Source organism: Hibiscus syriacus, unplaced genomic scaffold (genome assembly GCF_006381635.1).
Source record: "Hibiscus syriacus cultivar Baekdansim isolate YM2019G1 unplaced genomic scaffold, ASM638163v2 tig00109972_pilon, whole genome shotgun sequence".
NCBI lineage: Eukaryota > Viridiplantae > Streptophyta > Magnoliopsida > Malvales > Malvaceae > Hibiscus > Hibiscus syriacus.
In genome coordinates this window covers 1,470,706-1,614,884 of record NW_024062543.1, presented here as the reverse complement: position 1 = coordinate 1,614,884, position 144,179 = coordinate 1,470,706, and the positions used below count along the sequence as shown (strand labels likewise).

Sequence of the window (144,179 nt, the reverse complement as noted above, 5' to 3'; positions counted from 1 at the left end):
ACCTCACCGTTAAAAATTATTAGTTTATTAATGCTCAACATATGTTCTTGTATGATATTTTTAGATGTGCTTAATATAATGACATATCTCATGCCACATCATCACAATATTAAATGATGTGACATGTACACATCATCACTTTTAATGACATGATACATACCATATCATTATATTGAGTGACATGTCATGTGACACACAGTAATTTATCATATGTAAAATTATCATGTCAAGAACATCTAATAGAGATTATTTCAACTAAAAATTAAAATATTGAAGGTTAAAGTGTTAAGAAATATATTATGAAATAGAATGACTATTCCAACAAATGTTACAGATTAATTTTAACATTATATTTTATTTAAATTTATCATTATTTTAATGATTGAACTTAATTCAATTGATACTATTATCGACATAACATATAGAAAAAATCAGTCAAACATGTTTAAGCATTTAATACCAAGAATACATTGAGTTGCTTCAACGTTAAAAAAATATATTGTTATTCCTTAAAAAAATTATTAATTTGAGCAGTTATATCTTTAAAATATATAATGATTAAAAATAATTTTAAATAGATATTATTATATGATATTTTAACCAACAATCAATCAATTTAGTAGTACGAGACATTAGATCTCTTAATTAATATTAGGAGTTTAAATTCTGATAATTTCGAATAAAATAAATTAGAGAGAGTCACTTTTAACTCTGCATTAATCGAACTAAATTAATTAATTAATAAATTGGATATGTTATATACAAAAAAAAAAATTATATGATCGATCCCCACGTATTATTAAAAAAAAACGTTTAACACCGATCGTCGACTTCCATAATCCATGCTCCACCTTTGTCAAATCAATGAAACCTCAAGGATTCCATCCATTCCCTTGGATTTCAAAAGTGTTTGAAATTACGGTACCCGTCTAAGAAGGTAAAGCCGTATACGCATCTTTATGCGTACCCAATGCTTTTTTATCTGCAATTACTATAACGTTTTGTCCCTAATCTTCCCTGATATTTTTTTTTTGAGGATTTTGAATCTCTTAGATCTCTTGACTGGTTCTCGTTGCGAAAACAATCATGGGATCTGTCGATGAAGAGAGATCGCTTTTGGAAGCTGGACATGTTGATCAGGTTTTTCTTATTTAATCTTATCCGAAATTTCTTTGCCTCCCCCATTTGATTTTGCTCCAGACACCTTTGACAATGGTTAAAATTATGGGTTTGTTGTTTATTGTTGTTGCAATTCTTTATCCTGGGATTTGTGTTTCGATTTCTTGCGTTTCCAGGCTGAAAGCAGTGCGCTTTACACCGGGGATGGCTCCGTTGACTTCAATGGGAATCCTGTTCTGAAGCAGAATACTGGAAATTGGAAAGCATGCCCTTTCATTTTGGGTGAATATTTTATCTTGTTTTTGTCTCTTTCTTTGTATGGATTTTGTTTGAGGAAGCTGATCTTATGTCAAATTTTCATGTAAATGTAGGTAATGAATGCTGTGAGAGGTTGGCTTATTATGGGATAGCGACTAATCTTGTGAGCTATTTGACCAAGAAACTGCATGAAGGAAATGTATCGGCTGCGAGAAATGTGACCACTTGGCAAGGAACCTGCTACCTTACACCTCTCATTGGAGCTGTATTAGCAGATGCATATTGGGGAAGATATTGGACAATAGCTGCCTTCTCCACCATCTACTTCATTGTAATATAATTTACATTAATTATCTCCTTTTATTCTATTTATATGCTTGTTGGTTTTATGCTCTAATTAGTTATATATGAGGTATGTTGTGTAATTATTGCTTCATTATGTTGAAGTACCTGTCATGAAGTTGAGCTAGCACCTAGGTGCATAGTCTTTGGTTGCTGTTCTTTTTTTACATTGCGTTTTCTTCAATTTTCATCATGCCGTATTGCCATTAACTCTGATTTTCTTTACATGATCCTTCACATGCTATTTAAATTAATGCATGAATCTCCGTTTTCATAGCCAGTTGTTTTGGTGTTAGGTCGTAGAAGAAACTTTTCCCTTTTGACATTGTGTTTTCTGCAATTTTCATCATGTCATTAACCCTGATTTTGTTTACATGGCCCTTCACATGCTAATTAAATTAATGCATAGTTCTCCATTTTCATAGCTAGTCGTTTTGGTGTGTATATTCTGTGTTTAAGTCGTATACGGAAACATTTTGACCCCTTTTCGAATATTTAATTACCATTTTTTACAGAAAGTTTCAATGAATGATAACATATTTGAGGGAATTTATCTCTCTTTCCTTATAATATCTTCCAACACTTTATGTGGCAAAGAATTTGACTTTTGGCTATGTGAGGACATCAATTTGACATCATTTCATGTTATTGACTAATGGATTCTGGCACTTATATTTAATTAAAATGGGTGCGTTATTTATATGTTTTGTTTTCGCTTTCTGATGCATTCGATAACACATTTACTATTCGATTCAGGGAATGTGTACATTGACTCTCTCAGCATCAATTCCTGCACTGAAGCCTGCTGAATGCATGGGATCTATTTGTCCCTCGGCTACCCCAGCTCAGTATGCTGTATTTTTCTTTGGGCTCTATCTGATTGCATTAGGGACGGGTGGAATCAAACCCTGTGTCTCATCCTTTGGGGCTGATCAGTTTGATGATACTGATCCCAAAGAAAGGGTGAAGAAGGGGTCCTTCTTCAACTGGTTCTATTTTTCGGTCAACATCGGCTCTCTGATATCAAGCAGTTTTCTGGTGTGGATTCAGGACAATGTTGGATGGGGTCTTGGATTTGGCATTCCAGCATTGTTTATGGGCCTTGCTATTGGAAGTTTCTTTTCAGGCACATCTCTCTATAGATTTCAGAGACCTGGAGGAAGCCCTATTACAAGAATGTGTCAGGTCGTGGTTGCTGCATTTCATAAATGGCATCTTGAGGTACCTGAAGATAGTACTCTCCTGTATGAAGCCAGTGATAAGCACTCTGCCATTGAAGGAAGTCGGAAACTGGAGCACAGTGATGATTTGAAGTAAAGTTCCTTAATTTATTTTCCGAGTTTTGAATGATTGATCTCAACCTTTGTTAGTTTTGGTAATCCCATCTTGTTACAGGTGCCTAGATAAAGCTGCCATAGTCAGTGATGTTGAAACCAAAAGTGGGGACTTTTCAAACTCCTGGAGGCTTTGCACTGTAACACAAGTAGAGGAATTGAAAATTTTGATCCGCATGTTTCCTGTCTGGGCTACTATAATTGTGTTCTCTGCTGTTTATGCCCAAATGTCGACTATGTTTGTGGAACAAGGGATGATGATGGATACAAAGATTGGTTCTTTCTCTATTCCTCCTGCTTCCCTCTCAACTTTTGATATTTTCAGTGTCATTTTTTGGGTTCCCGTCTATGATACGATAATTGTCCCGATAGCGAGAAAGTTCACAGGCAAGGAACGGGGCTTCTCAGAGTTGCAGCGTATGGGAATCGGTCTCTTTATTTCATTCCTATGCATGTCAGCCGCTGCTGTGGTGGAGATCAGGAGGTTGCAGCTCGCAGAAGAGCTAGATTTGGTTGATAAACAGGTAGCAGTACCCCTCAGTATTCTTTGGCAAATACCTCAATATTTCTTGTTGGGTGCGGCAGAGGTCTGCACATTTATCGGACAGATCGAGTTCTTCTATGATCAGTCCCCTGATGCCATGCGTAGTTTATGCAGTGCGCTTGCACTCCTAACTACAGCTTTGGGCAATTACCTGAGTTCTTTCATTCTGACTGTTGTAACCTACTTCACAACAAAAGGCGGCCAAGTTGGTTGGATACCGGACAACCTTAACGAGGGTCATCTCGACTATTTCTTCTGGCTCTTGGCTGCCCTCAGCTTACTGAACTTGTCGGTGTACACCTTCTGCGCTTCCAGGTACAAGCAGAAGAAGGCTTCTTAAAGTTCCTTCTGATATGGAGAGAATTTCAGCTGTAATGTTATTTTGAGATAAAAACTTCATGCATCTCAATCTAGGGACATCCTTCCACTTGGAAAAGTGACTGTCTTGTAACTTATTGTATTGATTTTAGTTTCTGTTCCCAGCTGGTTGTACATAAAATACTGCATGTTTTTCAATTATATGACATCCTCCGTATTTGGACTAAACTATTCTGGTTTGATTGAAGGTGTTGGCATTCATTCTTGTTTACATAGGTATGATAAAAGTTGCAGGCTGTGACCATTCGACTGTGTTTTCGGTTGGTAAAAAGGAAATTTGTTTTTCCTAGAGGTTTTGGCTTGAGCATCTATGTATACATCCTTTCAGGGTGTATGTTCATTGTCAATAAGTGATTAAAAAATATTTTAAACATATACTATCTTATAATCACTCAAATTATTTAAAAGGAATATCAACTAAGTTTAACCGTCTTTTTTTAAGACTCAACAATTTGATAATGAACATTCATAATCTTGTGTACGTGGTATTTGAACTTGGAATCTCAAGAGATGATAATAATTTCTTAACTAATGAGTTGTTTTGTTAAATATACAATTAAAGATTTCTTAACAGCATGTGTAAGATCTATTAATAAAATAATCTGGATCGAGTACTGCAAAGGCGATGGTGATTCTCCCAATCTAATTTGTTTAATTCGTAAACACTAAGATTCGAACCACTAATCTTATTGAAGAAATCTAATGTCTTAACAAGGAAACTGAAGTTCAACTGGTGATTGGTGAACACCGAGGGTTTAGATGCACATGTAGAAAAGTGGAATTTCCCGGTTAACTACTTGAGACGAGTTCGATTAATTATTTAGTTTGATTGTTCTCGGTTGTTCCCCTCAGTGGGACCAATGTAATATTTTAAGTGAGATATCTGAGGATGCCTGAGTTAGTGAATCTAAATGACATTGTTTTAAGTCCCATTTCCAGATTACATTGCCGCTTTCTGTTATGAGTTTGAAAAGAAACACGGTAAAGAGCTCAGAGATAGTTATCATTTTGTGGTGCATTGTGTGGAATTGAATCTCACAACAATTTCTTAGATTAGAATCTCAATTACTAGGGATTAGTGAAGATCATAAATGCCAGAATGTTCATGCTAATATTAAGTGAAAATATACGAGGCCTTGTGGCTTCGTGATATATTCACTGTTATCAGAATAACTCGGTGCTATGTCAGTCGTTCATATGAACAATTCCCATTGGTTATACCTTAGTATGCTTACTATAGTAATATCTTTAGAATAAGGGCTTCGCTTTTTAGGACATAAGCCGGCTCTAGCATGCAATGTTTATACATTGGCGACGTGAGGGACAAAGGTTGAATTGCAGTTGTATTACACATGTCCCTCCTGATGAAATATATTGCTTCATTGGTCTGGCAATTTTAGTTGCTAAACTGCATTCAACTAGTATTGTTTTTTCATTGCTAGTTTACTTTCATTGTTTTTATCCCATTCTCTACTACTTATGCTTATGTTACCTGATTTAAATGCGGCAGGGTTTAACGGCTTCGCAGGATGTTTGATTTTTGTCGTCGTCATCCGTTAAAAAGTGGAAACTGTTCGTCCTGGACTCATGCAAAGGATACCATTTTTCTTTCTTGTGATCTTTAATCAGCTGCTCGTCAACTTTGTTTATGGAATAAGGTTAAATGATCAAACACATGATTTTAGACATATGTTCTTACAGTGGTTTCAACAATATGGCCTCAGATTATTCATTCTCTTCTCAATGCACATGCATAGTTGAAGAAGAAACCAAATGAACAGATACCTACAAGTTAGACCATTGTCCAATTATTAATTAAATTAGTCGTCTTCCATTATTACATGTGAATGATACATCAGTGTCTACAAACCAACAGTTGAATCAAATGGCTATTAAACTGTATTTTATGTTTTTAGGGCTACATATGTCTGGTTTTGATTTTTCTTGAATGTTCAAACTGATTAATTTTTTCCTTATTGTTTATTAGGAAATTAATATATTAGTAAATTTGTAGTAATTAATAATTAATAATTTAAATATATTTTTATTATCTATTAGTAAAATAAGTAATCATTATTTAGATTTTCTTTTTTGTGAATGAAATATTTTTTTAAGGTAATTACTAAAAATTTACAAAAAGAAAAATTAACAAAATGCTCACGAACTTATCGAGTTGAGTTGAATAATGTCCGACTCAACTTGTTAAGATCTCATGTCGAGTTCAAATTTAAATTGAATCAATCCGGGTCAAATTTAAACCGCTCGCAAGATGTTCAACTCGTTAAGCCGCCCTTAAAAGTTTTAGGTTTGATAGAATGGTGTGGAAGCTTCAAAAGGAAGAAAGAAAAACTAATACTTTGATTTTAGTGGATTATCTATAAACCTAACTTACAACAAAGTTAATCACCCTTGACTCTTTCTTTTTACGTGCATGAATAGTGGCTAACCAAACCTTTCCTTTTTGTTAATTATTAGTATTAGATTTCTAATTAAATCAATTCCAATCTTTATAGATGGAAAGTCAAAAGATATGGGCCCTATATATTTTCTTCAATCATCGTATGTGTAAGTGGTTGATCTAAAAATTCAGAGATATATCTAAAAATTTTAATATTTTTTTAATATAATAGATATATAAATTTCTTTTGTCTTCTTTTAATATATTGAATTATATTTAATATTTGATCTAAAATAATATGTATGAGGCCACACCTGAATATTATTTTTTATAAAAATAATAATAAATTAATATCGTAAATTTTAAATTTTAGTACAATGATTCCCATGCATCGTCTTTTCACCATCAACCAGATACGATACCTGATTACCACGTAAAAGAATGCCCATTTTGCTCGATAACATTGCACCAGCGAAGAAGTCAAAGCGAAAGCAAAGCTTACTCGACTGAGCCAAATAATCATGGCAAAGAACCGGTCCTCGGACGTCGGAAAAAAAGGAAAGCTACGGCAAAGCAAGTTTACTAATTCCTATAAGCAAAGAGAAAATGGGAACTCTTTGTATTTATTGGCAGCGGCCCAACGGGAAGCAAGAATGAATGCAGGTAAATATCCCGAGGAGATTGAAAGAAAACATTAAGACGGAGGCGTTTTTACTCAAAAATTATTTTAACAGTAAATAATTATTTGTCAGATATTATTTCTTTAAATATTATCGATTTAATACTCTTTCTGATAGGTGGACAGAAAACACGGATCGGCAAGCGCATCTTTTTGAAATTACGTCCGAGCTGACGTCACTGTGGAAAGATGCGACTCACGAAACATGTCTTCGTGGAGAAATTTGATACGTGGGGGAAGGCGTGATTTATGAGGTGTGCCTTCCTTCAATACCCCTTTGATATCGTCCAACCGTCCGTCCTCCTCTCCTTAATTTTCACCTACCCTTTAATACCGTTCGTCTCCTCTTTTATAAATACCCTCTTATACAACCCTCAAAACACACAAAAAAAATTCTCATTCTTCTTTTTATCAATCCTTCTATCAAACTTTAAGTAAGTTTTATTATTGTTTTTTGAAGGTAATATTTTTACTATATTATAATCATTTAATAGTTTATTATTTTATTATATTTTATTGTACTATTTTTTTTAACTTTTTACAGTTATAAAATGGAAGGCGGGTTGTTGCGTTTAGATGAAAATCATATTTCGAGTCATTTTATCGATACAATAACAATTTTAAATTGTATTATTATAATTATTGTGAATGTTTTATTTTTTTTTATTATTAATTTATATTTTAATTTGTATATTATTTATTTAATTAGGGGAATGATAATATATTAGATCCATTTATTCGTAACGTTAAGTTAGAGATACCGAGTTGTGTCTGGTTGTATTTAGCAGAGGCTGGATTCAGTTACAAAGAAAAATATGAAGGGAACTGTAACCTTGAACCCAACCTTATTTATGCTCTGATTGAAAGGTGGAGACCAGAGACACACACATTCTATCTTTCGTGGGGGAGTGCACTATTACGTTGGAGGATGTTTCAATACATTTGTAGCTTTTGATATATGGGGATGTTATTTCTAGTGTGGTGCATGGTGATTGACATTCCTTATGCGATGAGTATTTTGGAGGTATCCTACCTAATTTCAACGGTGTTCGAATATCATTATCATAGTAGACTACAAATTTCAACATTAGAGTGAAGATTGTTCTAAGGAACATGCTAAAATATTTGATTTGGCTCGCATATTACAAATCATAGGAGGAATCTTGATGTCTGACAAATCTCGTAACCAAATTCATTGTATGTTGTTGCGTCACCTCGAAGATTTTCATATTGTCGGCTCACTCATTTGGGGCTTCGTTGTTTTGGCATCTCTGTATAAAGAAATGTGTCGGGAAATTGATTATCGAAAAAAAGCTATTGACAGATGTCTAATTCTTCTTCAGTCATGGGCGTGATATCATATGCCCTTTTTATGTTCGGTCGTGAATATCTCATTGGTCTTCCAGTTATTGTTGAGGTAATTTCAATATTGAGTTCGTATATAAATAATTTTCTTTTGAGTATATAATGAAATATTTTTTTACATTGAATATATGGTCATGTACAAGGAAAATCAACGTGATATACCAGACGAATTGAAAAAAAATCGGCTACTCACTGATCAGAAGGCTGGTATATAGATATGTATTTACATTTTATTATTTACCTTTAATTGTCATTATATAATTAGAATATTATTTTTATAAGAATTATATATATATTTGTTTTAGTTTCAATGTGCTCCTTATTTTACTAAAGAAATAAGGCTTTGCATCCCACCTTACTTGAGTGGCTCATTAGATGTATGAATGGCAGTGGTCCCTCTGATATGTTATGCTATTGTCGAGTGGCATCCTGCTGATCGAGTAATCCACCAATTTGGCTTCGTACAATATATTCATGAAGAACCTAGAAATCTCGACAATATGCATAACATCGATAGATGGGGTAAACAGGATGCCATAATCAAGCACATCGAGTGGATAATGATCTGGAAGGATCAACGTCGACATATTCCCTATACAGATCCGATTTATGTGGATCATTATTCAGTTATGGCTGACTATTATCAGTGGTTCAATATATACGAGAAGTCATTCATACTTTCCGAGAAAGCACGAGGCAGGAACATTCATCGATGTCGAGAAAAGCATCCATCGTCACAGTATCACGTCTCCCGACTCGCTGACGGAGAGCATGTGCTTTTGGCTCGTCCTCAACTGAAGCACCAAAACCATCATAACATCCACTGCTTACAGCTGTTTACATTCTCAGCCCGCCACTATACATTGGTCCACCGTCGGTTTATATGGCATTGCAGCTGTTTCAGATAACACCGTAACCGTTTCAAACACTACCGCAATCGATTCAGATGCCAAAAACACAGGGTTTTATGACATCTCCTGGTGGATATTATACTGGCATGCTTATGGATCCAGCATGGGCTTCATATGTTGCTTATTTCACTGGTGATATTTTACCACAGACATAGACACTTCTGGCTCAGTATGGATCGTAGTCACTAATGTCGATGTTTTCGTATTTTTCACAATTCTCTATGAGCGGTGGGATAGTTAGTCGTACACCTCTAGGGTACTTATTCTATGGAGGTGTTACATCGTCATTTGTCCTTCATCAATAAAATGTAGGTACTACTGCTGTTGTGGATGATGATGAGAGTGAGGAAGAATAACAAGTTATACGAAGAAACCCTTATCAAAATAGACAGTCACTGCCATGTGGAACACATTCATCGATAGATTTTTTTATCAAAACACATACATCGATAGACTTTTTATTTATTTTGTTTGTTTATCAGCAAATGTAATGAATTATTAACTTTTTATTTATTAGTTAATTATGGACTTTTGTTTGCTTATTTTAGTTTGTAATGTTTTTATTTAATTTTCTTAATATATTTATTGTTTCTATTTATTTAGTGATGCTCAAATGACATTAATTGAAAGTAAACGAAAATGAAATAACACAAGCTGATATTTCAGAAACCACAATTACATGGTGATGCTCAACGGTTACGTGATGATAAAAGATATGGACATTTTTTCCTATTGTGACCTAGGTTTCTACAATGCCCACATTTTTTGTTTTCTTTGGACGTCTCTTGAATATCCATATCACAATGAATTTGAGTGGATTTTGGAAGGTATGCCTCCCTTACTAAGGATAGATCTGGTACAATCGTAAATGAAACTACATCGTTTTAACCAAAGTTGTTAATGGTAAATGACACACCCTTTTAAGGTCAAATTGATAGCCTCACTATATTAGTTGTCATATGTTCATATTGATATCAGTCATCGTATGCCTTTATCTACATTGCTTTGTTGATGAGGCTGATATAATTGTATCATTGCTCGTTTTTTCGTCGCAAATTTTAAAACATGAACTCAAACGTTTGAGGTAATAGTTCGTAACCTATGTGTCAACTCTTTAGTGAACAAAATTATAAATGTTGTAATTATTAATTGCAATCATTGCTTATTCTTTAGATGGAAACTCACTATCATTTACTAATGAGTTAATTCCGTAGTCACCAACATTAGGCATATTCATAAATTCTAGCCCGTACAATGCATCATAGTCAGCTTCATACATATTTGTTGGGGGTTCAATGTGTACCGTATTTGTGGGAACTTCATTTACATCATCATCATCGGAATCCATGTTGAACTGTGATGATTATGACTCAACGATTAATCCAATCTCAGCACCATCCACACTTGGCTCACGAAGAGGTTCGTTCTTCTGGTGGAGATGAGGGTTCCTCCGTGATGCTAATATTTAGGTCCAAATTGGTAGTTGAATGACTTTCGTTTGAACTTGAAGGCATCGTGTCATACTATTTTTGAATTGAGTGTTGTGTCTTATACATCTCCACATTGAGGTAGAAGAAGTTCGTAGTTGAATGCCTCCCCCTAGAACTTGAGGGCATCATGTCAAATGGGTATTGAATAGATTGTTAGGTCGAGGGCATCTCCATATTCAGGTCAAAGAAATTGGTAGATGAATGTCTTCCCCTTGAACTGGAAGTGATGTTGTCATACGAATTATTCGTGGAGCCATCTTAGTACAGATCGTAACAAGTTGTTGATGAATGTTTCCCCATTGAACTTGATGGAATGGTACCAAGATGTGGCTTTTTCATTAACGAGGAAAAAATCATTATACATTACTTAAGTTGGGTTGCCAACTTGATCAGCTTGTTGAGCCAGCTCATAGTGAGAGCATAATGATATACCAGAAACCGCATACACTTCAATAAATGTGGCATACATTTGTGTAATAGTGTATGAGTTTTGATTATGAGCATCAACCATCATAGCAACATCGTAATCGTTGGAGAGTACAAATGTTGTATAAGTTACCAGAAATAGTATAATAAAAAATCTGTACGAAAGTGAGGACAATCTTCTAGTACTAAAGTGAGGACAATTTTCTAGTACTAAAGTGAGGACAATCTTCTACTACTCCCAACATGAATATTCTTTGAAATTTTAGTGATCGGATCCTCAAGAATGATGATTCTCTTTAAGGATAAGGTGACATAATGATTTGATGCGAAGACAACGTTGGTTTAATCATCTCGAATTTCTATCATAATAAACAATAACAAAAATACACCTCATTTTAAGAGTTTGAAAGATTGTGAGTCTTATATCTACAAAAATAAATAATTATTTCTAATGTATGATCATTCTCTTAATTAAATAAATAATATACAAATTAAAATATAAACTAATACTAAAAAAATTAAAAAGTACTTAGAATAATTTAAATTATATAATTTAATATTATTATCGCATCGATAAAATATCTCGAGATATGATCCCGCCTTCCGTTTTACAATCACAAAAAATAATAATAAAATAATTAGTACAATAAAATTTAATTAAATAATTAAATATAAAATAAATATAATATAATAAAAATAATTTTACCTCTTAAAAATTATAACAAAATCTAATTAGTTTAATAGAAGAAATTGATAAAAGGAAGAATGTGAAAATAATTTTGATGTGGTTTAAGATTTGGATTTGAGGAAGTATTTATAAAAGAGGGGATGAATAATTGGCCGAGAGAGTTGAATGGTAAAGACAATAATTCAAGGAGAATAATAGAATACGCATTTCATGATATTTGCTTTTTTTTTCGTGTGAGAAAATCATGGGAAGGCTCGTTTCATGAGCCGCACCTTTCTACTTTGATTCCAGCTCATACATAACCTAATAAAAAGTGCGCTTTCTATTTCACATCTTTTGTCCACTTATCAGAAAATATATCCGATCAATAATATTTGAAGAAATTATATCTAATAAATAATTATTTACTATTACAGTAATTTTTAGGTAAAAAGGCCAAAAATAGCACTGTGTGCGTGTACGATCCATTTTTATATGGGCAATAGGTGCAGTTCTTAGCCCTGCTCGTTTTAGTAAATGCGTTTTGTCCTGCCATGAACCACACTGTCCCCTCATGATTAGACACATTTATTTATGTGTGATAAATTGTTAAATGGGAAAATGTATCTAATTTAATTGATAATTAAAGTATTTAATTTTTCTTCAATTACGATTTTTTAAAAGATATATTTTCTCTCACAGTCAAATAGATAAGTGTAATATGAACTAAAAAATAATATTATATTATAAAAGTTATATTCTCTAATTTTTTTTATATATTTCGTGAATCGATAAAACACTAAATAAAAGGTTTTATTATCGTGTCTTATTTTTTAAAATAATAGGTGATTGATTTGCCTAAATCAAATTAATTCAATAATTAAAGAAATGTTATTATTTTTAAAAGTTAAAGATTTAAATATCTACAACTTTAATATAATAATTGAGTATTTATTATCAAAATAATAATAATATTTAAAATATATATCATTTTATAATTAATTTAATTTAATAAAAAATAGGTGATTGATTGGATGAATGAGGGGATGACGTTTTGTGTCCAAAATTGAATTGAATTGACAATGTAAATTCCTTATTCCCCATTTTCTGTATATGGAACACTGCATCACCGTTGATTCTTTTTCCGTTGATGGACGGCGTTGGTCGTCCTACACTTGTCTTCCTTTGAGCTTTCATCTCATATTTATTTATTAATTAATTACCTTCACATCATCACGTCGACGTTGGCAGTATTATAGATATTATGTATATATATAATTATTTTGTTCTGCATGAAAAAAAAATAATTGATAGCCTCTGTATTTACGTACAGGGGAAAAAAAGGGAGGAGAAGCAAAAGGTCAATGGGAAGCAGTTGGGTGAGGGGGTAATAATTTCAGGGAAGACAGATCAGAGAAACTGGTGATAGGGAGTTGTTGATCTAAAATCTGGGGTTTAAAACGTTTTTAATATATAATTTCAGTTTTTTTTTGGATTTTATTTTATCTGAGGAAAGTGTATTATCAGTATTTTTTGCAGGCATGATCAGTGCTTCTTAAGGAATTTTACAGTGCTTCGCCTCGTGATCTTTTCTTGTTCCTTTTTCCTCTCTTGCTGCTTTTATTGCAAAGTGATCGTGTTTAAGAGTGTTATTAGCTGAGAATCTTGGTGAAAGCTTCGAAAGGATATATCTCCGGGAATAAAGGAGTGAACTTTTGCACGCCCATTTTGAGGATTTTTTTCTTCTGAAAAAACAAAGGGAAATGGGTAGTTTTGGGAGGAGTGGTGCAGTGAGGCAGTACATAAGATCGAAGGTTCCTCGTTTGAGATGGACGCCCCAGCTCCACCAATGTTTCGTTCAGGCCATCGAGAGGCTGGGTGGACATGGCAGTAAGTTTCAGTACTGCCTTTTTTCTTCTTCTTCTTCTACATCTTCATCTTCTTCTTCTTCTACAGCTTGTTTCGTGTGTTTGAGTGTTGAAATAATGAGTTTTTCTCTCTCTTTTTTTGGCAGAAGCTACACCGAAACTCGTTCTTCAACTCATGGATGTGAAGGGACTCACCATTTCTCATGTGAAAAGCCATCTTCAGGTGTTCCATGCTGTTTTCACTTTTGTTTATTCTCTTCCCTTTGATCATTTTGTTCATTCACATGGGTTTTTTGTTTTCCTTTTTTCGTTTTCTAAGCAGATGTATAGGAGCATGAGAAGTGATGTTAGCAGACAAGGTAGTACCTTCTTGAGTTTCTTCTAATGGCTTGTTTTCTGGTGTTAGAAATCAAAGATCATAAACTCCATTTCTACACAATTTTTGATAAAAGAAGAAGAAGAACGAGCTAGATTCCTTTATTATCTCCTTTTTTCTCTTTCATTGATGCCAAAATTGACATGAACAGCCCGGTAACTTGGTTCACTTCCCAAATCATCCACTCTTGGCATGTCTGATGAAACCCCATTACTTGACCATGAAACATCATAACTCAAAACAAATTTGTTGTTGGTTTTTTGGGGTTCACTTAAAATGAAACAGATAGGAGTTCACCCCATCAAAGAACACAATCTCCTGAGAAACATGCTGGATATGTGGATGCTTCAAAGCGGATTGAAGAATCAGATTCTCAACCGATATACAGTCCTGATCTTCCTTCAAAAAGGTCAGCTTAGCTTTATTCCCTTTCATGTATTTATACATAAAGTTAATAATGTATTATTGCACCATCTTTTTCTCTTGAAATTCTCTTTGATTTCTTTTCTTTTCCCTTTATTTTTTCTCATCAGGGCTAGAATCGAGACGAAGAGTTCAATCCGTGATCAGAATCTGAAATGCAGACGGAATCCGTACTATGTTGATGATTATGTGCAGCAGACAATGGCTGTTGATAAAGGAATAAAGCATGGTGATGGTGCTTTCGTATGGGAGCACGCTGAAGGTCAATCCATTGCCACAACCTTGTCTCTGACGCATAATCTTTACAATATCATTCATTGGAAGAATCTCATTTCCTCAAGGTACACCAAACTATACATATACGTATACATATACGTATATATTGACAGCTGTTGTTTATGGGCTTGAGTGTAATGTTGGGCTAAGTTCCAATACGTATCTTACGACCAGTGGTGGTGACAGGGAATATCCATGTCTTGCAACCCTACTTGCCTAGTTTCTTCGTAGTGTTTTGTTTTCATTCCAAACACCAGTTCATTAGGATGAAGAACATAAATGATTCAAGTCTTGTCTGTTAATGGTGTGCTTTCTTTTCCAAGGTTGATGTAGATGATAACAAGTACATAGACGGCAAACATGTCGATGATGACCGGAATGTTAGGAGAGATGTGGGGAAAGACTACGGCGAAGGCGATGGCTGTGAATTATCGTTGTCACTCTCGTTGCTCCATCCTTCTTCTCAGAGTGAGATCAGCGGTGGCAGCGAGGCGTTATCGTTGGTCTCCGGCTCCGGCCCATCTTCATGCAACCTTAGTAGTAAGCTTAGATCTATCTATTGCTTCTTGTGGCACCTAATAAATATAATTTTTCTTTTTCTCCCCTCTGCTTAATCAAGTTGTTAATTAGAATATAAGCAGGATTCAATCATGGTATATGAATTTATGAACTGCCAATTATTAATCAAATATAATATGAGTAGACTTATCACTAATCCAAGGCTCAATTTGAGTTATAATTTAATTATATGTACGATCTATTTTTAACCAATGAATATATATACATATTATTTTAGCATACATCCTTAGCAATAGTCAACGTTGGGGTGCTCAAGTAACATCTAATATATTTGTTCAAATACAACGAACATATAATATTGTTATATATATTTCTTTACGACTGTTTTGTCCAAACAAATGATTAGGACTTTATTGTAACAAAATTATATCAATCTGTACTAAAATTATGAAATTATGTCAACTAATGTCGGATAAATTGTTCGATGTTGAATGTGTAATTCAGACTTATGTGGGTTAGTGGATGATTAGTCGAGGAAGATCTAGATGGAAGCTAAGAAAACGGGAAGAGGGTTTGCTAAGAGATGGCGGCATCGTCCTCCTCAGAGCCTTCCAATGGAATCACAGAAGAAGACCAAAACCACGGTTCTACAGCACCGCCGCTAGCTCCGCCGTCGCTTCGGAAAGAAAAGAAGAGAGAGCAACCAGGAACACCAAGTAAGTATCGAATTCTTAAGGTTTAATACAATTTTTAGTATCTAAATTATACCTTAAATTATATTTTGATGCCTAAAGAATTTTTCTCTAAAAATGAGCATGTAACATTTCGAAAGTTAATGACCTTCACTGCACTTTTAGAAATTTTCACTAAAAATAGGTGTCTAACATTTTTTTCATTACACTTTTAGAAGCATACTGTTATATTTATATATATTTTCAATTTTTTTCACAATAAAAAAATTATTTAAAAGAAAATAAAAGTGAAACCACTGCATCATCCCTCACCCTTCCATACCCCTACCTCCGACGACAAAAGGTAACCACCGGTCAAATTTATTTTAGAGCAGGATGAAGAACTTAACAGTGGTGACCATTTAACGTGCGGACAGTTGTAGCCTTCAAAATCGCTGGAAAACATTAACGATAAACCTAGAAATCCAACGACCTTTCGTAGCGTTTTTCACGATACTAGGTGTAGTTTCACGGTATGTGGGGGACTGAGTTTTGGTCGCGGCAGCGAATTAATTTTGATGGTGTCAATAATGATGCCCATGGGCTGACGGTGGTCAATCGACAACGAAAGATATAAAATTAGAGTTTTTTGTGAGTTTTGTTTAATTGTAATATTAAGGTTGTTTAAATAAAATATTTTTTAAAATTTTTTATACGTGATACGTGTCAGATAGGTCAAATTAAACGATCATTATGATCAAAGTACCTAAAAGTGTAACTTTCGAAATGTTTTTTTTGGATAATTTAGTTTTTATTACCCAAAGAGCAATGAACTGCTTCAAAAGAACAATGAGTGTTCGGAGTACAAGGATTGCCCCCAAATCAAAAATGGCAAACAAGTAAAATCAAATTATACCCCATTGGTTACAAAGATTAATATTTACAACATCTAATCTATTGATAGGCCTTCCCCTTAGATGAAATCCAACCGTTTCCTTGATAGCTTTGAACATAACATCAACAGTGGAAGCTTGACCTTAGAAGATTCTCGTGTTCCTTTCTTTCCAGATTGTGTAAATTAGAGCATTGGAAGAGATTTTCATTAAAGAAGTGAGAAGGGATTTGCCCTTCCAAGTAGCAATAGCCTAATCATAGAGAGTTTCCCAAGAAGTGTGTCTAAATCGAATACCATTGATTTCAAAGATAACAGTCCATAAAGCAGTATCAATCAGACATTCAAAAAATAAATGGTTTCTAGTTTCAAATCCTACTCCGCAAAGCGTGCAGTGAAGGTCATTAACTAGCCCCATTCGATTGAGCCTTTCTTTAGTGGAAAGCGATCAAGGAAAGCCATCCATGCAATTAGACTATGTTTGGGGATGAGGAGCGAAAACCACAACAGAGAGTGTCAATACACCTTAGTGTTCTTTACCCTAATCTCATTTCATAAATCATTAGCTTTGAGGTATAATTTAGACATATGGCAATGATGACAGATCCAGACGTGAAAGTGGTAGCACTATCTCCCAAGAGCATAGTGGAAACAAACATGTTCTTCTGTGAGGTATGCAACAAAGGGTTCCAGAGGGAGCAAACTTAGACCTTCATACAGGAATGACATAATCTGCCCCCGAAGCTCGGGAAGAAGACCAAGGAGAAAGCGAAAACTAAGGTTTACATTTACCCTGATCCCATATGCGCCCACATGAGGAGGTTAGGGGTAAATGTAAACCTTAAGCAAGGTTAGGGGATTGAATCCTGGTGTTTGTGAATGGAGCAAACTGGGTTTGGAGGGTCATCATTGCCTCTACAGTATCCGATCTGGATTAGTCGATCAAAAAATCGGATACCAATTAATTTTAAAAAAGGAATTAAAAAATATATCAAAACTTTTACTAATTACAACTCTTCAATTCATAATTACGATCAATTCCCAGATGTGTGGAATAGGATTTGGGCGATATCATATTATCTTATGAGGAGAATTTTAGCGGTTTTTAATGTTGAAATACAAATTTGGAAAGTCCAAATTAGCTGCTGCCACCAAACTTTCAGTGAAAAGTTTGAAAAAAACAAACAAAATAATTTCACCTAAATTTGGTTGGAAAATTGGAGCAATTAGCAGCATGATTTTGATGACTTTTGAAATGGTAAAATCTCAATTTTAGTTATTGTAATTTAGGGTATTTATAAACTAGTCCTTAAGCTTCAACTATAAATACCCTAGCTCATTTATCTTCAAAATCATCCCAAAGCATTCTAGCTTTCTTCCAATACTAGAGAGAATTTAGAGAGTTTCTTAAGAGTTGTTTTCTCCTTTTTATAAAGAGAGAATTATCATTGTTTTCTCCTTGGTAGATCGAGAGAAGTTGTAATTCCTATTTTCTCATAGTGAAATTCTTCTACCATTATCCGTGGTTTTTACCCTATATTATTTAGGGGTTTTCCATGTAAATTTTGTGTCTCTTTTATCTTCATTTTTATTTTCTCAAATTATCAGTTGCGATTTTGCTCTATCCGATAGCCGTCTTCCGCAACAATTGGTATCCGAGCTAGATTAGAGTGTGTAATATCTGCTTATTGTCTTTGTGGTTGCCACCAAAAGGTGGATCCTCCAACATAAGAAAGTAAGAAGGTATTACCCATTCTTTGAAGGTTCCAGAGAACTATTCACGATAGTGAAATAGTTGGAGCTATCCGTAATAGAAGCTATGGCAACGACATTTGATATTGAAAAATTCAATGGGAGAAATTTCTCATTGTGGAAATTTGATATTGTGCAACAAATGGAACGAGATGGACGAGAATGCTATGGCAAACTTTCATCTAGCATTAGCAGATGAAGTATTGTCAAGCATCGAGAAGAAAAAGACAACTAAGGAGATATGAGATCATCTCACCAAATTGTACGAGGCCACATCGTTGCACAATAAAATTTTTCTTAAGAGGAAATTGTATACTATCCGGATGTCAGAATCTAATTCAGTGATGGAGCACTTAAACACACTGAACATGTTATTTTCTCAGCTTACATCCTTAAGATGTACAATAGGAGAACATGAACGTGCTGAACTTCTACTTCAAAGTCTACCGGATTCGTACGATCAACTCATCATCAACTTGACAAACAATAATGTCACCAGTCTAGTCTTTGATGACGTTGCAGCTGCTGTTCTACAAGAAGAAAATCGGCACAAGAACAAGGAAGATAGACAAGTAAATCTGCAATAAGTAGAAGCGTTAACAACGATGAGAGGAAGATCAACAGAACTTGGCCAAAGCAGCAGTCACAAACATAGTAGATCAAAGTCGAGAGGCAAGAAGAATTTAAAGTGCTACAACTGTGGAAAGAATGGTCACTTGAAAAAGGATTGTTGGAGTCTAAATAAAAACTCCAATCCACAAGGCAATACCGCAAACACTTCAGATGATGGAGATGCTCTATGCTGTGAAGCGTCAACCACCGTGGAAGGCAGAAAAAGATTTGCAGATATATGGCTCATTGATTCAGGAGCAACATATCACATGACCTCAAGAAGAGAATGGTTCCATCAGTATGAACCTGTCTTATGAGGATCTGTGTATAGTTGCAATGATCATGCCTTAGAGATCATTGGTGTGGGAACCATCAAATTGAAGATGTATGATGGAACAATTAAATTTGTTCGAGATGTGCGGCACATGAAAGGCCTGAAGAAAAATTTATTATCCTACGGATTGTTGGATAATAATGCAAGCAAGATTGAAACACGAAAAAGAATCATGAAGTTGTTCCGTGGAGCGCTTGTGGTACTGAAAGGTGAAAAGATAGTTGCAAACTTGTACATGCTGAAGGGAGAGACTTTGCTAGAAGCAGAAGCCTCTGTTGCCTTATGTAGTTCAAATTCTGCAATGCTATGGCATCAGAAACTTGGACACATGTCAGAACAAGGAATGAAAGTCCTTATGGAGCAAAACCTACTTCCAGGCTTAACAAATGTATCACTTACCTTGTGTGAGCATTGCATAACAAGTAAGCAGCACCGGTTGAAATTCAACACGTCAAATTTTAGAGGCAAAAGTGTTCTAGAATTGGTTCACTCTGACGTATGACAAGCACCGGTTACATCCCTAGGCGGAGAAAAATACTTTGTCTCATTTATTGATGACTACTCTAAGAGATGCTGGGTGTACCATATTAAGAAGAAGTCAGATGTGTTTTCAACTTTCAAAAACTTCAAAGCTCGGGTGGAACTTGATTCTGGAAATAAGATCAAGTGTTTCAGAATAGATAATGGAGGAGAATACACAAGCGAAGAATTTGATGACTTTTGCAGGAAATAAGGCATCAAAAGACAGTTCATAGTGGCGAACACTCCTCAACAAAATGGAGTGGCAGAGCGGAAGAACAAAACCCTTTTAGAAAGAACAAGAGCAATGTTGAGGGATGCAGGCCTAGAAAAATCATTCTAGGCAGAAGCAGTCAATACCGCTTGTTATTTGGTGAATCGAGCTCCATCAATTGCAATAGAGCTGAAGACACCAATGGAGACGTGGACTGGTAAACCAACTGATTATTCAAACCTCCATGTATTTGGAAGTATTATGTACGTGATGTACAACTCCCAATAAATTTCAAAGCTAGATCCAAAATCCAGGAAATGCAAATTCTTAGGGTATGCTGATGGTATAAAGGGGTATCGCTTGTGGGATCTCACTGTCCGTAAAGTGATCACCAGCAGGGATTTTATCTTTGTAGAAGATAAACTACAAAGAAAAGAAGATGGTGATAGCGCTGAAAAGTCAGAGACTATACAGATACATGTGGAAAAGGAGGTTGAACAAGGAGATTATTATGAAGCAGAACCAGCACATGATGAACAAGAACCAGAGAGTTCTGAAGCTCCAACAACTCGTCAATCAGATCGTGTGAGAAGATGTCCTAATTGGCACTCAGATTATGTTATAGAAGGTAATATTGCATACTACCTTTTAATAGAGGATGGTAAGCCATCAACATACCAGAAGGCAATAAACAGCTCAGATGCTTCACTGTGGATGATGGTGATGCAAGAAGAAATCGAAGCCCTTCATAAAAATAATACATGGGACCTTGTGCCACTACCACAAGGAAGGAAGCCAATTGGTAACAAATGGGTCTTCAAAATCAAGCGAAATGGTGACGATCAAGTTGAGAAGTATCGTGCAATACTGGTGGTCAAAGGATATGCTCAAAAAGAAGGTATTGATTTTAATCAAATTTTTTCTCCTGTGGTTCGACTAACAACAGTTCGAGTAGTCTTGGCAATGTGTGTTATATTGAATTTACATCTAGAGCAGCTAGATGTTAAAACAACTTTTCTTTATGGAAATCTTGAAGAAGAGATTTATATGCTTCAGCCTGAAGGTTTTGAAGAAGAAGAAAAGAAGAACTTGGTTTGCAGGTTGAACAAATCTCTGTACGGTCTAAAGAAGGCGCCGAGGTGTTGGTATAAGAGATTTGATTCCTTCATTATGTGCCTTGGATACAACAGACTTAATGTAGACCCTTGTGCTTATTTCAAGAGGTCTGGTGATAACGATTTTGTTATATTGCTGTTGTATGTGGATGATATGTTGGTTGCAAGACCCAACAAAGATCATATTGAAAAATTGAAGGCACAACTGGCTAGGGAATTTGAAATGAAGGACTTGGGATCAGCAAACAAGATTCTAGGGATGCAAATTCACAGAGACAGAAGTAATAGGAAGATTTGGCTTTCACAAAAGAATTACTAAAAGAAGATCTTGTCACGATTCAACATGCAAGATTGTAAGCCAATTTATACCTCTCTTCCTATTAACTTCAAATTATCTTCCAGTATGAGTCCTAGCAGTGAAGAAGAGAGGATGGAGATGTATCGAGTACCGTATGCATCAGCAGTGGGAAGTTTAATGTTCGCTATGATATGCACAAGACCAGACATTGCACAAGTAATGGGAGTGGTTAGTCGGTACATGGCAGATCCAGTCAAAGAGCATTGGAATACAGTAAAGAGGGTTTTGAGATACATCAAAGGGACCTCAAATGTTGTATTATGTTACGGAGGATCAAATTTACTTATCAATGGGTATGTTGATTCTGACTATGCAGGGGATTTGGATAAAAGCAAATCTATTACAAGATATGTGTTTAAAGTTGCTGGTGGAGCTGTAAGCTGGGTTTCAAAATTGTAGTCAGTTGTGGCTACATCCACAATAGAGGCAAAATATGTAGCAGCTATACAAGCCAGTAAAGAAGCAATTTGGTTGAAGATGTTATTGGAGGAGCTTGAGCACAATCAAGAGTATGCCTCTCTGTTTTGTGACAGTCAAAGTGCCTTGCATTTAGCAAGGAATCCAACATTTCATTCAAGGACAAAGCACATACGAGTTCAGTACCATTTCATTCGTGAAAAGGTAGAAGAAGGGACGGTAGGTATGCAGAAGATCTATACCAAAGACAACATAGCAAATTTCATGACGAAGGCAATCAATGCTGATAAATTTACCTGGTGTCGATCCTCTTGTGGCTTGTCAGAAACGTAAGCAACATGATGGTACAAGGTAGAAAGAATGGTATGAAGATATGATTGTTCCAATCAAATCTTCAAGTGGGAGATTGTTGAAATACAAATTTGGAAAGTCTAAATTAGCTGCTGCCACTAAACTTTCGGTGGAAAGTTTGAAAAAAAACAAACAAAATAATTCCACCTAAATTTGGTTGGAAAATTGGAGCAATTGGCAGCATGATTTTGATGACTTTTGAAATGGTAAAATCTCAATTTTAGTCATTGTAATTTAGGGTATTTACAAACTAGTCCTTAAGCTTCAACTATAAATACCCTAGCTCATTTAGCTTCAAAATCATCCCAAAGCATTCTAGCTTTCTTCCAATACTAGAGAGAATTTAGAGAGTTTCTTAAGAGTTGTTTTCTCATTTTTATCAAGAGAGAATTATCATTGTTTTCTCCTTGGTAGATCGAGAGAAGTTGTAATTCCTATATTAGAGGTTTTTACCCTATATTATTTAGGGGTTTTCCACGTAAATTTTGTCTCTTTTATCTTCATTTTTATTTTCTAAAATTATCAGTTGCGATTTTGCTCTATCTGATGGAGCAAACTGGGTTTGAAGGGTCACCCTTGCCTCTGCAGTGTCCGATCTGGATTAGTCGGTCAATAAATCAGATACCAATTAATTTAAAAAAGAAATTAAAAAAATATATCAAACTTTTACTAATTACAACTCTTCAATTCATAATTACGATCAATTCCCAGATGTGTGGAATAGGATTTGGGCGATATCATATTATCTTATGAGAATTTTAGCGGTTTGTAAGGGTTCCCAATATCCCACGGTGAATTGACAAAGGGGAGTGAGCCCCCCAAGAAATGACACTTTTCTAATACTACGAGTATACGACTAGGAAGGATCCTATACAAGGACACTATAGTTCTTGAAATGACGACCTTCAATACCCCCCTTCCGATTGTCCCTTCTCACCCATATTCCTTTTCCTATGCTATGCATTTTCTTTATGTATATTTGCCTGTAAACTAAAAGAGTTACTCTCCATCCCATAATTTATGTTTTATATTGATTATACACATAATTAATGAGTTGAAAGTAAAGCACCAGCTTGACCCACAGACCGTCCGATGTTTTATATGAAATTAAAGTTCGAAATATACATACATGCTAAGTATGATACGTTTGATGTTTTGGCACTCCTTGTATCAATTAATGAACTAGTATTGTCGAAGCAAAACAATCCTTACCGACACATGAACCATCATATTACTTGAAACAAAAATGAGGGTTGATCAATATCGATTCTTTATCGGTCCAATCACCACTAACTATCATTTGTCACACGTGATGTTATTCGCCCACCAAAACAGCTGTAAGCTAAACATATTAAATTTTGCTCTAAAAAGGATGAAACATAAAAGACGTAAGATCTATTACTACCAACCCCTCAACTAACAAATCTCCCCTACCCCCTTAAATTGTAAATAAACTCGATATCTTTTAGGGTTTTACTCTCTTGCCTCCACACCGTTTGGACACGACACAAGCCGATTGGGTAGCATTTGTCGGGACGGAATACTGTCCTGTGGGGGCGGTAGTTTATGGGATTTAGGGATGGGATGTCTATAAAAGACGGCTTTATGGGCCTACTGCCTTTGGGACCACTTTTTTCTAACCTTCTCTTGTGCGATGCAGCCGAGAAGAACGTGGCCTACTTGTGCCCTTCATTTAATACTGTGCTCATCACCTCCACACCCTCTTTGCCTCTATGGTCCAACACCAACTCACCTCTCCAACCTTTCTTCATTCAATGTTGTTTGATGTACACCATGAATTTGGTGGTTTATGGTCGTCCTATAACGGAGAATGGAAGAGATCAATCGATGTTTTGATGGTTCATCTTTTCTAATTTGAAAAACAAAATTATTCGATTTACGTTTTTTGAAAAGTTTCCTTTAATCAATTCCTCTACACTTCAACTCCCTTCTTTCGAGAATGAGGTTGACATTATCTTGATTTATGTAGGTATGTTTTATTAATTTAATAATTATTTAATGAAAATTTTTAATTCCATTAAGTTATTTAAGCACATTAGTTGTAACGTAGACAAATCAATGTGATAATATAATTGACTTTAGTAATACAACATTCTAAAATAGCACCTTAAGGGCTAAGAATATGAATAATAATGGATTAGTTCGAGTCGAGTTTTCGACCAATCTGATTAGAAAAACATACATTCACCATTCGAATCAAACCCAAGTTTTGAAATATTTTATTTGACTTAAAACTCGATATGAATTTTGAGGTAAAAATTTGTATTCGACCTAAGCATTTGAGAGGTTTTATTTTTAGCCGAATATAATTAAAAAAAAATTGAATATTAGATCGGAACAAGTATAAAAGAGAAAAGCATTTGACAACGTGAGTGAGAGTGGCATCCACCATTAGCTTCACCGACGGGGATGGCTGAATTGGCAACGACCCTTTGGTTGCTCCAAGAGACCTTTCCGATTTACAACATTTTATTTTTAAAATAATTACCAAATATAATAATAACAATAATAATAAATTATATATCAAGAGAGACGCACGTGTTACGTCCGTGACTGCCATGCTGGCTAAATGTGTAACTCTGCTCAGCGTTCTGACTTATGTCACGTGCACCATTGCTGTTCCCGGAGAACTGAAAACCATGCCCAAAAATGTAGTAAAAAAGTTATTATAAGTACGAAATATCATCTGATATATATTTTAGTTTTATCAGGTAAAATTTAAATTTAATTGAAAAATATTGATATACCAGAATAATTATCCTTTAATTATAAAATCAATTATATTATTACGTCTTAGTCTTGTGATTAATTGTCGTCCATCCTGAAAATTTTAAATTAATATATATTTTAAATATTTTCTTTATAATTTTAATTAATGATTTGTTTTCGTTCTCATCAAATTTTATAAGATCGTCAATCTTAAAATTTTAAAAGTTCTTCCCATATCCTAAAATTATGTCTTCGTCTCTGTCTAGATCGAGTAATGTATTTTTACCCTAAACATGTATCTAATATTTTCTTTAAAAAATTTATCGATCCAGTTCATAGTTGATTTTTTTTAAAAAAAAACTCAACTCTATAAAACTATATTAAATCAAAACTCATCGAATTCTGATCAAATCTTCATTCTATATAGAGAATGAATGAGACAAATTATGCTACAATAGTTGTTATTTTTAGAGATCTAAGATTCAAGTATATCAAATAACATGGTATTTAAGCGTTCACTATCAAATGAGTTGAGAATCTTTCGAAGAGATGCTACCTTGTAATAACTTTTATATTAATAAAAAATAATGTACTAACATTTAACTAAATTCATATTAGACAAGTAATAGTTTTATCTTCCACGATTATTTATGTTCGTTTTCCCGTACATATAATGATTTTTCTTTACTTATTTGAATATATAAAAAAAAACCAAAATGCACTCTGTGTTATATTATAAGGACCTATACAGTATTTTTTCCAAGCCCACCTTAGCACTGACCCCCAACCTTCCATCTTTAAAGTACGCCGCGGTGGCTCTTGGCTAGAGTACGCCCTTTTTATCAAGGAATGAGCTTTCTCTTTTCTTCCTCCTTATTTAAGTAGAAAAATTAAGAGAGAGAAACAGAGGGTGAACGGGAACCTTTTAGTTTTATAAGTTGCAGGCTTTTGGAGCATCGTGTCGGGGTGTGTTTGATTCTGATTCGGGAATTAATAATATTTATTATATATTCGCCAAAATTTTAGATATATTTTTTTCGGGATATTGGGGTAATATTTTATTACCTTAAAGATTCATTTTTTTCTTTTTAAGTATATAAATAGAATTCTGCATCTGGGGTTCTCTCTATCATCATTGTTCGTTCCTCGCAAAAGGGAAGCTTCGTTTTGTTGAAGCGAGAATCAGAGAAAGAGAGGAACTTTAGTAAATCCCAGATCACAAATTTCTCAGAGAACAAAAGAGCTGTAATAATGGGTAAGCCCTTTTGCTTCAATATTCTGGAGACTCTGGTTTGTCTTTGTTTTGTTTGCTCTTTTGACACACTGAAAATTTTTTGCTTGATTTTCTCACCGGGTTTTCGTTTTGTTATCAGGGTATCTGATATGGATTGCTCCTTATAGTGTCTCTCATTGGCTGATTATGGTTTTTTTTCTCTTTTTGTAGAGATGAACATGAGCTTTTCACATGATATTGATGATGAATATGAGAAATTCATCAGAAGAATGAATCCACCCAGGTAAGCATCAGAAGACCATCTTCTTCATTCTACTTTCCATTAGAATTATTCGAAACCTGATGGAAATTTTTCACAATTTGCATACCGTTCTTTTCAGGGTGGTGATTGATAATGAAACCTGCAAGAATGCAACTGAGATACGAGTATGTCTATAACTCTTTGGATTTTCCATTTTTCTTTTTTTTGCCTTCTTTGACCATTTCGGCACTTATTTCATTTTTGTAATTACAGGTTGATAGTGCAAACGAACATGGAATCCTTCTTGAAGTTGTGCAGATCCTTACTGATCTTAACCTTATCATTACTAAAGCTTACATATCCTCTGATGGAAATTGGTTCATGGATGGTAGGATATCCCAGTTCTTTTTAACTATCAAGTTGTCTGCTATGTATTCAATTTGATTCTGAAATTATTTTTTCTTTCTTGGGACCAGTTTTTAATGTTACTGATCAAGATGGAAATAAAATCTTAGATGAAGGGATTCTAGATTATATCAAGAAGGTATGCAGTAAAAAAACCCTTTGTTTTTGTCTTGTTTTCATGCCCGTCTGATTTTTTTTGTCTTGTGTACAGTCTATGGGGCCTGAATCTTGTATCCCATCATCAATGAGATCTGTTGGGGTGAAGCAATCGATGGACCACACTGCAATCGAGTTAACTGGGAGTGACAGACCCGGATTGTTATCTGAAGTGAGTGCTGTCCTTAGGCATCTTAAATGCAATGTAGTGAGCGGTGAAGTGTGGACGCACAACACTCGTGTTGCAGCTGTGATGCAAGTGACTGACGAAGAAACGGGAACTGCAATCACCGATCCTGAAAGGCTCTCTGGGATAAAGTCGCTTCTTTGCAATTTACTCAAGGGAAGCAACAAATCCAGCTTGGCCAACACTGCGGTCTCTAACTCGGTCACACATACCGAGAGAAGGCTTCACCAGATGATGTTTTCTGATAGGGATTATGAACGAATGAGCAATGATGTCTTGGATGATAGGCAAGGGCCTAATGTGGATGTTGTTAATTGGTATGATAAGGACTATTCAGTGGTTACCATTAGGTGTAAAGATAGACCAAAACTCCTCTTTGATACGGTTTGCACCTTGACAGATATGGACTATGTAGTGTTTCATGCAAATATTGGTACTGAGGGTCCAAATTCTTATCAGGTAACGACTGGCTACTTCTCATGACTTCGGGTTGAAGGTTGGTTATGCACGCATTGTGTTCTAATTAATTTGCTTACTACGTCTCGTGTTCTTTTAGGAATATTACATTCGGCATGTAGACGGATATCCTGTGAAATCAGAAGCAGAGAGACAGAGAGTAACTCAGTGTCTCGAAGCAGCAATCGAGAGAAGGGTATCTGAGGTGAGTCCACTGTTCTATATATCAGAATTTGTGAGTATGCAAACTTAAATAGATTAGTGATGACAAGACACGAAGTTCACAATGAACATGATTACATGAAACCATTAACATAATGATACGAAACTGTTTCAGGGTTTGAAGCTTGAGCTTTGCACGACAGACAGAGTTGGATTACTGTCGGACGTTACACGCATCTTCAGGGAGAATAGCCTCACAGTCACCCGAGCCGAAGTGACAACGAAAGAAGGCAAAGCTGTGAATACATTCTACGTCCGTGATGCTTCAGGGTACCCGGTTGACACTAAAACAATTGACTCGATCCGCGAAGTGATAGGCCGGACTATACTAAAAGTTAAAGGCTCCCCTGAAGACCTAAAATCAGCTCTTCAGGAATCTCCAACCAGGTCCCTTTTCGGTGGTCTCTTCAAGTCAAAATCTTTTGTCAATTTCAGCTTGGTTAGGTCCTATTCTTAAGGAATAGTACATTCAAACCCCTCCACCTGTAAATATTAAAACAGCATCCCATTTAGGAATCATTTATCTCTTCTGGTAAACGAAGACCGTCGATCGAACGATCTGTAAATTTCGTACTCACATCGTGTTCAATTGAAAGTTGGATACAAAAATCTTATCTGTTCGACGATATCTAGCTAAGTTGCGTTTTGACTACAAGTTTGGACTGATGTTCACAGATTAGATAGGTTGCTTCATTGCTATGAACACACTAATCAAACCATTAATAAATTAGTACTATTTTGAAGAAAAATGAGGCCACTAAACTTTTTTGATTGGTGGGTGACTACCTACTTTGAATGCTGATCAATTCATCCCACCAAATCAGGCATTATACACGCAAAAGACAGCATGGCGGCTATGGTTTTTATGTTCTGTAATGATCATTTCTTGAATTTTCCAGGTCCTACAAAGATTAGGATGCGAATCTTTAGCATCAGTTTTCATGTGAATCCGAAAGTGTTTTTGGATACGGGTTTCGCTTATTGTAACCCCACCTTATCTGTTTTTTTTTTTTGTTTCATTTTGCTAAGCTTTGGTCCACTGATGACTCGACTAATTAGCAGCCAGCCATTTTTGGAAGTAAACCAATCTTAATTTGTGGGTTCATAGCGCCATTGAAAGAAGTGGAGGTCAGTGTGGATATCTATTTTCATGCATTAGTGCCTGTGAGTGATGTCTTTTAAATGTCATATAAATAAAACCAAGTTACTTGTCTCGGTCACAATAATAACATTCTTGAGGTATAAACCAAATTTGCGTTATGATAAATGAAGATGCAGACGAACCTAGAGCAAATGGACTCAAATGATACCTTGATAAGGTTAAATAAGATGCCTTCAATATTGACGTGTGAAGAAAAACAAATCAAAGATAAAAAGACTCGATCCCTTTAGATATCAAGGACAAAATCATAATGTTATGCTATCCCTTTTGGAGATCAGCAGCCGATAGTTTCATGCATCAGTGTATCACCGTGTATGAAACTACAACTGGAGTCCGTATTCTGGCTTGTTTAAAACACGCGACACCAGTGAGTGAACATAGGCAGAGAGTGAGTTTTGTTTCGGTTATTGCGAAGCTCATTTCAAAGCAAGATCGAGGTCGAAGCTCATTTCAAAGCAAGATCGAGGTCCAAACCCGAAGGGAAGATAAGCTGCCGCATTGTAGTTGGTAGCTTTGGCAACCCCTTGGGAGAATCTCTCCGGTTTGAAAAGATGAACATTGGCTCCCCATAAGTCAGGGTCATGGTGAAGTGCTATGATACGGATGATGATCTCTAATGGAGTAGGCAGGGCAAGTTTTCCCAATCGGACTTCTTGTCCGACTTTTCTTATAATGCCGTTTACAGGAGGAATCCAAGGCATAATCACGCTATAATTCATAGTGTAGTTCAATGATAAACATGAAATGCTTACAATTTTTAGTTTGGAAATACCTTCCGAATCCGGGTTTCGATTGCCGAACACCTCTAACACCTCCGACCGTGCTTTGTCTTGCCAATCTGTGTGGGTTGCTAGGAGGAGGAATGTCCATGCAAGCAAGGAATTAGTTGTTTCATGGCCGGCAAATAGAAAGTTTTACATTCATCTACCAAATCTTGTTCCGAAAGCCTGCTTTTCTTGTCCGATTCATGATAAGCATTTACAAGTAATCCAAGAAAGTGGTGACCGAAGTTTTCCGCTTCTCCGGTCACGACTTTCTCTTCCCTTTTTCTAACGATCCTCATCACAGTATCACGTATTGTTTTCGCAAGTTTCTCTGGTTCAATTTCATCAGCCGATTTCCAAATCTCACTGCAAATGCAGACCAAACACCAATGAAATATTTCGTCAATGAACTTGCCTGATGAACAATGTAAGGCTTAAGATGAACTTGCCTGATGATAGGAATCCTTGTATAAACATTTCAGGTGTCAACCCCATGGGTTTGGTTAATGCTTCCCTTTGCATCTGGACAGCTTGTTTGTTGTTTCCAATGGATGAATTCATAAGGAGGTCTATAGATTCCCTGGGAATTCATCATCACCCGTGTACGATGAGGGATCCACCAGTACTTGTAGACGACATACAGGAGAGCAATGAGGAGGTAAAGGCACAAAGAAGCTGTGAAGAGTAGTAGAAGCTTTCCCATGGTGCCCATTCTTTTCTTCCTATATCTTAACAGATGATGAATCCATCATGTTTTGCAGTGTTTGTATTTGATGTGTTTTTTTATGTACACCCAATAATTTAAAATAGGTACAGTACAAAAATATCCTCATACTATAAGTACTATTTTATTAAGTCCATCTATTATTAAAAATTAATATAGTCCTCTGATTATAGATTGTTGCTTTGTTGAGTTCATCGACTATTAAAAGTTATAGAATGGTCACCCAACTATTTATTATGTTACAACTTCATCTTTTTTCCGTTAAAAAATTGACCGTATTCTGAGCTAAACGTTAACCTACTGACTATGTTATGATAAAATTTGATCTCATAATCTAAAACGACTTTCATATTTCGGTCATCATGTTAATGTCCAACTTAGACAACCGCCATTTTTTTAACGAAAAATGATGAGTTTGAAACATAATGAAGAGTCGGGTGACTATTTTGCAACTTTTAATAGTCGATGGACTTAATAAATCAACATTCTATAGTTGGGGAACTATTTTATAACTTTTAATAATTGAGCGACTTAATAAAATAATATCCTATAATTAGGGACCATTTGTGTACTTTACCCTTTAAAATATAATTTCAAAACTAAAGGACAATAATGCCTATCCCACTTAGAATAAGAAACTTATCTTGAGCCCCTTCTAGATTTTCATGTTTAATTAATAATTATCTAAAACTAACTTTGATTAATTATCGGTTAATTTAATGAAATAAAATATAATATTTTTTCAAATAAGGTTAAAGATTTAAAATTCAATATTGTAAATGAAAAAAATAAATGTAGACAATCATACTATAATAAATTTATGTAATATTATATCTAAATATTAAGTATGCCTTTAAAAAAATAAAAAATTTACATATTAAAACGGACCGAAACAGAGAGCTAAGTACTAAATGCGTAGTTTACTCTTTATCAAAGTAATTATACAAGGGACATGATATAGAGAATCATAATTATTCTCCACATCGTTGAATTAATTCACAAGCCCATTACTAGGAACGGTTCCTACAACATTTTTATTTATTGATAATTATACTATCAGCAGCCGATAGTTTCACGCATCAGCATGTAGTGAACGAAACAACAACTGAAGCCCATGTTCCGGCTTGAGCACAAGTCGCGTCACCGGCGAGTGAACATAGGCAGGGGACAGCGTGAAGCTGTAGCGTTGCAGAATCATGGAGAGAGCCATTTTTGTTTCGGTGATTGCGAAGCTCATTCCGACGCAAGATCGAGGTCCCAACCCGAAGGGAAGATAAGCTGCCGCATTATAGTTGGTAGCTTTGGCAACCCCCTCGGCGAATCTCTCCGGTTTGAAAAGATGAACATCGGGTCCCCATAAGTCAGGGTCATGGTGGAGTGCAATGATACGGATGTCGAGCTCTAATGGAGTAGGCAGGGCGAGTTTTCCCAATCGAACTTCTCGTCCGACTTTACGTATGGTTCCGTTTGCAGGAGGGTACAGTCTTAGTGTTTCATTGATGATCATGTTAATCTGTTGCAGGAAAAGGCATCATCATGCTATAATTCATGGTGTAGTTCATTGATGAACATGAAATGCTTACAATTTTTAGCTTGGCGATCGCTTCCAAATCCGGGTTTTGGTTACCGAGTACTTGGAACACCTCTGTTCGTGCTTTGTCTTGCCAATCTGTGTGGGTTGCTAGGAGGAGGAATGTCCATGCAAGCAAGGAATTAGTTGTTTCATGGCCGGCAAAATAGAAAGTTTTACATTCATCTACCAAATCTTGTTCCGAAAGCCTTATTTTCTCGTCCGATTCATGATAGGCATTTACGAGTAATCCCAGAAAGTCGTGACCGAAGCTTTCTGTCTCTCCGGTCACGACTTTCTCTTCCCTTTTCCTAACGATTTTCATCACAGTATCATGTATTGTTTTCGCGAGTTTCTCTGTTTCGATTTCTTCAGCCGATTTCCAAATCCCACTGCAATAGCAAACCAAAATTCGATTTTCAATTCGATGTTATTATAATACAATTACTAAACTTTTAATTCGATTAACTTGCCTGATGATAGGAATCCTTGTTTTATAAATATTTCTGCCTGCAATTGCTGATAGCTTCATCAGTATGTCAAAAATCTTCTCCCCTTCCGAGTAGCTGCTACCAAAAGCTGTTCTGGATATTACTTCCGAAGCAAATACTCTAAACTCCTGGTACACATCGATCTCTTCTACTTCTTTACCTTTCCATTTCTCTAGCATCGTTTCGACACTAGCAATGATCGCCGGAGTCATGTTCTGCAACATTCGACATAATTATATATACATGGTCAATGAATCAGATCATGATCGGGAGTTTTTACCTTTAAGCTCTCCCCATGAAAGGCGTGATTAGCCAGCTTCCTTTGCCTCGACCACTTCTCCCTCTCGGTGAAAGAAAGCCCTTCCCCCAACATCTTCTCCAAGAAATACGTGGGCTGTGTCTTTGGGAAAGCTTTTCACTGTTTCTCAGAACCTCTTTCACCAGTTCTGGTTCAGCGATTACGAGCTGAGCTCGAACTCCATTCCAACTAAGATGGATCTTCCCGTATTTGTTGATCCAGTGATGAAAATGAGGCCTCACTCTGGGGAATATATCGTGTGACAGACCCAGAGGCCTGCTCGACGCTTCCCTTTGCAGCTGGAAGACTTGTTTGTTGTTCCCATGGATGAATTCATAAGGCGGACCTCTGATTCCCTGTGAATTCAGTATCAATTGTGTACGGCGAGGGATACACCAGTACTTGTGGAAGATGTAGACGAAAGCGACGAGGAGGTAGAGGCAGAGAGAAGCCGTGAAAAAGAGTAGAAGCTTTCCCATGGTGTCCATTTCCTTTCTTTCTAGATCTTAACAGGCAGATGATGAATCCATCATGTTTTGCAGTGTTTATATAGGATTTCTGGGTTTCTACAGATTGCCATTTTGTCCACTTTGGCTGTTCAGTTCATTTTTTTATCATTTTCCCTAGAAAATTACACCCAAAAATCAGGGAAATTACACCCAATGGCATGGGATTCAATGGCTACTTTACACGACATTGTGAAAACGACAATTTTAAGTTATTTTATAATTATATATTTTCAAATTTAAATTTAAATAAAATATATTTAATTCAATTCAAATAAAAAATATAATTAATTATATTAAAATTTAAGTAAATACATTAATTCAATTTAAATTTAGGTAAATTACACTATTCCTCGCTGAATTATATTTTCTCTCTTATTTTACTCATTTTACTTTTAATTTTTTTAATTTACTCATTGAACTTTTGAATTATTACTGTTTTGGTCATTCCGAATTATTTCATTATTATTTTCGTATGATGTGGTATTTTTAATTATTATTTAAAATTAAATAATTTAAAATATAAAATAAAAATAGAATGTGGTCGGACAACATCGTTGGTCGTCATCGATCGTCATAGATGATTGTCGTTCCAGGGATGGATTCACTAAGCCCCTAAAGTGCATCCCATTATTTAGGGAAAAAATAAGAAATTTAGTTTAATATGTTAAAAAATGAAAAATAATTTTTTTTTGCATACCCATTATTTTTAAGAAAATAATATTAAAATTTGAACCTCCATTTTTAAATTTCTAGATCCACCACTGGGTCGATCGATCCCAAATTCCATGGGTCACTTCACCTCGACACCGTGAGGCAGAATTCGACCTCCATTTTGTCGAAATTTGTTATAAAGTTCACGAATTAGAGATTGAAAGTGAGAAAGCCGAAACATTTTAATCGATATTCACAAGTTTTAGGATATTTATTTGGTGAAACGACCACCAGATTCAAACTTAGGGGGTCGAGATCGAATCGACCCATGAAATTTGGGACCAAATGATCACCATTTATGATATTCGAGGTAACGTCCAACCTCATTCTTTTTTTTATTTTGTATTTTTAATTAGTTTATATTAAATAACAATAAAAAATGTATTGTCATTCTGAAATAATAAAAAATAATTCATAATGATAAAAAAAAAATCAATTCAAAAGTTCAGTGAGTAAATTAAAAAATTAAAATTATGATTAATAAAATATGAGATAAAATATAATTAAGTAGAAGATGGTGTAATCCTTTAAATTTTAAAAGTGAAAATCTAAATCAAATAATCAAATTTTAATATTCAATTTCAGTGACATTGTCAATGACGTGATGAAGAAAAAGATTTGCCAAAATGAGGCTATTTTACCGAAATATCATCATAATATGTAATAATTACCGATCAAACATTTTTTATCATAATTTTACGAATCTAACACATTTTTCACAAGACGCAGATGGCGGGATTTCTGACACGCGTAAGTAAGGCACGGATAGTACCACCCGAGCAGCTCGGCCTTTAAACCTTCCCTTCCCTTATAAATAACACCCCTTCTATGCAAACATCACTATATCAATTCCTTCTATTTTTAATTCATCAATTTCTTTTATTTTTGTTGTAATGTAAAATTATTTTTTATTATATTATATTTATTTTATATATGATTATTTGAAAAAAATTATTGTACTAATTATTTTGTATATTTTTTGTGGTTGTAAAATTGGAAAGTGACATCATACCTCGAGATATTTTTGTCGATATGGTAACACTATAAAATTATATTATTTAAATTATTGTGAAAAATTTAATTTTTTTATTAGTTTATATTTTAATTCATATATTATTTATTTAATTAGACGTATTTCAACCATTATTTTTGCAGATATAAGAGTCTCAATCTTTCAATCTTTCAAAATAACGCATATTTCAGCTATTGTTTACTATAATGGAGAAATTCGGGAAGATGAAACCGGCGTCGTCTTTGCATCAAATCATTCTGTCAGAATATCCTTCAAGAGAAACATAACTCTTGAGGAGTTTATAACGAAAATTTCAAGGAAGGTTCATGTTGGAAGTACTAGAAGATTGTCCTCACTTCATTACAAATTTTCACTCCGTTAACTTATACAACATTCGAAATATAACTCGTTTAGAGTTAATCTACGAGACAGATGGTGCGACTGTGGGTTTTTTCAAGTTTTGAAATCCATGCTCTCATGTCATAGCAGCTTGATTGCATACTCGCAATACTATAACCGTTTTGTAGATCTCGTATACCGACTTTCAGAAGTGTTTAAGGTATATGAATTTGAGTTCCCCCATAGGTAATGAGAAATACCCTGATGAGGTTCAAAATTGACTTTCGATTGTACTAGATCCATCCTTATTGAGGGAGTCCGGTCGATCCAAAATCCACGCCTCGAGATATGATGTCCGTCTAAACGTAGCAAACCAACTTCTATTTTATAATTGCAAAAATTAATATGATAAAATTTAATAAAATAATAAAGTATCGACCCATGAAATTTGGGACCGAACGACACTATCTACGAAAGTTGACGGTAAAATCCAGTCACCATCTGTTTTTATTTTTTATTTTTAATTATTTTATATTGAATAACAATAAAAAAATGTACTGTCATATCGAAATAATAAAAAATAATAATTCACAATGATCAAATTAAAAACAATTCGGAAGTTCAGTGAATAAATTAAAAAATTAAAAGTATGATGAATAAAATAGGAGATAGAATATAATTTAGTGGAAAATGGTGTAATTTATCCTTTAAATTTTAAAAAGTGAAAAGGAGCAGAAGCATTCCCATGTTGTCCTTTTTTCTGTTTCGTAATGGAAGAATTTATCAGATTTTGGTGTGTTTTAAATATGATTTCTAGCTATGATGATATTGGGTTTTTCTGAATGTTGAAGGCCCTACATTGATTTTGAGTTTATATTTAAGTTGAGGGCAGATTTTATTGGTTTTTTGGTAATTGTAAAACAAGACACAGATATTTTTATTTTAAGATCTACAACATTTTCAAGTTATAAGTTTTAATAAAAAAATATTTTTATATAAACTTTTTACTTCGATGTGATAAATTTTAATAAAAAAATTTATATTTTATTAGAACTCGTCACCTTAAAGTGACGAATTTGAATAAAAAAATATTTTTTATTAGAACTCATCCTATCGAGGTGATGAGTTCCATGAATACTGTAGAAAATAAATACTGTAGAAAATGTCGTATATCACAAAATAAATTCTCACTTGTCGTATTTTCTCAAATAATTTATCTGTTTGTCCTATTGGGCCAAAAAAAACCGGCTTTATTAGTACTACATAATCAAGTCCAGTTTAAGAGGTTGAAAACCTTTATTATTGTTGTGGGACCCGAATTCGATGGATTTCGACCCTATCCGATCGGGTTAAATTTTTTAAAAAAAGAAATTGGTTTGAGTCAGGTCGAGCCAGATTTATTTAGAGTTTATGTTTGGGTCGGATCGAATTTTATCTAAAAAAGACAGGTCTAGTTTGGGTGGAAAGTGTATATTTTTTGGTCGATTCGAGTGAGACAGAAAATGTATAATTTTCAGATCGTGTTGGGTGGATCGAAAACCTGACCCGACCTAACCCATGCCCATCTCTAGTGGTTGCTATCTTAACTGTTAATAAGCTCGAATTGATAATACTATTAGTTTTCGTGGAGTAACATATAAATTTACCATTAATTGAATATGATTATTTGCATTTTGATAAAAGGATAAAAACCCCTTATTATAAGTTAAAAAAGCAATTAATGTTATTATCAAGTCTAATAACTACTAAAAAAAATACAATTTTCCCTTTAAAGTGATTTTTAATTTTTTTTTTAAAAAAAGTATTTTATTTCAAAGTGTTATATTAGATGACGGTTGAAGTATCGTTATCTCTTTTATTTTCTTTCCTTTTTAACTTTTTTTTATCTAAATAATTATCTTCTTGTTTTGATTTCTTTATTTTTCTCATATTCTTGGAGCGTAATTTTTGTCTATATTTATGATAGTTGACATTTCGTATTGTATCTATCACAATATATTTACTAATCATGATAGATCGATGATCTCTTATAATTAGATTTTTTTATGATAGTTTGTCGATGCATTCAAAATCGTTCACAGAACAATATCATATTGGTTCTATCAATATCCACACCTACATCAATATTCAATTTAACTTCAGAATCAAACTAATGTCAAAAAGGCCATATTGTCATCTTAGATGGCAGTCTAAGTGTCGTTGTTTATCTTGCTTTTATTTTTCCTACTTATCTTAATTTTGATCTAAATAAAAATTCTTATGTTTTGATTTTTTTTTTTGCGTATTCTTAAAGTGTTGATTTTTGTATCGTTATGATAATTTGATATTTTGTGTTGCATCCGTTATGACATATCTCCTGATCATGAAAGATCTACAGTCTTATATAATTATGTCCTCTTTTACGGTAACTTATCGATGCATTCATAACCGTTCACAGAGCAATCTATTATATTGGTTCCCTCAATCTTCACATCAACAACAATAATACGTCTAATTTTAATTAAAGACAAACATGTATTCAACCGATGATTTTAATCTTATTTTTATTTACGTTTTTTTTTGGTTTTCTGTATTAGAGTTGTGTTGTTTTTATTTTACCTTATCTTTTTTTAATGAGAATTTAATTTTATTTAAAAAAAATAAGTTAAAAACAAAGAATTAGTCATGATGTCACAGAGTACTCTCTCCCCTTCTAGATTTCTAGGAATAAAGCAATGTTACATATGGTCCACTGCATCTTTAAAAGATAACATCATGAATTAAAAGTATAAAAATTCATATAAATTGTGTATTTAATATACTTTAGTTTTTATGTGAATATATATATAATTTTTAAATTATATATTTTTAAAAATCAAAATTGTTAGCACGAACCAACTTACCTCAGTTGTTAAAGGAATTGTTGTTATTCCTAGAGGTTATGGGTTCGAGCATCAGCGGTTGTAGTAGTGTGATTGAACGGTCATTATCAGATGGTTGAGAATATTTATTTAGAACATATACAACTTTGTTAATCACCTTAGCTTAATAAAAAAATTCAAATTTTTATCATGATTAGTTTAAATATTTAAAAAAAATCAATTTTATTAAACATATATTTTAAAATTACTTGATTAATTTTTTTTAAAATATTTTTTTTATATTTTTATGAATAATAAATTTCAAATAATAATGAGTTAAAAGTTAAAAAAAATCAATAAGAGATATTTTTTTATTAATATGAGGTAATTATAATATAGTATCTGTTTAAATATAACTCTTAACATTTTGACATTGAACACTTACACTACTGATATCTTTGGTACTTAAATCCGAATCCTCATAAAATAACAACAATTCTTTTATCAATGAGATTATTTAGTTCGTACCAATAAAATACAACTTAAATGTGACATATAAAGCACAAACAACAAAATAATTTTTAACTTTATTAATGATGGGAAGATATAGCATGACATAATCTACTTTAAGTTACTCAAACATTATCATCATTCTTTATGACAACGAAGATAATTGATTTTTTTTTCCAAAGATTGAAATATGAATAGATATAGCTTAGACGGTAATAATTAAATATTTTTAAAATGTTGAATAATTAGAATTTCGGGCCCCACTGAAATTAATACTAAACTCTAATAATTGTAGGATGCATGGTAGACTTCATTACTACCTTTTTCTTTGACGGCTTTCATGATTGGAGTGTATAAAATAATCTAGTGGATAAAAGTAAGGGTAAACTACTAAGTTGATCACGTAATTATTTAGCCTTTTTATTTTTTTCATCGATCTTTCAAATTTTGTCAACCACACCATATAACTATTTAATTATTTCAATTAAGTCACTAGCCGTTAACGTTGACGAAAATGATGACATGGCAGTTAAAAGCCACTACTCAATTGACTATTTAATTATTTAATTGTTTCAATCAAGCCACATAATTATAATTATGTCAATTCCTTTTAACTTTCACATCATCATTTCTAGCAACTGTTAACGACTAGTGGCTTGATTGAAAAAATTAAATAATTATTTGGTGTGATTGAAAAAATTAAAAGATCGATGGAAAAAATAAAAAGACTAAATAGTTAAGTGGTCAACTGAATAGTTTACCCTAAAAATAATTTGTCGGATGGTTAAACAAAATTAATGGTTAATTAAATAGTTAATCTTAAAAAATATTATTTTTGGATGTCAAGCCCCCCTTCTAAGTTTTAACCTCACAAGTCCACCAAAAGTATGGACCACAAAGACTGCATTTATAATCGTATTTATTTTAGGACACAAATGTAATATTTTATATTAGAGATTAATTTATAAAATTTTAAGAGTTAAAAATATATTATTAATGAAAATAATATATATGTATATATTAAGTTGATAGGAGATGGTAGCGAAGTGATGAACGTTACTCGTAGTTGAAGAATCAAGCTTAGGGGTCTAAACTCAATCAAAGAACGAGATGAAAGATGTATTATATTGTTGTCGCAATCAAAGAACGGGATGAAAGATAATTGTCATACAAACCCTTGTAGTCGCAATTGACTTGACAAACCCAATAATCGACTTTAACCAATCCTTCTAATCGTATTGAGAAGGCAAACCAGAATGTGGAGATCTCCCTCACGAAGAACTTGAAAAACTTTGTAATAAAGAATGCTTTCGAATCCTTTATATAGGAGATGAGTTCCAATCTTAAGTAACTAATGAATAAAACAATAATAACTAGAGATGATGTTTGATTCTAATTCCTAATAAAATAATAAATCTAGTCTTAAACTATAATGCAACTTCATATATCAAATTATATTACAAATAATTAATAAAAATATTGAAAATTTGTAATATTTACAAAATAGCGTATTAATCTCGTATAAGAATTTTTGCATGTGTTGCATTCGCTAAAATGAACGTATCTTGAGTTTCTGACATCAGATTGACGAGTCTCAAATACTGTTCGAAAGCTAAGAGATATTCGATCATATCTCTGAAAGACATGTCGACCAAATAACATCTGGATCATATTCAAAAAGTTGTCGCAAGTATGCAGCTATTATGGTCTTCTTTTCCAAGGTTTGGACGTGTGGATCAATTGGAAGAGTTAGTTCATCTTCATTTGATGTGAGACTTTTGGTGCATTTATCATCATCATTCTCTTCAAAAAGATCCGACCTCGAATCTGAAACATCAAAGGGAGAAACATAAGAATCCTTTAAGAATTCACTCACATTATACTTACAGAATATATATGTTTTGAATTTTTGAGACTTTATTCTTCTAATAGGTTCGAGTAGGAACGTTAGTCCAAAGAAGTAAGTATTATCATTGTGGACTCCGATGCATGTATCATAAGCTTTGGACCGAATTGATATCAGCCGTCAACCATATGCTAATTATATATATCGTCTACAACAGTAATTAACTGACCACATTCCCATATGTAATGGAGTGAGGGGAGGTAGGGTAGTAGGTTGCCCCCAACGCCAGGTTGAGAGCAGCTTCCGTAGAAGACCTCCGGCAGCAGTCAGAATAACCCTTATTTTATATCAACATTTTGGATTGTTAGGATTTTGTAATTGGCTTGCAGTTTTTAGTTTGACGATCCCTTCAGAATCTGGGTTTCGATCACCAAATACCTCCATCACCTCTGTTCTTGCTTTGTGTTGCCAATCTGTGTGGATTGCTAAAAGAAGCATCGTCCAAGCAAGCCCGGAATTAGTTGTTTCTTGCCCAGCAAAGTAAAAAGTTCTACACTCATCAACCAAATCTTTAATCGAAAGCCTGTTTTTCTTATCCGAATCATGATAAGCGTTCATAAGTAATCCCAGATAATCACTGCCGAAGTTTTCTGCCTCCCCGGTCACTACTTTCTCTTCCCTTTTTCTAACAATCTTCTTCACAGTATCATGTATCGTTATCTCGAGTACTTCCATCTCTTCCCCATTTAGACCTTTCCATTTCTGAAGCATCGATTCAACGCTAGCAACTACAGATGGAATCAGGTTCTGTAACAAGAACAAATAATGTAATTATATATGGTCGATGAATCAGATGATTAAACGCGATCAAAATGAATTAAGATTTACTTTTACGCTCACCCCGTTGAAGGCATGATTAGCCAACTTCCTTTGTCTCGTCCATTTATCACTTTCTGTTGTAGCAAGCCCGTCGGCAAACATCTTCCCAAAGAAATACGTACGCGTCACCTTTGGAAAAGCTTTTCCACTGTTTCTCAGCACCTCTTTCACCATTTCTGGTTATGTGAGCTCTATTCCAACTAAGATAATTCTTCCCTACAAGAACAAAAATATAGATTGTCTGTATCAAACTATTTTGATGGTTAAAGGGATGAGAATATTTTGAACAAATACTATAACTTGTAATCAACATAAATTAATAAAAATATATTTTTTCTATAAAATGATTCTTTATTTTTTCTTTCATAGTATCAGCTTAGATGACAATCTAAGTGTCGTTGTCTCTCTTGCTTTTATTTTTACTTATATTTTTTAATTTTGACCTAAATAAACATCCTCATGTTTTTATTATTATTATTTTTTTTTGCATATTCTTGAAGTGTTGATTTTTGTCTATCGTTATGATAGTTTGATACTATGTTGCATCTATTACAGTACAACATCTCATGATTAGGAAAGATCAATAATCTTATATAATTAGATCCTCTCTTACAGTATCCCGAATTGTTCATAGAACAATCTATCACATATGTCTAGTTTTGAATAGAGACAAACATGTATTCAAGTTGAGGATTTTGATCTTATTTTTATTTATGTGTTTTGGTTTTCTATATTAAAGTTGTATTTTTATTTTACTTTATTTTTTTAGTGAGAATTTAATTTTATTTAAAAATAAAGTTTAAAAGTAAATCAATACTACTTTTATTATAAATATAAGAAGTTAGCTTTTATTATAAATTAAACTATAAATGTTAAACCGAAAATCTCTCAACTTCAGAATATTTTATTTTCCACCAAATCCTATCATTAAATTCAATCTTTCTTTGTTTCTCCTTTTTATTTGAACGAACGAACTAAATTCCTGGGTTCTTATTTTACTTTCAAAACATCCGTAATTCCATCGCCGTCTTCATCAAGGTAATAAAATCCCTTCATCTTTCTCTTTTCACAGTCAAGTTCCCTTTGATTGTCGTCGATGAAGATGATTCTATCTAAATTGTTTCAGGTTGAGAAGTATACTAAAGCTTAAACCATGGGAGCTTGTTGTTCTTGTTTCCGATTCCGGGAACCCGAAGTTGTTTCCCCTCGTCGGACTCCGACCAGCATCGATGCCTTGTGGGACAAGGTATAATTTCAAATTATATTGTCTCTTGCTTCATCCGGTCTTATTAATTATTTGTATTCTTCCGCAGTTTACCGGAGTAAAGGGAAACGAGCAATCGGAAGGAAGATCGACAACACACTGTTATGAGTCGGGATCGGAGTTCTCATACAAGAAACTTGAAGCCGAAGTTAATTTCGCCAATCCATCATCAGAAGATGAGGATGTTTGTCCCACATGTCTTGAAGGTATGCATATAGATAAATAAATTGATAGATCAAGTAAATTGATGGGGCTTTAATGTACGTCGGCTAATCGACTGACTTCGCCGATCGGTTCTCGGTCGCAGAGTACGATCCCGAAAATCCGCAGATAGTTCTTCGATGTTCCCACGGTTACCACCTCGGTTGCATATACGAGTGGATGGAGAGATCAGCAAACTGTCCAATCTGTGACAAGGTAATCTGTTTCCTACAAGCTTCTGCAGTTGTTCCATTTGCACAACATTCATTTAACATTGATATTCTTCGGATTTTGCAGATGATCTTATTTGATGAAGTTTGATCGTATCACAGGAGACACAACACATAAGATAATTCCTGGAGACTCAATGAGTCCAAAGTGATGAAAATTTAGCTTTTAAACTATGTTGCTCCGATTTTTTTTTATGCTATATTCGTATTTGACACGTATTCAGGTATAAATATTAGTTTCAATAACATTAGTATCTGATATATATATATATATAGTATCTGTGATTTATCTGCAAGAGCTCAACCTTAGCTTTAAGCCTATTATAATCCATAGACCAATGCCTTCTCACAAACAAGTTTCAAATTCCAATACAAATTTTCAGGCCAAATTTAAGAAAACTGAGCAAAATTAACGGCGTGAAAGAAATATTCAGAGTTTAAGGATGACAAACAGACGGGATGAGTGTTAATATTTTTGTATCTGTTATCTACTCACAACCCCACTATGTTTAAATTTTTTAAATCTACACTCTCTCACTTAGGTATATTATCAAATTCAGCTTCACACCCGCTTGTACTCGTTTGTACCAGCTCATACCTGCTTGGCAGCAATCTCACATATTACATAAACAACAAAATATAAAACAAACACATCCATTAAGAAATATAATAAATAAATTGAGGATTAATTGAGTTTATACCCTAACATTTGGTTAAATTACATGTCTTATAGAATCTTAAGATTTATAGAATAGTCTTTGAAATTATACCTAAATTCATAACAGTCTAAATTTTATATGGTGAGTAATTAGTAGGCAGGTAGATATGAGACAAGTGGATGAGGGACAAGCGGATGCAGAGTAGGTAAAGTTTTAAAACCATCACTTACCCATTATCCACGACGGGTATGACTTTTTACATTCACACCCATGCACTACTCATTAAACATATATCAATTCCCGCCCCAATTAAAATGGGTGCAGTGGAAAATCCACGAAATTATACATATTGTCATACCTAGATTGGACTCGGTATCAAGAAGTTGTAAGTCAACATTTGAATACCTTTCTTTACGATCTTTTAGGTGTGATGTGTTAGGCTTGGTTGTTTTCTGATGTCCATAACGGCTGTTAAGCTCTGTTTATTTGTTGTTGGTGCGGCAGTTTTATTGTCTTCCTTCCAGTTTGGTTGTTGGAACCTTGGGGAATTGGTGGTTAGCTGAATTGATTACAATTGACTGTAAGCTAAGGTGATTGGAGTCTTGTGTCTTGCGAGGACTTGTTGGTCAAAGAGGTGTCCCCCCGAAGAGTATATCCAATGTTTCATCCTGTAATTTGATAGGCTGTTTTGATGATCTTAGTAGTGTTTGTTGTTACGTGCCTTGTGATCGTAATGGAATGGCTTTGCTTTGCGTTTAATGGGGTGCGTACAATCGATTTCTTTCGAGTTTTTTCTGATGGAAGTGGGTTAATGTCGTACATGCTTACAGTGCTGGTTTTTTCATGTCTTTAGGGAGAAGTTTTGTAATGTTGCTAGTCGGACTGTTCAACCTCTACAGTGCTGGATTTTTCGTTTGCTGCTCTGATTATTATATTAGCTTTGTTTTGTTCTGCTCAGTTTGTTTGTGTTGGTTCTAGAGATGTTGTTTGTGTTAAGTCTTTAAAGTGTTAGTTGAAGGTACTGCTATTGCAAAAAGGTTGTTGGTTGTTGTAACGTTGATATGTTCCTAGCCTTGTCTTTGGTAAAGGGGTTTCAAAATTTGTAGGGGCAGAGTTGTGTGTTTTGTTTCATTGGTTTCGTTTGGAGTTGTATTTTGCTCCTAGTCAAGAGTACTCTTTTCCTCCGCTTAAGTTTAGAGAGGTTTTTAACGAGACTCTTGACTCAGGATTTATTTAATAAAAAATCTCTTTTGCTTCCCGCCCCAATTAAAATGGGTGCAGTGCAAAATCCACGAAATTATACATATTGTCATACTAGATTGGACTCAGTATCAAGAAGTTGTAAGTCAACATTCGGATACCTTTCTTTACGATCTTTTAGGTGTGGTGTCAGGTGTGTTAGGCTTGGTTGTTTTCTGATGTCCATAACGGCTGTTAAGCTCTGTTTATTTGTTGTTGGTGCTACAGTTTTACTGTCTTCCTTCCAATTTGGTTGTTGGAACCTTGGGGAATTGGTGGTTAGCTGAATTGATTATAATTAACTGTGAGCTAAGGTGATTGGAGTCTTGTGTCTTGCGAGGACTTGTTGGTTAAAGAGGTGTCCCCCGAAGAGTATATCCAATGTTTCATCTTGTAAGGATGACAAACAGACGGGATGAGTGTGAATATCCATTCCACTAACCTTAAACTCATTTAATATTTTTGTATCTGTTATCTACTCAAAACACCACTATGTTTAAATTTTTTAAATCTACACTCTCTCACTTAGGTATATTATCAAATTCAGCTCCACACCCACTACCCAATTTGATATCCACCACCCATTTTGTACTCGTTTGTATCAGCTCATACCTGCTTGGCATCAATCTCACATATTACATAAGCAACAAAATATAAAACAAAGTCATCCATTAAGAAACATAATAAATAAATTGAGTATTAATTGAGTTTATACCCTAACATTTGATTAAATTACAAGTCATGTCCTATAGAATCTTAAGATTTATAGAATAGTCTTTGAAATTATACCTAAATTCACAATGGTCTAAATTTTATATGGTGAGTAATTAGTAGGCAGACAAACATAGGGCAGGTGGATGAGGGACGGGCGGATACAGAGTAGGTAAGGTTTTAAAACCATCACTTACCCACTATCCACGACGAATATGACTTTTTATATCCATACCCATGCACTACTCATTTAACTTGTATCAATTCCCGCCCCAATTATAACGGGTGCAGTGCGAAATCCACGAAATTATACCCATCTGTCTTCCCTAGATTAGACTCAGTATCAAGAAGCTGTAAGTCAGCATTCGAATACCTTTCTTAGCGTTCTACGATCTTTTCCATGCTGTTTGCAGACGGTGATAAAAATATATCAGTCTCAAAGGACAATATTTTCTTTCCAAGTAAAACTAATTGTATATATACATACGTATATATACAAACATAAATGCACACGGGCAAATTGAATCATTTAAACTTTGCCAACACGTAGCTCCATCACTGAAGTCAACTAACTGAACTAGTCTTAAAACCTAAAACTTAACCCAAACTTATCGATTTAAACTTTGATTTTAAGTTTAAGATTTAAAGCTCACATGATTTAGGGCTACATGAAGCAACACTTGTCCATGGAGGAATCTTGGAATTTCAAGTGTAACAGATACCTCTCTTTGTGCCCTAACCCTACTTCCCTCCTAAAAGAATTGCAAATATCCTTAATTTTCTAACTGCAAAAAATTACAAAGTTTCATTATTTTCATTTTTTCCTAATAATTTAGTACATACAACACACGCTTATATATATATATATATATATATAGTGGTCAATACCCTTGTTTTAGCAAGATGTGACACAGCACACCACCCAAAGGCTTCCATTCTTTTGCTACTTCAACATCCTTGAAAACACTTCTAAATTCTAGTACTATAAGGTTATTGTCAGATGTTCAAGGTCTCCTTTTTAGTCTGAAACTATTAGTATTCCCTTAATTTCACCTGCTAAAACTTCTGCATGAAATCCAGCTGAAACCAATACATTCAAATGACTGGGAAACCCTGAACGGGAACATGGATCTTTCAACAGGTTATAGAGAAGAAAAAAGGTTAGATTTTTGCATAAAAAAAGCACCTGGAATCACCGGCGTATTCAAAGACCTTCCCTTTTGGGAGAAGACGATCAGAGCGACCTCAGCATCGCACAAAATGGAGATCTCGTGAGCTTTCTTCGACAACCCAGTTCTCCTCTTGGAGAAAGTAACTTGCCTGTTGATTTTAATCTCGATCCTCTTCAACTGAACCCTACCGCTCCCCATGAGCTTGCTTCTTCTTGTTGTTTGCTGAACGTGAAGCTTTGCATCTGAGAAAGCATGCACAGATATAAAGAATTGTAATCTGAAGATAAAAAGAGAGAAAAATACCCAAAGTAAAAGTGGTTTAAGGGGAAGTTGGAGTTAAAAAACAAAGTGGTTTTTCAAGGATGTCCTGTCGACTTCTCATTGGCTGGAATACACCTATTAAGTTGTTTTTGAACCATAATATTTTGTTTATTTGTTTACATGTTTTCTTCTTATAGATATAAATATCGTCAGAACCCTAAACGGTGACTCTCGTTATTTTCACCTACTTTTCTATTAAGTTAATTATAAATTAGTACGTATTCTAAATATTTTTAATTATTTAACAATCAACGTTCAATTACTTTACTGCAGTCGTTAGTGTTCGAACATATGATTTCTAAAAACATTGATTTATTTAACCACTTAGATAAATTGATTCATACCCTTTGTCAAACACTTCTCAACAGACGGCATGGATTTTTCTCTCTTAAATCCAAGATGTTTTCTTTATAAATAATGTGTTGGTGTACTTTTATTGATTTATTAATTCGGTTCGAACATTTACAAATAATTTAAGAATTATTTGAAATTCCTCCATATGAACTTATTCATGTTCCAAATGGACGACAAGGAAAGTGACATTTCTCGTTGAAGAAATAAAAACAAAATCAAAAACAAAAAACACTGTTTGAAAACAGATTCTCCATGTAGACATAAATCTAGTGAAAATATGGCAGCCCAGCTATAAAGATGTCAAATCTTATCAGGATGTTCATGGTGGCATGCATTTTTCTTTCGCTGTGAGCAGATTTCATATTAGTGGCAATATAATAACATATAAAGCGAAACCAAGAGAATCTCACCCTCGTGGGTTCAAATTCAAAGCTATGTATGTATGTATATAACAACCCATTATAGGAGTAAACACTTGGTATTCTTAGTTACTGTCCTACAATGTTTTCACAGTATTGGAGCTTCGCCCCACGCTTGAAACTGTGCATGCAGGCATCCTCAATAAGAGATACAACGAAATAAAAGTTGGGATCTGCTTAATTATTATTGTCTGTTCTTAATTTCCAATCACTTTATATGAGAAAATATGGAGTTCTTTTAATTAAAGCTCAAACATTAATCAAAGCATCCATCCAGGGATAAATCCACCTGGTGCAACTGCAGAGCATGTAGCAGTATCCTCATCTGTAATATTACTGGGATTGTACCTGCAATGTAAAGGCTCGAAAAATCCATCCGACTGAGGCGGCGGATGGTTGTATGGATTGCTTGGTTCCCCGGTTTCCCATGACGATTGTACTGTCGAACTATTTTCCTCCAACTGGAAAAGTATTGCAAACGTAACGAATGCTATTAAGATAAATTACGGTAAAATATTAATTTTTTTGAATGTATTTTTTACCTTCTTTCTCAGGTTTATATTGGTTTCGAGTAGGGCTTCTTCCTGTAGAAAGAATACAGCATAAGTAAAACGATATCTAACACTAGTGGTTACTGATTGAAATATATTAATACCTTAGTTTGCAGTTCAGAAAGTTGGTCGATCATCATCTGCATCTGCATCCATGAAAGAGCAAAATAAGATACTACTTCTAATTGAAAGAACAAAGAAGCATCAAAAGTATGGGCAAAAAACAAGAGAAGAAGTATAATTTTTATTACCTTTCTGGATCTGATTTTCTTCAATGAGAAATCCAACTGGAGCTCAACCTGCTCCAGTTCCTTGATGCCCAAGTCACCTAAATTTTCCCCAAGAAAATGTCTACAAAATCCCAAGTGCAAATTTAACATGAATCAAGCAGCTCTTATTTTATGAAGAGATATGACTAAGAGAAACAGTCTCGTTTTACCTCTGTGAATGCTGAAGGACCTCAACTTTTGCTTTGAGCTTCAAATATTCCTGGTACTTGCTCTGCTTGACATAAAATGAGCTATGAATCCCATGAACCTGAGGCTGAAATGGAAGAGATTAAGAGATTGATGTACCTGTGTGTCAACTTCTGATTCACCAGATTCCAACGCTCCATAGGTGCAACTGTTGTACTTCTCAAGTATCTTATATATGCTGCTTGCATAAAACGCCCCAATAACGGAGGTTAGTATATGAAAATCGAGCCGAATTGGAATAAATCGGAATCGAACACACATGAACATCCGGGAGCTCGACATTCTCAGAACCTCGACTGCATAGTGTAGGTATATTCTTGACTAATTACTGGGACAAAGAGCACAAAGTATAGGTATATTCTTTTGTCATGTGAGAAATTACCTTTTGTTTTGTGTCTGTTATCTTTTACTTTTATGATACCTTTTATTGGGACAATCTTTTGCTACTTTATCCTTGATAAAATGCTTCTTTTACCCTTTCTTTCTTTTTTTTAATTTAAGGTAGGGTTTGTTTGATAGTGAAGAGTGATGAAACTCACCTAACAAAAATTTATGAGAAAAGGGTAGAAAAACTACACCACCGTATCTTCTAGTCTTCGTAGAAAAATCTATTGTCAAGTCAGATGACAAAGACAAAATTTTATGTTAAAAAACACGAATCTTTAAGAATTTATATTAAAGATTTAGAGATATGAGATTATAAAATTCCATAAGAAGGAAAAATATATTATTAATATAAAATAAAAAGTAAAGAAATTAAATTATATGAGAAATTATAATTTTGAGTAGGTACAACTATTCCAACACCCCATCAATTCATCCCTATTGGACCTTTAAATAGAGGACAAAGCTCTTCTACTATTGTTTATTCTATCATAATACCCTAGTTGAGGGACATCAAGGTTCTTATCATAATACCCAAGCTTGGTTTCTTCTAGAAAATGACATGGATTATGGTTAAAGCAATTTTTTTTAATGAAACATAAGGGATGTCATGGGAAAAAACAGTTATCTTATATAATCTTTGTCATCAAGGATGAATTAAGGGGAATGACAGAGACGAGTTTTAATTTCTCATATAATTAATTATTAGTAAAATATATATTACAAATAAGAGACGGACACCTGATTTTATGTTAGGGAGTTGAACTTTTAAAATTTTAGGAGATGATGAACTTATAAAATTCTTAGAGGTGATAAAAATAAATAATTAATAAAAAAATATTTAAAATATATGATAATTTTAAAAATTTTAGGAGGAACGATGGTGTCTGTTTCGATCAGTCCCGTTACAAATGGTTTAAAAATATTGAACTAAGAGTTGGACAATTGGGAATTTTGAAATAAAATTAGTGGAAGATATTGACAAAGAGAGAGAGCATAAAAAAACTAAAATTGACTTTAATTACAAATTTTTAATGAAATATTTAAGTCATATTATGACTTCCAAGTCCAAATATATATTCATTTCCCTCTCGAAAGGAATAAAAGTAAAGAACTTCCTCTACTAAATTCAAACTCAAAGCATCAAAGTCCTTGTTGATGAATAATTGGATTAACCATTGGATCTGAAAACAACTTCAAATAAGAGGAATTAACCTAATCCATGCCTTTGATTTTATCAATTTAACAGTATAATCATGATTTCTGGCTCTTTACAGTTTAAGATAACTCATGCGATGAACTAGTTAACTGATCAAAACATGGCAGCAGCAGCAAAGTTTTTCATTTCCCAAGACCCATAATTATCCCCTTCCAAACCATCATTGAACTGTGTTCGAATAAGGGAAAACTTTTTCCTATATGTGTGTTTGTTTACGGGAACATCAGATTATCAGACAAGAACAGCTAGAAACCCAACATATCCAAGAAGAAGAACATGAAACTGAATCAAACCCATCCCTTGAAATCATCAAAGGTAATGAAAACGAAGACAAAAAGCAAAGAAAAGTAGCTATAAAGAGTAATATGTATGTATGTATGTATGTATACCTAGAAGTGCTGCAAAACTCATAGAGCTTGCCACGACTAGAGAAGATGATGAGAGCAACCTCAGCATCACAGAGAACCGAAAGCTCGTAAGCCTTCTTCAGCAGCCCGTTCCTCCTCTTTGCAAACGTCACTTGTCGGTTTATCTTGTTCTCGATCCTCTTCAACACCACTTTCCCTCTTCCCATTGTACTATAATAATGTTACTATTCAACTAAATAACAGCCCAATTCCCTCTCTTTCTTCTTTAGGGCAAAGGAGCTGTCCCTCTGTTTGGTTCTTTATGATACGGTAATTATACGAGGGAACTCTAAGACGCCATAGCCATTAGGTTTTCACTATTTCGTACCTCGGAAGAACAAAGGAAAAAAGATAAGAAAACAAAACAAAGTGGGGGCACTAGCGCTTTCCATGTATTTATCTTCGTCCTGGGGCTTTAACTTTTTGCTGGCTTGTGCTCAGCTAAAATAATACAAACTCCATCCCTACCATCGCCAGCTACGTATCTGTACCTAGTACTAACAAAATTTAATTATATTGAGTCGAACAAAGTCGAGTTAAATTACTAATTGAAATCAAATCTCTTTTTATATATTTTTTTTCATCCACAAAAATCGAATATAAAGCATCCAGCCTCTTGTACTGTTAGTTGGTCAAGCTTTGCTTTTTTTTTTTATCTTCTTCTTTAATCTTTTTTTTTTCATTGGTTAATTTAGTTTGAGTTGACAACACGACATAAACATCAACCTTAGACATTCCAAATTACCTTTTTAAGTGTTGCTCAACGTGTCGAAACAAAGACATGGGAGAATTATAACTCCATTTCGTTTGAATTTTTGTTTTTTTCTCATAAAATGATTATATGTATAATAATATTTTATATTCAATATTGAGCGTTGGAAATGAGGAGAGGATAAGCCGACCATGTCAAAATGACAAAAACAAAAGCAAGATAATCAAAGGATGCTTTGTATTATAGTATCTGATCCATATTTTAATTTCGATATCATGTTTGCCATAAAAAATGAAATATATATTTTTAATTTATTTTCTTCAAAGATTCCAACCTGCAGTCAAAAATAAGATATTTTGTATAGTATCCGAGGAATAAAAGACCAAAATGATTTTACCTTTAAAGAATCTTGTTCTACAAAGCGTTTTACCAATAATTTTGGGTTTTGTAATTAATTTTATTTACATAAAGTGTTGAGTAATTGACAAAAAAAAAACTTAAAGGACAAGAATAATTATGATAATATTGTACGAGAAAATACATATAATATTGTGTCACTTATACCAATAATATTACGATAGACTTCTCTATAAACAAAGTTGTGTAGAGGTAATTATATCTTTGATTATCTTTTTATTTACGTTTTTTTTTTCAAAAGATGAGATTAATTTTTTATTTTTTATAATAAATATTTTTTTATTTTCTATTATTAATCTTAGCCTTTATTTTCTTTCATCTAACGGTCCTAAAAATGTATAAAACTAAAATAATTTTACACTAATAAGGGCAGAATCCGCTTTTACTATGTAAAACCAATAAGTTTTATACTAATTTATAGTCATTAGATTTAAATAAATAAATGACTTAGATTTAATTGAAATTTATAACTCATAAATAAATATTTTTTAACTCCGGTAAAATAATATCTCTTTTACCCCCAATCTCAAATCATAAACTCTAATCTCAAAATCTTAAACCCTAAAGCTTACATCTTAAACCCTAACCTTAAAGAGAAAAAATATTATTTTATTGTGAGTTAAAAAATATTTATTTATGGGCTATAAATTTTAATTAAATCTTAGTCATTCATTTATTTAAATCTAATGGTTATAAATTGGTAGAAAATTTATTAGTTTTACATGGTATAAGTAAATCTTAACCCATATATATATATATGATCATTAGATTGTTGATAGTAAAAATGTGAAAATGAGAAGATATTTTATGATAAAAAAGAATAGATATAAATGTTTAAAAATTTTAATCTTAATTGTTTACCCAGTGATTATCTTAATCTTAATCATTCAATGTAAGTAGATCATATCTATGTATATGGTTATGGCATACATATTTATGGATAGAAGCATGATATATATATATATATATATATAGACAGGGGTCGAAATATTAAACTTTTAAAGAAAATACAATGATTTATAAGTATTTAAACTTATTATTAAAAAATAATGTCTAATTTGTCTAATAATTAAATTTATAATGACCTAAATTGTTATTAGATCAAAAAATTTAGAACATTGAATTATCATTCCTTTTTTTTTGTATAACCACCGGTTTCCATTCTATTAGTCGACTAATTCGAATCAGATACTATAGAGGGATGCCGACCTACTAAATCAATTTGCTCCATTCAATTGTCAATATTCGAACCTAATCTTGCGTCAGAATCTATGCCTCATCCTACTACACCAACCGATTGTTGGTATTGAATTATCATTCTTTAGTTCGTCTTCTACTTGATTAATTGTCTAATAAATTCTTATATTTCTTAATTTAAATATTTAATTTTACATTAACTAAAATTTTATTAGATCAAAATTTATTGAATATAAACTAAATTTTCAGGGTCGAGACTCCTTGGGTACTATGAGAGCTCCGCCCCTATATTATATATATATAATGTTGGTCTCATGTCTTTAGTCAATACCGCATTGATGGAAAAAGTGTATTTAAAAAAAAATCCTCATCATAAAAAAATAATAATAAAAAAGCCATTGATTCCATAATATGTGAATCATGCTATATAAATATATTATCGGGCATTTGGAGTTTTTTTAATTTCACAAATAAAAATATTACATGAATTTGATAAAAATAAAATATTTTAAGTACTAAAGTGGGACGAAAAATTTTAAGTATCAAAATGAAAAAATTAATATAGTTCGAGACTAAAATAAATATTAAAAGGGTAAATTACTTAGAAAGTTTCCTTTATTTTTCTTTCTCTAAAAAAAACGCTTGCAAATTCAATCACAGTCAAAGAGACAGTGACATGGGATTAGGAAGCGTGCCGGTCTCTCATTGGTTTGTGTCCTAAACAGTTCTGTCTGAGTAAACTAGATTCTTGTGGGTACATTATACACGTGTCGACTTCACAACTATGAACCTATGAACTTTAAATTACCAATTACCATAGAGTAAAACTAGTGTTCATACTTCATATGCCAATGACAGCCTTTTTCTTTTTTCGATGAATATTATATACTTGAATAACATTAAACCTCGCAACCTGCAGGCCCATGCAAGCTCCCAATCCCAGCTCATAACATTCCTATTTAAATAAAAATTAACTAACCCTTGTTCTCATATGTAATGGGTAAGGGAGATACGATAATAGGCTGCTCCTAATGTCAGGTTGAGAACAACTTCCGTAGAAACTCCAAATTATGAAATATCTTCCATAAAACTCGATCTCATGACCCCAAAATTATAAAATTCCTATTCAAATAACACAAATGCAAAACCTCCTCACAGACCTGCTTAGAGAAATCACATTGAAAAAATAAGTGATCACGAGATTCCAAAGAACACATACAAAGGACACAAAAACCATCAACCTGCAGTCCAAACGCAATAAGCCTATCCTTGTCGATCCAGAACCGCCATCCAAGCTATGGTTGAATGCTTAGGGCTGTGAGCAGAATGCCACACAAAACACTCCAAACGGGCCTTCTCCCCCTTGGACTGAGTCTCACCCTAAATACAGCTGATCGATGAAAACAAAGGCCCAAGGAACCCATGGATGCCAGCTGCTTTACTCCGAAGGTGCAACAAACACTGCCATATCCAACTGTAACCTTGGGGACCCTCAATCTGCTAAAAGAAGCCCCTGTTAAGGACATAAGAATGGATCAACGCGATCCAAATTGAGCCCTCCTTCAGAAGGATCTTCCGAATCAAAAGGAAGAAACAAGCTTCTTAGCTCCAACACAAAAGGTCCTTGAGCCCAAGACCCTTCCTCCAACTTCAGGCGACAATTGTTAGATTAGCTAATCCGAGCACCATTAGCAAGCTTGTCCTCACCTTTTCAAAAGAACTAAGTGCACATTTGATTTGTCCTCTTAATGACAGCCCCCGACAAACAAAGCTGCCTCTTCCAGAAATTATGAAGACTATATAGAATAGCTTGAATTAACTGCAATCTCCTCGCATAAGAAAGCTTCCTTGATTTCCAGCTTTGAAGCTTAGCAGAAATCTTCTCAAGAAGAGGAGAACAATCACGGACGGACAACCTCTTAGAAATAAAAGGAATCCCAAGGTATCTAACAGGGAAACATCCAACCCAATACCCGTCGAGTCCAACACTGCCTGCAACGTGGAATTGTCAACCTCAAACGAAAAAATCTCCGACTTTGCTAGATTTATATGCAAGCAAAAAAAAAACCCATAAAAAACCTTCATAAACTTCTACACACCAATAATAGCCTCATAGGTACCCTTAGTAAAGGTTAAACAGATCATCCGCAAAGCATAAGTTAGTTAGGCGAACTCTGCAACACTTAGGATAATAGCTAAACATCCCAAAGTCAGCAACCCTATCTAAAAGCCTGGGCAACACATTCATGGAGAGAACAAAGATATAGGGGGATTGGGGATCCTCTGCATCACCCCCTTAGCTCCCTCAAAGAAACCAACCAAACCACCATTCAAAGAGATAGAATATCGGGGGTGGTCAAGCATTCCCGAATAAAGCCAATAAGCAAAGGAGGAACCCCCAAAGCAGTCAAGACCGCAAGAACAAAGTCCTAATCAACTGAGCCAAAAGCCTTCTGAAGATCGATCTACATTGATAATTAGGGAGAAAGGGGGACTCTACCATACCCCTGCTGTCAAGCTCTTAAGCCATAATGGTGTTATCAAGAATGGACTTCCCAGGAACAAACGCACTCTTGGTAGCAAAAATAGTCCTCGGCAGCAAGGACTTGAGCCTTCGAACAATAATCCTAGTGATACACCTGTAAACCACAGAGTAACAAGAAATCGGTCGGAAATCCTTCATATGCATCGAATTGACCACCTTAAGAACCAACACCAAAGTCATCGCATTAAAGCCCGAAAGTATCTTTGAGGGGGGGGGGGAACAATGAACAACGTTAACAAGATCAACACCCAATCCCTCAAGCAACCTTGAAAAATGAGAGGTGTAACCTTCAGACCCGGGGCCCTATCCGACCCTGAGCATTATTGTTATTTATTTCTTTAATTTATCATATTGTTAAAAATCAGTAAATTTGTACTATATACATGATTCTTTGTTGAAACTTCTCGCTATTGGATTAAATAATTTGTGATTTAATGACACAGCATATTGTACTTTAACATTGATTATTAATATTAACTTTCAGATTTAATCTTAAACAATCATTTTTTTTCATTGTCAATCATGATTTATTGATTATCTAGACTATTAGTTCTAGAAATACATTTATCATTGTCAAAGCGAGAAGTTATTAAATAGTTCTATATAATATACAAATAATCAATAGATAATATTAAAATAACCTTTTCAGTCATTAAAATTTTGATGTTAAAAATAATTATTAGACATTTTGAATTGTTTCGAATGGTCATTACACGATATAAAATACTGATAAGTTTAATGATCCTTTTATAATAATTTGATAAGTTTAATGATCATTTTATAATAGTAACTTGTTTTAAATTATGAAAATTATGACCAATATGATAAAATGTATAAATTTTAAGGACTAAAACCATTATTATACCAGGTCACATCCCCATTTTGTCTAATATTTAATGACAAAGTGATTTTTTTGTAATAATATTTTAATTGAGTTACATGTTTGTTATTAGGCACATGGGTCATCTACGATCGGACACAAAAAATGCATGTGATACCATGCCCACGATTGGAAGCATGAGACATCCACCATAGCAGTCTTACTATATTTTGTAGACCGACACATTTCTCTAAATAAAATGCCAACACCGCAGACCCCTAGCTTAATATGTCGGCTTCTTCAAAATCAATCAAATGACGCAACCATATATGATCACCTGATTCCGAGATTTTTCAATCATCAATATCACTCCAATGAGTTGTAGAATATATGCCGACAAAATGCTTTTGCGTCATCCTCTGAATAATTTTTGGGCAACTCTTTAAATTCACTTTTCAGCACGGTAATCTTATTCGACCACTGTTGAAACTGGGCGGTTTTTCCAAGATACTCCATGCATAGACCCCCTAATCATCATCTGCCACACAACATATGGCAGTTCTATCTACAGTAGCCCGAGTTGCATTGCGACATCCTCCAGTGTAATCGTGCACTCTCCATATGTAGATGAAACGTGTGTCTCTAGTCTCCATCTCTCAATGAATGCAGAAATCAGGACGGGTTCAAGTTTACAACTTCCTTTAACTTTTGCTAAGTAACTGAATTCAACCATAAACAAATATGGTCAGCTACACCTCGATGTTGTCATCTTCTGATTGCAAATAAAAATTTCTAAAATACGTTTATTTTCCTAACAAATAAATTATGATCATTAAAATTTAATTTATTTATGTTTATTTAAATAAATTCTAACAATTTAAATCATATAATTGATTCCATAATAGAATGGCGGAAGGCGCGCCCTAGGGGTAGCGTATGTCAGAAAATCAAGGGGGAATGATTGGGATGCGCATTCCAAGAGATAACCAATCCAAGTGGTTTTGCAGGTAAGGCTCGTTTCACTGGGTGTGCCTTACTATTTTCCCCAGTAATGCACGTTCCCTTAAACGCGTCTCCTTCTCTCAGGTGTTAGATCGGAAAATTTCGGACTCGATGACTGATCGGTAATATTTTATTTTAAAGGTGATTTTTTTGTCAAAAAGCATGATAATTCAATGTTATCAATTTTTTGATCTAATAACAATTTAAGTCATTATAAATTTAATTATTAGACATTATTTTTTAAATTACAAGTTTAAATACTTAATAAACCATTGTATTTTCTTAAAAAATTTAATATTTCAGCCTTTATCTATATTATTATCTGTGCGACTCATGGAAGTCGCGTTGCACTCCCTGCAACTCGTGGAAGTTTCGCCGACGCATTGCAAATTATCAAATTGGAACTTAAATTATTGAATTATCATGAATGGGTTGTACATATTATTTGTAAATTATGAAGTTTGAATTATCAAATTATTCGACAAGTTTGGATCAATGCAAAACTCTTATTGTAAATCAGCATACATTGTCATATTGGATTGCGTCTCCCTGCATTGACCCAATCTTTTATAGGCAAAAATTTTATATGAATTCGGGGAGTCCTATTAAGTTTAAAAGTCGCATTTTTTTATTCACATTATTAAAAAAATTCCCATCAAAAATGAAAAAGAAATGATATGTTTATGAAAAAATGATATAAATTTTAATGAAAGAAACACGTATCATACATTAATATAACACAGATCAGGTTGGGCAATGACAAAAACTTTGCTTCTAATCTTTAACAAGTATGATTCAAATCATCAATTGAAAATTATACATAGATGATTATAAAGGATAATCTTGACAACAACAGAACTGATTGTTATTCTTTCTCTGTAAGTTGATTTGTTTGTTTCAATGGAGAAAATACAGAAGGGGTCAAGAACGGAATTCCGAACATGGAAAGAACATCCCTGGAAAACATACAAAAGAGTGAAGACTGGGCATTGCTTTTGAGACGGAATATTACAAACAGTAGGAGAGGGAATCATGTGACTCACACTGTATCTTCACCAACCTCACCACATACCTTCTTCGTTTAAAAAAACCAAAACTTACTAATAATTGTACACCTTCACTTTCTCACTGTCTTTCTTCTTCTGCTGCTGCTTATCGTTTGCTTTCCCCGTGGTGGTAAGGAGAGAAAGGAAAATCTCGATGATCCTTCTTTAATTTTGGGTTTTGTTTGTTTTTCTCGAGGGGTTTTTTGTTGTTTGATGGGTTTTATTTTGTTTGGTTTCCTAGAAACCGTAGGAAAAGGAAAGAAAGTTGGGAATCTTGCGACATCCTTCATGTTCTACTAGTTTTCTTTAACGGGGACTTAACGTTCATGTTAATTCCTTTGTCTGCTAATCTCTGTTAATGGGTTGTTTCATACTTTATTTTGGTTGATTAAGCTTTTTTAGCAACTCTGTTTTCTTGGGATTTGTAATGTGAAAGAATTTGGAGCTTTGGTTATCTTAATCTCTTCTGCTTCAGCTAAAATATTATGCTTTCTCAGTAGTTTCAGTCCCTACGGAATTTGGATATCAAAGAATCTGTTTTTTTTTTTTGGGGAAATTAAACCATCAGCTTGTTTCTTTCATTTTTTAAAACATTTCTCCTTCACTTTCTCTGCACCAAACATATCTTGATTCCTTCTCTTCTTTGTGAACCCTCCTTTAGTGTAACTTTTTTTTATTAAATGCTCATGAGAATATCTCTAAACTTTCCTTTTTGTAACATAATGTTAAAATTTTAACTAACACACCACGGAAATCAATGGTCTGTGTGTCTTCATCACTTTCTTTTGTTTTTCCTTAGCATCGATTAGCAGTATTGTGTAATGATTCCCTTTTTAACTTTTTTTTTACAAATTATGTATAGGCATTTCCATTGTCCATACTGATGAAGTCTTGGAGCTATGGTCTGAAGGAAAAAGCCTTCTTTTTACTGATGAAATAGATTTGGATGCTTTTGCCAGAAGCAGAAAAGCAATGCTGAGTTGGGACTCAAGCCTTCTTCTTCTGATATTGAAGTTGTTGAGAGCATGGATTTCATGGATTTTGGTATTACCGCATGAACAAGAAGCCCTTTTATGGTAACACCAGTATGGGGATTTTGGAGCTGAGTTTGGTAATGATTCCTCTGCTAAGAGTCTAGTTTCCCCTTCTTGTATGGTTTCCACCAGTTCATATTTTGGTGAAGAGGAATCTGGTTCCAAGCATTGTAGTTCTTTGATGACTCCAACAGTCAAGACTCTTCACTCATGATTTGAAGCTAGGTAGATTGGCTGATTACAATGATGAACATGCTGGAAATTCTCCAAGGAAACCTCTGTCGTTTCTCCGGCTTTTGTGCCAAAGAAAGCGCGGTCGACGAGCTCGATTTCCCATACTCCTTGTTGTCAAGTTCATGGTTGTAACAAGGATCTTAGCTCTTCAAAAGATTACCAAAAGAGGCATAAAGTTTGTGAGGCTCACTCCAAGACAGCCGAAGTTATTGTTAATGGAATTGACAGAGGTTTTGCAGCAGTGTAGAGGTTGCTTGCTCTCTTTACTATCTTTGCCCGTCAATTTTTGATATGTCTCTTTGTGAAATTGAATGTTTATCTTAGCCTGTTTGTAGTTCAAGATCATATTGTTTACGATTTTTCATATTGTTTAATTGTTGTTGCTACATCAGGTTTCATTTACTGGCTGAATTTGATGATGATAAGCGCAGTTGTCGTAAACGCCTAGCAGGGCATAATGAGCGGAGAAGGAAGCTTCATTTCAATACCTTTTCTGAAAATCACATAAGTTGATGCATTCGCATCAAGGTATGAACCATCTCTTACCTTTTACATCTCCTGAAGCTCATACATTTGAAGTTGAAGATATAAACTCAAACTTGTTCCGAGGCAGAACCAGTCAATGTAATTTAAGCCCTTCACTCTTGATTTCATTGGAATAGATAATAACTTTTTCTGCCAGGCTAGGTCTATGGAAACATTTTGTGCAAGCCTAGAAAACTAGTATGCGCTAACGTGGCTAGGTCTAAATTGGCTTACAAGATCATCTTGAGAATGTCAGAATATGAAAAACCACAAGAGAAATCTACAACTGAAACATTTTATCTTATCCAAAGTCTAACGTGTTCATATGCTTTTCAGTACAGGTTTAGTTTGATTTGCAGGCTAAAAATAGAAATACGAGTTATAGCAACCGGATTGTCCTAGCTTGGTTTGCTTCATTAGATTGCTATAGATTTAATTTTGCAAAATTTTAACATATGGTAACCTATGTGGACTCTCAGATCCAAGTTTTTGGGGACGTCTATATCGAAAGGAACACTTTCTTTATCCCAACGTATTTCAAGTTGACTTTCTTCATCCCGAAAGACACTCGTACACTAATCAATGCGAGAAGGTTAAATTTGAAGAGAAACCAATGTTTAATTCCCGGTCGGCAATACCGATTGCAAATGGGCAGTTGCAACCATCATCTTTCTTTCATGTGCATGACAGTGGAGACAACATGTTCCTGGAACATTTTCATTGGCAACCGAAGATTTCGATGCTCCTAGTGTAGCATCAACAGTTGAAGAGTTCTCTGGGGTTTCACGCTCAGACTGTGCTCTCTCTCTTCTGTCAGCTCAATCCCAGGATTTGTCAAGCCATGCGACAGGGATTCAAATGACAAGGCCCTTGATTGATCAAGCCAGCAATGCCCTCGGAGCTCCGAGAAATCTGCTGCGAATACCTTTTATTCATGTGGAATGAACCCCATGGGAGTAAGCCATTCAAGCTCCGTGCGGTCTGATGCTGGTCATACCGCTAATTTCGACCGTCAAGTTCAAAACTCGAATCTTTTGAGCACCAGCTATTGCCTTTCTCCTGAAAACGAAACCACTGTCGATTTGATTCAACTTTCAACACATCTCAAAGAGTGGAGCAGCAACGGAACTCCTTGCAAATAAAGCAGGAAAACGAGGACCCTGTTTATTCCTCACCACAAATTAGTACGAGAGGGAGGAAGGTATATGCGCAAACACCCCTGCTTTCAATGTTCTCCACAAATCTAACAATGCTCTATTCTTCTTTCTGGTTTACAGGAGAGTTGCAAAAGGTACATTTCACTATAGGCTGTTAGACACTCCAAAACCATTTTAGCACATCCCATTTCCAGTCGGTATAGAACAACGCAAATCTGGCGTTGTAACTGTAAATTGGTGCAGTTCAGTAGTATTTGTTCTTCCTATAGTTTCTCTGCAGATTCTATGTAGTTAAAGATGGGTTAATGTTCATATATGATACTATTCGAGACATTGTTAATCATCCCATCACTTGGTTGCACTGAAGTGACAATGTTCAAAGGGACAACCTAAGGGTCAAGTTGGAATAAAGATTCCCCCACAAAAAAAAGCTTAGAATTTGAATCATTTCTGCACTAATATATATATATATATATATATATATATATATAGATATATATATATATTATATATATAAGTGCTGACGTTGAGTGGAAGATGATATGCTTGTTACCGTACTGCATGCATATCTCTGTTAAAATATTTCGTTTGCTGCTTTATTGCAGGTTGATATTAATTTAGTCATGGAGTTTTGACTAAAGGTTATACTTTAGAACAAAAAAGATCAAGCCTTTTTAAAAATTATTCAAATATGATATGCCACTTATTAAAGATATGATAGTTTTTAACACGATACGAATGCTTAATAAAGATTATTTGTGTGCCAAGTCTTTGAGCATTGTCAATGGAGAATTCAACTATCCCACTTATTAGAAAACATTTATTTCAAGATGATTATACGAACTAACTGAATTAAACTGTGTATAATATTTCATCCTCGTTTTTGGGTAAAAGCAACACTTATTAGAGGAAGCTTGGGTTTGATTCATTCATGGTAGTTTGAAATCTTAAGTGCAATCCCTTGGGTGCTAAAACTCTTGGGAATTGAAGGATTTCAGTTTACCAACCTCCTCCCACCTGCATTTTTCAAACAAAGATAAAATCCCATTAAAAATATAATTTGACCTATGATCAATATGAAAATCCAGCTGTGGACTAACCTGTAAGTGGTGGCAAATAGTGGAGGAATATGCAAATCTGTAGTATCCCCAAATCCTTTCCGGACACAGCCTGTTGCCTGCTCCAATATGAAGCAGTAATTGTGAGACTCATAGTCCTTATCCTGCAAATTCAGTTCATATGCTCATAAGCTCTGCAATAAGGTGCTCCATGAAATGCTAAATGTTCATCAAGCTTATGTTCAACTCACTAGCCATCTCCACGGGTTGAAGGTGAAAGGCTCTGGATAAAGGAATGGATCATAGTTTATTTCCCTTACATACATATATTCTCCATCCTTTTGGAATGGTAAACCCTGTCAAGCAACAACACATGAAAAAAAAACGTTACGGTGTCGAACACTTATTTTTCTGTAAGTATTTGTGTTCGACACTAGTGTCTGTCGACGTACCGTTCAAGACCATCATCTGTCGTCCTCTCATTAGTCCATTAACAACTGTAGCTAACCTTGAGGTTTCATATATCACCTGTGCATAGGCAACATGATTTGATTAGTTTATATAATGCCAATGGAAGCTGGTTTTGCTAGGAGTCATGAATTTGCTTACAGAACGGGTGAAGTTATGGACTTGTAATCCTTCCAATCGATCGCTTCTCCGGTTTTCTTCTTTTCTCTGATTGCGAAATGTCATCCTAGGCAAGTAATAGACCGGAATCATTAAGAAGAACCATATGATTAAGAAATTCGGTCGAGTAATCAAAGAAATTGTCGCCTCACTCGTAGTTCTCGAAGAGCTTTAGGATGATCATGGAGGTACTTGATGGCCATCATCAAAGTAACTGAGACGGTTTCGTAACCTGAGAACAATACGATTATTATCGAATCAATTATCTCCTCATCAGTGAGACTGTACTTTGAATCTTTGCTATGGAGAAGAAGGCGGTAAAGAATATCATCATAGGCCTTTGAAGAGGATCTTCTTTCCTCCATTAAACTGTTTCAACATCTCCACAACTCTTTTTCTTCCCTGCATAGAATCATACTGAAAAACATTAGGCAAATTTCTCAAGAAAAATAATATCGAAAATGTTCGAAAAAGTCTTTCGAGATTATACCTGCAAACCATGATAGTAAGTTGTCCCCGGAATGTTTATCGGCAGCGAAAGCGCTCCAACGACTAACTTATCCAACGCTGGCTTGAACATCTCGTAGAGTGAAGCCGGCTCCCTGTCTACCATTTGCCTGAATGCTATCGACAATGCCATCTGATAACCGATCAAGATGCATAAACAAAAGTTGCTTGCATGACAAGTAATATAAACAAATTCAGCATGTTAATCTGCAAACCTCCTTGGTTGTTTCTTGAATGTCTACGGTTTTTCCATTCCAGTTGTTAAGGAAAGATCTCATGAAGGTATCGATCTTCGGCAGCAGATCCTCTTTCATCGCGAGAGGACCAATGAGGGACACCATTGAACCTCTGATACGCTTGTGAGAAACGCCATCCACGGCTGCGATGTTGCGTCTCCCAAGTATTTCGAGCATGGATTCAGGGTAACCAGGGATCAAACCTTTGCCTTCGTTGAAAAGGATGTATCTGTTGAGCTCGGTATCCATGCAAACAACAGTCGGACAACCCAATATGTGTGTCTTGAACAAATTCCCATACCTGTTTCAAAAACAAAAATGTAATAATGTCTGCAATGCAACAACATGGAAAAGATATATTAACCATGCATGTTATCTTACTCGAACTCGGATGTTTAACACTTTATCGAAGTCCGAGTAACATAACATGAATGCTATATAAGAGGAGAGAGTGCAAACGAGTTGAAAAGACATACTTAGCTCGCTGCTTTCTCATGAAACTCGGTCCAGATTTGATGAACTCAGTGGTCTCCCCCAAAACTGGCCAACCCATGGTCCCAGGAGGCAAACCCTTTTTCCTACTGTACCTTATCTCATTCCATTTCAACAGGGCAAAGCTAATGGTGAGCACCAAAGGAAGCAGGCTAGCAACTACTACTAACACAAAGATCGCCATTGATGCTTCCAAGAAAGAACCCTCAAGAGGAGTGGTGCAAATGGGAAGGCTGCTTTCAGGCTTTTAATAATGTGCAGAAGGAGTTCTACAAATGGCAATGCCACCATTAGGAACAATGCACATACCTAATATGGAAATTATATATCTGTACTACCCAAATTTTGGTTGCCTTTGGATTCAATACCAAATAGGGCTCCTTCATGGTGTTTAATACTTATATTTTATTTTGGTATAACTTGATCCTAATATCATTATTTTGGTAAAATATTTGTTTGTATCATCATGTTAATATGAGATTTTTTTGTATCGGAAGATGTGTTTTTAAGAAAAATTCACAAGAACATTTTATCGAAATAGTTGGATTAATTAATTACCTATTGAAGTAGAGGATCAAATTATGTCGAATTAAAATATAATATGACTACATATCAAATTTGAGCTATTAGAGGGATCTAAGCTATAACTCATCAAAGTGAACCATTGGAAGCTTCTAAGTTTATAATAGATGTATTTAATTAGTTTCTTTTCAATCATCATCCATGCAATTATTAGTTGATTTCTTGAAGCTAGCCAGCTGATGTCTGGTAATTTTTTAGGGTAAATTATGTGTTTAGTACCTAAACTATCAATTTTGATCTGTTTTAGTACCTAAACTTTCGATTTTTTCAAAAACATACTAATTTTTGTTTCATTTTAATATCCATGTACAAATTTAATGTTAAGTTTTGAAAGAAAAAAATGATAGTTTAAGTGTTAAATGCATAGTTTACCCTTTTTTATCTTATCTTGGAGCAATCATGGAGCTTTCAAAACTCTACTTTCAATCATTGATCTTTAAAGAAATGTTTACTTTGATTATTGGTCTAACTATGCCCCCGGTCCCTGTACTCTTCGAACTTCTAAAATTTAATTCCTATAAATAAAAGGATTCAACTTTTATTTCCCCTTCCTTACAAAAAAAAGATTCAACTTTGCCATCATAAAATGAAAAGAGAGGAAGAAAAAACCCAAAATGGTGAACATGTAACAGAACAAAAGGGGAAAATGAAGTAAGAACTAATCGAGGTTTGAAAAGCCTCAACCACAAACAAGCATACGCTTTGGCACGGAACAAACTTGACCCTACTCGGAAAATTGGAGACCGTCCAGTTTAGATGCAGCCGGTTTGTCCAAAAACCATACCAACTTCCCTTTCGTCAGTTGGACCAACCCTGCAGGCAGCGACGGGCTGTCATGTCCAATGTTATCGATTGCCAAGTGCACAGCCTCTGCTTTTCTCTCACCCTTCACGACGATTGCAACGTTGGATGCTGAATTGATGACAGGCAAAGTGAACGTTATCCTCTCGAGTGGTGGTTCGGGGGAATCGGTGATGAAAGTCACCCATTCGTCCTTCTCGTCGAGCACTGCATGATTAGGAAATAGTGAGGCAACGTGACCATCGTGGCCCATGCCAAGAAGGATAAGGTCAAACTTGGGGCAGTCACTAATGTCGGAAACACTGACCGTCCTCGTTTTAACTAGCTGCCGGATAGCGAATGTGTATTTGTCGGCAGCCTCCTCTGCTGTGACCGAATCATTGATAGAATGAACATGGCTGGGAACAATCGGCACCTGCAGCACATACAAGGCATAAGTCGAACCAACATATAGTAATATGGCTTGAACTTTACCAAAGCATAATTTTTCAGTGAACCTATCCATTGATGAAAGCAATGCTAAATCACAATCGACTTTATTGTGAAGCTAACAGAGAGTAAGTCCTAAGATTCTCAAACTTGTCCGATAAAAAAATACGAAAAATTCCGTATCGGTTCCGACGACATATACACTCTTCATCTTTTTATAGATGAGTCTACAAAAACTGCAACAGGTGAACGAGAGTTTCACAGCAAGGCCTTTAGCTTTTCAGAACCATCAATCATCTCGGTTATTTCGATCATATCAGATGTGAAGATACTAATTTTTTATCCATATTATTATTATTAATATTATTATTATTATTATTATTATTATTATTACTATTATCATTATTATTATTATTATTATTATTATTATTATTATTATTATTACTATTATTATTAAATATATTAAATACATATAAATATTATTAAAAACAAACAAATAATAAAAAATATAATTACAGGCCCAATTACAATTGAATCGGCCCAGTTACAAACCAACCAGAGCCGGTCCAAATCCAACCAGAAACCCTAAATATTTGGGTTTCCAGTTAGGGTTTCCTGACCCTAATCTAGCCAGCCGCCATCTTCAATCTCAACCGTTGGATTGTTTGATCCAACGGTCCACCATTTGCCAGAGAAAACCCTAGGGTATCTATACCCTAGGGACACGTCCCAGCGCCGCCGCTGCTGCTTCCAGAAGCCCTCACCGCCTCCGCCGCTGCCACGTCCCGAATGATGCTTCCAGAGAATCAACCAGCCGTCCATGCAAGGCTACGGGTGAGTCACCACTGGTAGTCCGGTGACTCACCGAGGCCCCCTCTTCGGACCGGTCTGAGACGAACACCGGTGGTGGCTATAAAAGCCACCACCCATCTGCAAGCAAAAAACCAGGGAGAGAGACAGAAACCAGGGACAGAGACAGAACAAAAAAAAAAAGGAAAAGAAGGAAAATAGAGAGAGATATAAAACTACCAACGATCTCAGCAGCAAGAACCAGAAGAAAAAAGAGAGAAAAAGGAAGAAGAGACTTACCGAGGAAGCGTCGACCACCGGATCTCGTCAGAACCTTCGAAACATCGAAGGTATTATTATAAGATTTGCTCCGATTAGGAGCCTTTTAAAGGAAGAACACCGGGACCGTCCTTAGGACGGTCCGATCTACCTATTCGTATAAAAATATTTTTTCCGGCCACCGGATGCGGTGGCCGGCGGTGATATTCACGGCGGCCACTGGCCGATCAGTAACGGTTCCCTCTGATGAGGGAAGCTAGAGAGAAGGCAGAGAGTTTAAAACTCTCTCAGTGAAAGAGAGAGAAGAAAATGGAAAATGAAGGTTGGCCCTTCGGGCCAGCCGGTTTTGGACTCTTATAGTCCTTCCCGAACGACGTCGTTTCGGGAAGGACTATGCGCGTAATTACAAAATAGTTAAATCCGTCCGTAGTCCTCCCAACTTGTAAATTTTATATTTTGTCACTAAACTGAATTTATAATAATTTTAGTTCAGTCTTTGAATTTAATTTTGTTCATTTTAGTCTTTTTATTAAAAATATATTTAGGATAAATGACAAATTTAATCCCTTAATTTTAATAAATAATTTTTTAATCCCTAGTTCATATTTTAATTTAATTTATAAAATTCGAATTTTAGATAATTTTATTTGGTCATTAAATTATTAAATAGAAGATAAAATATTTCCCTATAATTTCAATTAATTAGGAATCAGATTTAGTTTATTTTAATTATAATTTAGTTATTTTTATATGTCTTCATTTATTTTATTGTTTTTAATATATTGTTTTAGTAGTATTTGTATTTTTATTATTAAATATTTTATTAAATATTTTTATAAATATATAATAAATTGTATTTTTTTAAAATATTTATTTTTAATATCGAAGAAAAGGACAGTCTTAATACAACTGGATGTCCTATTCTGATATTTTAAAATTAAAAAGTAAACAATATTATTTAAATTAATATTTATCAATATCAAAGAAAAGCTGTCTTAAGGCACCTAGAAGTTCTTTTCGGATATTTTTAAATAATAAATATTTTATATAATTTTGAAATATAGGATTATAAATTAATATATTTTTGAATTTTTAAATTTTAATAATAGAGACAATTTATAATTAAAAAGTACCAATTTTGGGCGTTGTAGGGGTGCTAATCCTTCCCTAAACGTAACCGACCACGAATCCTTTTTATTATTAAAAAGAACGAATTTTTGGTTATAAACGCAGATCAGTTCATTTTAATTGATTTTTCTTAAAACTCTTTTAAAAATAATTTTTAGGTATTCGACCTACCTGACCCTAAAGGCCGATGGCGACTCTCAAATTATTTTCAAAACCATTTAATCACATCAATTTCCCGCCAAAAAAATTAATATTTCGTGCCCGGACGAAAACCGGTTACGACAGCTTGGCGACTCTGCTGGGGAACGTTGGTCAAACTTTTAAAAAATTATAAATTGTCTCTATTAGTCAAAAATTAAAAATTTATATATTTAATTTTAATTCTTTTTCAAATTTTTTATTTTTATTTATTTATTATTTTTATAATATTTATATGTTTATTTACAAGTATTTTATTTCAGTATTTTTTTTATGTCAAAGGTTTGAACATTTCTCCTCACACACAACACTTGCATTGCATAACATAAAGCTCTATAATTGAGTTGTCCCTTTTAAGTGGGAGTGAAAGCGACGTCTTCGTGAGAATTTATTCTCCGTGTCAGACCTAGCAAGTAACTTTCGGGGTTCATACTCTATGTTTCGTGAGAATTTATTCTCCGTGTCCGGCATAGAGAAATGTATCCCCTCGAATTGAACTCGATCCACTTTAGTCTGTAATGGACTAGGATTGAGGGTTAGCAGCCTAAGGAGGTACTACATGGACAATTCGGGTACCTTTCTTATCTGAAACCTTGCATATAAAAAACCTTAGAAACTCTTCCGATCCGAAGTCATGCCAAATTTTGTCCAAAATAGGTGTACACAGGAGAAATGAATTCTGTCTTTTCTGTTAATTTATTTATTGTTTAAATTACATGTTTATTTAAATTATTTAAATTCAGAAAAGCATGTTTAAATAAAGAATATTTATGTAAATGTTATTATTAAATTTCTTTATTATGTAAACTAATTTATTTCTTTTTGTGTTCTTTATTTTTCTGTTTGCATTGCATCATACAGGATAAAAGACATTGATCCTTGTGTTAATTATCTCATTGGAAAGCCTTCATCTATGGATAAAAGTGTTCAAGTCAAATAATTCTAAACTCAGAAGTAAGACAGTGGGCTGAGGATTTACAAAGACAAGAAGGAGACAGTCTGCAGGATGATTATGTATCTGACTTGGCTAGTTATGCTTCAGTTTCACTAAAAGAAATGATATGCAAGATTTGCGAAGCATTTGGGAAAGTTGGGATTCAAACAAAAAATTGCAGTTTTATCAGACTTACGGAGACATCCCATATTTGCTCTATGTTGAAGTTGATGATGAATTACTCAGAGCCCTAGTTCAATTCTGGAATCCAGGGTACAATTGCTTCACTTTCATAAGGAGGACTTGGTCCCTACTATTGAAGAATATACAACTTTGTTACATCTTGAAGGGCTTGGTGAATCGAATATATTCAAAGTCAATTAAAACTCAACCCTTTCGAGTTAAATTAGCAAAGATTGCCGGAGTACGAGAAGAATGGGGTAGCATCCCGTACAAAACAAAAAGGCGAAAGCGAAGGCATAGCTTGGACCAACATCAGAGAACTTATTCAAAGCCATCCAGATATTAAAGTACGATTCGATCTATTTGCTCTGGGTATATGGTATGGTCATCTTCCCAAAAGTATTGGGATATATTGAAGCTGCAGTGGTAGACTTGTTTGAACAGCTACCGAAGAAGATTAATCCGTTTCTGCAATCCTAGCAGACCTTCAGATCGTTAAATGCTTGCAGAAGGTTAGGAGGTGGACGATTCTCAGGGTGTACCCAGTTGTTATATGTTTGGATCCGTAGTCATTTCTGGAGGACGGAAAAGGTTTCATACCGACGCTTCAATACGGATTATTCACCATTAAGGAATTTCTGGAGCAGGAATGGCCGAAAGAAATTAAGAAAGATATGTGGATTAATGCCTTTCGAAATCTGCAAAGCAATGACGTTGTTTGGCGTGCCCCGTGGCAAATCCAAAGGGAATTCTTTTACAGGTGTGGTGATTACAACTGGATAATGCTGCTCGGATTATGGGGAGGAATTGGATATGCACCACTGCTGGTTATAAGACAGTATGAAGGTCGTCAATTTGTACCTGTCACTGCTGGACTACAGTCATGGTAATTCCACAGCAAAAATTATAAAAGAATATCATGGAAGCCGTTACAGCTTGGAAAACAACTTTTTGTATTCGAGCTAAAGCAGCAAAAGAAATGCTAACCTGATTATGAAGATTGGAGATCTGTCAGAAAAACGAAAATATTCCTCTACCAGATCAAATGAGGATATTTCTATGGAAGATCGCATTAAGGTGGTTCCATCAGAGATTGAAATCTTGAGAGCTGAGTTTGAAACAGAAAGAGATAGCTGGTCGAAAGAGTTAGAGCAAATGAGACAAGATAAAGTTATGTTGGGGGTTGACATTGACTTTCATTCATCACAATGTGCAATGTGAGAAAAGATAAAGAAAAAGGTGAGGATGAGTACAGAGCCTTACAGAAAAATTACCAGGAGTTATAAATCCCGAAATCATCAGGACCCAGCCAATCGACGGTACAGATGACCAGAATTGAACATTGAGAAAAGACTAGTTGAAGATCTGAAAGGAAGAATAGTCGTCTACTCAAAAGCTGGAAAAGGAAAGCAAAAATGGAAGATTTCGAGGTTGACAGAAGAGAGCGAATTATAAAACACAAGGCTGAACACCGCGAGATCATGAATGAAATGCAAGAGAAAAGGATCGAGCCAAAGATTTAGAAGAGATGAAGAATGACATTTGATAAATTTGAAGGCGAGAAAAAATCATGTTCAAGGGATTTGAATCTGAAATGAACCATTTGATTGCTGAACTTGAAGTCAGAGGCCAAAAGATGGAAGAATCCAATGTTGAAAAGAAAAATGGGAGCTAGAAAGAAAATTTCAACACCAGACTTGAGGTAGAGCAGGAGGGTGGCTAGCAATTGGATGCAAAGATGCAGAAACAAAGATGTTCAAATCCAGAAACTTAATCAAAGAACGCAAGAAGCACGAACAAAACTTGAAGAGATTTGGATCAGTCTAGAAACAAAAACTCAGAGTTTATGCTTACATTTTGCAACTTGAGGAATCATTGTTTCAAGAAAAGGTTCGTCTAGGACCTAATGATCTCAAAGAAAGTAATGAGGAAAATGCTTCACTGCGAAGACGCATTAGAGATCTTGAAAAAATTTGCACAATTGTCAAGTCAGAATCACTGAGTTAGAGCAAACTCTTGAAGGAACAACTGAACAATGGCAAAAGTCAACTGAGTTCTATGTCGAAAGAAGTGAAGAAAGAAGCAATATGGTGTTCGAGGCCATGGTACAAATGAGCGAGGTTGCCAGATATGTTGGGGAACTAGTGTTGAAGCCGAAATAATTGAGCATCAAGTTGATCCAGTTTCTAAGTGCGGAAAGAAGGTGTCATGGTTAATGAAAATTATAGAGCTTAATAGGAAGCTACGCCTTATCTGTAGTATGAAAATTATAAAGAAACTTTTGTATGCCGATGGAAGTTGTTCTATGACAGTTAACTTTTTGGGATCAATGTTTTTACATACATGCATTTTGCATACATTCATCATTCATTTCATAATTTTCACTATGATTATTTTATTTATTAAGTTAAAATTCATCAATTAAATTTGAAATAATATTAAAAGATTTTTCAATCGCAGTTACTCTGGCCAAAAGAGAAAACTACATCACTACAGTACTACAAGCTACTAAGAGAATGGAGGATAAAATACAGCGTATTGAGGAACAGCATCATAAAGAACAAGAAGAAATGAGAATGAAGTTGGAAAAATTGAAGCCAGCATTGCAAATTCACAAGACAGTATGATGAAGAAGAAGAGGACATGTTTAAAAGGCAGGCTATCAGTGGAAAATGCATGAAAATCCTGTATCTTTCGACCAAGAACCCATATATCCTCTAGGTTTTCACCAGAACCAATTTATACTCTGGTACTACCCCTATACAAATCAATGCTCGTACATCTGCATTACAAGAAGCTAACCACATGAGGATCAAACAAGTAGATCCTGCATCTTCAAGCAAAATCCGCTTATATCCGATGTGAAAATAGGGGATCTAATACTGAGCATTTGATCCCAGATTTGAATGAGCTGAATGAGAAACAAAAAGTAAATGAAGAAACTGACCAGACAGATCAAGAACTTAGAAGAACGAATGAAATCAGTAGAAATAACTGAATCATTCTATGGGTTTGATGCTAGTGAGTTAAGTTTGGTTCCAGACCTAATCCTCCCATCAAGTTCAAAGCTCCCGAATTTGATAAATAAACGGTACTACGTGCCCTTCATCCCACATCACTATGTTTTGTCGAAAATGGCAGGGGTATGTGAAAGACGAGAAATTGTTAATTCACTGCTTCAGGATAGTTGACAGGACCGGCTTTAAAAATGGTATACTCAATTGACCAAAGCCAACATTAGATCTTGGAAAGATTTGGCTAAAGCATTTTTAGAGCAGTACCGCCATGTGACAGACATGGTCCCTGATAGATGGACTCTCCAAAAATTGGAGAAAAAGAATAATGAAACATTCAGACAGTATGCCCAGAGATGGCGTGACACTGCGGCCCAAGTTAACCACCTTTGTCAGAAAAAGAGGCCACAGTGATGTTTGTCCATACATTGAAGGCTCCTTATTTAAACCATCTAATGGGGAATGCAACCAGAAATTTTGCAGATTTGGTCATTTCTGGAGAATTAATTGAAAATGTCTTGAAAAGTGGCAAGATGAATCAAATGATGGGTCTAGTTCCAAAAGACCTGCATACCGAAAAAAGGAGAATGAGTCAACAATGCCAATTCTTAGCAAAGATTCATCGAAAAGTGTTACATAAACCCAGCCAATGGTTAAAAAAGAGGAAAAAACACTAATCGAGCAGAATCCAGAGGATCTCGAAAAGAAAATGAAAGGTTGTCTGTTTACACCTTTACCGTACCGTATGCAGAGATCTATGATTCGCTGTTAAAAGCAGATGTTATACGGCCTTATCCCTTGGTTCCCTGCAACCACCATTCCCTCCTTGGTATGATACAAAGGCACACTGTGTTTACCATGAAGGAATTACAGGACATTCTATTGAAAACTGTCTAGCATTCAAAGGGTGGTTCAAAATTTGATCAACACTGGGAAGTTGGAATTCAATACACCATCTGTATCAAATCATCCATTGCCAAATCATGGAGATAAAAACGTAAATGCAATTCAGGAAGAGAACAGAAAGAAAGCAAAGACTGACATTTCTGAAATTAAATCTCCATTTGTTTGGATATTCCAACAACTTTCTTTAGCCGGTATAATTCCACAACAATTCAGGCCAAAGCAGAATGAAGGCAAGAATTATTGTGAATATCATCAGGAGAAAGGGCATAAAATTCAACTATGTCCTGAGTTTCGAAATTTGGTGCAAAATTTGATGAACAACAGAGAAATAGAATTCTTTGAAGAAGAACCCGGGAAAAAAGAAGATGATGTTTGCTCATCAGAGGATTCTAAACCAAATCAAAGAATAAATGATCCTGTGATCATTAATGTGAAATCATCCACGGTGATTCCTGCACTAATAAGGCCAAAAGTTGTTATTACCACTCCTCTACCATTTCCATATAAAGATACCCGTAGGGTACCTTGGAATTATACTACCAATGTTTCAATGGTAGGAGGATCTGTTTCTCTAGATAAAACAGAAGAGAAAATGCAAAGTCTGAGTACAACATCAACGTCCGAAGTAGTGAGCGAAGTCGGTTTCTTTACGAGAAGTGGGAGATGTTACTCTCCCGAAACATCCAATGCTTCAGAACAAGTGAAAGCAAAAGGAAAAGCCATGGCAATACCTCAGAAGGTATTTGAGGATGAATCCCTTCTAGCATTCAATGAACCTGTGACAGAAAAACAAGCTCAAGAATTTTTGAAATTCTTGAAACATAGTGAGTATAGTGTGGTTGAACAACTACACAAACAACAGGCGAGAATTTCTATTCTTGATCTTTTGATGAATTCAGAAGCGCATAGGAATGCTTTGATGAAAATCCTCAATCAAACATTTATCCCCGAAGATATATCCCTCAATAAACTTGACAGAATTGTGGGACATATAGCCGCTGACAATTACATAACATTCACAGACGATGAAACCCGAAGGCGGAATGGGGTCAGTAAAAGCTTTGAACACGACACATTGTCATGGTCATGTGTTACCAGGAGTATTGATTGACAATGGGTCTGCTCTCAATTTGATGCCTCTAGTACACTTCAAAGAATGCCTCTGGATCAATCACACATGAAGAGTTATCAGAATGTGGTACGAGCATTTGATGGTACTCAAAAGAAGTGCTTGGGAAATGGAAATACCGTTGTTAATTGGCCCAGTCGTGTACAATATTGACTTTGTGGTTATGGACATCCACCCCATATAATTGTCTATTAGGGGGCCATGGATTCATTCAGCAGGAGCCGTTCCTTCTTCATTACATCAGAAATTGAAATTTTTGTTGATGGACAACTATATGCGTCAGTGCTGAAGAAGAAATCATTGCGTCTGTAACAAGCGATGTTCCATATATCGACACCAATGATGAGGCTCTTGAATGCTCTTTTCGAGCTCTTGAATTTGTAAATGCAACCTATATTGCGGAAGGAAGCAAAATTCCATATCCAAATTGTCTGATTGCACCAAGATGACGGTACAACTTTAGGCATCGGAGCTAAAGCTGGGAAAGGTCTAGGAAAGAATCTTCAAGGGATTTCAGTTCCTATCAGTATAAAGATGAAAAAAGACAGTTTGGGCTGGGATTTAAGCCTAATCCTCAGCAAAAACAAAGAGATGAAAGAAGATGTGAAGACAGAAAGGCAAAATTGAAAGGGAAATCCTTTGGAAACACATGTCTTTCCCACAGTTGAATACCATATTCAGATCAGGGGAACAATTAATGTGGAACAGCAGCTTGTTGAAGCCTTTAAAGAAGAAAAAGTTGACGAAAGATCAAGACATAGTTGAAGAAGCTATGAATGGATTTATCAACATGATCATGAATGACAACAAAACTGGCAAATACTTGGATAGGATTCGTCCATGTCTTCCTGGAGAAACACTCACCAATGGACCACTGAAGATCTTCCTATAGTTTTTAATATTAATGCAGAGTAATATTCAGAACTAATCTTTATGTTTAGCTCAAAAATATGAAAACTTTTTGTTATCTTGTAAAGGAAATTATGTTAAATATAAGGAATTTTCTTTAAAATTTTCATATGGCAATCATTCTTTACATTTTCTTACATTTTTACATTTATTTACTATATTCTTTCGGAAATGTTCCGACTTAAATTTGCAGGTGTCACCGTGTTAATAGCATGTTTATTCCTAGATTTAATCCAGTGATAAATTTAGAGCAGCCTATATGTCTGGAAGAATCAATGGTTGTGAAGATGAATGGAATATTCCTACTGAACTATTAAGATTGGTAGAAAAAGAAGACAAACAAATTCTACCCCACAAGAAAAGGTTGAGACTGTAAATTTGGGAACAGATGAAGAAAGAAAGAGGTGAAAATTGGTACTACTCTGACAATCCAGATAAAGCAAGAATTGATAAATCTCCTTCAAGTTCAAAGATATATTTGCCTGGTCCTATCAAGATATGCCTGGTTTGAGCACGATATAGTGATAAGCTTCCAATCAATCCAGAATATAAACCAGTCCAACAAGCTCAGAAGAATGAGGCCAGAATGTTGTTGCAAATCAAAGAAGAAGTGATGAAGCAAATCAATGCAGGTTTCCTACAGGCATCTAATACCCAGAATGGGTAGCCAACATTGTTCCCGTACCTAAGAAAAATGGAAAAGTTCGAATGTGCGTGGATTACAGAGATCTCAACAAAGCTAGTCCGAAAGATAGCTTTCCATTACCCCACATAGACACATTGGTGGACAATACTGCAGGGCACGCATGGTTTTCATTTATGGATGGCTTTTCAGGATATAATCAGATAAAAATGAATCCTGAATACATGGAAAAGACGACATTTATAACCATGTGGGGCACATTCTGTTATAAAGTGATGCCATTTGGATTGAAAAATGCAGGGGCAACATATCAAAGAGCCATGGTAACTTTGTTTCATGACATGATGCACAAAGAGATTGAAGTATATGTAGATGACATGATTGCCAAATCCAGAACGGAAGAAGAACATATTCAAAATGAGAAAGCTTTTCCAGAGATTGAGGAAGTATCAATTAAAGCTTAACCCTGCTAAATGCACTTTTGGGGTAACTTCTGGGAAACTTTTGGGATTTGTAGTCAGCAAAAAAGGAATTGAGATTGATCCAGATAAAGTAAAGCAATTCAAGATCTTCCACCACCCAACACAAAAAAAAAGAAGTTCGAGGCTTTTTGGGGAGATTAAATTATATATCTCGGTTCTTTCTCAATTGACTGACAAATGTGATCCAGTGTTCAAATTACTTCGAAAGAACAATCCTGAAGTCTGGAATAAAGAATGTCAAGAAACTTTGGATATATTAAGAGATATTTATCCAATGCCCCCATTAGTATCACCAATGCCTGATAGACCATTAATTCTCTACTTGACGGTTTTCGAAAATTCGATGGGATGTGTACTAGGACAGCATGATGAATCAGGAAGGAAAGAAAAAGCTATTTATTATCTGAGCAAGAAATTTACTGATTGTGAAGTTCGATATCCACCAATACAAAAATTATGTTGTGCTTTGGTGTGGGACTACTCGAAGACTCAGACAATATATGTTATACCATACTACTTGGTTGATATCCAAACTTGATCCTTTAAAGTTCCTAATGGAATCACCAGCTTTGACAGGCAGAATGGCTAGATGGCAGATGTTTATTATCTGAGTTTGATATTATATGTCAACCAAAAAGCAATAAAAGGAAGTGTAATAGCTGATTTTCTGGCCAGTCGTGTATCAAATGATTATCAGCCTTTGAACTTCAATTTTCCTGATGAAGATTTGTTATGCATATCCATGAATGAAGAAGTCAGAACAAATGATGAATTTGCAACTTGGAAGCTTTACTTTGACGGAGCATCTAATGCTTTGGGACGGGAATCGGGCAGTGTTAATTTCTCCTGAAAATGTTATTATCCCTTTACAAGCAGACTGGAGTTCTTTTGTACCAATAATATGGCGGAATATGAAGCTTGTGTCATGGGGTTAAAAGCAGCTATAGAAAGAAAAATCAAATTTCTCAAGATATATGGAGATTCATCGTTAGTGGTGTATCAATTGCGAGGAGAATGGGAAACAAAAGATCCCAAATTATTGGAATACCGAAATTTTACACTCGAATTAGTGAAAGAATTTGAGAGAGAGTTACCTTCAATTATCTCCCTCGAGAAGAAAATCAAATGGCAGATGCTTTGGCTACATTAGCTGCTATGTTTCAGGCAAATAAGAAAGTTGATATGATGCCAATCAAAATGCAAGTATATGAATTCCTGCACATTGTTATAGTGTGGAAGAAGAGGTAGATGGTAAACCATGGTATCATGATATCCTGCAATATCAAAAATCAAAGTTATCCACCAATGCATCGGAAATTGATAAAAGAACCTTGAGAAGATGGCTGCTGGATATTTTTCTTGATGGAGAGATATGTATAGAAGAGCAATGATCAAATGATTGAGATGCTTAAATACCAGCGAAGCTCGAAACGTCATTGAAGAAGTACACAGTGGAATATGTGGAACACATGCAAATGGTCTTTCCATGGCTAGAAAAATAATGAGATATGGATATTATTGGGCTACCATGTACACAGATTGCATTGATTACGCAAGGAAATGTCATAAATGCCAGATATATGCAGACAAGATTCATGTACCCCCATCTCCTTTACATGTACAGCACCCTGGCCATTTTCTATGTGGGGAATAGATGTCATTGGGGCAATCACACCAAGCATCGAATGGACATTGCTTCATCCTTGTGGCAATTGATATTTTACCAAATGGGTTGAAGCTGCTTCATACACTAATATTAAGAGGTCCACAGTCTGCAAATTCATAAAAAAGAGATAATTTGCCGATATGGCCTACCAGAGAGGATCATTACAGATAATGCTCTGAACCTGAACAACAAAATGATGACCGAACTTTGTGCACAGTTCAAGATCAAACATGCAAACTCAGTGGCATATCGTCCAAAGATGAATGGGGCAGTTGAAGCAGCAAATAAGAACATCAAGAAAATTATTACAAAGACTACTGAAACTTACAAAGATTGGCACGAGAAATTACCTTTTGCTCTATATGCATACCGAACTACTGTTCGAACATCTACTGGGCAACGCCTTTTTCTTTAGTCTACGGGATGGAAGCAGTCTTACCAATTGAAGTTGAGATTCCATCGCTCCGAATATTGAGAGAAACAAAATTGGGAATCTGAATGGATCCAAGCTAGAGTTGATCAATTGAACCTTATTGAGGAGAAAAGATTGAAAGCTATTTGCCATGGACAGATGTATCAGAAACGGATGTGAAGTCTCATGAAAAAAATACATCCAAGAGAATTCCAAGAGGGTGATCTAGTATTAAAAAAGATCTTGCCTATACATAAAGATTTCCGTGGAATGGATGCCTAATTGGGAAGGACCATACGTTGTGAAAAAGGCCTTTTCCGGAGGAGCGTTGATCTTGGCAGAAATGGATGGAAAATTCTGAGATCCAATAAACTCGGATTCTGTCAAGAAATATTATGCTTGAAGAGAAAAAAAAGAAAAGAAAGAAAAGAAAAAAGAAAAGAAAAAATAGAAATGAAAAAAAAGAGAAGAAAAAGAAAGGGGGTCAAGGTGAAACCCGCAAAGGGCATCTTGTAACCAATGAAGGATTTGAGTTGAAAACCTGAAAAGGCGGCTCAAATGCAGGTTGATATTAGGCATCTGGCAATTGAACCCTCTTAAGATTTTGACAGTTTGGGAGAAACTTCACATCTACAAGCATTTCAACAACGTTTGAGATCTTCCAGACAAAAGCTTACATCATCTCTAAATTGTGTCACTTGATTAATTTAGAAATACTTATGCTTAATTTTTGAGACATTTGAATTTTATTCTTATGCTTGTCATAACTTTGAATACAATTATCTATTTCAAGTTCAATTTATTTGAGATTCAATTTATTTTTGGAAATTCAATTTATCTTTTCTATTGAATTAACATAATTTTGAAATAATTTAAAGATTTCTGAATATCACTTTATTTAATACTTTTAAATACATGGAATACAAAGTAGGCAAATCATCACTAGCTTAAAGCCCATGAACATCAAGATTGTTACAAGTGGTGCTACCGACAACAAGGTCGAATCCGCCAAATCTACTCATCAATTGCTCCAACCGATCACCATTCAGTTCTTGCACATCTGTTTTCAAAGATATACTAAAACAGTAGAAGATGATCTTTGCAGTACTGATTCCAGCAAAAAGAAACAAGACATTGATATCTAGGAAACATGTTTCTATACAGATCCTTGTATATGGTTTTTAAGGAAACCTAGAAGCATTTCCACCTCATCAGGTTCAAGTGGAGCAACTTTATTCCTTCCAACCCACTAGATTCCATTTTCAGCACTCATCAAGAACATACTTCTGAACGCTCGAAGTTGGCTCATTGTCATAAGCTTCAAAAGCCTTACAGATCCTTTCTGTCAATTTGGCACTTCCTGTACATGTTTAAACAATTCGACTTTGTTCTTGGATCCCACGAAAGCCATCATTTCTTTGTCAATGGAAAAGCATCAGCACATGGAGGAAGCAGAATAAGAGAACTCTGTTCTTAATTGATAAAATTATGAATATAGCCCTTTTCAGTATAGTAGCATGGAAATGCTTCGAATCTACAAATTTTGGCTCTACATCAAATAAGCACTGTGATATCTTAGTCCAAACATTAATTGAAAGAGACTCATAGCATCTTTTGGAAGTTCTTAGAGTTATCTGATCTGGTTTAGACAGAAAAGCATCTTGGAAATGTTCTTTGAGTTATCTGATCTGGTTAGACAGAATAGCATCTTCTGGAAGTGTTCTTTGAATTATCTGATCTGGTTAGACAGAATAGCATCTTCTGGAAGTGTTCTTTGAGTTATCTGATCTGGTTAGACAGAATAGCATCTTCTGGAAGTGTTCTTTGAGTTATCTGATCTGGTTAGACAGAATAGCATCTTCTGGAAGTGTTCTTTGAGTTATCTGATCTGGTTTGGCAGAACCAATCATTGAATTTGGAAGAATTTGCTAATAGCATCTTCTGGAAGTGTTCTTTGAGTTATCTGATCTGGTTAGAGAAAGCATCTTCTGGAAGTGTTCTTTGAGTTATCTGATCTGGTTTGGCAGAACCAATCATGAATTTGGAAGATGAATTTGCTAATAGCATCTTCTGGAAGTGTTCTTTGAGTTATCTGATCTGGTTAGACAGAATAACATCTTCTGGAAGTGTTCTTTGAGTTATCTGATCTGTTTTGGTAAGAACTACGAACCAATCATTAGAATTAAAAGATGAACTGCATGATCTCTTCATTAAGAAGTTTCTTTTCAAGCTTCTTTTGTTTATTCCTTTCCCAAAAATCATAGCACAAGTTTCGCCTTTGCTTGTAACTGGGATCATCACATAATGGCTTCCCATCTTTTACCGGAAGAAAGCTATTTGAAGTTTCAGCTTCTGAGAATCATTTTTGTCAAGTAACAGTTTATCTCTTCATCAGAATCAGAAGTCAAGATTTCTCGGTATTAGAAGAACTATCAATATCGGTGAAATCATCTTGAAAGGTCACTTCATAATCAGATGAATTGTTATCAGAATCAACATGTTGCCTGAATGCGAGCTTTTCAAGAGCCTATTACTATTGAGTTTTATTCTCAAGAGATTTGTGACATTATATCATCTACATACATTTTTCAAAGATGAGATTCTTGTTTTGAAGAAGAAGATCTATTGGGTTTTTCAATTGAAAAAATACTCAATTCACCAATCTGAATCAAATAACTTAACATTCATGCATCATATTTTAGGTTTTAAAAAATAGGTGCATTTTCATTCATTTTTTCTTGTTGAAAATTTTAACAGGAATTCAAAGATTTTAGCAAAGATTCAAATCTATCATTTGAAAGATTAACATTGCCAGGGAAAGTTCATAATGAGAAGAACTCATCTGAAGAAGGAAGAAGTTCATAATGAGAAGAATTGTTCAACCTTTTACCTGAATTCATCACTTGATGGATCATCTTTCCAGAGAAAGTTCATAATGAGAAGAACTCTGAAGGAAAAGAAGACATAATGAGAAGAATTTGTTCAACCTTTTACCTGAATTCATCACTTGATGGATTATCTTTTCCAGAGAAAGTTCATAATGAAAGAACTCATCTGAAGAAGGAAGAAGAAGTTCATAATGAGAAGAATTTGTTCAACCTTTTACCTGAATCATCACTTGATGGATTATCTTTTCCAGAGAAAGTTCATAATGAGAAGAACTCATCTGAAGGAAGAAGAAGTTCATAATGAGAAGAATTTATTCAACCTTTTACCTGAATTCATCACTTGATGGATTATTTTTTCCAGAGAAAGTTCATAATGAGTTGTTTAGTTAAGGCATTCCCGAAGGATGATCCTACTAAGCCATGCAGATTAACTGCATTCTTGGATATAAAGCTGGGATGACCCCATATGAGGGACGTTGAAAAGCCTGGATCGAGTAATTCTGCTTTCTATTGCTCATGATTATTAAATTGTGGGATTCAAGATTGTCTTTTCAAGATTTACCGCTTTAAGAAATATTAGTGTTCTATTTATGTTCTCTCTTGCATGGTTCATTCTCCTCATGTTTAGCTGGTTAGTTTAATGTATTTATGTTTTTTTCCAGAACTTCACAAGAAGGAGACTTGTGAAGCGTTACTATCATTGAGACGCCACCTATGGTTGTGTTGGAGTTATTGGGTATGTCAAAACTCCTCGAGGTCTCCGTACTCTTGGCACTGTGTGGGCTCAGCATCTGAGTGAAGAGGTGAAACGAAGTTTTACAAGCATGGTGCAGGTCAAGAAGAAAGCTTTCACCAAGTACTCAAAGAAGTTTGAAACTGAGGATGGTAAAAAAGACATTCAATTGCAGCTGGAAAATTGAAAAAAATGCACTGCAATTCGTGTTTTGGCCCACACTCAGGTATATCCTCTCAAGCAGTTCTAGAATGTGTAATTATGTTTTAGTCCTTCCAATTATTGATGATTGTTTTCTGATTTCTTTGATGTCATCCATTTCATGTCTATAGATTAGAAAAATGAAGGGGTTGCAGAAGGCCATTTAATGGAAATCAAGTCAATGTGGAACTGTTGCCCAGAAAGTTGACTTTGCTTACAGTTTCTTAGAGAAACCTATTCCAGTTGATGCTTCAGAAGATGAGATGATAGATATCATTGGGGTGACAAGGGTAAAGGCTATGAGGGTGTGGTGACCAGATGGGGTGTCACCCGTCTCCCACGTAAGACCCATCGTGGTCTTCGCAAGGTTGCTTGTATTGGCATGGCATCCGGCTAGGGTTTTTTACTGTTGCTAGGGCTGGGCAAAATGGCTACCATCACCGCACTGAGATGAATAAGAAAGTGTATAAGCTTGGAAAGGCTGGACACGAGTCACATGCTGCCATGACAGAATGATGGGTTAGCCGCACCTATTTTCCAGCATGCCATATATCCTAACCGAGTCATTTTTAATTCTCTTCATTTTCTCCAAATTTCAGGACTGAAAGGATATTACCCCAATGGGTGGATTCCCCCATTATGGTGTGGTGAAAGAGGATTATTTGATGATCAAAGGCGGCTGTGTAGGGCCAAAGAAAGTGTCGTGACTCTGAGGCAATCCCTCTTGCATCAAACTTCTAGGGTTGCTCTGGAGGAGATCAAGCTCAAGTTCATTGACACATCATCGAAATTTGGTCATGGTCGCTTCCAGACAACACAGGAGAAGGCCAAGTTCTATGGAAGCTCAAGGCTTGACTGGCATATTATTAGTTAACTACAAGTTCATTTACTATCAGTTCTTTGTTTCTCTGTTTTGTACGATATTGTATTTATATTAGGTTGCCAGCAACTTAAATTTTGCTTATGATGGATCGTTTAGTAACTTAACATTCTAGTTTCGTACCATGCCATGGGTTACCATTGTTTTGCTAATATCCTTACAGATTTTTCTTCTCATGACTAATTGAAACTTCCTATTCATTGTTTGTTGGAAACTTGAAAATCACGACTCAAAACTCTGGAAAAAGGTTTATGAGATTGCGACTCGATTTCATTCTTTAAAAATTTGGGTTTAGACCTGGTTGAGTTTTTAGAAGATATAATGGATCCCACTCAACTCGATCTATTCATTCCTTTATGTGCCTCGCCAGTCGCCTTTGGTTGTTTTCGAAGTCCTGCTTTAGTGTGCTTTCCTTATTAAAGGTGACCCCTCCTCTTTTAGAAATATGTCTTATATGGGAATGGGAGACAACATCTTTCAGAATTTGTCTATGGGTTGTTATGAGTTGATATTTATATATTTAATACGAGTATATTTTATAATTTATATATTTTTTTGAGTAAACTGAACCAAACATTTGAGTTGGTCTTCAAACTTGTAAACTTTCCAATAATCTCTCTTAAAGTTTGAGGATGAAATTGAAACATTCAAGAGTTTGGGGACAATATTAAATGAGGATCATAAATTGGAAATGCATTTGTCATGTTAAAAATTCAAGGACTAATTCATAACGAAGTTAAAAATTTAAAAGACAATTTAAGATAGTCATAATTTGGGAATGTATAGTGCAACTATCTATTTTTTGTGATTTTATGCTTATACACACTAATAAAGTGTTCACTACAAATTGTTGGTGCTTATTTCTAAGAAGAAAATGGGATAAAGCTCTTTTCTTTGTAGTGATTTGGAATGAATATTTGGTCCAATAGTTGAAGGATGAAAACTCTGTAAAAATAGACATTGTTTCTGTTAAGCTTTTGTTTTCGGTTGGGGATATCATTGTCTATGGAAATATTAATACTACAAGATCATAACTTGGCTTATTAAATTCAAAAACTTTATGGATTTGATAATATTATTGATTAAGGTCTTAGATAGGCTTTCACATCAGTCTCGGACATTTTGATTATCTTGTTGACAAGAGCTCTCACTCAATGCATCTTTTGGTAGAAGAGCCTCTTTCTTTTTCGAGGGTCCTCACCTCTCATTATTGCTTCTATATTGTTTTTTTCCCACTCTTCTTTTTCTGCAACATGGTTACATGAATTCTTGGCTTTATGGAAGATAAAGAAAGCAAGTAATCTCAGCATGTTCACCCTTAACCATGTGACAATAAATATTTATATAATTATACGATGTTTCAACTCAAAATCTCAAGAGATAATAATAATTTTCTTAATACGCGAGAAATAACTATTTAGCACTGCATAAGCACAATTATTCGATTAGAAAGATAACAAGTGATTTATTCAAAGTTATAAAATCTGACATAAAATATACGCACCCTTTTTCTCTCGAGCTCTTTGCTTTAAGCCACGGTCCATATTTTATCGTTCTTCTCTTGAATCATTACATTTATAGCACTGCATATGCATAGCTGTAAGGTTTCTTCTCTCTCTTAGTCAATCACCCCTTTTTCTTCCTAAACTTTCAAGTCAATTCTTATTCTGTTCTTTTGCATGTGCTTCCTATCCTGCTGTTGATGTTGTGTTTACTTTGAATCAAATACCCAAGTTTATATATATATATATATATATATATATATATATATTATAATTGTGTATAGTTCTTTTTAATTTTCTATTTGTTTTGGTTGGAGATTATGTTAATGATACATGGAAGGTTTTGCCATAAGTAAATTTCGCTAACTTTAATGATGGTTATAATCATCTTTTCATGTGGAAATTTTTAATCTTTGGGGTTTTACTTTAGAAAAATGCAGTTATAATCATGTTTAATTTATATAATTTTTGTTTCTGGTCTGCGGACAGCAAGGCCCATGCTTTTGATTCCTTTAGGGTTGCTTCTTGAGACAAGGGTATGGTATTTAATCAAGCCATCAGCATTATGTAAACATCATTCTCATTCAACAAAATCAAAAGCAAAGTGCACACTGCTGGGAATTATCATATAACTTTGTCTCTACTTTTTTAATTTGGGGTATATAAAAGCTAGCTGCTCTCAGCCCTTAAGAAATGGTGTGTTTTTTTCAGGACGGAGTTAGAGCCATAGGATCAAAGGATTAAGTTCATTTTTTGATGTTCATAAGTCATAATTCACAGGACCACGGTCCCCCAAGGTCGAAATCTTGTGATTTTCCTCTCTTGGTAAGCACTGATCCTGGTTTATTTTCATTTGTAATGATGCCATGAAGCATTTACATTAGGTGATATGGTGCTTTGCTGCTTCGGGTCAGTGTTATTTTTTCTGTTTTTGGTCATTCATCTATGATTCAGTGATTCGGTATGCAGTACCGACCTCAACGGTACTTAGGATAGTCTGAAAGAGCCACTTTCATATCTTTTTGTTCGAACAGAATGACTGAAATCGCCCGAAAGTGATGGTGCTATCGATATTCATATTTGAAAACGTGAAGGGTCTACAATGTCTGAAAATGATTCATTGTTGAGCTGATCATGTGGTGTAGCTACTGCTGATGTTTTATATCATTAACACTGTCATTGACAACATCCTTTCTTGTTAATTTTACTTGCGAATTTCGACTTTCTCATGTAATAATCGCTATGTCGACAATTTCGAGACATGTTACCCTTGAAATGTGGATGAATGTTCCTGGATTTTGATGATTACCTTTGTTGATCATTTTCAGAAAAAAAAGGCAACTCATGAATGAGGAAGTTCATGTTATTAGAGGAATAAACTGCAACTATGAATGGGTTTGGAACTGGAAGATCAATGCCATGGAACATGTACCCAAGTTCCGATCCGAGTCTGTCTCAACCTGTATTCGATAAGGAACCGCTGTTGAAAAACTTGGGGACATCTATGAATGCCATTTCTTTCGGCTTTGTTGCTACAGCCATCTTGATATCCATCATGGCCATCTTCGAACACCTTTTTCAGCCAAATCCTGCTTTTTCTTCAACCGTTCAAGACGGTGCTGTATGATCCGGAGCGGTCAAAAAACTCGGGAATCCGCAAAGAGTGAGCTTCTATCTCATCAGGATGCTGAGACAATGCACCCTGCATATTCTGCTGTTCTTTCTCTTTTGACAACATTTCTTTAAGAACAAAGAAACTTCAACCAGATGATCAATCACGAATTTCGACTCTTCAACCACTAAGCTAAAAACCCTTTGTCCCTTGGCAATGATTTACCAATTTCTCTTACTGTTCTTCAAGTAGAATTAAGTAAATTCCGATCATATATATACAAGTAAAACATGTAGTTTATTTCTGAAGTATGCTTTATTTTGATCGGATCTTGAAACTGATGCTTGATGAATCCGTCGCGATGGCAGGTATCGACACCGTATGCGACTGATTTGACGGTGGTGATGCCGGGAGAACAATATCCTACCCATATAGCTCAGCTAGCTCCTCTCCCTTGTCCAAGGGAAGGCATCTATTGGCCTCCCCATGAACATAGTTTAGTATATCCTTAAGCATGCTTCATTATCCATGATGTTTTTGAATACATTTATCTTCTTGTCTTCTAATACTATTTTCCGATGAAATATTATAATTTGACAGATTAAAAAGAAAAGAAAAAGAAAACCAGAAAATTGTTACTCTCTTGGGTATGTGTGATGTAAAAGGATTAAGCTTAAACTATGTATTTAATCACTTATTTATTCTCATAATTCTATTTTGATAATCATCTGTTTTTAAAATCATATCTAACTTTACCTTTTGATCACTTGTCGATAATGACACGTCATCATTAGAAGAAAAAATTTACCATTACATTAAACCAAAACGAAACGTTAGTGACGAGAATAGTTTACCTAAAGACTAAATACAACACTCACACAGAAAACAATCACTTGAGAATCAAAACCACCATTGTGCATAGAAACTTGAAGAATTTATATTAGAAACAAACAAAAAAATTTACATTACAAGATAAAATTTGCAAGCAATTGAATACCCAACACTCCTAATCATATCTCCCTCAGCTCTTTTTCCTCTCTTTCATTCACCCATCCCCATGAAGTTTATCTCTGTAAATCTGACTATTCTTGAGTTTCCATTCATCTCTGCATATTTTTGGATTCTCTGATCTTCGGTAACTTTGTCCTGTTAGTATTTAGTTCCATGGTGGATAAAGAATACACGGTGACAAGTGGAAGGGAAAATCGTCTAGTTCTCATCGATGCTATCTTCATCGGGTAATATTGCAGTCAATAAAGAATACTTTACCAGGAGAGAGATCTTTCCCTTCTTGACGACTAATCTTGCCCCCGAAACGACCCAATATCCAGGACTTTCCTGTGGCCCTCGTGTAATTTCGGTTGTATCAACGAATTTCAAAAGCTTGGGAGCTGAACAGGCATGGGAGGGCCTCCGGGGTAAACAGCGGAGTTGATGTTCACATCAGCTGGCCTTGGAGGCGGCTTCTGAACTTGTGTGAAGTGATGACTGATTAGTGTGGATATGAGTCCAGACTTGGCGACCGACCCGGGTGATCCTTCCCATTCTGGCTGCTTAACGGAAATAGCTCCCAAAACAGTCGAGAAGCGTAGTCGTAAAAAGAGAATATTTTTAAAACCATGATTCTCAACCTGCAATTGGGCTCCAGTTACAATAGAAAGATCCTCATCGGACTCTATGGGAGCGGTGCATACATGAGAGTAGTTCTTCCAATAAACTTTCTCGTAGTAATTACGATCATGAGACTCTTGGCGGAAGTTCCCTTTTGGATCATCTACAAGCTGGAAGATTTTTGGAAGGGAAGAAAGGTGCTGCAAGTGGATGGCCAAATGGTTGCTCCTTTTACCTTCTAGATATAGTCGGAGGCCAGTCACAGGCCTCCTACCCACATCAACCTGTAACGGAATTATGTAGTGAAAAATCAGATATATTTTCTTTTGATATGAACAAAGACTTCCCAGGAAAAGCGGTAGCTCAATGACCCAAGCGCTAGTGGTCATCTATAAATCCAACACCAGCATTGAACATGGTCCAAATTTTTATCGAGCTGATGGGCTAATAAAAACTACTCAAACCCAGACATGGATGAAACCTACATGGAAACACTTAATGCACAAAGCCAGAAAGTTACAAATTTAAAAATTTCATTACCGGAGTAGTGTTCACGAAAAGCTTGGGCCCCATGAAGCTGAATTGCAAAGATGAAGTGCTTTGTTGCTTTCGTCGCGGACCAAGAGGAAGTTCACTGAAAACCGGTGCCCACTGTCTTGGAAGCTGAAATTCCAAAAACTGGTGGAGCTCTTCAATTGGTGGTTTATCTGTAACAAACGTGGTCAAGGATCAACTACTATTGACGTAGTTTGGTACTTACTAACAACTTACAATCATTTAAGAAAGGTTTAACCAAAATAAGCTCATAACTCATGTTTGATTGCCTTCGAATTACATAATAATAAGACGGTTAGTGAACTTACGATATATTTACCGAATTATAAAAAGGCAAAAATGTGAGGCATACTTCTTCCAGAGAATAATAAAGGCATTCCATGTTTAGGAAGAGGAAAAAAAGAGAGAATAATTTGAAGCAGGCAGTGGAAGAAAAAATAAAAATGCATCAGGTAGACAGACAGAAACCATAGGTCTTGCTTACATCGCAAATATAAATTTATGGCATGGCTCAGAAATCCACATCCCGGAACTCCATTCAGCAGAGAAGTAATAGGAATAAAGGACATTGAGATTACGTCAGGCTTTAACTGAACCGTTTGTAGCCAGTCAATATGAGAAAGGTTTCTATTATCATCACTTCCACCTCTCCTTTTGTAAATGGTTACAATATCCTGCAATTTTTAGGTAATTATTAACATCGATATCGCGAAAGAAGCTTTAACCTTTACCAAGGAGCTTTAACTATTAAGCAAACAACCCATATGGAGGAAAACCAACCTCTTTATGTGCATACGAACTTGATGGACTGTTACTAGCAAACCTTAGCCGCTGCTCCCTGATTTCAAACTGAAACAGAGATAATTATATTAGATACCCAGGAAAAAGGGGAAACACACATTATGCCAATGTTTCACTCGTAAGGATGATTGACAGACAAGTTAAAACAAATGAAGTTTTACCACCAAAAGTGACGGCAAATCAGATATATGTAGACAAATACCCATAATTTATTTATTCTATAGAGATTAATTAAACTAATATTGGAAGGCTAGCAGTCAAAGTAATAAGGCTAAAAACAAAACCGCCAACCAAGTTGAAAGACCTATAAAATAACAGTATCCTCATAAAACAAGCAGCACAGCAAAAACAATGACAGATCCAGATCTCAGAGTAAAAACCTAAACATTTAAAACAGTAGCAGACATGGAGTATTCTCTGGCAACTATTTAACTGGTATATCGTTAGAAATCATACAATATTTAGTGTGAAACTGGGTTGTGGTGTTACTATGTGAGAAAACTCTCAAAACAAATTTTGGCGTCAATACGCAACATCCTGCAACACTTCCACAATAACACCCTGCTTGACAGTTTAAATCAGGGATATTGTATCCCTGTTGTAAAAAATATTGAACTGGGAATATTGATTTCATTCCATCCAAACAAGAAGCATGATTTATGTATATATACAGCTATAGATTAGAAGATGTATCATCACAGTTCTATACCAAACCTTGTCACTTGGGTAGACTTGCTCAGGCACCATGCTGTATTGTTCACTGGCATCCAAAAACCTCTTATCAGCAATATCCTTCAGTCTTTTCTGAATATCAGCAGGTTGAAGAGTAGAGGAATGCTGCTGCTTTATGTAAATAACATCTTTCCCACCCATCTTCACGCCAACAATAATGTGGGTGCCATAAGTTTCAATAAATCTGAGATGTCAAAATTATATCAACCTCAAATACTATATAGCAGAGAGTAAATAACACTAAACGAAGCAGGCAGAAGGCAGCAGAAAATTCATAGTCACCAACACAACAGCATTCTTTATATGTTCATTTAGAACATGCATGCTGAACCAGTAAAAGAGAAACAAAAAAGTTAATCATTGAATTGTTCACCACATGACAATTGAACTCAAAAAGAGAGGGAGCCAGAAACAAACATTGGCCGAAGCCCAAGTCACTGAATAAGGGAAAAAAGGCGAATACATGGCAAGGTCTTATTTAAGAACTCATCAACAGCATTCATGATTAAATTTGCATCAAAATTCACCTCGCCAAAGCTGCAGGTTCCCATGTAGACGGGACTGCTTTCCTGACATGATCTCGTAGCACCATTTGGGATTTCTCCAGTGCGACTGAGTATAGTGTGATGAACACCCCATCAAAAGCAAGGGTCTTGGTATTAGCAGCATCTTTTTGCCAACAACCAGAGAATTCAAACATGGAATTGTAGTGGCCTGAAGGTATTTTCCAGTCAAAGATATATCTTGGTTGAATTGCTCTGACATCTGGAGAAAATAAAAGAAAAGAAATGAGAAAAAGCATACTCTCGTATATCTCTCACAGGATTCAACTCATGTCACAACAATTTAACTACTAATAGCATTGAACAAACGATGAACCATTACCTGTTGGAAGGAGAGAACATCGGACCTGAACCGTGTGCGCTCTCCTTTATCACATTTTATTGATTCGGGCACCGCGGGTATCGAAATTCCACCAGGTAAAACAATCTCATGGCCTCCATCTTCATCAATCTCGATAAGACATGGATCTTTTGAATTACTCCCTTTGCAGTACTTCAGTCGAAGATCCATTCCAATATCATATCCACATCCAATGGACCTCATGGCAATCTCAGCCGCCTCCGGAGCTGGCATCTTAAGCGCCATTGCTTAACGCATCACTCTTTTTCACCAAAACTGGAACCAAGTTCACACGTGATTCAATTATTCAAACCAAACATAGTATACTCCAAGTAAAGCAAAAGCAACACTGTTTCAATCATTTACATAAATAAAGCTAATCCAAATCATACACATAGCTCAACGTGTAAAAACAGAACAAAAGCCATCATACAAAATTTTCCTTTTAAGCATTTATTACTAAAACAGAACAGATCAGAAGTTCATATATAGCTCAAATATTCAAATTCATATCGAACAAAATCACCTTTCATACTCTTTTCCAGTAACAATCACAAGTAAAACCAAAATACCTCAATTTAAGAAGAAAATTAGCCGATTTTCACAAATTAACAACACCCCAAATCCAAATATAGTTCCGATTGAACAAACATCCCTAAAACACTAGATCCCGAAAATAAAAATAGACCCAAAATAATTTTTCTAAAGAAGGTTAGCTCATATTAGGCCAAAAAAAAAAGAAGTTCATACATTTTACGCTGCTCAAGAAATAAAGTGGGGAATCTTAGATGGGGTTTTTAGAGCATATTTTGAAGCTCGAAAAAAATCCCAATCCAAGTAAAGCTCACGCAAATTGTAGCCGAAACCCCAATCCGTTCGATTTGGAAGTGTTTTGAAACTGCAAGGTTTCCAGGTTGGGAAATTCCAAGAACAAAACTTGAATGGAAAGAAAGATAAAGAAAAAAGTGACTGAGTTGAGAGATGTAAGTAACAATAACAATGAAATAAAAAAAAACAGAGAGAAACCCTAAGAAAAGGGAAGGTTGCTGAGTTGAGACACGGACGAAAGTAGTAAAAATGGGTTTGACAGGAAATAAAGAAAAATTCTTTTGTATTGAAATGAGTTGTGAGTGAGTCAGACTCAAGCCATTTTAACTCCGAGTTGAGTTTTGATTGAGAAACAGCAGGAAAGTCAAAGGTGTTGCTTCCATTGACTGGCCTTGGGTTCCATTAATCATTTCCAGACCTCTATTAGTTAGCATTACAAACTGCCCCATTAGTCACTAATTTTTACAAGCTATTTTGTTTTGGTTATTAAATAATAAAATTTAATTTTATTATAAATTTTTTAAATTATTTTTTATAATTATATATTTAAATAATTAATAACATACTAATAAAAAATTAACTGACCATTTTTCCCATATGAACATACTAATATGATCATTATTTCAAAAAAATAAATTATTATAAACATTATTATTGATTGATTGTCGTTATTTATCACAGTATGATATTAAAACCTTATATTTTGTTCATCTTTCTTCTTATCATTTAATTTTCCACAATATTATTCAAAAACAAGTTTCATACAAAGCTGACTTTAAAATGGTGTGATCTCCCTTTTTACACAGTTTAATGAGATTAATTTTGAGATATGTTATTTTTAAAATATAATTTTTATTATTCAAATTTTTTGATAGTTTAATAACTATCATTTATTAATTAATAAGATGATAATTCATGTTATATTTTCATCATATAAAATTTCTCGAATCATATTTATTAAATAAATTTAAAATAAAATGAAGATCAATTCAAGTCCAAAAATTTTATCTTAACTGTTATATCAAAATATAGTTTATAAAGTTAAATTTTGTTTGGAATGCACTTTTTGATTTTTCAAATGATTTTAATATTAAATTTATCACTTACTCTCTAAATTTATTTTAAAACTTTAAAGTTAATTCTTTTTTGAACTACCAAAAAGAGGAAGAAGTATGGTTTGAAAAATTCAATTTTTTAATGAAAAAGGAGAACTGAGCATTTTCATGAGGTTTTCCAACAATTGATATCTTTTTCATTAAACATTTTATTAAGGGGAGTTTTACCAAAAATTATATCAAAAAGGGGATATTGTTTAACTATATTTTAATATAACAATTAAAGCAAAATATTTTTGGACTTGAATTGAATTTATTCAAAAGTATTCAAAGTTTTCAAAAATAATTCAAAGTCCATTTAAAAGCTTGGAATTGAGCACAAAACGTTTTTCTGGACAAGTAGTACCGATGTTGTTCTTACAGTATTGATACATAATGAACTAGTACATATATTGTTCATATGGTACCGATACCAACGGTAAGGAAAGTATCGATACTCACTAGGTATTACCGATACTACCAGCTTTGCTCAAATTCCAGAATGAAAAAATAGTACCGATACTACTCTGTATAGTAGTTAGATACCATAGGCATATTATCGATACCATCAGGCCCCAACGGTTAGTAACAGCTAGTTGATTTAAATATAAACAAAGTTAGTACCGATACTCCCTTTAGGAGTATCGATATCCCTTGGTCTGGACAATTTTATTTTGCATGAAAATTGATCCCCTAACGGCTCCAAACCACCTCCAACGGTTAGAAACGATCACAACAACATTCCAACACATAAATACAAGTTGAGGACACTTGAAGAAGGGTTAGAACACATATCCAAGCAATCAAACACAAGATAAGAGCTTTTCACTCTTTATTTCAATTCTCTTGTAAATATTTTATTTTTGTGAGCTAAATTTTCCCTTTTTTTAGAGGTTTTATTTGCTTACATTCTTTTTCTTTGTAAATGATTTTTGGTTCTATCTTAGCCAATTCAAAAGATAGGAGTTGTAAAGGTTATCTCTTTATCATTGAAAAAGAAGAACAAATTAGTGAATTTGTTAGAAAATCCTTAGTGAGGAGCTAAGGTAGTAGATGTAGACTTGGTTGATAGGTCGAACTACTTTAAATCCTTATGCCAAATTTTTTTATCTTTTGCTCTCCTTACTCCCTAATCTAAATTATTACCAGTTAACCCCTTTTCCACTTTTTCGATTATTCACTTGATCCTCTTCAAATCTCAACATGTTGGTTATTTTGATCCTTTAATGTAAAATTTATTTGCCTTTTTTATTAATATGCACGCATTTTGATTTGTTTATGTTGTTGTCGCTTGATATAGAGATAAAAATAATATATATATTTTACATAATATATTATGTTTGTTTACTATAACAATGTACCTATGCATTATATTTGTTTTTATACCCGCATAAATGCATATGTTATTATTTTATTTGTATTTTTTTTTCATTTTTATTCTTTCCTCTTATTTAAATAATACACTTTTAAAATCATATATTTGTACATATATTCTATTAAAGATAATTTTATAACAATTGAATATCTATATATTATATTAACATGGTGGTTTATTTAATATTTTAGATATCTATGAAATCTTTGGCTGTTCGATTAACTTATGGGAGACCTCCAAAAAATTGGGATGCCCTTTCGAAGGTTATTTGAATAAAATAATTTTAATATTATTACTTGTTTCTTATTTATACTTTGGGATATATTAATATAATTAGATGTATCTTATTCACTTTAAATAAAGGTGCATGTTTAAATAATTTTGTTTTTTACAAGATTATTCTAATAAATAAATATTCATTGTTTGTGTATTTATTTTATTATCCCGTTATTTTAGTCTATTCATTTGTCATATTATGTAAATATTTCATCCATTCTATACATGACATCTGTTACTGTTGCACTCATAAATCATGCATTTATTTTATCGTTTTTCAAATTAATCAAGGGTAACGTTTTTTTTGTATCGTGGATTAACGAAATTACGTCAAACATATCTGGATTTCCATTTACGTTAATTCACGTAGCAAGTGGACATCCTTTTTATATAAAAATGAATGAATTAAATTATTTTTATCAAATCAAATATTTTGCAAAGATTCACTCTTTTTTTGTCATCAACATAAAATGATCGAAATTTAAATTTTGGATTCAAATAATAAAATTTCACTATTTAGACAACATATAACCGAGGGCAATTATGGGCGCTGTAACACCCCCAACCCATATCCAACCCGGATACGAGTCAGAGATATTAAATTGACTTTTAAAACACAACTCTTACAAATAATAGCAAAATACTTGAACTTATATTAACAAAATACGATAATATACATATGGTAATATAAGTTTACCAAAATATTCAGAGCATACACAACTTAACTCTTTAGTTACATGCCAACATCCATTTTCATAACAAAATGACCTACTGATTAAGTTGCTTCTGATCTGATAGTTGCAGGAGTAATGTTGTCCAGCTGCTTAACCTCAATCATCTACTTTATCGGATCCTACGTGTGAAACACTCACACGCTAAGTCATCGACTTAGTGAGGCAATATAATAATATCAATAAATATAAAGTAATTGCTAAAATGAGATGGGTTGCAATGATAAGATGTATGTAAACAATGCAATAACCAGAACCATGTTTCTTACACATATACTTATCAAATTCACATTCATAAGTTCACCTTATTAAGTTTATTAGCCCATGGTACCATACAGAGAACCTAAGGTATGTGAGTATTGTGAGGTTGTGCACTATGCTGTCACCACAGCTCGTATAATTGCACCGAAGTGCCACGTAGAATTGCACCAGAGTGCCGCATAGAATTTCACCAGAGTGCCATATAATAATGTCCATAAGGACCACATATCATTCATTAAGAATCATATACATATACTAGGGATCAAACATGTGTCTCACAAGACTTCACACATGTTCCAAAGAATATATATATATCTCGAAGGACCGCATAGACCCTCTACCCTTGGCATGCCAACTATACCTATAGTTCTCATCTACATAACATGGGCTTTCACAATTCACCTAATTTGTATCACGTATACATATTATTTTCATACCTTTATCACATAACTCATATAACTTTTTCTTGCATATTCATGTCACATAATGCATATGGTATGAATTCATGTCATGTATCATAATATGAAATACGATCATGTATCAAAATATTGAATCTAGACTTATCACAAGTCTAGAACTGAATAGAATACATATTCATGCTATGCATATGCACTCACCTATATTTCTTTGTCTTTCCCTCGATTGATCCTACTTGTCGATGGTTCCGGAACTCGTTTAGGCTCGATATCTACATAGTAATTCGTTGATACTTATCAGTATACTAATTAGTATATTCTAAGCTATCATTCTTAGGCTAAAAGAAAAGCCATTTTCATCTTTTAATGGAGGTATGCATCGATGCACTACACCATGCATCGATGCATAAATCCTATTCGATGTTTGTATTTAATGGGGATGCATCGATGCACTCCTTATGCATCGATGCATTAATTACATTCGATGTTTGTATTTTAAAAGAGTGCATCGATGCACTTCATGTGCATCGGTACACCTTGAAAAATTTCTGGGATTTATCATCGATGCATCGGTGCACAATGAATGTGCATCGATGCACATTGCCCAGAATTGTCATTTTAGCACGAAAATCTCTTCTTAGTCTACTTAACACTTTATATTTCCCCTCTTTATATATCCTTAACTTGCATACTCTTACTTAAACTAATTATTATCCATTCCATACTTTTAAAACTTAGAGATCCAATTCTCCATGTAGAGTTTAAGAATCTAACCCAAATTCCAACATGTTCTAATTTGAATTCTAACACCTCATACTTCTTATTTAGCTTTATGACAAGTCAAAACTCACTTCTAATTCTTATTAGAAACTCTAATCCAAGATTTCACTTTTCTACTTCCTTTCTTTAATCCTTCATAACTCACCAATCTTTGAGTTTCTATAATATTTTCCATCTCCATAATCTTTCCTAAAGCTTCATAAATCAAACCCATACTTTAATTTGAAGGATTAACCAAAAGAAATCAAACTTACCTTAAGTTTGGGCGCTTCACGTTGAAGAAGAAAATGAAGAAGAAAGAAGAATCAATAGTTGTCTGGAAACTCTTGTTTCTTTCCCTTGGGTGTTATAATACCAAATATCTAATATTTAATTATTACATTTGCTCAATGACCCTTTTACCCTTTTAATTCTCATTCACTTAATAATTCATCATACACCAAATATTTCAATAAATTCCTTCAACTTTCAATTTATCAACTTTGATCCTAAATTATAAAATTCCACAATTTAATCACTAACCCAGTATGGAGGATGTTACAAATCTCCCTCACTTAAGAAAATTCGTCCTCGAATTTTCATTGTACGAACAGATGGGGATACTGAAGTCGCATATCTTCTTCATGTTCCCACGTGGCTTCTTCTACTTTGTGATTTCTCCAAAGAACCTTGACCAACGGAACTGTCTTACTCCTTAACTGTTTGACTTTATAAGACAATATTCTCACTGGTTCTTCTTCATATGTCTGATTCGATTGGACTTTTACTTATTCTGGTGCAACTATATGAGAGGGATCGGACTTATACCTTCGCAACATGGACACGTGAAAGACATTATGAATTTTCTCTATCTCCAGTGGGAAAGATAACTGATATGCCACTGTTCCTATCCTCTTAACAACTTCATATGGCCCGATGAATCTATGACTTAACTTTCCTTTCCGACCAAATCGTAAGACTTTCTTCCAGGGAGATACTTTCAGAAACACTTTATCTCCAACCTCAAATTCAATCTCTTTTCTTTTAAGATCAGAATAGGACTTTTGTCGATCAAATTCCACTTTGAGGTTATGTTGAATTTCACGCACTTTGTCTTCCACATCTTGAATTAAATCTGAACCAAGTACACTTCGATCTTTGAGCTCATACCAGTTTAATGGAGTACGACATTTCCTCCCATATAACGCCTCATAAGGTGCCATTTTAATATTGGATTGATAACTATTGTTGTAAGCAAACTCTGTCAGCGATAAATACTTTTCCCATGATCCTTTGAATTCCATTACTCATGCTCTCAACATATCTTCCAATATTTGAATAGTTCTCTTTGATTGCCCATCTGTCTTAGGGTGAAAGGCCGTACTAAAGTTTAAACGAGTTCCCAACGCTCCATGCAAAGATTTCCAGAATCTAGAAGTGAATCGAGGGTCTCGATCAGAGACTATGGAAACAGGCACTCCATGTAATCTAATAATTTCTCTAATATACAGCTCAGCGTACTTTTTCATAGAGAAATCTGTTCTAACCAGAAGGAAATGCGCTGACTTAGTCAACCGATCAACAATTACCCAGATTGATTCTCTTTTGTTCGGAGTCAAGGGTAACCCCGAAACAAAATCCATCGTAACATTATCCTACTTCCATTGAGGAATAGAAAGGGGTTGTAATAATCCAAACGGAACTTGGTGCTCCGCTTTGACTTGTTGACATATCAAACATTTAGACACAAATTCGGTGATGCTTCGTTTCATCCCTGGCCACCAAAATCGATCCTTTAAATCCATATACATCTTGGTTCACCCGGGTGCATCGTTAATGGACTACAATGAGCCTCTGTCAATATTTCTTTCTTCAAGTCTTCATTGTCGAATATCACAATTCTTCCTTTACAATATAGATTTCCATCTGACTTAACCTCAAAATCCTTAATCTCTTTATTCTTTCCTTGCTCTATTCTTTTCAAACACATTTCATCTTTACTTTGTAATTCTCCAATTCGTTCCAACTATTCCGGTTTAAACCTTAGTTCCGCACATAGACCACTGTCTCCAGTTAAAGATAATCTTGTGTCCATAGCTCGTAAGGCTGCAAACGTTTTCCTGCTCAAGGCATCAGCTACCACGTTAACCTTTCCGGGGTGATAATCAATTATCACATCATAATATTTTAAGAATTCAACCTATCTCCTTTGCCTCAAATTAAGTTCTTTATGAGTCATTAAATACTTCAAGCTCTTATGATCTGTATACAAGTAACAACGCTCTCCATAAAGATAATGACGCCAAATCTTGAGAGCGAACACTACAGCAGCCATTTCTAAATCATGGGTGGGGTAATTCTTTTCATGTGGTTTCAACTGTCTCGATGCATACGCTACCACTTTCCCTTCTTGCATTAACACACACCCTAACCCATTATAGGACGCGTCACTGAACACTATCAAATTCTTGCCAGTTTCAGGTTGAACTAATACAGGAACTTCTGTCAGAATTCCCTTTAAAACTTCAAAACTTTCTTGACATTCAGAAGTCCAACTAAACGGTACGTTCTTTCTCATTAGCTTTGTTAGAGGCATCATAATTATCGAAAAATTCTTAACAAATCTTCGATAATAACCGGCAAGTCCAAGGAAACTCCGAACTTCAGACACATTCTTAGGAACTTCCCAATCCATTATAGCTTTAATCTTTTGAGGGTCCACCCTAATCCCGTCTGCGGAGATCACATGCCCCAAGAAATTTGCTTCATTTAACCAAAACTCACATTTGGACAATTTGGCATACAACTTCTTATCTCTTAAAATTTGCTAGACGATCCTCAGATGTGCGTTATGCTCTTCATAGGATTTCGAGTACACCAGTATGTCATCAATAAAGACAACAACAAACTGGTCAAATTAGGGCTGAAAAAATCCTGTTCATGAGATCTATGAAAGTAGCAGGTGCATTCGTTACTCCGAATGGCATTACGATGAATTCATAATGACCATATCTCGTCCTGAAAGTCGTCTTCGGAATGTCTTTCTCCTGAATCTTCAATTGGTGATAACCAGAACGTAAGTCAATCTTTGAGAATACTGAAGCTCCTTTTAACTGATCAAACAAATCGTCAATGCGTGAGAGAGGATACTTATTCTTGATTGTCACCTTATTGAGCTGTCGATAGTCAATGCAGAGATGCATTGATCCATATTTCTTCTTGACAAATAACACCGGAGCTCCCCAAGGCGACACACTTGGTCGAATAAATTCCTTCTCTAACAGCTCTTGCAATTGATTCTTTAACTCTTGCAATTCCTTCGGAGCCATCCGATAAGGTGTCATTGCAATTGGAGCGGTTCCCGACATTACTTCAATTTGAAATTCTACCTCTCTATCTGGAGGTAATCCTGACAACTCAGTAGGAAAAACATCAGAGAATTCGCGAACTATTGGAATCTCATTTAATCCTTTCTCTTTAGTTCTGACATCTATCACATTAGCAAGAAAACCTTGACATCCTTGCAACAGTAGCTTCTTGGCAGACATCACGGATATTACATTTGCAAAAAGATTAAACCTTTCACTACTCACACTTATCTTGTTCCTCCTGGACTTTTCAGGGTTACCCTTTTCGATCTACAATTAACATCTCCATAGTAACGGAACAACCAATCCATTCCCAGAATCACTTCAAACTCATCAAAGGGTAATTCCATCAGATTAGCAGGGAATTCAATTCCCTGAATCTTTATGGGACACCTCTTACAGACTTTGTTCACCCGAGCACTATGGCCTAAAGGATTAGTTACTATAATCTCATTACTCGTAACATCTAAGGGGATCCTCAATTCCTTTACAAATTTACTTGTAATGTAAGAATAATTAGAGCCTGAATCAATCAGTAGCATTACTAATTTATTGTACAGTTGAAAAGTATCTGCTATAATATCAGTGTTATCACGATTTTCACTTGTCTTTAGATTGTACACCCGTGTAGTTGACCGAACTTCAGGTTGAGCAGAGGATTCAAACTGGTTCCTTCCTCTGCCTCTTCCTCGTCCTCTTTGTGAGGTAGAACCAACTCTTTCAGATGGTACAGGCTCATCAACCATCAATGGACAATCTCGGATAAAATGTCCAGCATCTCCGCATCGAAAACAGGTTCCAAAAGCCATCCGACAATCCCCAAAATGGTTTTTCCCACAGTGCTGACACTGTCTCACTTGACTCGGAGTAGATCTCCCAATACCAGATCCCACTGACTGCGTCTGTCTAGGTCTTGCCTGACTTGCTCCCCTAGCAGACGATGCAATTGATCTTCCTCTTTTTGATGGTTCTGAGCTAGAAGAAGCACCCGTTCTCTTTGATGTCTGAACTCTAAAATCCCCGAATCTCTCGTTCTGAGCTCTTTCAAGAGCCTTGGCACGATTGATCACCTCTTGGAACGAGGACAAATTCAATACTATCAGCATCTCTTTCAATCTAGGGTGTAAGCCCTCCACAAACCATTCACAAGCCTATTTTTCAGTAGGCACAAGCTCGGATGCAAACCTACTCAATTTTTTGAACTCACATTCATACTCATATACAGAGCGGTTCATCTGTTTCAAATTCAAAAACTCCTGCTTCATTTGCCGAATAAACTGATCTCCAATATACTTGTTTTTAAATTCTTCAATAAACAAAGACCAAGTCAACTGGTCGTTTGACATCCTCATGGTGACGTTCGTCCACCATATCCTCGCCTGACCCCTCAATAAAGATACAAATCCATCTAACTTCTCCACTTCGGAATAGTGGAGACCATCTAGCATGATTTTCAAATCATTCAACCAAAGATCCACTGACACTGGACCTTCCTCAACTTCTCCCTTAAATTCGGGAGCTCCTAAACCTCTCAACTCTTTTGCTATATTCATTCTTTGAGTTGGTGGAGCAGAAAGTTAAAGACACGTCAGAATAGCGTCTAACATTATGAAGAACGTATCTTGATCTTTCACAGGCACTCCTTGATATGCTTGTTCTTCACCTTGCCTAGCCAGGGCAGGTGAATTACTGCTTTCAGCAAGCCTATCTTCTCCCGCTTCACTTCGAGAGCTATTATGTCCAGACATCTAATAAAATAAACACATTGTTCTATTAGCAAAACAACATACTCATACTATACCAGATCAGAATTTCTTACTATTTGTTGGCATGTATCCCATTTAAAGACTCTATAGACTCTGGTTTATGCCTATAATCGACTAAACCATAGCTCTTATACCATTAAATGTAACACCCCCAACCCGTATCCAACCCGGATACAAGTCAGAGATATTACATTGACTTTTAAAACATAACTCTTACAAGTAATAGCAAAATACTTGAACTTATATTAAGAAAATACGATAATATACATATGGTAATATAAGTTTACCAAAATATTCAGAGCATACACAACTTAACTATTTAGTTACATGACAACGTCCATTTTCATAACAAAATGACCTACTGATTAAGTTGCTTCTGATCTGATAGTTGCAGGAGTAATGTTGTCCAGCTGTTTAACATCGATCGTCTACTTTATCGGATCCTACGTGTGAAACACTCACACGCTAAGTCATCGACTTAGTGAGGCAATGTAACATCCTCAATACCGGGTTAGTGATCAAATTGTAAAGTTTCATAATTTGATGACTAAAATAGAAGAATGAAATAGCTCTATGATTATTAGATGCATATGATGAAGGTTATTTTGTAATTGTTAAAGGAAATAAAGGGTAAAATGGTCATTTGATCATTTAAGGAATTATATACACGTGGGAAGAGAGCTATCTGGAAGCTTTCTTCTTCTTGCCTTCTCTTCTTCACGTGGGGCTAGCTTCAAAAGGTAAGTTCTTTGTTTGTAAATGAATTGTTGATTTTAAGGTTGGGTTTTGATTATTAGATGATAACTAAGCTTAAGGAAAGCTTAAATCATCTTAAAAACAAATGATGGAGAGGTTAAGAGAGATTAAAGATTTGGAGTTTTTATATGAAATTTTGGAAAGGAATTGATAAGTAGAATTTGAAGTTAAATTTGACTTGTCAATGGTTAAATTAAGAGATTTGGAGTGTTAGAATTGGAATTAGAACACATTGAAAATTTGGTATGATTTTTGAATCTCATATGGAAGATAGGATTTTGAGGTTTAAGATGAAATAAATGAATATAGATTGGTTTAAGTATGTATACTAGAGTTAAGAATGAAAAGGGGATGATATATGAAGGGTTTGAGTGGAAATGAAGTAATTTTCGGGTTGAAAATATGATTTCTGGGCAAGGGGAATCGGTACCCATTCAAGGGGAACCGATACCCCTTCAAACGACAGAATTCCAGAATGTCTTGATGGAATCGATACCCCCATGGTAGGGAACCGATTCCCCCTAAAGAAAAATGTTAATATTGGTTTAATAAGTTCGTTTAAGTTGCTAGTATTCAATTACAAGGTGTAGGTATCTAATGATTACCTCGAAATGTACATTTATGTAGATTCTACACATAAAGAATTCCGGAACGTTTGGCAAGTAAGATCGATCAAGGGGAAAGATAAGAGATTGGAATTGACTAGTGAGGCCAGGTGAGTGCATATTAATTAGTTTATGGTGCTAAATGGAAACAAGACTTGCGACAAGTCTATTTCCTCTGTTAGAATGCATGAATATATGATTATACGTATATGAATGACATGAATTGTATGTATGCATGATTATATGTGTTAACATGCTTTTGAATGTAATGTTATGAGAAGTATGTGCTATGTAATGTATATATGAACATATGTGAAACTGAACTATGTGACTGCATGATAAAGATATGAGCCATATGACATGATATATGTGAACATGAGAAAACAAAGTATAAGATATGAACTATGTGATCCTATGAGAATATGAAAAGAAGCTATGTGACTACAAGTATATGTTATGAGATAAGATCTATGTGATTGCATGCAACATATGATATTAGATATATGTTTACACATACATGTGGTATGTGACAGAAAAGAAGGAACATGTGGTTATGAGATCAATGATTACACGTACATGTGATACGTGACTGAAAAGAAAAGATATGTGGTTATAAGAGAAAGAATATGAATAAGTAATGTGAACTGTTATAAATGATAATGCCCATGTTATGTGATATGAGAGCTAGGGGTATAGTTGGCATGCCAAGGGTCGAGGGTTACCTATGTTCTTCGGAACATATGGACTGTTTACCTATGTTCTTCGGAACATATGGACTGTTTACCTATGTTCTTCGGAACATATGGACTGTTTACCTATGTCCTTCGGGACATATGGACTGATTACCTAGGTTCTTCGGAATCTATGGACTGGTCTTCGGGACATTGATCGAGCTGTGGTGACAGCATATGTGTGCACAACCTCAATGTACTCACATACCTTAAGTTCTCACTAGTGTACATGGGCTAATAAAGTGATTAAACAAGCATGCTGAATGTGATATGTATACGATGGGGTTATAAGTGGTTTGAAATGTGTTACGTGAACCATATGATGTTGTGTGTGTATAGTGTTTGATTGAAAAGGTTAACAATAAAAGTATGTGATTACATGATAAACTGTTAATGATGAATTATGTGTCTGTATGTATTTACTGTAATTAATCTGATATGATTTTATATGATACGAAGAATGCATGGAATTGCTATAACATGATAGAAAAGAACATGCATGTATCGATATATGTTTTAAAGTGCATTATAAGTCGTTATGCCTCACTAAGTCTTCGACTTAGCGTGTGATTGTTTCACGCGTAGGTTTCGAGAAGAGTAAAGAGTAATGCGGAGCAAGACAGGTCAGTTTTCCTTACCAAATGTCAGATCAGAAAATGTATGTACTGTTTACAGAGTGTAGTTGGCATGTAGTCTAAAGATATAAATGGTATGAACTCTGATATCTGTTGTAAACGCTTTGAAATAAATTAAATGTTATCAAAGTTTTAAATTACCCACTATTTTATACGAATGAATGTTTAAAAAGTCAATGTGACACTTCGGACTCGTATCCGGGTCGGATACAGGTTGGGGGTGTTACATTTAATGGTATCAGAGCCAAGGTTTAGCCGATTCTCGGCATAAACCGAAGTCCAAAGTGTCATAAAAGGTGTACATGCCAACATAGATTGAAAAATTTCTGATCTGATTGTGTAAGGAGTATGTTGTCTTGCTAATAGAATAAGAATAGTTTAATACAGTAGAAATCCGATCGTAATAATTTCAAAGTAAGTGAAAGGTGATATTCCTGATTGTGATAGCTATTCACTTGCCCTGGCCAGGCAGGATGAAGAGCGTACACCTCAGGAAATGCCTAGTAAGATCAAAAGTTGATTTCAGAAAGCTGAAATCATATCTGAATAATGATAGAAAGTTTTCATCGTTTGAAATCGGAAAAACGATATAGAGTTATTATGTGGATAAGATAGAATATGGTGAACGGGTGTCACCATAAGAATGTTAAAAAGATCTAAGGACGTGATGAGTACGTATAGAAGAACTTAAGGATAAGTGCATCAGTGACAAGTGTATAAGATGTATAAGTCAGAGCTTATAAGTTCAAAATGAAGGAATAACATTGTGTATAAGCAAGAGCGTTTATATGATAAGGGTTTGCAGTTAAGACGGAAAAGTTAGCGTTAGCTAACGAGAATATGCGATGGGAATGTACTGGAATTATAAGATTATAAGATATTGTCAGGATATGAGAACCAAATCCGTAATGGATCTGGATACAGTTGCATATTTAGATCATAGTAATGTGGTATAGTAAAGGAAAAGGAAGTAAGAATTTGTATATTTAAGTAAAGATGAGGATTGATAAGAAGAGTTTGAGAATATGTATATCGATGATCAGATTATAGGACACAGGAAGTCAGAATGTTGAGTTTGAGTAAAAGAAATTTCAGGATGTATGAGAATAGAGGTGAAATTGATAAGTTGAGTAAGCGAATGTTAAGATAATTTAGATTGGAAAGAATGTATATGATTGGTATAAGAGGGCTTGTTCCCTAGACTGAACCAAAGTTATTATCTAGCTGTCAGAGTAAAGGTGCTAGAGTTATAAGATTGGAGGAAAGATATAGTGGAGTTAATTGATTATGATATGAATTTGAATATAATTGTATATTCTGAGCAGATAGCTATGATGTAGAAACAGAGATAAGTATTTGCATGGAACCTTCAGGAAGGAAAATACAAGTATAAGAAATGAAAGGGATTGATTTAAAAGAATCAGATACGATAAATATGGAAGTACAGAGGACAGTTTTGATATAGAGTGATGAGATGAATGTTATTGTCAACGTGATGAGTGACATTATATGGAATTTTAGAAAGATCAAAGGAAAAATGCATAATCGAATGAGAGAAAAGACAACAATGGATTGGTATTACTGGTTATTGCTTATATGATAAACAACAGAAGATGAAGGTATAAACGAAAAGATAGTCGAAAAACTAAGGGATTGAAAAGTAAGTTTCTGATGATGACAAGAAAGAATAAGTCAGGGAAGCAACATAAGAACATTAGAAGATATGTTCCTATTAAGATGTGCAGTGAAAATTCGAGGACGAATTTTCTTATAAGGAGGGGAGATTTGTAACATCCTCAATACCGGGTTAGTGATCAAATTGTAAAGTTTCATAATTTGATGACTAAAATAGAAGAATGAAATAGCTCTATGATTATTAGATGCATATGATGAAGGTTATTTTGTAATTGTTAAAGGAAATAAAGGGTAAAATGGTCATTTGATCATTTAAGGAATTATATACACGTGGGAAGAGAGCTATCTGGAAGCTTTCTTCTTCTTGCCTTCTCTTCTTCACGTGGGGCTAGCTTCAAAAGGTAAGTTCTTTGTTTGTAAATGAATTGTTGATTTTAAGGTTGGGTTTTGATTATTAGATGATAACTAAGCTTAAGGAAAGCTTAAATCATCTTAAAAACAAATGATGGAGAGGTTAAGAGAGATTAAAGATTTGGAGTTTTTATATGAAATTTTGGAAAGGAATTGATAAGTAGAATTTGAAGTTAAATTTGACTTGTCAATGGTTAAATTAAGAGATTTGGAGTGTTAGAATTGGAATTAGAACACATTGAAAATTTGGTATGATTTTTGAATCTCATATGGAAGATAGGATTTTGAGGTTTAAGATGAAATAAATGAATATAGATTGGTTTAAGTATGTATACTAGAGTTAAGAATGAAAAGGGGATGATATATGAAGGGTTTGAGTGGAAATGAAGTAATTTTCGGGTTGAAAATATGATTTCTGGGCAAGGGGAATCGGTACCCATTCAAGGGGAACCGATACCCCTTCAAACGACAGAATTCCAGAATGTCTTGATGGAATCGATACCCCCATGGTAGGGAACCGATTCCCCCTAAAGAAAAATGTTAATATTGGTTTAATAAGTTCGTTTAAGTTGCTAGTATTCAATTACAAGGTGTAGGTATCTAATGATTACCTCGAAATGTACATTTATGTAGATTCTACACATAAAGAATTCCGGAACGTTTGGCAAGTAAGATCGATCAAGGGGAAAGATAAGAGATTGGAATTGACTAGTGAGGCCAGGTGAGTGCATATTAATTAGTTTATGGTGCTAAATGGAAACAAGACTTGCGACAAGTCTATTTCCTCTGTTAGAATGCATGAATATATGATTATACGTATATGAATGACATGAATTGTATGTATGCATGATTATATGTGTTAACATGCTTTTGAATGTAATGTTATGAGAAGTATGTGCTATGTAATGTATATATATGAACATATGTGAAACTGAACTATGTGACTGCATGATAAAGATATGAGCCATATGACATGATATATGTGAACATGAGAAAACAAAGTATAAGATATGAACTATGTGATCCTATGAGAATATGAAAAGAAGCTATGTGACTACAAGTATATGTTATGAGATAAGATCTATGTGATTGCATGCAACATATGATATTAGATATATGTTTACACATACATGTGGTATGTGACAGAAAAGAAGGAACATGTGGTTATGAGATCAATGATTACACGTACATGTGATACGTGACTGAAAAGAAAAGATATGTGGTTATAAGAGAAAGAATATGAATAAGTAATGTGAACTGTTATAAATGATAATGCCCATGTTATGTGATATGAGAGCTAGGGGTATAGTTGGCATGCCAAGGGTCGAGGGTTACCTATGTTCTTCGGAACATATGGACTGTTTACCTATGTTCTTCGGAACATATGGACTGTTTACCTATGTTCTTCGGAACATATGGACTGTTTACCTATGTCCTTCGGGACATATGGACTGATTACCTAGGTTCTTCGGAATCTATGGACTGGTCCTTCGGGACATTGATCGAGCTGTGGTGACAGCATATGTGTGCACAACCTCAATGTACTCACATACCTTAAGTTCTCACTAGTGTACATGGGCTAATAAAGTGATTAAACAAGCATACTGAATGTGATATGTATACGATGGGGTTATAAGTGGTTTGAAATGTGTTACGTGAACCATATGATGTTGTGTGTGTATAGTGTTTGATTGAAAAGGTTAACAATAAAAGTATGTGATTACATGATAAACTGTTAATGATGAATTATGTGTCTGTATGTATTTACTGTAATTAATCTGATATGATTTTATATGATACGAAGAATGCATGGAATTGCTATAACATGATAGAAAAGAACATGCATGTATCGATATATGTTTTAAAGTGCATTATAAGTCGTTATGCCTCACTAAGTCTTCGACTTAGCGTGTGATTGTTTCACGCGTAGTTTCGAGAAGAGTAAAGAGTAATGCGGAGCAAGACAGGTCAGTTTTCCTTACCAAATGTCAGATCAGAAAATGTATGTACTGTTTACAGAGTGTAGTTGGCATGTAGTCTAAAGATATAAATGGTATGAACTCTGATATCTGTTGTAAACGCTTTGAAATAAATTAAATGTTATCAAAGTTTTAAATTACCCACTATTTTATACGAATGAATGTTTAAAAAGTCAATGTGACACTTCGGACTCGTATCCGGGTCGGATACGGGTTGGGGGTGTTACAGGCAATATAATAATATCAATAAATATAAAGTAATTGCCAAAATGATATGGGTTGCAATGATAAGATGTATGTAAACAATACAATAACCAGAACCATGTTTCTTACACATATACTTATCAAATTCACATTCATAAGTCACCTTATTAAGTTCATTAGCCCATGGTACCATACAAAGAACCTAAGGTATGTAAGTATTGTGAGGTTGTGCACTATGCTGTCACCACAGCTCGTATAATTGCACCGAAGTGCCACATAGAATTACACCGGAGTGCCTCATAGAATTGCACCAGAGTGCCATATAATAATGTCCATAAGGACCACATATCATTCATTAAGAATCATATACATATACTAGGGATCAAGCATGTGTCTCACAAGACTTCACACATGTTCCAAAGAATATATATATATCCCGAAGGACCGCGTAGACCCTCTACCCTTGGCATGCCAACTATACCTATAGTTCTCATCTACATAACATGGGCTTTCACAATTCACATAATTTGTATCACGTAGACATATTATTTTCATACCTTTATCACATAACTCATATAACTTTTTCTTGCATATTCATGTCACATAATGCATATGGTATGAATTCATGTCATGTATCATAATATGAAATACGATCATGTATCAAAATATTGAATCTAGACTTATCACAAGTCTAGAACTGAATAGAATACATATTCATGCTATGCATATGCACCCACCTAGATTTCTTTGTCTTTCCCTCGATTGATCCTACTTGTCGATGGTTCCGGAACTCGTTTAGGCTCGATATCTACATAGTAATTCGTTGATACTTATCAGTATATTAATTAGTATATTCTAAGCTATCATTCTTAGGCTAAAAGAAAAGCCATTTTCATCTTTTAATGGAGGTATGCATCGATGCACTACACCATGCATCGATGCATAAATCCTATTCGATGTTTGTATTTAATGGGGATACATCGATGCACTCCTTATGCATCGATGCATTAATTGCATTCGATGTTTGTATTTTAAAAGAGTGCATCGATGCACTTCATGTGCATCGGTACACCTTGAAAAATTTCTGGGATTTATCATCGATGCATCGGTGCACAATGAATGTGCATCGATGCACATTGCCCAGAATTGTCATTTTAGCATGAAAATCTCTTCTTAGTCTACTTAACACTTTATATTTCCCCTCTTTATATATCCTTAACTTGCATACTCTTACTTAAAATAATTATTATCCATTATATACTTTTAAAACTTAGAAATCCAATTCTACTTCTTATTTAGCTTTATGACAAGTCAAAACTCACTTCTAATTCTTATTAGAAACTCTAATCCAAGATTTCACTTTTCTACTTCATTTCTTTAATCCTTCATAACTCACCAATCTTTGAGTTTCTATAATATTTTCCATCTCCATAATCTTTCCTAAAGCTTCATAAATCAAACCCATACTTTAATTTGAAGGATTAACCAAAAGAAATCAAACTTACCTTAAGTTTGGGTGCTTCACGTTGAAGAAGAAAATGAAGAAGAAAGAAGAATCAAGAGTTGTCTGAAAACTCTTGTTTCTTTCCCTTGGGTGTTATAATACCAAATATCTAATATTTAATTATTACTTTTGCTCAATGACCCTTTTACCCTTTTAATTCTCATTCACTTAATAATTCATCCTACACCAAATACTTCAATCAATTCCTTCAACTTTCAATTTATCAACTTTGATCGCTAAATTATAAAATTTCACAATTTAATCACTAACCCAGTATGGAGGATGTTACAGGCGCAGAGGGGGTGCTCATCCTTCCCCACACGTAACCGACTCTCGAATCCTTAAAAATGAATTTATGATAATATGTAGACCATTTTTGTCTTTTTAAATGTTTTTTTCTTAAAATTGTTTTAAAAGACATTTTCTAGGTATTCGACATACCTAACCCAAAGGTCAATGACGACTCCAAATAAATTTCAAATTAAACCAAAATCTAAAGTTTTCAAAATAAAGTCATACTTATTTTTTAATTAAAATTTTATTTTATTAAAAATGGTTATGACAAAGAATTTATTGAACTATTTCGAATTGATATCAAATTGGTAAATACAAAAAATGTAGTTATGAACATTATTATTATTATACCATATCACATTACCATTTTCGTAGATTAACGGTTAAACTCAATAACCAGTGACCAAAATAGAAAAATATAATTTTTTTATACAATTTTGCAAAAAAAATAATTAAGTGACTAAAATATAAATATGGGAATATGTAAGATGTAAGATGTTGAATAAATAGTTTACCCTCATTTACATCTAATGCATTTAAATATAAACTTAACCATCTTTTTTAATTATAAGTCCCTAAAAGTATAACAGAAAAAATATTAATCACTTATTTTTGACAAAAAAATACATTTTTAACAAAAAAAATTCTTTAAACACCAAAATTCAATTTTAAATATAATTTTAGTTATTTTTTTATAATAATAATAATTTTGTTTGGTAGTAGGTTTGATCATATTCTACGCGTATTTGAATTTGTCGTTTTATTTTTAATTTAGGGTTTTAATTTTTCTACTATTTTGATTTAATATTGAAGTTCTTTGTATTATGTAACGCTTAAAAGAAAAATTGCCCACTTGACCAAATAAACAAATAAATGCGAGATTGTAATTTATTAATTACTTTTTTAACTCAAAATAATTATATTTATTAATAAAATTATATTAAAATATTTTGTATTAATATTTTTTTTAGAACCAACAACCAGTTGGTCTAGTAGGATGAGGCACTAAGTCCCTTAAGCAAGGTCAGAGGTTTGAATCATGGCGTTTGCGAATGAAGCAATCTGGATTGAGAGGGTTGCCATCGCCTCTGCAATATCCGATCTGGATTAGTCGGTCAATAGATCGGATACCAGTGATTAATTAAAAAAATATTTATTTTTAGAGTTAATCATCTATTTGGTACATGTATTATATCAAATTACTTAATATCATTCAAATATTTTTTCAATTTCACACATAAATTTTTATGTTGCCAATCACTTTGGTCACTTCAAACCTAGATTACTTTCTCTCCTTAGATCTTAAGTCATAGGTAGGTCACCCGAGATGATAATAGTCACAGTGGACGATGTGACGATTCGATAATATCCCTATTGATTCCTGGATAGAGAGTAGAGATTTTTTTTTTCCATTTAGCTAATGTAAGAGTGAAATTGAAAAATGTAAATCTTTGGGGGTTAGCATTTCAACTTTGCTCTAAGATTGAAAGGAATGAAAATATTAATAATAAAACCAAAACTATTATGAAAAGGGACCAAATATAAACATTAAAAAGAAGAAAGGACCTAAAAGTGAAATATCTCAAAAAAAACTTTTTTGACCCTCTTATCAGCCATATCATATTATCATTCATTCTTTTCTGGATATCAGCAGGTTGAATAGTGGAGGAAGGGGTGCTTCTGTTTTGTGTAAATAACATCCTTCCCTCCCATCTTCACACCAACAATTATACGGGTGCCATGAGTGCCAATAAACCTGAGATTATGCAGCAGAGAGTAGATAACATTACACAAAGCACAGTAGGCGTCAGAAAATTCATGGTCACCAACACAACAGGCAACAGCATTCTTCATATTTTCATTAAGAATATGCATGTTGGGTTACATTCAATGATCAAATTTGTATCGAAGTTCACCTAGCCAATGCTGCAGGTTCCCGTGTAGATGGGACCGCTTTCTTGACATGACACCGTAGCTTCACTTGATATTAGCACCATCTTTTTGCCAGCAACCGGAGAATTCAAACATCGAATTGAAGAGCCCTGAAGGTATTCTTCCAGGCAAAGAGTTCTTGGTTGAAATACTCTGACATCTGGAGAAAAAGAAAAAGAAGCAGACATTCATGGCAGACAAATTAGTATGATAACATAACCAAATTGCAGACATTCATGCCACAACAATTGAATCATAATATACATATGTGGATACTGATAGCAACGAACGAACAAACCATTACCTGTTGGAAAGAGAGAACATCGGATCTGAGCCTTTCACGCTCTCCTTCAACACATTTTATTGGTTATTGAAATTCCACCGGGTAACACAATCTCATGATCTCCATCTTCATCGAACTCAACAAGACGTGAATCTTTCGAATGATTCCCTCCACAGTTGTGCAGCTGAAGATCCATTACAATATCAGATCCCATGGCAATCTCAGCCGCCTTCGGCAGCTTAAGCGCCATTGCTCAGGCTATCATTCTTCTTCACCAAATTAGGAACCAAAATCACAATTTATTCAAGTATTCAAACCAAAGATAGCAAATACAGGCAAAGCATCGTTGCTTCAATCATTTACTTAAATAAACCCAATCAAAACCCTACAAATCGCTCAACATCTAAGAAGAAAAATTCACAATTTTCTTTTCAAGGATTTATTGAAACAGAACAGATCAGAGGTTCATAAATAGCTCAAATTCAAATTCATATCAAACAAAAGCAATTTCCATACTCTTATCCAGATGCAATCACAAAATAAAAAGAACGCATACGCTGCTGAAGAACGGCAACTACGAGCTCGTATTTCATTTTTAAAAGAATAATAATATTAAATAATTCCAATATTTAATATGACTACCTGTAATGTTTAGGCATATTTTTATCCTAAGCTTAAATTAAGGCAGGTTAATCATAAGATATAATAGTTGTGTCTCCCCTAATTTTATGTGATTATATTAAAATAAAAGGAGTAAATTATATATATAGTTATTAAATTAAATTATAAAAATAATTCTATTTTGACTGTAGCCGTCGTATTAATTTTATTATGTTATGGTTATACAAGTAATTTATTTTAAAATAATTCCAAATTTTAGAAAATAATCGCCACGAATCATTACAAGCAATCATATTTAAATGTTATGAGTTTTTACATTATTCTAAAATTTAGAACTCGATCCGAATTAAAAGAATTGTTATTATTTCTAAAGGTAATGGGTTCAAACACCAATGATTACAAGGGTAGAGTGGTTAAGCGTTTATTGTTAAATAGTTGAAATTATTTAAAACAGATATTATTTTATAATCATCTTAATTTAATTAAAGAAATTAAATTTCATTTTTATCTTTTTGGTGTGTCGCTTATCCCTTAACTTTAATGTTAGTTGTCAACTGTCGATATTTTTTATTATCCATTTTTTTGTATATTTATTTTCTTTTTTTATTTTTCAATAAATTATTCTATATGACATGTTTCCATATATCATTAAGGCACATTTTTGGATTGTTTGACTATTCTTTTCATTTATCTTTTTCTTAGGGTTGATTTGACATCGTCACGGCTAATTAAAATGACGCTTATATGTTATTTTTTTATTCTCTCTGATTTGGACCCTCTTAATGGATTTGGATACCAAATTTGCTAGATGACTTTTCACGTTGCTCAAGTTTGATTTGTGATTTGTCGGTGGTATTTCACTAGCTTGATCTCATTTTATGGTTCGCTTGTCGATGCCATCAGATCTATTTGTATCTATTTTTGTTTGAGTTTCTTGGTTAGATTTTTAATCTTTTCTTGTATGATCCTTATGATATTAAGTAGCTAGTTTTGTTTCAATGATTATAGTAACATATTTCCTATGACGAAAATCTTTAATGTCATGATTAAATAATCACTAAAAGTCTTAATTATTGTAACGATTTTATTAGTTTTTATTTGAAAATTTTGATTCTCTTTACAATTTTTATTTAATTTTATAATTATTGACCTGAAAACTATGAAAAAGTATAAATAAATTTTTGATCTTTCTACATTTATATATATTTTAATCAATTTGACCTCATATTTAAGTAGCATCTTTGACAGGTTCACCTTCAAAGTCCATGGTTGATGTTCGCGTTAACACTGATTAGTTTTTAGAACAACGTTAATTTCACTATTATATTGATTATGATAAAATTATTTTTAAAATAGTGGTTTTTATATTTATTTTTATTTAATTGTTATAATCAAAGTTAATATCTTTATTTTACAACAATATTTTGACTAAAATAGCACAAATAAATTACAATAGTGGAAAAAGAGAGAGTGGAGACTGAACTATATGCCCTATCTCTCTGGAGATGACAACTAGCCGGATGAAGGTAGAGACTTTATGTTGATGAGACCCTTTTGGTTCCGGCCGTGGTAGCCAGGGCTTGCCTAGATACTCATCAGCATAACAAAAATGTGCTAATGCTCGTCGGGTATCTCGTCGGTTAGCACGGCAGTTAGTAAGGAATACTTTACCCGTAGAGCGATCTTGCCTTTCTCAACAACCAGTCTTGCCCCGGAAACAACCCAGTACCCAGGAGGATCATGTGGCCCTTTCTTCATCTCGGACGTATCCACGAATTTCAATAGCTTCGGAGTGTAATTCGGCATCGGGGGCCCACCGGGGTATACTGTAGATCTTGTTGTATGTGGTGGCTTAGATTGTGGTGGAGGTGGCGTCAAAGACTTGCTCAAAAGATCAGATAGGACTCCGGACTGAGGTGCGAATCCGAACGATCCGTCCCACTCTGAATGCCTCATGATTACCGCTCCCAAAACAGTAGAGATATGTAGTCGTAAAAAGAGGATGCTTTTGAATCCATATTTCTCTACCTGTAGGTGAGCTCCGGTTACTATGGAATGATCGTTGTCAGCCTCCACGGGAGACGTACAAACTCGAGAGAAGTTCTTCCACCGGACTTTTTCAAAGTATCTTTTATCATAGGACTCTTGATGAGGAAATGTATCGACGGGTTCATCGACGAGTTGAAAGTACGTCGGTAGAGAAGAAAGGTGCTGCATGTAGATGGCCAACCGATTGCTTCGTTTACCCTCGAGATACAGCCGAAGACCTGTAACTGGTCTCTTACCGACATCAACCTGTCATGGAATTGGTAACAATAGTAAGTATTGATTTTAACATGAACAAAATGAATACCACCTCCAACAAAATGACTTTGGACTTTCTTGTAGCACAAGAAAAAAGAAAAATGCTCATCTAATGGTCATGAATAAAAGAAGTAAAGAGAAAAACAGCAGAGATTTGAAGAGTATCAAAAGAAGCTTTACTGGAATGGTGTTAACATAAAGCTTGGGACCCCATAACTTGAACTGTAGGAACGAATTGCTCTGTCGCTTCTGTTGCGAACCACGGGGGAACTCTTTGAAAACTGGTGCCCACTGCCTTGGTAGCTGAAATTCCAGAAACAAATGTAGCTCTTCGAGCGGCGGTTTATCTGTCATATAAATTTTTCGACAGTCATCCATTTGAAATAGTCTAAAATCTTTATACTATTAACATCACAATGATTCTCTACAACAAATGTGTTGATAATCTTGATGTCTATGAAAAAACAAACCATTGACTGTTACAATGGCAGTAAATTAACAAATAATAGAGAAAGTCCATCTTGCATACATCGTAAGTAGAGATCTATGGCATGGTTCAAAAATCCGCTCATCGGAACTCCACTTAACAAAGAAGTAATTGGAATGAAGGACATGGAGACCACCTCGGGCTGAACCTGAACAGTGTGTAGCCACTCAGTATGAGATAAGTTCATTTCCTCTTTCCCACCTCTCCTTTTGTAAATTACAGAGATATCCTGCATATAGAATTAGCAAATAAGAGCATGTACTATGTGCAAAGAAGGCAAATAAGAAAAAGATGACCGGGATTTGTATTCGACAAACTTCCATCTCTGAACAGGACTGATCCATTGGAATCAAATAGATGTTTGATAAATGTACTGGTTGATGATACGAAATAGTGAATCCATGGGTAAAGTATAGCATGCTTAGCATTATAACAACCTGATTTTTTAGCTTCACTTGTTCCGACTCGATCCAACTTTTTACGTTGTTCTTTGAAAACTTCTCATCAGCCAACTTCTTTAATTTTAGATATACATCGTCTGGCTGAACAATCGATGAGTGCTGCTGTTTTACATATATTACATCCTTTCCACCCATCTCCACACCAACTACAATATGAGTTCCAAATGTCCTGATGAATCTGGAATGACAGAACCAAATGATCACACTCTTGCATGATTACACCGTATTTATATGTTTCCACTATATGATTGTAAACTTATTTCTAATTCGATTACTTCACCTTGCTAAGGCAGCAGGTTCCCATGATGATGGAACAGCTTGCCTAACATGATCACGCAGTATCATTTGCGATTTCTCCAGTGAAGCCGTATAAAGTGTGACGAATATCCCATCGAAAGCTAGGGTCTTAGTGCCGACTGCATCTTTGTACCAACAGCCGGAGAAGTCGAACATGGCATTGAATAAACCAGAAGGAATTTTGCCACTCAGAGACAATGCATGGTTGAACTGTTCCGACATCTGCCTAGAAAGAGAAAAAACAAAGGAAAGACTAATTAGAGAGAAAAGAAATAACAAAACGTTCTGTACTTTTTTGCCGGCCAAAGACAAATGTTCCAAATGGTGACAGAAATCTGAATTAGTACATTTGGGAAGAAAGAAAAAACAACAATCATCTGCTTTCAAAAGTTCAAGTCTCAATAATGATTCAGCCCCATAACCAAACCATCCTATTTCCAAGTGCAATAAGTCATGGCCACTTATATATAGGGCCATAACCGGTTGATGTGCCAAGGGCCACCCATGTATATGGGCCATGACAGGGTAGAGGAACCGAAGGGTGTGAGTGGATCTTTTGTATTTAGGAAATTGTCCCATTCCAAACATTGAAAAGTTTCCTGAGAGATCTCTTAAACATCCTGCGCTCATTATAGCGATGGACAATCATCGGTTATGAGCTCCTCCACCGGTTAAGGTATGTTCTAGACCCACCATCGAGGGTTGCCCCTATTTCCTGACTACGGTGTGGGTAAGATTAAGTCACTTTTGTTAGCCTAATGCCCCTTACTATGTTGGAAGAAATAAAATTTATCAGCTGAAACAAATGAATTTACCTGCTGAAAAGAAACAACATCAGACTTGTTCCTCATGCCCTCCTTGCCTTGATTACATTTGATCAACTTGGATACATTCCGGATGGAGACTCCACCAGGCAAAGCTACATCATAAGACCCGACATCTTCAAACTTTATCAAGGGTGAATCCTTTCCATCTTCATAACAATATTTCAACTTCAAATCAAGAGCTAGATTATATCCACACCCAATAGACCCAACTGCAATCTCAGCCGCCCTCTGAGCCGACACCTTGAGCGCCATTTGACCGGTATATCACTATTCTTCACCGAACAAGATTCCCACTCTACACTTTATGGATAGATTCGGATACCAAACCAATCTCAAATTAACCAAACCTGCCCATTTTTTCACAAACACTAGCAATTCAGAGCTCATGCAATACATTAGACAAAATATATCCCCATATTCCCAAAATATTTTAACCCCCATGAAGACCTTTTGACTATAAACATTGACCAGGCAGATGGACTTAGCTCCAATGAACCAATAATCTCTGGCGCATGAACATGGATAGATGACTATATGTATATGCATGTATGTATGCATGCATGTATGTATGTATGTATGCATGCATGTATGTATGTATGTATGTATGTATGTATGCATGTATGTATGCATGTATGTATGCATGCATGCATGCATGCATGTATGTATGTATGTATGTATGTATGTATGTATGTATGTATGTCCCCATCATACTAAGAGTCTGAAACTAACCCAATCTTTGAGCTACTCCTAGAAACGAAAACCAGCTGGTTGTTCTTGATACCCATCTTCATTTTTCACCAGAACACCAAAATAAATTACCAGAAAAGCTTTCCAAACAATCAAAATTCACATTACAAGGACCATTTGGTGGATGCATTCAACTCCTAAGGATCCAAATAAACTATCCAAAACAAGGAAAATACAAAGAGAGAAGAGGTGGAAGAGAATACAGTTACCTTCCAGTGTGAAAGTCCAGAATGTCGGCAAAGATTGCATTAAATCTGTCTTTGAGACAAAAATATAAGAAAAAATAGATGGGTATTCATGATCATGAGTTTGACTTTTCTTTGTATGTGGTTTAGTTTTCATAGATATTTTAGTTTTCCAATTTTGCCGCTATACAATCAAGTTGCCATGCAGTTTCCATTAAGTGAGAAATTTCCACATTCGTGGGGGGCCTAAGTGATTTTGAGTCATTTGAGCCTTTCACGGAAAATACTCTCTATTGACTTTGCTACACGAGATTTTATGCTGAAAAATAATTATATATAAAAAAGGTAAATTACGCATTTAGTATCTAAACTATCAATTTTGATATATTTTAGTACCTAAATTTCTATTTATTTCAAAATCATACCTAATATTTAGTTTTTGTTTCATTTTAGTACCCACTGTTAAAAACTTAACACGTTTAGTGCCTAAACTATCAATTTTTATATGTTTTAGTATCTAAATTTTAAAAAATTTCCAAAACTTAATGTTAAATTTTGAATACAGTACTAAAATAAAACAAAAACTAAATTTAGGTATGATTTTAAAAATTGAAAGTTTAGGTACTAAAACGGACCAAAACTAATAGTTTAAGTACTAAACATGTAATTTACCCAAAATAATTATAAAAAGGGTAAATTATAAATTTAGTACCTAAACTATCAATTTTGGTTTGTTTTAGAACCTAAACTTTCAATTTTTTCAAAATCATACATAAAGTTTAGTTTTTGTTTCATTTTAGCTACCGTCGTTAAAACCTTAACGCATTTAGTACCTAAAGTATTAGTTTTGGCATGTTTTAATACATAAACTTTAAATATTTTCAAAACATAACGTTCAATTTTGAACGGATACTAAAATGAAATAAAAACTAAACTTTAAGTATGATTTTGAAAAAAATTAAAAGTCTAGGTGCTAAAATAGATCAAAACTAATAATTTAGATACTAAATGCGTAATTTACTCTAAAAACGTTTACACGATGAAGTAAATGAAATGAAATAGATCACAAATTATTTAAGTTTAATTCATTTAAAATATGATTAATATTCAATATAAATAGACTCAATTCAAGCTAGAACTCAACTAAAATTCTTAACAAGTTAAAACAAACAACTTGATATTTGACTCATAAAGCTCATAAAACAATTTGAGAAAATAGTTTTTACTTTTTAAAATTAGATTATTAATAATATGAACATTTCTATTTTTTTTAAAATATAGTATAAAGTTTTCATATCATTAAGGTTCAAGTTCGAGCTTGATCTGAACTCGAATTCGAGCTTCAATCGAGCTAAGACTGTGAATGTTTTAAGTGTATATCGGTACTATTGAAGATTGAACACAAATGTGTTGAAATCATTTTTTATTCTCTCTCGATTTTCAAGGCTTTGTCCCGTCTAATCCGGATTGATATGTGTTGCACATTTGATTTTGGCGGGAATGTTGAAAACATTTTGTGTTTCGATATAACAAATTAAATTTAAATGAATTTTAAGATTTTACAAATGATTTTCTAAGTATATTCGATTTAATTAATTGAATATCAAATTATTACTCCAAGTCTTTTAAGATCAATTTCAAACCTTACTAAATGTGTAAAATTGTGTTTTATACTTAATATATTTTTGAAACAAATTTCACAAAGTATTTTGAACCAAAATCAAGCCTAAAATCAATTTTTTAGAGTGATGCACCGATGCACCAATCCATGCATTGATGCACCATGAATTAAATTGAACATCGAATGCATTCTATGCATCGATGCACATACCATGCACCGATGCACTGAGGATTTTATGAAAACATCGAATACATACCATGCACCGATGCACTGAGGATTTTATGAAAACATCGAATGCATTTGATGTATCGATGCACCAGCCATGCATCGATGCACTCTGGCTATTTTGAAACATCGAATGCACTTGATGCATCGATGCACTCTTAATGCACCGATGCACTAAGGGTCCAACGGTCAAAATATTTGAATTTTACACTGATGCACCATGGGTATGCATCGATGCACTGACGCTCCCAACTGTTTTAATTAATTGTTTTCACACTTAAACGGCTATATTGACTCCATGAAGCATCCCCAACGTTCAGAATCATTTGAAGCTGTATTTAAACAAGCTTAAAAGGCATTGATCAATAACAAGAAACATCAAGCAACTATAATCATGAGAGAATCAAAGAGAAAGCATCAAACCTCAAGTTTGAGCATTCCAAGCCTATTTTTCATTCAATATTCATTTTGTTTTCAAGAACACTTATTGTGCTCAATTTTATTCATTCTTGAGTGTTCTTTTCTTTGTTCTAGAATTGTGCAAACAATCTACCTTGTGAGGATTTCCTTGTAAGTTTGTAAATTTGTATTGTTCTCTTTGGGAGAGAGTGTTCTCAAGAAGTTGGGGTATAATTCTTGAGAGTTTGTAAGGTTACTCTTTGTCCTCAAAAGAAAGACAAATTAGTGAATTTGTGAAAAATCCTTAGTGTGGATAGCTAAGGTAGTGGACGTAGACTTTGGTTAAGAAAGTCGAACCACTCTAAATCGATGTGCAATTTCTTTCAATTTTCTGCAAAATCTTCCACCAAAATTTTTATTGCCAATTCACCCCCTCTTGGCCAATTCCGTCAATCGATTAACTCAACAGGGAATTTTCTGTATACACTTTTATTAAATAAAAATAATGATTTAATTGAAAAAAATATGGAAGATATTATTTTAATTATTCCTAAATATATAAGGTAAAATTATATTTTTTTTGGGTTGGATCAGGACGGGTATTTTTACCCTAAACATGAATCCAACCCGACCTAAACATCACCTTTAAAAACACTCAATCCGAACCGAACTCAAAATTTTTAAAAAAATCCGACCCGATAAATTTTGGTCGGGTTGAAATCTATCGGATCGAGTCGGGTCAAAACCTATCGAGTTCGAATCCCATGCTCATCCTACGTTTAACCCAATATCAAATAAATCAAGACCATAATAGATAATAATATCTAATATAATACAATACATAAATTTGCTGATGAGACCATAGTTTTTTTAGTATCTACATGGTTGTATTTATTTAAATATAATTTTCAATTATTTGATATTGAATGTTTATATTATTAATATTTTTTATGTTCAAATTCGAAATTTCAATGATTAACAATATTTCTTTTACCACTAAAATCGTTTGATTTGTACTGATGAGATCATAATTCGATAGTACGATTGAGGTTTTAAATTTGTAATGGTTAATAAATAAGTTTTTGTATGTATAAGTTTAGTTAAGATGTACTATTTTAGTTCCATTAAAAGTATCAATTATTAATTTTTTAAATGTCAAAATTTTTAAATTTTGAGTAGGATTATTTTAATTATTTTAAATAATTAAATTTTATAAAATATATATTTAAAATTTATTTGATTAAAGGTTTTTAAAATATTTTTTATAACTTTATCAATAACAAATTTTAAATAATAATAAGTCAAAGTTAAAAAAATTAGCTGAAAAAGTCAACAATGAATAAATTTAATAGACAGAGGGAGTATTTCGGTAGGATTATTAAGTGGTATGGGTAATTAAATGGAGTGTTGTTCTTTCTTAAAGTTATGCATTTGAGCAATTGTCATCTTCTATCAATTGGTATCAGATTTGGATCGTTTCTTGGAGAAAATCAAGCAATCTTGCTTGTTTTTGTGTGCATCAACGTCAATGTACCCAAACGGAGCTAGTTCGCGACTAGTGATCGTTTTCAGATTCATTTTGTATTATTTTAATTTAGTTTCAATTTCTTCTTGTTAGTTTGTTGTTTTCATCAAAAAGAAAATAAAATAAAATTAAAAAAATTAAAAAGAAAAGATAAAAAGATAAAAAAAATTGGAAAAAAGAAAAAAATATCCTAGAAAAAGAAAACGAAAGAATTTGGAGTTGAATTTTTTTACATGTACATTCTCCATCCAAGAGTGGTCTCCAATAAAAAATTCAGGTCAATCGAACATTAATATACCCTTTAAATGTGTCGTTCAAATTTTTCTGACATATTTAGGGTTTTTCGTTGAAAAAAATTCCAGAAATTTATACTAAAGGAATTTTGATCTAAAATTTTACAAGCTTATTACTCATCATAAGAACGTTCTTTAATAAAAAATTGGAATATTTTAAAATGAATAACACCTTCAAATGTGTTGATAAAAAATAGACAAAATTAGGGTTTCTTTGTTCAAGAATTTCTACAAAATATTCGTATCATAGTTCAATCTCTAACAAAGACAAAAGAAATACTTAGTAGCTCTAAGAAGTCAAACAAAAGGTAAGACTCTAATTGAACGAGAATGCAAAGAAGAAGAATTATGCAAACTCTTTTAATCCTACTAACTCAAGAACAATAACGTGTTAGATGATGTAAAAGGACAAAGAAGGAAAAAAAACAAATAAACATAAAGCTATAAGAATAAGAAAAAAGTTGGAAGCAAACTTGAAAAACCCAAAAACGCAAGATTAACTTAAGCAATGTGTTTGAAGGGGTTTCCGATGTCCAAATGACCTAAATTTTTTTTGGAGGTCTGTCTTTTAGTGTAGAAACAACTTGTAAATGTTTATCCCTAAATACCTTCAGTAATATATTGTAGATGTAACACCTACAACCGTATACTTATACCAATATAGGTTATAGATGTCACATGATTTACTTAAAACATTACCAATTTAAAAGTGGTTTGAAATTTATTTTCTCCCAATTATAATATAAAATATAAAAGAATAAATCACATGAAATTTATGTATAATATTTAAATATCAAATACGTCCATTTATAAAAGTAATACTAAATAATATCATCCATGATGAAATATAGTAAAACAGAGTTTAGTTTAGCCATTACAACAATTTCCAAAATAGTTAACAGAGCAACTAGGACATTTATAAGTGCATGCCACTAAATAAGTCAGAATCACATCAAAGGATGTCTTACTGATATTGTATTACACTCCTCGATGTTTGATGTTGCTCTGTACTCCTTACTTCTACTCCTGATGTTTACCTACGAGTGAAAATCATCACACGCTAAGTATATACTTAGTGAGGCAATTAAGATAATAACAATCCTTCCATGCATAAAATTTAAATGTCATCATCAAATACCATAACATTTTCTTACCTGCCAAAATCAACATGACATGTTATAAATATAACTATTTAATCAATAACTATAGCCCAATTTATTAATCTACGAGGAACCCGGTATAAGAGTAAAAAATTGTATAATAACGCTAAGGTCGAGCCATGCTTACCTAATAAATTGCACCATAGTGCTGAGGTCGGGTCTTGCCCACCTAACTTGTACTATGTGTCTTCACTATACACATTAGTACTACTTAAATTTTCATAGTTGCTAGACTCTATGGCATGCCATTAATACCACTAAACCTCAATAACATACTTAGGCATTTAGTCATGAATTAAATCATCCATGGCAACGTATAACCATGAAACAAACATTAGGGCAGTTCATACCCAAAACATCCATGTCAAAATTTCATGCTGATAAAACAAGGTATACTTATCACAAGTCTTTCTGATGATGTATAAAACATATATGTACAGTGTTATGCATGTATTGCAGTCACCATGACACTTTATAATTCCAAAAGATTTTGATTCACTATGCTCCAATTTATTCCTTTTTATATTCTATTTTCTTTGAACACATAGTCAATCACGATCTGTACAAAATCATAAATTCATATCGATACATATGTTAGTATTGTACTAACATAAATACATTTTCAAAATAATTTCCAAAATCAGACAACTCGCACTACCTTTAAAGAATCAATATTTTGTATTGATATACACACTGAAATTTAATTCTGTTTATTCCATTGAAAACTAGACTCGAATACAAATCTATCCATATAAATAACTCATTCTAGTTCATTTTGTACAATTTATGGTAAATTTTAAAATTTGACCGATCAAATCTATTTTATGCAGAATCCCATTTTTCTAACCTTACATCGGTTAAAAAATCATATCTTTTTGTATATATCTTGAAATTGATCCCTGTTTGTTTTAAACAAAACTAGATTGATAAAAAAATAAACTTTAAATAATTTTTATATAATTTCTGGTGAATTTTCAAACCCACTGTCAGATTCAAAAATCTAAATTGTTTTCCTTAATTTGCATCCTTAGGTTATTCATCAATTCTTACAACCAATTATTTAAAACCACTAAACTCTGTATAACTCCAAATCATAAAATCTCATCACACATTTATCTTCTCCATGAAATTTTGGTACCAAATGATCGAGAATTTCATGTAGAACAATTTTCTATTTTACGGCATAACTCAAAATCCTAAGAAAATTACTCAAAAATGAAAAACAAAAATATTTTTTTACCTTTGGGAGAAACTCACTACCATTCTGCTGAAGATGAAAAAATATCCTTCATAGTTTCTTCAACTTTCTTTATAATTTAATGAATTAAAAATTCATTAAATACTAAATTACCAATTTACCCTTAAAATTAAAATATCTTTACTAATTTACCCTTAATTAACTTGATATTTACATTAATACCAAACCACATAAACCTTATCATCTTCCAGTCAAAGATGAACAACTTGACTTTGATTTAGGAAATTTTACATAAAATTTTCAAAAATTGCATTTTAGTCACTAAATTCCACTGTTTCGGTCAAATATTAAAAATTTCACATTTCTGAGCTAAATTTCTCTGATATAAAATATTAAAATAATATTTCCAACCATTTTATAACATCCTTCAAATTTTCGTAAAATTCCAATTCGATCTGAATATTTGATTTTAATACCGAACTTTACTGCTTTATAGCTTTTAACTCAATTCCCGTACCAAAATTTGATTCCCACTAAAATCTCTGTAGTAATCCAAACTTTTCATTTACAAGCTAAAATATATAACTTTTAAAAATTAAAATTTTGATCCCTAAACTTTTCAAAGTTTATAACTTAGCCACTAAACTTTCAAAACTTACACTTTAGTCACTAGACAAAATTTGGGGTATTACAGTAGAAATTCTTGAACGAAGAAATCCTAATTCTATCATTTTTTATCAACATGTTTGAAGGGGTTGTTGATGTTAAAATGGTCTCACGTTTTTTAGTTGAGAACGTTCTTGTAATGAGAAATACACCTGCAAAATTTTAGATCAAAATTCCTTTAGTAGAAGTTTCTAGAAATTATTTCAATGAAGAACCCTAAATTTACTGAACAAATTTAAATGACGCTTTTGAGTGATCTATTGATGCCCGATTTACCTGAATTTTTGACTATAAACCACTATTGGGATGAATAATGCACTTGTAAAAAAATCAACTCCAAATTCCTTTATTTGTTTTTTCTGAGATTTTTTTGCTTTTCTTTTTTTTTGCCTTTTTCTTGTTTGATTTTTTTCTTGTTTGATTTTTTATTAAAAATAACAAACTAACAAGAAGAAATTGAAAAAAAAATAATGTAAAAATAATCTGAAAATGATCACTCGTTGCGAACTAGCTCTGTGGGGTATCTTGACGTTGATGTACGCAAGAACAAAAAAGATTGCTTAATTTTCTTCAAAAATTGATCCAAATATGATATCGATTGATAGATTGTGATGAAAGTAGCTTATTTTTTAAGAATCAAGCCTATGGAACTTCAATCAAAGAACGAGATGGAAGATGTATTAGGGCTTGTCGTAAACTAAGGTTCTAAATTGGGAATAGTTTTTGTAAAATTAAGAAAAAAAACTAAATATTAATATGAGAATAATTAAGATTAAAATAATAAGGTAATCAAGGATAAAGAAAATAAAGATATGATGACTTAGCTAAAATTAGGGTTTCGACAAAATCACTCTTTGTTTTGGATGGAGGTAGTCGTGTATGTTGTTTGGATGATGAAGATGATGATTGTGATTGATAGATAGTTGTCCTACAAATCTTCCTAATCTCAATTTACTAGGAAAACTCGATAATCAGCTCTAACTAGCCCTCCTAATCGCAATGAGAAGACAAACCGGAGTGGAGTGTGAAAATCTCCCTCACGAAGAACTTGAAGAATTTAAAGATGAAAAATGCTTCAAAGGCAGAAGGCAATCAACACTTGAAAAAACGAACTCTAGTTATATTATTTATCAAAGAAATCTGATTTACAATGGTGAATTGAGCCTTATTTATATAAGATGAGGAGTTTCATGAATCTAAGTAACTACTCAATAAAATAATAATAAAATAAAGATAATATTTTGATTATATCCTAATTTCTAATAAAATAATAATCAATTAAATATATTTTTACTATATCTTAATTCTTAATAAAATAATAAATCTAATCTAAAAGATAATAAATCATATATTAAATTATATTACAAATAATTAATAAAATTATTGACAATTCATAATATTTGTAAAATCTTGTATTAATCACGTATATGGATTTCTGCATGCGTTTTGTTCACAAAAATGAACGTATCTTGAGTTTCCGACATCGGATTGAATCGTTTCATAATAACTGTTTTATTGAATAAAATAATTTTTTTATTATTTCGGGTAGAATCGGATCGGGTTCAGGTGTAAGTAATTGAAAGATGATTTTATCGTTTTTATTTTATTAAAAGATACAGAGAATGCAACCGAGAATCAAATAGACAAGACAAGGCCATTGAATGACATGTGAAATCTATTTAGACACGCAAGAAGAAATTCAGTTTTATTATAAAGTCCAAAATTTGGCAGCATTATCGTGTAAATCTTGAGCATAGGATACTCTTGTTTTTATTTGGACTCAGGTTTCAAAGAAAACAAAACATTCATCATTTGGAAATCTCCTTCAATTTATTAAATTTTATACTCGTCTCTTCTTTATGTAGAAAGCAATACCTTGCATGTTGTTGTACCAATCGTCGGTATTATCCGACAGTGATGAATACATAAATTTAAGAATAAAATATAAAATTTTAATATTTTTATTTAAAAATAATAATTTTTTTCTTAACACATTACATTAAATTTAATTCTGACTACCGGATGTCTTTCTACGGAAGCTGCTCTTAACTTGGCGTTGGGGCACAGCCTACTATCTTACCTCCCCCTCATCCCATTACATATGGAAATAGGGTCAGCTAATTTTATTACATTAAATTTAATCATCTTTTTAACGTGCTTGACCCCTTATAAGGCTTAGCGCATCCACCCATATTACTCGGCAGGGTTGTCTCGGCCATTATAGGGACCCAGAGCAAAAATTAAAACAGCATAAACGAACATATAAACGAACCATATGAACAAACATGTTGACGAACATAAACGAATATATTCATGAACATTAAATGAGCATGTTCAAGAACATTAAATGAGCATGTTCAAGAATGCTAAATGAGCCAAACACAGAAATCTTTAAAATTAAACAAACGAACATGATCGTCTTGAAAAATGAATAAACAACATAAACACATGCTTATTCGTTTAAGTCCGGTCCATTTATACCCTAGATAATGTCAAAGAGCTAGATCGATAATAAATCGAAAGTTGAAGGGTTAAACTAATCGAATACATAGTAAAAGAACTAAAGTGAAACTTTTCACTAAATTAGAGGGGCCATTTTAGATATTAAGCCTTTTATTTACTATTTTTGTTTGCTGACCTATTTTCCTGTTATTCATCATTTTCTCTAAAAGGAAAATATCGTTTTTGCTCTGCTACAATTCTGACTCAGTTCTCGCCATCCAAACAGTAATTTCATTCAGTTCTATAACTTCTTTATTAAGATTTGCTAAATTTAATTTAATATCTTTTTAATTTTAGAAATGCTTGCTTAAACTGACTTTTTTTTTTCTGGAAATGTAAAGGAAGATTCTCTGTGATATTATCCGCTCAAAATATATGCACATATATTAATTTGATTGCAACGGCAACAGATTTTGAAGGAGGCAATTGCTATAATTAAGTAAACCGGTAGATCGAAGCGGCCGGAACTGGAATCGGTGAGTTTTAATTCAATTCAATCAACTTTCTGGTGTTAGCGGAAAGGTTTTCTTAACAGAATTGGAGACGTTAATTTGCAGTTGATTAAAAATATTTGTTTAAATCAATATTATTCTCTGCATTGAAATTAAGGAACATCTCTGATTTCTCATCACAATTTAAACCGTCTAATTGTTCCAACCGCGTATTCATTTTTGAAATGTGAATTTTCTATTGTTTCCGAAGCTTTATGAATTTTCGGTTGTAGTTTATTACATTGATTAATATGCCTTTATTTCTTTATATTGAATCATATTGTAATATGTTTCAATAAAATTGTTTTTCATTAAAAATCGTAGAGTATGGAGGAAAACGCCGACAGAAATAGATTTGGCGATCGGATACGACATTGAGAAGCAACGAATCCCCCAGTTAAACCACTTGGAGAGGCGACTCAAATGACGGTGAGCGAAACCGTTGGTAGCGATGAAGGGTTGGCTTCATTACCGATAAATCCCTCGTCCCCGATGACTCCTTCATCGCCTATGAATCCTTGCTCGCCGATGATTCCTTGCTCGCCAAAGAATAGGCTAAAGTTTCTTTGCAGCTATGGCGGGAAAATATTGCCCAGATCAAGCGACGGTAAACTCAAGTACGTTGGTGGAGAGACTCGAATGGTGGCGGTCCCGGGGGATATCAAATTTTCAGGTTTGTCCTCGTTTCATCCTAGTTAAGTTTTATGCCAACTCGACTTATTCCAATGGTAATTTGGTCATTGACATTTATAGTTTTTCCAATATTTGCTTCACCTTCGTTTTCATTTTGAAATAACTACTAGTACTTAGCTCTTTGATACTTTAGATTGATTTAGAATTCAAAAATTGCTCTGTCTAATCACTTTTCCATTGTTTAAGCTATCATATCTTGGATTGATCACTTCTATTTCTAAGCTGTAGTCGAAAAACCACAGTTAGTGTTTATAGTAGCTTTATGTTGGCATTTTGGCCAAATTTCAAATCTTAGTAAGCTTTATCCTCTTCAGATTTGTAGGAAAAAGAATCATAGCAATATGTGAATATCTTAAAAGCTGAAGAAATCAGCTTTTTTTTTTGTAAAATCCATTTTTTAAAGTGACATTTTCCCTGTACGTGACAGAATTGAAGAAGAAGGTGAACGGTATGGTTGAAGGCGACGTGATTCTGAAGTTCCCGGTTATCCCTGAAGAACTTGATGCCTTGGTAACTGTAAAATCCGATGAGGATGTCAAACATATGGTTGATGAGTATCATCGTCTCGAAAGTGAAGGAACTCCGAAACTACGTGTTTTTTTGTTCCCTTCGAACCCGATCGTAGTTGAGAACCAGACGAACCCTGCCGATCCCTACGCCATCGAGCAGCGGTACATAGAAGCCATCAATGGCATACCTCGTCCGAGTTCAAATAACACTAGTGGAAGACAAACCCCTGTCAACCCAAACCGCTCCAATTTCAGCATCTCTGCTTGCACTTCCCCTAGAGCAGCTTCTCCGGATGCTATGGCTAGCTCTTACCCCATGGAGCCATCAGTTTTAAGTTCAAACCAACATAACAAACCCCCCATGCCTAAAGTCCGCAGTTCTCCTAGCCTTTACAACCTCCACCTGCAAAGTAATAACAACCATAGTAATCACCAAGTTTACCAGCAACATCATCATTATCAACAAAACCACCAGCAACCACAACCCTATGGCATCCAATCTCCAAGAACATCCCCAGATTGGCCACACGACTTCACAAGGGGCACCATGGGGCACGGTCATGTTCCGGTAAACCGAGTCTATCCGGTAGGCAGACATAACATGGGGAATGGATACCATGGATGTCCTTGCTGCTGCGATGACTGCATGGCTTATCCAAGTGGAGGGTCTTCTAGGAGAGGTAGCCCTTCTACAAGTGGAAGGCTCGATAAACCGGATAGTCCCAGTCACAGGAACCATATGCCGGAATAAAGCAGCGGAATCAATCAAGTAGCATATTGACCATCAGACCGAAGAACTGAAAGATAGGTACATAATCTTTATACTTGGGTTATTTGCTACCCAAAGAAGGGTAAGACGGTAAAGAAGGATCTTTTATTTCCTTCCTCTATACATATCTGTGGTGTGAGCTTTCGTTTTCCATTTATCCTTCGTTTTGAAACTTGATTCATATAAATTGCCAAGTTGAAGACGAGATTTATAGATTTGTGAAAAAAAATTATGTACATTATACGATACATATATCTAAAGAACCGACAGTTGAAACAATGAATTCCTATGTTCGCAGTGAATAAATTCTGATTTACCAGCATGCACCAGAACAAGTATAAACTTTAGGTATGCTATTCTTTGGAAATTTAATTTGAGGTAATTTCATTTTGCAATTGGGGTAAGAGCCAGTTATTATATAGGAGAGATTTTGATGTAACTCTAAGCAAATTGCTTTTGAGGAAGTGCTCTCCATCCAATATCCTTCCGGTAGAATCCTTCCGGCCAGTTGATTTCTTCGACTGCTAGGTAAGCTTTGTCCCTTGCTTCTTCAAGATCTTTGCCTTTAGTAGTAATCCCGAGAACACGACCACCAGTAGCAATGAAATTTCCATCTGAATCGAGTGCAGTTCCGGCATGGAATATCTCGACCGAAGGAGCAACATGTTCTGCTTCCTCAAGGTTCCTAATCACGGTCCCTTTCTCGTATGAGCCGGGGTAGCCCTTGCTTGCCATTACTACGACCATGGCTGATCCAGGGGACCAGTTCAGCGTCACCCCTTTTAGCTCTCCTCTACACGCTCCTAGCAGAACTTTTGCGAGGTCGGACTCTAAGCGAACCATCAGAACCTGTTGCAGAGCAAACCACAGCAAACACCATTTAAGAATCTATTGCCTCGTTGAAAAGCTTTGAAGATAGCACATAAACCAGCCTATCACTGACCTGACACTCCGGATCTCCAAACCGAACATTATACTCTATTAGTTTAGGTAAGCCGGACTTCTTCTCAATCATTAGTCCGGCGTATAGAACACCGACAAATTTGCATCCCTCCATTGACATGCCCTTCACCGTAGGGAGAATAATAGATTCCATGACCACAGATTGAAGTTCTTTAGTTAAGACTGGTGCAGGGGAGTATGCCCCCATCCCACCAGTATTTGGACCGGTGTCACCGTCTCCAACCCGTTTATGGTCTTGAGCAGACTCAAGCGGTATGGCATTCTCGCCATCCACAAGGGCAAAGAACGATGCTTCTTCTCCATCAAGAAATTCTTCGACAATGACACAGCAACCTGCGGAACCAAAAACACCCTCTACAAGCATCGAATCGACAGCTTCGAACGCCTCCTCCAACGTCATAGCAACTGTAACTCCTTTTCCAGCAGCCAGTCCATCTGCTTTGATAACAATAGGTGCTCCTTGCTCTTCAATGTATTGCTTCGCAGCCGATGCATCCAAAAACGTTCGATACTAAACCAAATATTTAAAAAGAGCATTAATTCAATAGCAAACATGTCTGATAATGTGTAATAAGCATAGTTTTTGCAAAAGAATTGAGACAAAACCTTAGCTGTTGGAATCCCATATTTTTCACATATAGTCTTCATGAAGTTCTTAGAACCTTCCAAGGCAGCAGCCTCAGCTGAAGGGCCAAATGTGGGGATCCCCGCCATCACCAAGTCATTAGCAAGACCCGAAACAAGGGGTGCCTCCGGTCCAACAACAACCAAACCGACACTCCATTTGCGGCAAAACGAAATCACGGCTGAGCTATCCGAGATGTCGAGGTCAGGAATACAAGTTGCATTCCCGGAGGCGGAAATCCCGGCATTGCCAGGAGCACAGAAGACGGCGTCGCAAGACGGCGACCGCTGCAACGCATAGCAAAGGGCGTGTTCTCTTCCCCCTCCACCAATAACTAGAACCACCACTCTCTCCGCTGTTGCATTTAGCCAAAGGCAGCACAGTTTAGATTAATTTTTCACTTACTTCAAAATCATCTGCTTTAACATTTGTCCTACGGGTTTGATCATAATATTACTTGGAACTGGTTTAATTACACTCCCATTACCTGTACTATTAACTCCATCCGATTTAAAGATCAAAGCACAGTCGAAAACATGTCAATTAAATTTAAATTTGGCAGATTAATATTTAAAGGTGCTTCAGAAAAATGGAAAAATATATAAATTAATGGGAAAAGGGTGTTTCAGAGTAGTTCTCATCATACCGGAAGCACCGTTACTGCCATGGCCATCGACCGAAACGGAGAGCTCTGATTTCAGGGAAAAGCGCCGGAAGGCAGAAGATGACCATTGTGAGCCGCCGCAGAGGGGCCGAGTCGATCTACGATGATCGAAGGTGAAACTGAGGGATCCCGCTGAGAAAGAAGAAGCCCCGAGGAGCGATTTTGATGGTAAAAAGGAACCGTGAAAAAGTCGAGAAGCAGAAAAGCCATTGTTGAAGCTATTGGTGTCGATAGCAAGCTTAGGAGAAGGAGATAGATTAATGGTCGTAAAGGCCATGCCGTCTTTGCTCTTGTTTCTTCCGAATCTGCAAACGGGAACAGCCGTTACTGAAAATTCATTTTATGGGCTTACATCCGTGACAGTTTTTAAAGATTCGAGTACGAACCATTAACCTAGTGAATAGAGTAAACTTACCTCGACTCTATTCGATTGGATTAATCGGTCAATAGATCGGATATCAGATTGATTAATTCAAAAAAATCGAATTCGAGTGTCATGAATATAAAGATGCGAGTCTTTAACGTCGACATGAACTACCTTATAGTTATATAGAGATGCGGCCATTGAAGTAGCAGTGATTTCAGTAGAAAAGGTGTGCTGACTTTACCGTGTGCTGCTCTTCGTTTTGTATTTGCCACTGTAATTTCCAAGTCTCGAAAGGGTAAACCGAACTCACCGTTGTTTTTGGCTGAATGCAAAAACCACTTTGACATTCTTCCAATTCTATTTTCACCCCAGTAAAAAAGAGGTCTCTTAGTTTCAAATTCCGACAAATTGGTCCCCCGAAACAATAATGTAATTCTCGTCGGTTCTTTTCTGTACAAAGTTGATTTTCAAATCAAGGATATTGATTGCTGCTTTAATGCTTTCCGTTAATTTTACATAATTTGACTGCTCTAATAACAAATCTGTCCTTTAATATCCATACATCACATCAATTTACACATTTTATGCATGAATTAAGCAACTACAATGGTGAAGGTATTTATTATAATTTTTGAAATTTTAAGTTCGAACATCGCGTATGTCAAATTACAAAGCGTGAATATCTTTAAATCGTAGATTAAAAAGCTAAGATTAACTTTTATTTTCTTCGGTGAATCTTCTCATTTCTTATTATTAATCTTTTACTTCAACTACCGATCTTAAAAAGGTATAAAATTTTTAGTTTGGACGATGTAATTGAATCCTAACACAAAACATTCCTTTCAGTTTTATCAAATTAAACCAAAATATATATAAATATTAAAATTTGAATTCTAGATTTATAGAATGCCACATTATAGAGACAGTGAGATGAACATAGCAAAACAAATAAGTATACATAGAAGGTTATAGAAATTAAAAGCAGTCTTCAGAATTTAACAAGAACAAAAAAAATAAAAAAGCCAGGTCCTTCAGCAATCAAAGCAACGATGAACGATGATGATACGGGTATGGGACATTTTTCTTCTTTTTACATGATTACATATACGATGACGCAAAAGAAAATGGCGTGGCACGGATATTGGCTCGTAGAAACTCGGAAAGGTTACTAAGTATGCAGCGCCATGAATAAATTCTGCTTCCGAGCATGCTCCGGAATAAGTTTCTTCACAACGTCAGGGGGGACGCCAGCGAGCTCTGCCAATTTAAGTGGGAACGATGAGTAGAGAAAGAATTCATCCATGCATGTTAAATAGAGTTTTGATTTTGTAATATTCGTATTGTATTCAAGATATTGCATTCATATATGCAGCGAGAAATCTGCTTTCTCGGAACCGAAACATGCGGCTGTGTATCTTGATGGCATGATTTGTTTTCAAGTATTTTTAACTACCAAGTAAAACTCACCTTGCGGCTTAAAATTGAAGAGTGGTGGCAGAGGACGGCCATTGGGAAGTCGAGTGTTCGGGTCCCTCAGTTCATCAAAGAATGGGTGAAAGCAAGCCTCCAGCTGCTCGGGAGATAAATAAAAAGGCCGATTACTGAATGATAATTTTTGAAGTTACCACTCAATGCAGCATAAACAATAACTTACAGCAGTGCATCGCAAATTGGGAGAGTACTGGAAAAACCTACAGACAAGGTCCACTGCTTCTGGAGGCAAACGCTTTTGGAAGACCTGTTGCAAGAAAATGCATTATGGAGTTCGATAGGAAAGCTTATGATAAGGAGAGCATAGATTATGAAAAAAGAGAGAAGGGCACGCACACCTTGTGCCATGGATGGGGCTTTATCTGGGGAAACTTGAATTCAGTGTAGTTTGGATTCATGCACTTGATCTCCTCCCTGGTTGGAGTCCCCAAAACCTAAACAAAACATTCAAAATCATAGACATGTTATCGATCAAATCCTTCGGGAAACTTTGATGTACATGTTTCCAAACATTTTGTCAAAAACAATGGACAGAAGGCCAGCATAGGGGGCCAAAGAAATTGTTCTGACACAGACTGCATTCCGCAGCAAATGAAATACTCAAATCCTTAAACTTTTGGCTTGAATTTTCTTCTATTTATGAAAAGGAATAATTGAAAAAAATATTAAATTAAGCAACACTGTATAAACCTCATTTGGAAATCAGAAAATGTAAAGTTATCTAGAATGTTCATCAAAGCACCCCGAGTTCACATAACCAAGTTTTAAGCAAAAGTCTAATAATTATCAAAACCTATGGTTTACTGTTGAGATATAATAAACTTCAATTGATTTTTCAAATGTCAACAAATGTGAAAAGTAATTAATAGATTAATCATGCATTAAAAGCAAGTACTCGAAAGAATTATACAAGGAATGATAGATGCAATCACCTTAATGATTTCAACAAGTTGGTCGACCCCACTTTCACCAGGAAACAGTGGCTGCATTGCAAGGTAGCAATCAGAAACACGATCGATGAAGAGAACAGTAAATTTTAACAGTAACCTTATTAAACAAATTAGTCTAAAATTACCTGTCCAAGAAGTAACTCAGCCATCACACAACCAGTAGACCATATATCTATAGCAGTTGTATATTCAGTAGCACCAAATATGAGTTCTGGAGCACGATAATATCTCGAGCAGATGTAAGAAACATTGGGCTCTCCCTTCACCTGAAACAGATAATGCATGCAAACTCAGGTTATGAAACAAGATCCGACAACAACAAAACAATTACCATTTCATGAAAACTTACAAGCACTTTCGCACTCCCAAAATCACAAATTTTCAACTGATGCGTATGTGGATTCACCTGGATAAAAACCATAGAAGTTGAGTCTCACAAAACCAAGTATGGACTTCACATATAAAATCTCTAACCAGATAGCATCTTTCTCACATGGAGAAAACAAAAAATAATTAACATGTAAAAGCAGTCAATAAATCTCAGGTTATTCCCAATATGGTCAAGAGACTTGATCAGCTAGAACAACAAACAATACAGTTACAAGCAGGTGTACATTACTACATGACAAATATGTACTTTGTAACAAAAATTTGATTCCTTAAAAAAAGTGTCTTACAAGTAAATTCTGAGGTTTAATGTCACGGTGACATATACCAATGCAGTTGTGTATATAGGCAAGTGCTCTGCATATCTGCAATCAAGAAGGAGACAATTAGCTACAAATTTGTCCAATATACTAACTTTTGAGAGTTCAAACTGAAGAAAAGGAAAAGAAAAGTAAGTTTATATCTAGAAAATCTGAAATATTTGACCTATCTAGTAATAGTTCAAACCAGAAATTGAAAAATGACTTCTCATTCCATTACCATATAATATAGCAGCAAGACCAAATAAATCACGACAATATATCATATGTGAAACAATTCTGAACCACTCAATTACTCAGTAAAAGGCTATTGCGAGAGAAACATGATCCAACACTATCTTTCCATATATCAATATAACATATAAAAATATGTTTAATAGGACAAAGAAGCACCTGATAAGTATAGAGTTTAACATATATTAAAGGCATTCGTGTGTTCATCCTGCTGTAGCTTCTGGCTGTTCGATGAACAGTTTCAGGTACATACTCAAGAACAAGATTGAGGTAGAGCTCTTCCTTGTCTGTTTTTGAGAAAAAAAAATGTTTAAGAGCAACAACATTTGGATGATCCAGCATTTGCATAATCTGCAACTCCCTATTCTTGTAGCGCTTATCTTGAAGAACCTTCTTAATGGCAACAATTTCTCCAGTTTCACGACATTTTGCCTTCAGGAAACGGTCAAGTCATTCAAGATTATAATCAACTTAGCATAGTCGATAAAATATTTATGATCAAGAACATTATAGAACTTCTTACTTGGAAAACAACACCGAAAGAACCAGTTCCAACTGCATGCTCAGCAATATAACTAACATTCTGTCGATCCAACCAAAAATAGATGTAGATTGAGAATAATCCAAACAAAAATCGAATCTTGGTAGGAAAATTTTGCACGCTAATTTATTTTCTTTCAACCTGTTTTGATTGACCATTTCGACCGCCAATGGTTGTTCTTATCACATGTCCTGTTTCGCACCCACTCCATCAACTATATCTGGCTCACTATCCTGCATGGATAAAACATAAAGGATCATCTACAAATAGAGAAGCATCTTGCAAACATTGTAAACCTATGTTCAAGGTTTCAGTATCAGGCTACTATATTCTCAATAAGCATGGCCATTGTAAAGTTACTTCAGAAGAAATTTTGACAAGTTAAATCTAAAAATAAAATACTAAGGAACTATAGATTGAGCTTCTTACTCTGTCTTCATCATTTTCCACTTTGTCCCTCAGTCTCATTTCAAGCATTTCTCTCCCCAGCCAATCAACAGAACTAGACGAACTTTTGAAACCATTAATGGACCTGGAACTACCCACTCCTCCATTTCCTAGGCTTGCAGATGCCATAATTCAGTCAGGTAAACCTTATAGAAACTAGTATTGGCTATCCACTAAACACTCCGTAGTCCAGCTGCCCATCTCATCCAAGCGCCTAGCTTCCTAATTGATTCCCAAAGAAGAAAAAAACATATAGCCAAGGGTCAGAGAAAATAACTATAAGCTCCAAGAGATCGAAATCATATGGGAATCAAATGCAACAATTACTTCTTCATACAGCATACAGAATATGAGCGTCAGAAAAAAAGCAATGTATGTGTGTAACAAGGAAACAAGAAAGAGATTTCCAGTTAAGAAAAAACCCGTTAAGACAAATAGTCCAAGGCTTAACTTAAAGTTCAAACAAGTGAGATCAGCTACATAGAATATGTTGCCTTCGAACAGTTAAAATCCAATGTCAGATTCTCTGAAACATATCCAAAATTTATTGTTTGTTTAAATCGTTAGTTCTTACCATACATTTGTAAACGAGCTTTCTTTCTATTGAACAAAAGCTTATTTACCCTACTTGTTCCCAAAAAAATGTTGATTTTTCCACTGCTAAAATCATAAGTGTCATCTATTAATAAAATAAATAAAGAGGAACAAATAGTAAAAAAAATTACAGCGTGAAATTATTTGTTAATCTTACACGGGGCATAGATCAGATCTAACCCTATTCTAGCCAATCAAAACACCAGAAACCACATAATTTTCCACACAGAATATGAATTAATGAAAAGAACCCTAAAAATAAACCTTATCATACCAGTTAAAAGAAAGCAATTTTCGTCGAAAATTAAACCCAAACTATTTCACTTCAAAAAGAACAAAAAAAAATGATTCCCGTTCGAATACTTACTAGAAAGTGTTCGGAACGTAACCGAAAGCAGATCAAGCGCATTTCTTTATCCTCTGAATTCGATTACAAAACTCTAATCAGATTTTTTTCTTCCAAACAAAAAATCACTTAAGGCATACAGCTACGAACTGTTTCTGATCTGATCAAAATTGCTATTTTCAAGATTTTCTGATGTTTCTAGTAATTTCCCCCTATATTTTGAGTGGAGACCGGAGAGAGAGGAAGAGAGTGATCGAGTTTATGGATTTTTTTGGGGAATATATACTATAAATGAAATTACTCATCTTTACATCTTATTATTCAAAAACATTATTGTATTTTGTTTTAATTTTTCTATCAGTCCCTATATCCTTTGCAAACTTAAAAGTTGATTTTTATATTCTATACGTTCGTTTTATGGTGTATGTCAGAGTTGTTTCTCTTAGGTTTGTAAATGAGACGAGACAGATCGTGAGTTATTTGAGATTAAATCGATTAAAATTTGGTAAATACTTGAGTCGAGTTGGAGCTCACTCGAGTTCTTAATGAGTTTTTCCATTTCAAGCTTTTCTAAGCTTCAATTCATGGTTTTGAATTCGAATGAAGCTTAAAATTTTTACAAGTTTTCGAGTCAAGCCAAATTCTATTTTCAAGTTTTCAAGTTGAGTTGAGCTTAACCAAGGGCGTGGCTGAGGGTGTGCGAAGTGCGTGACGGCGTAGGGCCCAAAAAATAGGGGCCTCTAATTGAGTATGTCTATCAGTTGTTGCCATTAAAATCATAAAAATAGGTATAAAACAGTGGTTAAATCATTGGGCCCATGACTTTGTTGATCCTAAGTTCGAATCTCGTTAACAAAAAATTATTTTTGGGAAAACAATGCAAGTAGGTTTGCTCAGTGTGATACAGTGTAATTTTTTTATTATTTCAGAAAAATAAGTTCGAGATCTAAGGGCCCCTTTATAAAAATTTGCACAGGACCTCCAACAACCTAACCACGACCCTGAGCTTAACAATATTCGAACTCAACTTAACTCGTTTACGACCCTAATTCCTCCTAACATAGTGTTTATATTTTTTATATCTATTTTATGACCTATATTCAAAATTCATGTTTATTCATCTTAATAAAACAATCTCCAATATTTAAAATTAAAAAAATAATATTTTTTTAAAATATTTTTTTAGTCATTAACAATACATACACATCCTATAAACATAGTTACTCGAAATTAGACACTCTAAATCTTTGAGATGAATTAAGTGAGAGTATAGGGACTGAACACATAATTAAACCCTTTTGTTTTTCTAAAATTTAAGTACTTAACTCATCAGACAATAATTTAAAAAATCCAATTTTACTATTATAATGTACAGGGACCGTATAATATTAAATAAATACAATAAAGCAATCGAATTTTATATTTGGGTTTCTTCATATCCAATCAAACTTATTTTTTTATTATTTTTAATATTCTTTATTAAACATTTTATTTTAATTCAATATAGCATTAACACAAATAATATATTATTAGTTATTTTTAATAATCAACGCTTAAGATGTGGTATTTACCTCAGATGTATCAAAATATATATAATTTATAATATTAGAATAGATGATTAATTTAGATTTCCAATTAATAAATAATCATTAAATAGAGATTTAGGCCAACAATTTTCTGTTTATTTAATTTGTGTTTTATTCTACGTATAGATAAACAATATATTTTTTAAATAATTTAAACTTCTAAAAAATTATTTTATCAACATTTATAACTGATCTTACGTATAAATAATTTAGTTCATGAATCTTAAAACTTTTTTTCAATAAAATATTTAAATATTATTTATAGAAATTTAATGATAAAACATAATATTTTAATACATATAATAAATTAATGATTGCAGGGGAGAGAAAATTGTCGAAGTTTTTTAATTCAATAATTGACTGTCTACCTGCTCTGCTCATCAAATTTGTTTTATTGCGAGCCTTGGTCAAATCTATAATTGCCTATGAATTTCAGTTTATTATTATTTTTATTTTGGGTAAATATATTTTATACGATTAAAATTATGAATATTTATAGTGATTTTAAAATTTTACGAGTCATTTTATCATCAAAATTAATGGTTTTTGATAATTTTTAATTAAAGTTTATATACAACAAACTATAATGTTACTGAAAAATAAATCATTATTTTATATTAATTAGAAGCGTTAAAGTTAACATATAATTGACTTAATGTGATTTTCACCAAACAATTTGATTTAATGGGATCAGAACATTATATTTTTAAAATAAAATTAAAGATTTAAAATTTGATACTATAAATAAAATAAATTGATAAAATCGTTCTCAAAATAAATTTTTACACTACCGAATTAAGATTAATCAATAATTAATTTTAAAAAATTAAGTGTGTTAGAGCAGTGTCAAATGGCAACATTTGAAGATTTAAACAAAGAGATGGAATAATATATATATATATATAATTACTGAAATGAATTTTTATTTATCAATAATCCAAACAAATCAAAGGCAATGGCATTTCACTTGACACGTGGCAGTAAGTCTAGGAGAGAAGATGATGAGGGTCCTGCATGAGTCGGGTTGGATCGGATTTTTGGTCCACCCGACCCGACCCGAGAACAAGGAATCCTCCACCCGAGATCCGACCCAACCAAAACAAGATTTCACCCGACCCGATATATAACTTAAAAACCAGGCCTGACCCGAAATAATAAAAAAATATTATTTTTATTCAATAAAACAAAGACTTAATTGAAAAAAAATTATATATAGAGCATTATTATTGTAATTATTTTTAAATATATAATGTAAAATTATATATTTTTTCAGGTCAAGTCGCATATTTTTTTACACTAAACTCGAACCCGACCTGAACATCACATTTAAAAAACTCGACCTGAACCTAACTTTTTTTTATAAAAAACCTGACCCGACCCGACCTCGGGTACCATGCCCAACCCTACATATAACAAAACAAATCGGAATGTTTAGATTTTAGGTAAACCTTAAAAAGATTAAAAAAAAAAAGCGATTTTAGGTAAAAGTGCTTGGAAAATAATTCAAAAATATCATTATATTACATTAAATTAAATATTTAACTTTGATTGAGTTGGCAAAGGTCAATTTTAATCTAGATTTATTATAATATAAATTTTGTTAGAATTAAAATCTATTTAAAGTTATTTGGGTCAAGATCGAAGTATATTTTATGTAAGAGTTTACTTGTAATAATTGAATTTGATTATAGTTAATTGTGTTAACTGTAGTCTCGTTTTATGCATTTTATTGTTTGATTTTTTTATTATAAAAAAGATGAGAACAACTCACCTAGACACTATTATTAGGATCAGCCTGCCACGGTGGTAAAATCTCGTCCGAAGGAGTGTAGAAAACGAGCACATCTGGAACACCTACGGTGGCTAATTTAGCCATACGATCAACAAATTTGTATCCTTCACGATTCACGTTCTGCACCTTAACAACCCAATTACCCTACATCGATTCAAAAGCATGGTTTAGAATTGTAGGTCGATTGCTCCCCTCTTTCGTCGATTGCACCTTAACAAGCCGTGCTTTTTATCGACTAATGGACCCATCTGGATTTTCTTTCACCTTGAACAACCACTTGCATCCCACTACAGATCTTCCTTCATGCAATGGAACCAGTGATCATGTACCATTTGCCTTTAATGCTTCAAGTTCAACATGCACATCATTCTTGTGATTGAAGAGCCTCATGCACATTAACAGGCTCCATTGTGTCATAGGTAACATAATACACTTTAAGCTTGAACACACCACACTTGCTTATCGTGAGCATGGGATGATGATTTGCTATAGTCTCAACATCATTTCTTGACTCTGAATCCACACTACCATGAATACTTAAATCTTTATTAGCTTGCTGAACATTACCACCATCACCTGCATTATGTTGATCACCAGCTGCATTATGTTGATCAATCTCAATATTTAGACTCGAGAACTCATCCTCAGCTATCTCTGTCATATCTTCATGAGCTAAGTCCTCCCTCAAACTAGCAGTTACTGGTTCGACACCCACAGCACCACCAGGTTGTAATTTACTAACATTTGTAATAAGCCCAAGAGACCTTGATTTAAAGTTTGTAACACCAGATGTGACAGGAGAAGTAACAGAACTCATGAATGGAAAAACTGCCTCATCAAAAACCACATGCCTCGATATATAAATTCTTTTATCTGTAACTAGACACATATAACCCTTATGCTATGGATTGTACCCTAAAAATATGCATGGTTGAGACCTAAAATCTAGCTTGTGCCTTTAAAACAACCTCAAATATAGGTAACACTTACATCCAAACACCCTCATCAATTCATACTCGGGCTTCTTTCCCCACAGC

At 34.3% G+C, this 144,179-nt stretch overlaps 10 protein-coding genes and 5 pseudogenes across 15 annotated transcripts; 6 read left to right on the top strand and 9 right to left on the bottom strand.

Moving 5' to 3' along the window:
- Positions 1-818: 818 nt before the first annotated feature.
- Positions 819-4,007, top strand: LOC120211457 (protein NRT1/ PTR FAMILY 8.3-like). 2 transcript variants are annotated; one of them, XM_039209988.1, is made up of 6 exons: positions 819-936; positions 1,072-1,140; positions 1,296-1,401; positions 1,491-1,708; positions 2,476-3,032; positions 3,115-4,007. In XM_039209988.1, the coding sequence occupies exons 2-6, from the start codon at positions 1,087-1,089 to the stop codon at positions 3,935-3,937; spliced, it is 1,758 nt and encodes a 585-aa protein (XP_039065919.1). In that variant the 5' UTR covers positions 819-936; positions 1,072-1,086; the 3' UTR covers positions 3,938-4,007. The 2 variants fall into 2 exon arrangements, with proteins under 2 accessions (XP_039065919.1, XP_039065920.1); XM_039209989.1 differs by having other exon boundaries at positions 840-937; positions 1,054-1,140.
- A 9,225-nt stretch (positions 4,008-13,232) lies between these two features.
- Positions 13,233-15,399, top strand: LOC120211454 (myb family transcription factor MOF1-like). Its single transcript, XM_039209986.1, has 6 exons — positions 13,233-13,801; positions 13,926-14,002; positions 14,102-14,138; positions 14,441-14,564; positions 14,689-14,919; positions 15,178-15,399. The coding sequence occupies exons 1-6, from the start codon at positions 13,675-13,677 to the stop codon at positions 15,185-15,187; spliced, it is 606 nt and encodes a 201-aa protein (XP_039065917.1). The 5' UTR covers positions 13,233-13,674; the 3' UTR covers positions 15,188-15,399.
- An 11,104-nt stretch (positions 15,400-26,503) lies between these two features.
- Positions 26,504-28,766, top strand: LOC120211452 (ACT domain-containing protein ACR4-like). The gene is made up of 8 exons (XM_039209984.1): positions 26,504-26,593; positions 26,783-26,855; positions 26,953-26,998; positions 27,087-27,201; positions 27,290-27,357; positions 27,430-28,020; positions 28,118-28,222; positions 28,355-28,766. The coding sequence occupies exons 1-8, from the start codon at positions 26,590-26,592 to the stop codon at positions 28,694-28,696; spliced, it is 1,344 nt and encodes a 447-aa protein (XP_039065915.1). The 5' UTR covers positions 26,504-26,589; the 3' UTR covers positions 28,697-28,766.
- Positions 28,767-31,787: 3,021 nt separating this feature from the next.
- On the bottom strand, positions 31,788-33,751 carry LOC120211456 (annotated as a pseudogene).
- A 10,340-nt stretch (positions 33,752-44,091) lies between these two features.
- LOC120211455 (truncated transcription factor CAULIFLOWER D-like) lies at positions 44,092-47,580 on the bottom strand. The gene is made up of 2 exons (XM_039209987.1): positions 47,385-47,580; positions 44,092-44,187 (listed from the first exon to the last, which is right to left on the bottom strand). The coding sequence occupies exons 1-2, from the start codon at positions 47,566-47,568 to the stop codon at positions 44,114-44,116; spliced, it is 258 nt and encodes an 85-aa protein (XP_039065918.1). The 5' UTR covers positions 47,569-47,580; the 3' UTR covers positions 44,092-44,113.
- Positions 47,581-48,531: 951 nt separating this feature from the next.
- LOC120211453 (MADS-box protein 04g005320-like) lies at positions 48,532-51,692 on the bottom strand. The gene is made up of 7 exons (XM_039209985.1): positions 51,484-51,692; positions 49,591-49,669; positions 49,455-49,516; positions 49,267-49,366; positions 49,120-49,161; positions 49,007-49,048; positions 48,532-48,925 (listed from the first exon to the last, which is right to left on the bottom strand). Exons 1-7 carry the CDS (start codon positions 51,666-51,668, stop codon positions 48,725-48,727), a joined length of 711 nt encoding a protein of 236 aa, XP_039065916.1. The 5' UTR covers positions 51,669-51,692; the 3' UTR covers positions 48,532-48,724.
- An 8,431-nt stretch (positions 51,693-60,123) lies between these two features.
- LOC120211312 lies at positions 60,124-62,218 on the top strand (annotated as a pseudogene).
- Positions 62,219-63,093: 875 nt separating this feature from the next.
- Positions 63,094-65,294, bottom strand: LOC120211311 (annotated as a pseudogene).
- A 997-nt stretch (positions 65,295-66,291) lies between these two features.
- On the bottom strand, positions 66,292-67,007 carry LOC120211240 (probable 6-phosphogluconolactonase 2). Its single transcript, XM_039209832.1, has one exon. It carries the CDS (start codon positions 66,996-66,998, stop codon positions 66,417-66,419), a length of 582 nt encoding a protein of 193 aa, XP_039065763.1. The 5' UTR covers positions 66,999-67,007; the 3' UTR covers positions 66,292-66,416.
- A 15,848-nt stretch (positions 67,008-82,855) lies between these two features.
- LOC120211310 lies at positions 82,856-84,290 on the top strand (annotated as a pseudogene).
- Positions 84,291-88,325: 4,035 nt separating this feature from the next.
- LOC120211449 lies at positions 88,326-93,080 on the bottom strand (annotated as a pseudogene).
- Positions 93,081-100,519: 7,439 nt separating this feature from the next.
- On the bottom strand, positions 100,520-119,929 carry LOC120211450 (MACPF domain-containing protein At4g24290-like). Of its 4 annotated transcripts, none has more exons than XM_039209981.1 (9): positions 119,809-119,929; positions 118,841-119,199; positions 118,009-118,247; positions 117,705-117,906; positions 117,310-117,496; positions 116,961-117,127; positions 116,084-116,771; positions 111,532-111,539; positions 100,520-100,531 (listed from the first exon to the last, which is right to left on the bottom strand). In XM_039209981.1, the coding sequence occupies exons 2-7, from the start codon at positions 119,102-119,104 to the stop codon at positions 116,091-116,093; spliced, it is 1,740 nt and encodes a 579-aa protein (XP_039065912.1). In that variant the 5' UTR covers positions 119,105-119,199; positions 119,809-119,929; the 3' UTR covers positions 100,520-100,531; positions 111,532-111,539; positions 116,084-116,090. The 4 variants fall into 4 exon arrangements, with proteins under 4 accessions (XP_039065912.1, XP_039065911.1, XP_039065913.1 ...); XM_039209980.1 differs by having other exon boundaries at positions 118,841-119,201; positions 119,704-119,851; XM_039209982.1 differs by lacking the exon at positions 119,809-119,929 and adding an exon at positions 119,582-119,694.
- A 9,589-nt stretch (positions 119,930-129,518) lies between these two features.
- On the top strand, positions 129,519-132,112 carry LOC120211448. Of its 2 annotated transcripts, none has more exons than XM_039209978.1 (4): positions 129,519-129,598; positions 129,715-129,849; positions 130,189-130,537; positions 130,985-132,112. In XM_039209978.1, exons 3-4 carry the CDS (start codon positions 130,288-130,290, stop codon positions 131,815-131,817), a joined length of 1,083 nt encoding a protein of 360 aa, XP_039065909.1. In that variant the 5' UTR covers positions 129,519-129,598; positions 129,715-129,849; positions 130,189-130,287; the 3' UTR covers positions 131,818-132,112. The 2 variants fall into 2 exon arrangements, with proteins under 2 accessions (XP_039065909.1, XP_039065910.1); XM_039209979.1 differs by having other exon boundaries at positions 129,537-129,598; positions 129,784-129,849.
- A 148-nt stretch (positions 132,113-132,260) lies between these two features.
- Positions 132,261-134,391, bottom strand: LOC120211446 (phosphoribosylamine--glycine ligase-like). The gene is made up of 4 exons (XM_039209976.1): positions 134,070-134,391; positions 133,405-133,778; positions 132,779-133,309; positions 132,261-132,684 (listed from the first exon to the last, which is right to left on the bottom strand). Exons 1-4 carry the CDS (start codon positions 134,362-134,364, stop codon positions 132,277-132,279), a joined length of 1,608 nt encoding a protein of 535 aa, XP_039065907.1. The 5' UTR covers positions 134,365-134,391; the 3' UTR covers positions 132,261-132,276.
- A 1,073-nt stretch (positions 134,392-135,464) lies between these two features.
- LOC120211447 (shaggy-related protein kinase kappa-like) lies at positions 135,465-139,350 on the bottom strand. Its single transcript, XM_039209977.1, is given in 14 exon segments — positions 135,465-135,711; positions 135,922-136,024; positions 136,109-136,192; positions 136,284-136,379; positions 136,878-136,928; positions 137,021-137,161; positions 137,245-137,301; positions 137,573-137,647; positions 137,996-138,268; positions 138,360-138,419; positions 138,519-138,571; positions 138,574-138,610; positions 138,807-139,046; positions 139,247-139,350. Coding segments are annotated over 13 exon segments (1,266 nt in total). The 5' UTR covers positions 138,954-139,046; positions 139,247-139,350; the 3' UTR covers positions 135,465-135,622.
- Positions 139,351-144,179: the final 4,829 nt, after the last annotated feature.

Bases quoted from the DNA above. Each gene is read 5' to 3' on its own strand.
- LOC120211457 (XM_039209988.1), top strand. From the start codon at position 1,087: ATGGGATCTGTCGATGAAGAGAGATCGCTTTTGGAAGCTGGACATGTT. The intron at 1,709-2,475 runs GTAATATAATTT...TATTCGATTCAG, and splicing joins TCTCCACCATCTACTTCATT to GGAATGTGTACATTGACTCT. The intron at 3,033-3,114 runs GTAAAGTTCCTT...ATCTTGTTACAG, and splicing joins GAGCACAGTGATGATTTGAA to GTGCCTAGATAAAGCTGCCA.
- LOC120211454 (XM_039209986.1), top strand. From the start codon at position 13,675: ATGGGTAGTTTTGGGAGGAGTGGTGCAGTGAGGCAGTACATAAGATCG. The intron at 13,802-13,925 runs GTAAGTTTCAGT...TTTTTTTGGCAG, and splicing joins GAGGCTGGGTGGACATGGCA to AAGCTACACCGAAACTCGTT. The intron at 14,003-14,101 runs GTGTTCCATGCT...TTTTCTAAGCAG, and splicing joins ATGTGAAAAGCCATCTTCAG to ATGTATAGGAGCATGAGAAG.
- LOC120211452 (XM_039209984.1), top strand. The intron at 27,358-27,429 runs GTATGCAGTAAA...TCTTGTGTACAG, and splicing joins TTCTAGATTATATCAAGAAG to TCTATGGGGCCTGAATCTTG. The intron at 28,223-28,354 runs GTGAGTCCACTG...AAACTGTTTCAG, and splicing joins TCGAGAGAAGGGTATCTGAG to GGTTTGAAGCTTGAGCTTTG.
- LOC120211455 (XM_039209987.1), bottom strand. From the start codon at position 47,568: ATGGGGAGCGGTAGGGTTCAGTTGAAGAGGATCGAGATTAAAATCAAC. The intron at 44,188-47,384 runs GTGCTTTTTTTA...GCTGCCAAGCAG, and splicing joins GAATACGCCGGTGATTCCAG to GTATGAGCTGGTACAAACGA.
- LOC120211453 (XM_039209985.1), bottom strand. From the start codon at position 51,668: ATGGGAAGAGGGAAAGTGGTGTTGAAGAGGATCGAGAACAAGATAAAC. The intron at 49,367-49,454 runs GTAAAACGAGAC...GGGATTTTGTAG, and splicing joins GTCCTTCAGCATTCACAGAG to ACATTTTCTTGGGGAAAATT. The intron at 49,162-49,266 runs GTAATAAAAATT...TCATGGATGCAG, and splicing joins AGAAAATCAGATCCAGAAAG to ATGCAGATGATGATCGACCA.
- LOC120211240 (XM_039209832.1), bottom strand. From the start codon at position 66,998: ATGGATAGGTTCACTGAAAAATTATGCTTTGGTAAAGTTCAAGCCATA.
- LOC120211450 (XM_039209981.1), bottom strand. From the start codon at position 119,104: ATGGCGCTCAAGGTGTCGGCTCAGAGGGCGGCTGAGATTGCAGTTGGG. The intron at 118,248-118,840 runs GTAAATTCATTT...CTTTCTAGGCAG, and splicing joins ATGTTGTTTCTTTTCAGCAG to ATGTCGGAACAGTTCAACCA. The intron at 116,772-116,960 runs GTAAAGCTTCTT...ATTCCATGACAG, and splicing joins TTTATGTTAACACCATTCCA to GTTGATGTCGGTAAGAGACC.
- LOC120211448 (XM_039209978.1), top strand. From the start codon at position 130,288: ATGACGGTGAGCGAAACCGTTGGTAGCGATGAAGGGTTGGCTTCATTA. The intron at 130,538-130,984 runs GTTTGTCCTCGT...TGTACGTGACAG, and splicing joins GGGGGATATCAAATTTTCAG to AATTGAAGAAGAAGGTGAAC.
- LOC120211446 (XM_039209976.1), bottom strand. From the start codon at position 134,364: ATGGCCTTTACGACCATTAATCTATCTCCTTCTCCTAAGCTTGCTATC. The intron at 133,310-133,404 runs GTTTTGTCTCAA...TATTTGGTTTAG, and splicing joins ATGGGATTCCAACAGCTAAG to TATCGAACGTTTTTGGATGC. The intron at 132,685-132,778 runs GTCAGTGATAGG...GCTCTGCAACAG, and splicing joins TTGGAGATCCGGAGTGTCAG to GTTCTGATGGTTCGCTTAGA.